This window comes from Dermacentor andersoni, chromosome 4 (genome assembly GCF_023375885.2).
Source record: "Dermacentor andersoni chromosome 4, qqDerAnde1_hic_scaffold, whole genome shotgun sequence".
Lineage (NCBI taxonomy): Eukaryota > Metazoa > Arthropoda > Arachnida > Ixodida > Ixodidae > Dermacentor > Dermacentor andersoni.
Window position 1 is genome coordinate 117,523,252 of NC_092817.1, and position 144,179 is coordinate 117,667,430.

The window sequence follows — 144,179 nt, forward strand, 5'->3', positions numbered from 1 at the left end:
AAGACCCTTGAGCATCGCCTTCAAGAGTGGGACGCGAGAGCGTTCCCGTCGACCCGCCAAGGGGTGTAAGACAGTGCGCTATGGCGCAGCGGTCACTTACAAGGCGCCCCGCATCGGACTTTGCACCCACCAATAACCTGGTGAGCGTCGAGCAACCTAGCGTTCGGCGCGGCAACGAAACGTGCGCCTGAGCAAGCGGAACGAACCAAAGAACTCGGCGTGTCGGAGGGGGAAACGATGTACGCCAGCCAAACGTCGTGATCGGCACGGGCAAAGAGATAGACAGATAGTGATTTAAAGAAAGGAAGGACGCAAGATTCTGCAACCCGTGGGGGAGCATGGCGAAGCGTCGTCAGGGAAGAGGGAGTCCGGGCCGCGGCGCGCCTCGCACCGGTCCCCGCACAGCCCCAATGCGCGCATGGCGCGCCACCTGTCGGGGCAGCGCTGTATATTGAGAGGAGGGGGTCTTCTGTGCTTGCCGCAAGATGGCTCTGCGTGTGCGGAAAGCGCAGAAGAAATCTAGCGGAAACGTACTTCGCTACTCGTGAAACTGCGACTTCTGCAGGTTACATGGTCATAATTACCGATATACACCACAGTATAACTTTCTACGGCCCGTTTCTAAGGCAACACCGCATTCACTAGAGGCGATTTTGTCCCGTTTTGAAGGAACAAACTCGTGGCTGAGTGGTAGCGTCTCCGTCTCACACTCCGGAGACCCTGGTGCGATTCCGACCAGCCCATCTTGCAAGATGTTTTTTATTTATGAAGTGCCTTCTGGGATTTATCGCTCACGGCCAACGCCGCTGACGCCGACACCGAAGACACCGGCTTTTCTGCGACACCAGCTCCTTAACGCTGTCGCGTTAAAACTCGCCTTAACAATACTCTCGCTTCGTCCCTCACTTTGGACTGTCGGGAATGCACCTCGCGGTCGTTTTTTATTGTCAAGGGTAAATTCTAAGTACGGTCGCTCTAGAGTGTAGTTTACTGGCACCTCAGTTTGGAACAGGCTTGGTAGTAACCTACACTTTAAGAACATTGGATATATTTCTTTAGAAAATAATGCAATAACTCATTGACAATGAGTAGCACAGTGCATATATCCACGCATTCTCACTCTTTTTTTTCCTTCTGCAGATGCTTTGACGATGTAAAAAAGGAAATTTTCTAAAAATAATACTTGTCTAAAATTTTCTCTACTATTGTATTTTCTTGTTTTGATTATTTCCGCTGCTTTTGTTTAATGTGATTACGCAGCCTTGCAGCCTTGCTATATGCGGGAAGGGCAACCTATCGCTTCCAGGGTCGGTTTCAAGCGCCGCAGTCACCTAAGAATACGAATGGCGAGGAGATTTCCTGCGCTGATATGGGTCGTTGCCTCCACTACAGGTGTCCACGTCAGAGGCCTAGCCAGCGGACAAATCTGAAGTGAAACTAGATGCTAGAGAGTAATGAGTACGCGCCTCCTCCGAGAGTCCGGAATTGCATTGGAGATTTGAAGCCTGGGCTTTGCGTCCTCGGCGGCTAGCTACTTCGTAATTAAATCAACGAGTCTAACTTTCCTCAAGCCGCTTTTCTGGTGAGCGCCGTCCCCCTTCTCTCACGCTTTCGCGGAATCATCCTCTTAGAACTTTGAGAGGAATTGTTAGAGCCCGTTCCCGCCTCGCCCCTTCTCGACATTTCGGCAACGCTGCATTCTCGACCAGCCTTCGCCTAACATCTCATCCGGCCATGTTCCGTCGTGACATATTCCGGTTGCTCAGTTTCACGCATGTAACTCCACGCTTCTGCCTTGCTGACATGCTTGCACACAAACCTTTCAGGCTCCAACGCATAGGTTTGAATATCATGGACGGTGAAACAGCTGTTCTCGCATGATGACGAAATGTCATGTAGGTCTAGCGGTCTTGAAAAATAAAACTGTCAAATTTATCACTAAAATCGACAGTCTTGCATTTTACTTTCAGTGAAGCTCATATGCTCAATAGTTTTATTCTTAATTATTGCGAGCTGAGTTCTGTCTTTTTCAATTTATTAGTTTTTTCGATGCCTAAGTCCTTCTTAGGGAGCGTAGTTTTTAAACTGTACAGCCACATGATCCCGTTAGGTGGTTGAAGTACGTGAACAACGTGATTGTTAAAGTCGGCGTGGAGCATACCAGGGTAGTGTGTTCCATGGTCTCTGAACTGCATTAAGTTATCATTCTACGGATTGGCAGTGTGCTATCTGTAGCACAGTCGACTGTTTTTCAATGCTACGTGCCGTCTAATTACACATTTCCTTATAAGAGTCAGCCTAATAAGAAAATAGCTTCAGAGTTTTTTTTTTTTATCTTACCAGTTATCTGGGTGAATCGGCCGACTCATGAGGCAATTCCCCTTATTTATAGGCAATTTTTTGCCTTGTTGTCAGCGTCGCTCTTGTTTAAAAATATTTTTCAATATATGTTTGTTGTGAAGTTCCTTTACGGCAACTTCATCCGCTTATTCTTTTCCCGCCATACAGGTGTCGCCAAGACGTACCACAATTTTGTCTTGAGTGCAAAATGAGCATAACCTATGACGTGCCACCAACGTTACGTGGTACCTTGATTAGTAATTAGGTACAATGCCCTGACCTTTAAAACAGTGGTGAGTAGTAGATTGTTGCGATACTTTGATTTATTATTGAGAACAGCTTGAAGATTTCGCCTTAATGCACCTGTAAATATCACTGAAACGTTTACTCCAGCTTTCTTTTTTTTTTGCTCTCTCCTTAAGTTTTCCCCCTTTCTCCTCTTTATGCATAGTAGCATGTCTGCGATGATATGCACGTCAGACAAAATGTATCTTTCAATATAGATCTTGACTCTACGTTAAAGCCAACGAGCTTCTATGTCAAGAGTTTCGCTCAGACGAAATCAGAATAGACGTAGCCGCCATTACATTGATGTTAGATTACAGAGCTTAGTATAATGGTCATGAATTATACATTCCCATATTTCCCTACTAGAATGGAAGCTGTTGGCCTTAGACAATTATTCGTGTTTCTTAGCGAATTTCTAGGAATTAAAATGTACTTCAAAGGCATTTTTAAATATGTTCCTTGTAAAGGGTTGTTTTATAACTTTGCTAGATATCTTAGATATATTACATCGTAAAAAATGAAAAATATGGCTCTTTATAACGCTCTTTGCAGAACTTTGCTGCCTCTAATACAACTTTCATTAGCTGCGGTAATGGCCGCCGTCCATAGTTTAGAGCACCGCGATTTAGAGACGCTGTAAAAAGGCCTAGGCCACTTACTGGAGCTTGCTATCTCACATATTCAAAAATAGATGATAATGACATCAAAAAACTTTATATCCATCACGGAAGTGTCTAGAACGTTTTGGCTCCCCTACTCCACCAGGCTTCCTGTATAACCTGGTCTATAACTTCATACTTCTGATATGCCCGCACTGTTATGCACCGAAGACCGTTTTCAAAAGTTTATAACTGATATTTCGCTTTCTTATTCCTTCTCATTTAGGTACGTTCTGAATTTGGTGTATTGTAGTAGGAAGTTTTATTGTTCTAGGTTTCTGCTTTATTTCGGACACCGAAAATCTTCCTTGAAGAGGTTTTACTTCATGCTAAGATTGATACGCTGCTATGTGAGTTATGGCGGGATGTGCTCGAAACGAATGAGCTGTGAAAGAAGCGCTACGGTTAGCGAGGATGTAGTTCCATTCAGCTGATGTGAAAAAGAACCAGGTACCATGGCTAAATCGAAGCTCGAACTACTAGGACAATATCATAGACACAAGAACAGACTGCACACAGCGCTGACGGGCACGTGAAGGTTCATTCGACAGAATAAATGCTTTAAAGACGCCATATGCGATACGTCACCAAAAAGAGCAGGTAAAAACAGCAAATGTTTGGTGTTCCACACACCGAAAACCCCTATGTGTTAAGTCGCACCTAGAAAAGCCAATTTCGTTCCATGAAGCGCTATGGAGGCGTGGCTGAAGCACCACCTCCCATTTTTCTTTATCTCGTGGGCTCCTACAACCCAAGTCCTGGCTCCTTAAAAGCTTCATAACGTTCACTGTCTGCTGAGAGCTATCACTTCCTTGAACGATAATCAAGTAACCCTTGGCATAGCGAAATACTTTCTTCGCGATGCCACACGTAGTCTCTTACACTGCTCTGTTTATCTTAGACAACAAAATGTGGCACAATGCTGGTGCCACTAGCGGCGCAATAAATACTCCAGATATCTGGGCAAAAAGACAGCCATTCCATGCTACTAGCGTGGAGCACAAATAAAGGCTTAACTGCTCGGGAAAGGACTCAACAGAAGCGCCAGAGGCGTTACGAGAAAGCAGCTCGTCTCTACCAGCCACTATGCACTCCTGAACACTTTTTAGCAACCGTCACGTGGAATCCAGTAATACAGGTCCTGTACATCAATGGTAAAAGCAGTGCAGCCCTAAGGATTCTGCTTCACTAGTTAGGCAACAAAGTTCTGGAGCTCGGAATTACAAAAGTGTCGACGACTGAGTTGAGGTTCTTGTGGAGGTAACGAGAGACGGCTTAAGACAATGAGCCTAGCTCAGAAACAATTGCACGCAATGGCATGGCCGGCATGCGCGTATTGACTATGGATCCTGCGTTGGTCTTGAGGGAGTAAGCAGTTTTCTTCTATTTCTAACCGTTCATGCATCAATAGGCCTGAATAATTTGAATTGTCCGAAGAGACGTGCGCTAAATTTTCTGAAGACGAGACGAATTCGGGTGGCCTAAGTGAAGACTACTGCCCAAATATTTAGGCTGGGCGGAAGAACATATATCTGAATAACAAGACAAGACGAATCATGCAGCACGGTGTTCAGCGCGTTTTAGGAGAGAAACGTTTAGGATTGTATTTGCATGTACCCTTGACAGAAGATACGCCACCAATTTAGACGCGACAAGTTAGCACCTTCCAAGACGAGTTAAGGTATGGTAAGATTCGGTCGTAGATAGTTACGGATAGAAACACAAACGCGACAACTTTCTTTTCTGTGCTGAATATGGCATCACCGGGCAAACAGAAATGGCTATGCGATTACACGTGTTGCCCAAAACGCGATAGCATTGCATCGTTTGTGATAAAGTGGCAGTTGTATAGGTTATATAGAAGGCATAGTAGGTACGTAGAAATAAGTGGTAGTTACATCGTATAAATAATTGGTCGTTGAAAAGCAACCATTTGGCGTGTTTAGAATGCGATGTATTCCAGCGAAACATTCATCTCAGCTACGTTAATTTTTCAACGTTTCCGGGTGCGAACTTTCGCCCAACTGCGTTATCACATTTGCTGAAAACGCGATCAGTGCTAACTTCTGCACGCAGTACAACCGCAGCCAGTCGTCCGGCCTTTCCAGGAAACATTGAGCGAGTGCGAGTGCGGTGCGTAGTTTGCAGATTTCGAAACCGATAAAGAGCTCGCCTTCTGCTTCAACAACCGCGTGCAACGCAGCTGAGCTCGCCAGCAGTTTCTGTGGTCATTAATTAACGATGACCATTTGCCATGACGATACATTTTCCACGGCGATATTGCATACTATTTTGTTTAAACTTGTTTAAACCATTGTTAATAACGGCCCTAACAGAGAATAATTTGGTTCAGAGGAAAAGATTTATTTAGCGACGTTGCTTGTAGCTATGCTTCTTGGTCATAAAATTATACTGCCTCGTAGAGTTTATTGATTTTAAAGTAGTACTGAAAACACTTTCATATTTTTTGCGTTAGTCTCCTGTACTACGAGACCAAAAAACACTTATTAGGTTACTTAAAAGGTTTTATTAGCGGCAGTTTTATTTTGGTATCTAAGGACTTGTATGTGTCATGATGCCATGGCGCAAAAGGCAGTCACGCGAGAGCCTACCGCAAAATTGTGGTGTTCACTCCTGTTTGCTTGGCCATCTTATGCACTGGTTCTTTGGGCTCTGCCTCTAGTAGCAGCATATAATCGTCACCGAGTGAGCTGGAACCAAATTGAATACGTCGCGATGTTCTGCTGTTACGAAACTATCTTCCGCCTCATGACACGGACGCCTTGTGAAGAAAACCGCAATTAGGCCAGTATTCACAAAAATCTGTTGCGCTACAATAGGTCATGTTTGAAACGTGGCGGCCGTGGCGTGTTTGCGGCTCTGCACTCACTTCCGGCGCATACAGCCAGCAAAAGCATCGCCTTTGAGATCCGTTTTTGTTACAATTTAAAATATGTAGATTCTGCGGTATTACGTGCCAACACCACGATGTGATTCATAGGCACGTCGTTTAATGTGGGGATTCCTGATTAATTTTGACAACCTAGGGTTCTTTACCGTCCACACTATGCGCGGTAAACAAAGGTCTTTTTTTATTTCGCCCTATCGGAATGCGGCCACCGCTTCCGGAATTCGATACTGAGCGCTCGGGCGCGGTATCAAATCAATGCAAAGTCACGTACTGTTAGAGGTCAGCGGCACTGGGCGTGAACTTGGACGCGACCTATTTGTCGTCAAAGGAAATTGTAACAAATTCCGCTTCTGGACATATCACAGTGAAGGCGTCCAGCCTACTGCACAGAGCACTTGCGTACAAGAAGGTTTGTGAACACTGGCCACGGTTACTAGAAAATATGTTTTAGCAAATTATTTAGGGCACCGTGACACTTACTTACGGGATCGACGGCGAGGCTTTTGATTGAGCACAAAATGTCATGTCATGTCAGTGTTCCTTTAGGTTAGATGTGTTTTTCAGCAAAATGGAAGACTGTGGGGTTTGTTTAAGTTCCCCATAAAAAAACTGTAAACCCAGAACACGAACCGTAATTAGTAGAAAAGTCACGTGCTTTCGCTTCCTTCGTACAGTTGTGTTCCCTCCTCTTGCGCTACAGTTGTCAGTATTGTTAAGAGGCGTTTTAATTACGTTCGACAAATGAGTGCGCAAGAGAAGCACATGAAACTTACCTGCCTTTCTCTGTGGTTTACGAACATATACATATGGAGCAGTAAAGCGTTAGAGAAATAACAGATTACTGAGATCGGGATAAATGCTTTCAAGATACACACTCAGAGCCACCATGTAAAGAACGTTCTGTAAAGCACCAATCTTCACAAATCTGCAACGCTAGATTACATAAGGCAGAGATCTTGACGCTTAAAATACCCCTAACACCTATGCAAAGCTTGATTTCCATATAGTCATAATTTTGTAAACGATAACACTATATGTCAACCGCGTGTGCCGATGTAAATAAATTGGCGCTGTCTTAAATGTCGAACCGCATCATTACAACATCGCTACACAATTATGTGATCGTGTGGATAGCTCAAAGCAACAGCCATAGCCAAATCCAACTTGAATGCACAGAAGTCGTTCGCTAGTGTAGTATATTCTGACCTAAAATGTAGACAGCAACAGATCTATTTTTTAAAGTATATTAAAGTTAAATAAAATTGCTGCTAAATACCGAAATGGTACTACCCGTTGTTCTTTATAGCCGTCAGCCATGTTATGAAAGTATGCAGCCTGCCCCGTATGAATGCTTAGCTTCCTTCCCCACTTCCACAGAATGGCCTAGAATTGTTTAAATATGTTATGTTCTCATTGTTCCAATGAAAATATGTAAAGATAACGCTCACAGAGTTCGAGACTGCTCTCCGGGTAGGCACACACAAGTGGTCGTCAAAGAATGTTGGCAATTGTTGAATATGCACAGCAAATATCTCGCATGCGTGTACCTTTGTATATAATAATGCGGATATTAAGGTCAAGGATGCTATAGTGTAAACTTATTTCAAATTGTTTCTGTTCCGTTTGTGTCATCAGGCCTACAGAATTGTTCCAAATTGTACGGGACTCCCCCCCCCCTCCCTCTCACCTTCGTCTGTCTGCCACGCGACGTGACGTAAGCCGCAATAACTGCATATCTGATATGACGTGCACGCACTATCTTATGTATGATTGGTCCGAACAAAATAAAAACAATTATTTACTATTCTTCACCTTTTTTTCTTTTTGCCATTAGCTTTCCACTATTGGTCAAGAGGTTTCGGGTTGCGCCCATTTCGCCTGTCTGTTCCGCGACGTCACAAAACCGCGATAACTTCTCCTGTCAATATGACCGGCACGCATTAAAGATGCAATAATATACCGAACAAACTTGAAATTCTTCCGGAATAATAGCAGGCTGCCCTTTCCGAAAGGAATAGAAGTTGGCTGCCTGCCGATTGCTTGGGCACTGGCTACTCGGAAGGGCCGGTGAAAATGACTTGCTTATAAGAAATATTATTGTGTGGCAGTAAAACATTCTCAAGCCCTTTTGGCACGTATACGAAATCACACTGCCAACTTTTCCTCTTCGCTGAGGATACATTTTAATTAAATTACAATTCAAATACAATGTAATATTTTTCCGTTACACACCGCCGCTACTTTCAACCATCCACTGCAAGCTAAGCAAGAGGAAGTGAACCAATAACATACGCTGGCACCGCCCTCATCATCCGTTTATCTACTTTCGCATTGCTAGGTTTACCCCACTTACACCATCCCCATTGCTGCGAGCACCTTGCCTCTTGCCAGTCAATTAGATAACAAAAACCTGTCAAGGTAGTCAGTTTTCGTCGTTTGGCGGTGCAGCACGCCGGAAGAAAGAGGACAACCAGGACAACTCAATACTGAAGATGGCGTCATGTTACCTGACTTCGTCAGGCAGACCATTGCTGTTGGCCCAAAGTTCGCCGCCGGTGCTTGTCTCTTTCACGCCCTTTCATTGGTCCTTCTTCTACTGTCGTGGCGCGTACGTCGTCGATTACCAAATAGCCCGGTCTCACACGTTGCTTGAATATTTTCACTGTTCGCAGTATAAAAAAGTGGGTAAAAGTGCTGGGTTTCACGAATCAAGCGAGAAAAAAGGGCGCGCGACACGTGCAGTAGATATTTCGAAGAGTGAATTTCGCACCAGAGAAGTGTGCGTGCGATCGTAGCCTAATAGTTAGAGCATGAGGCGGCTATGCTGCAAGACAAAGGTGCTATCCCATCATCGGTCACGCATTTCTTTATATCATTATAGGCAGAATCGGCCCACTTTCGAGGTATCTAAAAGAAAACTTGTGATGTGTTCAGTGATCGCAGTGGCGCCACGGTGTGCACGGAATTGCAAAGCAGGAAAGTCTTTTTGATAAATGAGAATGTGCAATGTCTCCCGTGACGCACGCTCGTGCCGCGGTCGGGCCGTCACCATCTAAGCACGTGATATCGTGCTTAGAAGGTTCGCGCTGGTAAGTTCTGGCCTACTTTCTGTTGATGTAATGTCCCCTCTTGAGGTGAATATTGCCAATGCTGAGAACCACTCAGTGGCTCTTGTCTTGTGAGGTGCAGGAAGGAAGTTACTCAAGTTACTCCTGTAGCTGAATGGCACAGAGATATAGCTGCAAGCGTCATTAAAAAGCAGGGACTGTAATTATTCATTAATATTTCCTTCCATAAAGCAAGAAGTGTTTCTTAAGGCCCTACTGTCTTTTATGTCATGGCTATGTCAGTACTACCTGGTGTATGCTTGTTCCAAGACGCTCAGCGTGCAGCCCATTTTTTTAGTATAGACAAAGAAGAGATATTTGTTACTACAGGCTGGTAGAGACGGTAAAGAAAAAAGAAAATTGCAACTTTCCGCTGACGCGGCGCCCAAAACCATACTGCGGACATTGACTGAGCAGCGTGTACCCTTGCCAAGCACAGACCACAGACACTTCCTCAATTCCGCTACATTTCACGCGGAGTGGGAACTTGGAAATAGCGCTGGCGAGCGGAAGGGCGATGACAGCTCAGCCGAGCAGCGCGTGTTTCGCGGTCCGCTTGGCTGCGCGTGAGAAGACAAAGGCCGCGAGAAGACGAATAAGCGGTGGAACTCTAAAGTGTTGTGTGTACGCACAATTTGCGCTTTAATAGAGAGTACTTTTTCGACAATTCGAACAGGGCCAAGGGTGACGAAGTTGCCCTTGCTCAGCGGAACGTGAAAAAGCAAGAAAAAAAAAAAACAAGCTATGCTGCGGCGTGAATGGGCCTTACAAGCGGGGTGCAACGCTCGCCACGAGACGCCCTCTCCCGTTTTACTGAATGCACTCGTTGCTCTTTTCTAGCGCCCTAGCTAAGTCTTCCCCAGCACTACGAGGAGCGTAGTGCAGCCACCCAGTGAGCCGTAAACACTCAGGAAGCTCTTCCGGAAAAACGAGTAATTCCTTGCTATTTCTCACGCGCTGTCTGGCACCAAAAAAGAAAGAGAAGTCGGAAAATCCATTGTCACGTCACTTCATTTTCTTTGCAACTTATAACTGTTCTTTGCTGTGCATAAATGTGCTGGCTGCACACTGAAACGCTATCACGAGTGACTCCCATATTATTAAGAAGTTCCCAAATAGACAAAAGGGCTTTTTTTTTAAACCTCACCGTGTTGGACTGAGCTTATAGAAAATGCAATCCGTGAATAACAGCGCCATTCGCGACAGATAAAGAAAAGGGGAAAGGGGGGGGGGGACACCAAAGCCACAAAATAGCAAATTCAAATAGCAGATGAAGCCACAAATAGCCACAGGCTCAGTGACTCAAGTTGGCTCAATGGTTAGTTTCAAAGCTTGTCACCTCTGCACGGCAGCCCGATGCGCAAGCCATTCGACCTTGCCCCACCGAGTGAGCCAGGTATGCGGGATCTCAGTTAGATAGAAACATAGACACATAGATATATAGATAGACCCCAAAATGTATCAGGTACCCTAAGAATGCTAATACATTATCGGCGTTGTAGTTTGCAGGTCAGTGAATTTCGAGTAAGTTTCCGCATCGTTGCTTTCACTAAATAATAGGTGCTTTAAATAAAAAAAAAAAACACGTAGAATATTTGCGCTAAAAGACGAAGGTGTTCTCTGCTGCGTTCCAATAAAAATCTAACCCATGTACGTACGTCACGTAATCACCAGCACGCAAATTTCCTGACAGTCTCAATAGCAAAACTTCTCAATTTCGTGCCTACCTAATGGACGGGAAAGCAGGTATAAAACATTTGCTTTATTAAAGGAATTGTAATGCTGTTGACATGCATTTATTGCGAAGAAGATATATAGATATCATTTGTCTTATCACTTGGTAATTCTGTAGCAAAGAAGGCCAGCAGCCTGGACACCCAGAAGGGTGGTAAAAATGGTCGAGCTGTCCCCCTTCCGAGCTATTTAGCAGGACACTACAGCGCCTAGCCAGCCAGCAGCAGCCAAGCTCAGGAAGGTTAAGATGGGTTTGCGAAGAAATCTTGGGTTTAAAAGCAGAGGAGAGACTATTACGAGCGGATCCGTTACAAGCCTGGGGAATCGTACAATACAAGGTAGATATAGGAGCTCTGTGGGAAAGAGAAAACTCAAGAAAATACAGGCAAAATTCTATTGATACGCCGGTATATGTTACCTGAGAAGCTCAAGCAGGTTATATCACTATTTGTCATCGCCTTTTTCCAAAATGGATGCAAGTAAATCATAAGTGTGAGCTGGTCGCAGCTGAAAGGGGACGGTTGGATAAGGATAGGATGACATGGAGAGAGAAGGGCGGATTACCTTCATAATCTCGAATTTGGTTGCCGACGTGGTAGCCGCCGAAACTTTTTATATTGCCTGACTAACTGAAATCCAGACACTATAATATAATGTTTAAAACAGTCAGCTTAACTTCAACGCTTCACAGTTTATGTGGTGTTTGTATCGTGTGTGGCACCATTTGACAGACTGGTGGCACCTGCGCAAGCATTTTGGAAACAAGAGCACCAATAATGGACCTTTATAGCCTAGCTGGCACGTGATGCAGCAGCCCCTAACAGGACGGTTTTCAATTGAGCATTAAGCGATAAACTCTTGCAAGGACAAGTATCTACCTTTTCACGCTGCTGTCTAGAAAGCTGTAGGCATCAGCGTGCTGCACTGCTTCTCTGAGAAAGGTGGTACCGCTTACGCATCCCATACAAACATCTTTAGGTGTCCAAAAAACGGGTGAACTAATGTTGTAGGTAACCAATGATGACATACTAACACAAAGTTCTAAGTAAAGCGCCACGAGACCACTGGATGATTACAGTCTTGGAGACCACGGAAAAGTTAAGGGGACACCCGGTGTAATTTATCTGACTGGGTGCAAGTTACGTTTTGAAAAATGCTAACGACGAACACAATAATACAAAGACTATCAATTAGACTGCCAGATCACTACTACACGCCGCTACCAAATGTAAAACATACTCTGACGTCAAATGTCAATGTTTTGAATGCGCTAGCGCATCACAAGAACCACCGCGCTGACTATCAAAGGTTTCTTATGTCTTTTCGAGCAGTGCTGGTAATTCTTTGACAGACTTGGGTGATATAATCATCAAAAGTAACGCATATCAGTTGATAACACATCACTATACCGCATTGCGCTTGCAAAGAACAGCCTTCTATACTGAAGCCATAGAGTTCTTTTCAAGAACGGCAGTGAATACAGACACAAAAGGGGGTTAATGGAGCGAGTTCTGCCCACCCCATGCTTCTTTCATTTATGGTACTTTCTTCCTGCGCTTGTGATAGTAGCACGAAGACATTTAGTCTTACTAGTGTCCTGAAAAGGGAGGGTGAGCAAAAGAAAGACGCCGCCATTCGCGCTTGATTTGCAGTAGAAAAATTGTAAGTAAAAATGATCCAGAGAAAAAAAATGGTAACCGCAAACTCTGCTACAAAAGGAAAAAGAGAAAAATAAAACGAACATTGCTTTTATGAGGACCGAGCAGTTTCAGTCCACAAACTCTGCAAGCAGTCGCCTTGCTTCTCCTTCTAGAAGAAGACCTAGAAACTTAGGGGTAGGTCGTTTCGTCTTATCAGGCGGCGTGACCTCTAAAAGCAGCCTTAGAATTTTGTTCTGCTGTGAGAGCTTTTCCAGGATGCAAGGACTCGTGGAGCTGGCATTGTGTGATTCTCTCGCTATTTCTTGCAGGGTAATCTGGAATTCTTAATTGGTAGTACTTTTATTGTATCTGCATGAGACTGGCCTTAATCCTTACATTTAATTTCACCCTAAAGTTATGCTGCGGGACACTCAAGCGAATTAAACAAAATGCTAATTTGTTAGATTTTGTATTAAAACGGCCTAGAGGGGGAAAATACAACGCGGTATTAAACAGTATGCATGTTTTTGACGTTAAATTTCAGAAAAATTTGCTCTATATGTACGCGAGCGAAAAGATTAAAGAATAATGTTGGTAAGCGCGGATAGACTTGTTCTGAAGCATTTCGCCCAGGTCATTCGAGGGTATTCACCTTTGTCCCCTAACGTGCTTTTGCTAAATTGATAGAATAGCGTCATTAAGACGGAACCGAGAATATTTCAATAAAAATCTGCCATTTTTCCCGATAACGAGTCTGACGTGTTATTAAGATTGCCTATGCGAACAACTGGACAATATTAGGTGCGACCTGTGATTTCGTAGATATCATTTCTAGCTGTCTCAAGCACTAAATTCATATTACTGAAAAGTAATATGAATTTATATATAACATTCTTAAATTTAAATTCTTAAATTATATTTAAATATAACATTCTTGGCTTTGTCAGGGTTGTTTAATTATTGCGGTTAGTGATTTATCTAGCTGTCCCATTAAAAACGTCCACCGATCGCGAAGATAGTGCCGTTTAAAGGTGTAACCCAGTAATTTGGGTATGTGTGTGACCCTGGTCCCACTGGCAATGTGGCACTTGGTTTGAGTCGCTTTTACTTGAATCTGTTTGACGCCATTTAGAATATTTACCTCTGGACTACGTACACCCGTGAGCAAAAGCACACGGACCAGGGATTGCGCGCTAAAACTCAGTTTCTCCTCTGCTTGCGAATACAACTTGAAATTAAAGACTCAAGTCAGTTCAAGTCTCAAGTCAGACTCGTCAGTTTCCGCTTATGCGTGTTAATTACGAATTCTATTTTTTCGGCGACGCAGTGGTCCGTATACTTTTTCTCATGGATGTACCCCTGCGTTCACTGGGCATGCCATACTGGGTATGTGCAACTCTTTATTAAACCTCCTAGATGCCAACTTAGCTCACTACGTGCGCGAGACTGGGTATGCGAGGACACCATAGAGGCGTCGCCAGGAGCAGCGTGTGCAAAGGGAAGCACTTCAGAATAACCTGGCTACAGTACGCGCCTCATACGTTAGCAAGGCGTTGCTTTGGACTACTTTAGCAATCCATAGCTCCTAGGTTTTCGCGCGATAATTGAGACGGAACTTCAAACACCAAATGACAGGAACAAGTGTGACAAACATTGCGCAAAAATCGAAGAGCTTCATGCATGATGCGTTTCGGCTATTACCACACTTGGACAGTCAAAGTAAATGAGTTTTGTTCAAATTCATGCCACCACGTCAAACTCGTTGTTTACAGCTAAGCTATAGAATTGCTAGACTGACACCACATCACCGTTTAAAATTGAATAAAATGTGGTTCTCCTACCAGACAGGTAAGTCATCGGGGGAGTTGCTTTACATACCGCAGGGCAGAGCAACTGCCGGTGGGAATTCTGCGGACAGCGCTGCCTTTTGCTCCCCGTCACTTATTCATACGTAACAAGCACTAAGTAGAATCTGTTTAAGCGCTTTGCAACAGAATAACAGTGTTATAGCAGTGCGCGAGAGAATTCTTTTCGTTCATCTTGTACAAAGAAAAAGTAAGAAAAATGTGTAGATATGTCGTCAGATGACACACCACATAGTGTGTTTGAAACGTGAAGAACCTTTCTGTATTGAAAGGCTGCTACAAATAGCCACCATCAATGTCCTTCAATTGAGTTTAAATGCCAGAGTAGCAAAAAAAAAAGACATAATCGAAGAAGTAGCTTGCCTTTATTTTACAGTGTCCGGCCCTCATTAACCAACTGGATGCCTAGCCCATTACTGCTGCCTACTTAATTCGGAACCGTGGCTCAACTCATATCTGACACCCACTATGATGTAAGATTTTCGAATGAGTAAATGCTAAAAGCTTTTAAGCAGCACTATATTTGCTTACACATTTATAGCGCTTTCTGAAATATAAAGGATAGCCTCCTAGTTATTTCTTTTCCTTCTTATCTATTTTTACCCTTCCTCCACCTCAGGTCTAGAATAACCAACCGAGAAATTCCTTGGCTAACATCTCTACTTCCACCTAGTCGTTTGTTTCTCTCTATAGAGCTTCTTTACGGTGTCCCACGTAGCTTGAGCGAAACGGAAAAACATGCGAATGCCACGTAGCTGGACGACAGAACCAAGGTAATGTTGTTTGGTGTAGCTTGGAGATGCTCAAAATATTGTTTGAATTTGATCTAATTAGATAGTTAGTTCTAATTAATTAATCAACTTATCAATTATTATGGTTACATGAAAAGTGTAAGTGAGAAAAATGTACTGCAAGATGAAAAAAAAATACCGATGCAGTTTTCTGATGCTCAATACGCACTATATAAGAGTGTTGTTTCCGAGCATGAAAGAAGCCGCGAATAAAGACAAAGTGCCTCAAGCGGCCAGTCGCGTGTCTATTTTGCGTGTATTCGCGGGCTTCTTTCACGCTCGCAAAAACAGTTTTATGTAGCACATATTGAGCAACGGAACGTTGTATGGGTAGTTTTTCAAGGTTGCTCTACATTTTTCTCTTTGGCATATCTAGTCTAAATATAGTAATGAATAAGTTGATTAATTAATTAGGACTTGTTATCTACTTAGGCAGAATGCAAGAAGGTAATCTGAATATTCTCTAACGATGGCAAAAAACGTTACCTCGGTTTAGTCTAGCAACGTGGCATTTGCATATCTTTAACGTTTGGCTCAAGCTAAGTGGGACAACCTGCATAAACAATACATGAAGATCACAGGAAAGGCGCTGTGTCATAATTTCTTCGTCATGCTTTGTGTTTTGTTTCTTCCGCACTCTATGTAAGTCAGGATAATCAAGACAATTAGCCTAGACATTTAGCGTAGTCGCCGTGCATCGCAAGCCCACCGAAATATAAACACAGGCGCAGATAGGTAAACAACACAAACACACGCACAAATACACTAGGCGGGCATAAATACACCGAGAAGCTCTGAGAAAGGCACGTACATATATGATCACTGACAGTTTTAGTGGGTAGAACGTACGCAAGTGGTTCGCATCTATTTGAATGCCACCAATCTAGAAATGTCAAGACAGCAGCTGGCCGACAGACGGGGAGCGGTACATTTTACCGTGAACGTTGGTCTGTGCAGAAATATGGATGCCATAACTCAACTCCCGAAGCAATCCGGGGAGCAACAGCCGGGTGATTTATAACGAAATCCGTGGAATCAAATAAGAAGTGCGCAACGGAAACGAAAATCACTACTCTGTGCAAGGTTCATCATCCTGTTTGCGGTGTTTCTTTTCTTTTTTTTGAGGTCATTGTATTTGTTCTATATCTATTTCATTATGTGATTTCATTTGTCACTAATAGTGCAGAAATTTGTTTTGCCTTTCCTTATAAAACTCCTGAACTACGCTCACAATATAGGGTGTTTCAGCGAACATTTTCAAAAATCTGTGCAACTTCCCGGTGACAGTTATCACAATTCTAGTCCATGAGCTGGCCTGCTCGAAGCGGCGGACAATACTTGCACAAGAAATTGAGATGCAGAAGTGACTATTAATAAAAATTCACTAGTTAAGTATTTACCTAATTACATTATGGCGCATATTGCAATTTACATATTATAGCCGTAGAGTTCGCATGGCGGATCCACTTTCAGCGAATTTTCATGATAACACCAGTTTCGAGATATAGATTCCCGAACTTTGCGGAGAAATGCATTGGCCTTCCAGTTAATTCGTTAACAAAACGTCATTTCATTCACTGAAGCACACAAGTAACTGGAATGCCAGTGCATTTCTCTGCAAAGTTCGGGAACTTATATCTCGGAATTAGTGTCGTCCTGAGAATTCGTTCCAACTGGATCCGCCTTGCTATGTCCACTGCTAGAATTTGTAAATTGCAATATGGGTCATAAGATAATTAGCTAAAAAGATAATTCCTGAATTTTTGTTAAATAGTCGATTTTGAACATCAATTTGTTGTGCAAGTAGCGTCCGCTGCTTCGAATAGACCGGCTCACAAACTATAGTTGAGCTATCTGCCACAGGCAACCTTTAAAAAAATGTGAAAGTGTTCGCGGAAACACCCTGTATATATTCCTCATAATATTCAGGGTCCGAGAAAGCAAACTTTTGCGATGATCATCAAAAGGTCTCAATGACAAACAGCCATGCGAGAATAGTTTTCTCAAAACTCTGATGTTTGCGCTCGGCCCGCTGTCCGTGCCACGCGGCTCCGCAATTCTGTGTTCAACGGGCCCCACACTTCCTGTCATAGTTGTCTATATCGCAGCACTTCCAGAGGCCCTCAAAGTCCATATTGCGCCACATATTCATGTCACTATAAGCAGAGCGATTCCACGACTAACACGAGAGCGAAATATAGTTTTCGTTTTGTTTGCTTTTCTCATGCGGATATTACAAAATTTTGCCTATTTTAGTCTATGTCGAGCGAGCTGGAGTTCCGTAGCCCTGATCCCGCAAACGAGAAGCGACGAGGAACGCATATACACGGTCTGAAACCGATTTGTTTTTCGCTCCCGGTCGTCCCCTCGGAGTCACATGAGGTCACGTCCATCGTTTACGCATGAATGGTCCTCAGTGGTCTCTGGGCAAAGAGAACCATAAAGCCAAATGGCTTGTGCCCCACGTGGTCACGAATGCAATAAAGATTGCGTGCCAGTACAAGTGCATAAAAACGTGCAATGTTCTCTACTCCGATACGTGAGCACCATAGATTTCAGCTACAATGGTATTCAATGCGAACAACGAAACTCTCTAAAGTGTGCCGTTTTGGTGGGCAGCTGGGTTGCCGCAAGGGGATATGCTCAAGCTGGCAGGCACGAAGCTGCGGGAGCGGCGCAAAGGGTCCGGGGTCGAAGCGGCACAATTTCCTATTCGAGGCTCGCTGCCGTGCTCGGCGGCTTGGAACGGAATTCCCTACCCGGATGTATCTCATGCGCTTATTCGAAGCCGGGTTCCTGTAATGGGATATTTCTGTATACTTATTTTGCCCTCATTCAAAAATTCAAATCCTTGCGCAGCTTGTCACACTGGCGATGCGACATTTCTTTTTTTTTTCGTGTGAAGTATTTATCTCTTGTGCGTACAAGGCCGATTACGCGTGACACTGTGAAGAAAATATTTCCCTGGAAAGGCTATGCAAATTCACACCACGTAACAGCACAGCATTTCCTCTTTTCATGATCACCTCAATCATATGCACTAGAACCCAGAAATGTTATTTGCAATACATGCGAATACAGGCTAAGGTTGCTGTAAATATTTGAAAAATATCTTGAACGGGCAGCGCAATATGACGAAGACAGAAGGCAGGAAGACACAGGACAGCGCTGAACTCACAACTTTATTTGAATGCATACACAAACCTTTGTACACAACCCATCGCCACGTGCTCTCCCACCAATGGCGTCTTTATCAGTGCGCAGGCAAAAATTCAAAATCCTGTAATCTAATGCTACACTATGAAGCGGCTTAAAAATCCAAATTCACTGTCATACAAATTTAACGATGGCATGCTTACACACCGCGATCCTTTCTTCCTCATATAGTAGGCCTCAATAATCATCCTCGTAGTCTGATTTCTATGCGTAGTATGGTTTCTATGTACTTCAAGTATTCCACAAATGTGGCTCAGGGTTAGATTTCACACATGAAGTGCTAGGTAAGAACGAGCTACAGTTCCTAGATATGAAGCCTAATCTAATTGATAAGCATCTGTGCTGGATGTATTGCCCAAGGTCAGAAAAACCAATGTTAAATTTTCACTCCGCACATTCGAAGGTGGTAAAACATGGCATTGCTTTTTCTGTTCTATTTCCTGCACTTTCGAAATCGTGTTTTCACCAGACTTCTGAGAGTTTCTTAAAACAAATGGAGCGTTTGAGAGCGGCAGGTTTTCGAGAAAATGCTATCCGTATGACCGCACAGAGGCTTGTTAAGCGTGTAAAATTAGGAGCACCCGCAAGAATGAACAATCCGGAGCCTGCCGAAAAGAAGAAAAACTGGTTGTAATTCCATATGTACAAAAGCTACCACACAGCCTCAGGAACGTAACAGGCAGGTTTTATGTAAAAGTTGTTTTTTCTGCCCCTAACGAGATGATCAAAATTTATGGTAAGATTGATAGGAGGTTGGCCCAGGCTGTCTCCACTCATGCTGGGAAAAACTGCACTGTTAAACATATGTCCCCGCTTGTGCACTGTAGAATGGGAGTTGTTTACGAGCTTCCATTTTCCCGCGGTCACGTCTATATCGACCAAATAGGTCGTTGCCTGAACATTAGATTGTCTGAGCATAGGCGCTCGCTAACGGGTAATGCCTGCTCACGTGTCACGCGGCATTGCTCTGAACATGGGTGCACTCCAATCTATAAAACACCACAATACTTTCCGTGCAAAGAAATCATACTACGAGGGAGATTATTGAGGCCTACTATATTAGGATTAAAGGGTCGCGTTGTGTAAGGATGCCATCGTTAAATTTGTATGACAGTCAATTTGAATTTTTTAAGGCGCAGTGTAGGATTAGTTTACAAGATTTTGCGTTTTTGCCTGCGCATTGATAATGACGCCATCGATCGGAGAGCACGTGGTTATGGGTTGTGTACACAGGTTTGTCTATGCCTTCGAATAAAGTTAGTTGTGAGTTCAGCGCTGTCCTGTGTGTTCCTGTCTTCTGTCTTCGTCATACCGCGCTGCAACTTTAAGATGTTCAACCAGTACCAACTCGCCCTAATATCAATCCTTCTACTTGAAAAATAAACCTGCACTTCTATAATTCAACAAATCACGTAAAGTGAATTTTTTATTGGTAAGTTCAATAGTTTGAGGTTCTTAGTCCATTTACTTACCGATGTGATGTTAATCTGAAGCTTAATTCCCTGACAATCTAAACTGTTTGCAGTGTAATTATGCAGTAAGTAATTAAACTAACAACAGATTTCCCAAGATTTCGCTTATGGAAATATGTAGAAAATAAAGATATGTATGTTTCTCGTTTATATTATAACGAAATATTGGTGGCTCTAGGTTCATTGTAATAAAATGGCCTATTCAAGAGAGAGAGAGAGAAAATATTTCTTTCAACCATCTATGTTGTTGCTCTTGAGGTCGATTGGGTGGTATCCTCATTTGGCCTATTCAAGCTTTCTTGCTCATTTGTTCATCGGAAACAGCACGTTCAAAACGCGTGAGCTCACTTTTGTGCATTGGTAGATAGAACTTCTTGTGTATTTGATTTTTTTTTCTTTATCCGTCATTTCATGAGCTCTCGCCTACTTACCTGCAAAGTGGAGAAGACGAAAGCTTCACTTGATACAAAACTATATAAGCAAACCCTTTCATGTTCGCCAATAAATTGTGTCAGTTTGGCGCCATACAACCGTCGCATATTACAGCAACGCTCCGTAGGTAACGCGAGAAGCAACCACGCTTTCAGCAATCGCGTGAAAGCGCTCACCTGTCGGCATTGTCCGAGTGTTGCACGTTGATTAAACGTCATTTGCAAGCTTTAGGTGTCACAGCCAAGAACGTATAGCGCGTACCGATGGCATAAGCTCGCTTTGTCTCACCTAACGATTTGCCATGAAGTTTTGTTCATGGAGAGCTAACAAGAATAAATACCAGTTAATAGGCTTTGCTTTGTTTCCACAATCTTTATAACCAAAAAAAGTTAAGGTAATTGTGTTGTCCACTGACAGTACCAAAATAGGCATTGAACCTAGTTTTGTTTCTAATGCGTTTGTTTCTACGAGCTAGCGGCTAGGCGCAATGACGTGAAGCTTGTGTTCTCAACGTATGCCTACTAAAAAAAAAAGTTGCAGCAAAATTCATCTCACGAGGACTGCCGACGGTAATGCGTTAGCACTGAATGAATATCGCGACTGAACGTATTGCCACCGTCGAAATGAGCTAAGCATGAGACGTGTACTGTGGCGGAACTTCTCTTTCACGCATCCCTAAGAGAAGGCAGCGCCATCTAGCGCTGCAACCGCGAAGCCTGTCCATGGCCACTGAAATGCATGGCACACCGGTGCGTGCGAACTCTGAAAAACGCCTCATGCGGCAATGAACCTGCATTCTTGTGCTTCTTTCTGGACAAGCTGCGCCATCTTGTGGCACTGGCGAGAAGTCCGCGCGTTGCCTCCGAGACGAGAAGCGTGGCGCGGCGGTGGCTGAGAATGCTGAGAATTCTTCCGTCACACAGGCACACTCAGTAGCACATTCTTAGTGACCGAACTTGGCGAGAGGTTTATTGAAGGGTGACACATACCGAGCGCATTCATGGCCCAGCTGCATATAAAGCGTTGGCGTCGAAGGCGTTCACTGAAAGCGGCACAGAACGAGTGCGTCTGTGGCACAGCCTCCTAATGCACCGGGCTGCTGTCCTTGAGGAACCCTTGCGACGTTTGTTGCATGCCGAGTAAGGGATCCTTTTCTTCATTGTGGAGCGTCAAATTTCTAGTGGCACCTACCTAGTTATCCAAGTTGGCGCAAATAGAAAAAGTTCATTGAACAGTGTCTATTTGATCATATGTTCTGGCTGTGCCCCAACCAAAGGGCTTCGGATCTCAACAGTGAGGAGGACTGGAGTCGGCGCATATCCAGCGAAGTCCTCCAAGATCAACTCCTGGCCGTTCGGAGAGCTCACGACATCGGGAAAGCCTTTGGCCTACCGGCGCCTACGTGGGCGGAGCCACCGACTTAGCCTGGGGGCTTGTGCCCTCGGACCCTAGTTTCTCTGGACTAAAATAAAGTTCTTGCCATGCCATGCCAGTGGCACACACTTACTGGCATACACCTAGTGACCCATGTAGGCATCAAGAAGCTTAATTGAAAACAAGAGCTCACCGAGTGGCACGTGCCTCGTGCTACAAGTCGGAGTCGGAAGAAATTCTTCGAACAGCCATGCCTACCCAGTCGTGCATCTACAGTGACTCATGCCGGTGTGATAGAGATCCGTTTAAGAGCGGCACGTATGTACGGACTGGTCCATACTTGGTGATCCAGGTCACTGCAATGGTTGGTTTCTAACCATGTTGCCTCAAAAATGGCAACCGGATGCGCTAGCCAATCGACCACGGACTACTCAGTGACCCAGGTAGACGAGAAAGTGATTACATACAAAAATACAAACTAGATAGATAGATAGATAGATAGATAGATAGATAGATAGATAGATAGATAGATAGATAGATAGATAGATAGATAGATAGATAGATAGATAGATAGATAGATAGATAGATAGATAGATAGATAGATAGATAGATAGATAGATAGATAGATAGATAGATAGATAGATAGATAGATAGATAGATGAAATTGATTTAAGTACCCAAACAATACCAACGGATTAAAATATGGACGAATCGGCCTTAAGGCGAATCATCCTGGTGCGAAGCATTATATAGCGACTCCTCGTTCGTGTGTTTGTAAGATAAATGTTCTAGCTTTCCTTCATCCGTTAGATTAGGTTAATGGTGCCTCTCACCTGGCAGTTCAGCCGCATGACGTAGACGCAACGCTCACCTTCTTTGGCTGAGGTGTGCTTGCATTGCGAGAGCAGGAACTTCTTTGGAGAGTGGCAAGCAGCGTGCCTCCAGGCAAGTGCGCGCCACTTGCGCGGTTGCCTGCCTCTGGAGCTTGAAGGGGGCATGGCTTTGGACTTTGTTGCGGGTGATGTAGCCTTCATGTACAGAAAACCAAGAACCATGATATAATTGTAAGTTCACGTGACTCACTTTAAATGAGCCCTTACTACACAGATAACACAGATTAGCTATTTTCAATCTCTTCATTTAGCCCATCACACCAGTCCCTTGCTTTGTCTTAAACTTTATTACTTAACTACTGCATTATTCCTGATGTTTTTTTTTCATACCATAGACGCATTAGGATGGTAATTAAAATCGTACCATTATTGTTCCAGATTTATTACCAGAAAATTTATTTTTTAGAGTAAACGAAAAAAAAAATTGAAGGTCACCTGGCGTGACCTTGTGGAGAGGTTCTTACATACCCCTTCGCATTAACAGCAATGTCATTTTATTACTGAGCTTCTACCACGATTCCACATACGGACACAGACGACGTGAGAGAAACACTAGCAATACTTCCAAATGAATTATGCTACAGCATACGTGCTGCACAGTCTACACGTACCAATAAATACGGCCAAGAAAACGGAATAAACAGATTTGCATCCACGCGAAAAACAATGTGCAAATAATAGAGCAGTTTCCGCGGAATGGACTGACCATTGCCGATTCTCGTTTTGCCGGTATACCGCAATTCTACACTTTATTATTACTTAATATTATATTATAAAGGAGACCGTTGTAGTAGGCTCTCGACTAATTATGAACGCTTATGTGTGTTTAATTTGCACCTAAACATAGGCAGATGAACGTTTTCACATTGCACAGTACAAAAGACGTCCTGGATAGTTTGTAATACTAGGCTACGCGTACCACCAATATGTGCACTGACTTGCTTTTTCCAACAGAGTCGGCTTTAAAATACTATTAAACTCGGCATGACATTTACTGTGCCTCAAAACATAACTCATATGCTCGGGTGAAAGAAGACAGAGGGACATGGTTCTGTTTGAAGGTAGCTTTCTTAAGGTACTCCACGCATTTTCTGGAGGGTAAGTTGTATCTCACCGTTTTCCCCCTTATCTCGGTCACTGGGTAACACATGGTGGAACGGGTAGTGCATCGTGCTACTGTGGTGAGGGAACAAGGTTCGAATCCAACCGTCGGCCGAACTTCGGTCACTGAGTATGTCGCGATGTCTACATATGTGCCGCTCTTCAGTGAACCTGTTTGGCTCCGACATGGGTCGTTGTAGATGCGGGACTGAGTAGGTACCGCTGTTCACTGAAACTGTTTGACGCCGATTTGGAGCACTGGGTATCTGCGTATCGGTCCGTGATGTGTTGAATGAACTTCTTTGATGTAAACTTGGGTCATTGGGTACGTGCCAGTAGGTGTTTGCCACTCTTCAATCGGGGGCCACGCGCGGATGTCTGAGCAGCGCCACTATATGGCGCAGCGTGTCTGGAAACAAGGGCGACGGAGGAAGCCGGTTTCCGAATTACGCGTTTCTCAGCGTTTGCACGCAAAATGTGTGCTGCGCGTTTAGCATGTCACGCGCACGCTTCACGGTGGCGCCGCTTGATGGCGCCGAGTGTTCTCAGATAAGCGCGAAATAGGAGTCGCTCTGCAGTACACGCCTCATATATAACTAATTTCGATGGTGCCAATATGTTGTTGAACTTTATTTATTCGATGCTAAACGTACTACCGCCGAGAATCACCATGAAATGTGTTGTACATTTTTGCAACCAAGCTGTTAAGGGCTACTTTCCCCACTATTGTGCCCGCGTGTAGAAAAAATCCCGAAGATAGTGCAGTGCCGGGCCGATCCACGGCAGAGGTGACACAACTGTTAAGCCGTCCCCATAGGTGGGCCGATTCCGAAGATAGTACAATACCGGGCCGACCCCCGGCAGCAGTGAAGCACGGGTTAAAGGAGAGAAAGAGAGAGCAACGACAGGAAAGGCGTTAAACACTCCCCACACGTGAGCCGATCCCAAAGACAGTGGAATGCCGGGCCGACCAGCAGTGGAGGTGCAGTTCTCCATTAACGGGCCCACATACACAGCTTCGCTGGTATTTCTTCTTCACAGAGTACAAGGGCACCGAGCCTTCTTTTTTTTTTAATGGGACATCATAGTTAGACATAAGTTGTTGTCTTGTTTGTAGTTTAGAACACGCAGGGAGCTCCCGCCTTATCGACCACAAATTTTTCACTGATCTCTTATCAGACATTTCTACAGTTATTGCTGCAGTTGCCGTCAATTTCAAAGGTAGACCTCTTATATTCTAAGGCTCCCTATGGCTACTCTACTGCTGTATAACATGGAACTCCTATTCCGTGGCACATAAAAAATTCTGGACCTTGCATAACACAGCGTGAAGCAGTGAGAATACATTGCAGGCCAAAATCTAAAGCTACGGGTGTCCCTGCGGCTCCGCTCCTAGCGAGCAGTTTCGTTTTGCCACGTTGTACAAAAATTCGATCACAGGAGGCTCGAAAAAGATGCCCATCAAACTTTTCCGTGAATATATCGGTCGATCTATTCAGTAATCATTCCACCCGCAGCTCCAAATTATCTCTGCTAATACCATGCGATCCGTTCTAAACCCATGTCATCACAGTGAGCACCAGCTAACGTTAGTCAGGCTGTTCAACGAAAAAGAAAACATCTAAAAAGCATGGTGCAAGACACAACTGCAAGACCTACAGTGCTCGATCGTGCACGTTCTGGCAACCGAACAACGCAGGTCTTAAAATCTTATCCTGGGGCGCTATAACGTAAACCTGTTCCAAACTGTTTTACTCGAATTCTGCAATCAGCCCTTCACCACGGGTCAAAAATCCTTTGGGCCACCCTCACGTCGCCGCTCTGTCACGCGGCGTCATGAAAACCGCTGTAGCTCCCCATCTGATATATATATATATATATATATATATATATATATATATATATATATATATATATATATATATATACATATATATATATATATATAGATATAAGGAAAGCCCTCATGTTAACCAGTCAAGAGTCTGGTTGGCTACCCTAGTCTGGGGGAAGGGAGGAGGGGAGGAGAGAGAATGGATAGAGAAAGGGCATAGACACGTGCACAGACAGTCATTCAGTCAAAGTCTCTCGTGCACACCAGACGTTCTCAGAATGCACAAAAGTGCCTTCACTGCATTCTGAGCCGATGATAGGTGGGGAGGGCGCTCTAAGTGTCATCATAATCATCATCAGCCTGGTTACGCCCACTGCAGGGCAAAGGCCTCTCCCATACTTCTCCAACAACCCCGGTCATGTACTAATTGTGGCCATGTCGTCCCTGCAAACTTCTTAATCTCATCCACCCACCTAACTTTCTGCCGCCCCCTGCTACGCTTTCCTTCCCTTGAAATCCAGTCCGTAACCCTTAATGACCATCGGTTATCTTCCCTCCTCATTACATGTTCCGCCCATGCCCATTTCTTTTTCTTGATTTCAACTATGATGTCATTAACTCGCGTTTGTTCCCTCACCCAATCTGCTCTTTTCTTGTCCCTTAACGTTACACCAATAATTCTTCTTTCCATAGCTCGTTGCGTCGTCCTCAATTTGAGTAGAACTCTTTTCGTAAGCCTCCAGGTTTCTGCCCCGTACGTGAGTACTGTAAGAGTAAGAGTACCGTAAGAGTACGGTTTGTTGACTCAGAAGACGCTCATCTAGTTTTCTAAATGCATTGGAAAAAGATTGTCTTTGTGCTTCGAATCGAGGACAATGAGCAAAATGTGAACAAGGTGAATGCAGGTAAATTTTTTGCTGAAATTGAGGACAGTGGCACAATAAGTGGTCAGTGTTTTCATCGCATCAGCAAACATCACATGAAGGGCTATCAGCCATTCCAATTAGTGCTGAGTAAGCTTTAGGGAAGGCAATTCCCAGCCACAACTGACACAGAAGCGACGCTGCATCTAATATGACGTGAACACACTTACTATGGTTGGATAGACTGAATAAAACAAAAATAACAATTCCTGATTCGGAGCCTTTTCGCCATTATCCCTATACTATACGTCAAAAGTTTTGGCGTGGCGCTCACTTCGCCTGTCTGTCACGCGACGTCAGCCAAGCGTCATAACTTACCGCGTTAAGTGACGTGCACGCGGTAACTGCGCATTATTAGGCCGAAAAAATTTACATTTTTTGGTGAATAGCCGGAGACTGCCCCGTTCTGAAAGGAATAGAAGATGGGTGCCCGCCGGTCCCTCAGGCACTGGTTATTCGAGCCTGCCGGAGAGGTCATATTTATTTGCATAGAATAAATGTTATTCGTGCCAGTACAACATTATCGAGGCCTTTCGGCTTGTATACGACATCACTCTGCCAACTATTCATTGCTGAGGATCCGTTTAAGCGGCATTTTAACCTTCCGTTGTACGCCTCCGCGATTTTCGACCAGCTATCGCAAGCTAAGTGGAAGCGGTCCAATCTTAGACGTCGGAACCACCCTTCTCATCTGGTTATCTATTTTCACTGCGCTAACTTGGCCCCATTGAAACCTATTTACCTGATCACGCTCCTTGCCTCTTGTGAGCCAATTGAATAAGAAAAACCGCTTAATGTAGGAAATGTAATCCGTTTTGAAAGCAAGCAAAAGTGAACTCCTATAAAAGAGGATAGCGTTTGACTGAGCTGTTCAGACAACCCTGGGCGTCACCGGCCGATACTTGCGTCAGCGTTTACGTAAATTTCACGTCAGGGCATGGGAAGAAATACCGATTGGCACATTTTTACATTATGGGGCCACTGCCCTATGTTTTACAGCAGAGCTGTCATAGGCTAGTTTCCAGTGTTTTGTGAGGCGCGTAGTCAAAAACGACGGCGGTGTCTCTAGAGTTAAAATAGCTTAAGCATATGGCAGAACATATCAGCGTAGGTCTCCCGGCTGCATGTGAGGCAAGATGGGTCAAAAGTTGTGTTGGATGATGGTGATGGTTTGACGCGTTGCAATCTACGCAAACAACGACAGCGTAGCCGTTGCGCCCTATGCCTTGCCGACGACGGGCGAGAGCCTTGACGTGGAATGTGCCGACGCATGCACCGTACAGACTGGGGGCAGAATCGTTGTCGCCAACGTATACGTTCATACCGGAAAGCCAAATAGGGACCCTGAACATTCTAAGGTGGGCACATTTGAGTGGATCCTGCCGGTGGAGCCCAATCACACCATCATTGTGGGTAGATGTGTCTTGTTCCGACGAAAAAAAGGTTCTTGGCGTTTACCTTCGAAAGTTGCGGCCTTCAGTATTTGTCGCTACAAGACCAACATCTCCATGACGTGCCATCGATCGTGCATAGACCTAACATTCGCTAAGAATATATCTACTGTCGCCACAGAGTCCATGGCCGTCTATCATAGCGAGCATATGGCCATATTAACTATGGTCACAAGATAAACGTAAACACAAATAAACCTCACAAGTGCATATCTCTGTTATATTAATTTGTTGTCTTACTTTATTGTACTTATATAAAGCTCGGCTGGTTATCCTCCTTCACCGAGTGGAATGGCTCTGAATTGTTTCATTATTTTTTGTTTCGTTGAATGGCGTTGGTAACCTCTATATAATTCCTTCTATATATATGTATGTATATATATATATATATATATACACTATCATGGACCACGTTGTTTGCCATCGCTTGGCAATACTCAGATAATGTTTGCAACACGTCCAATTACATAATTAGTCATATTTTAATAATCAACTTCTCCCATACTATAATCAGATGAAAAGAGTCAATAATAAAATAGTAGAACAACACGAAAAACATCCCATAAATCTTTCTCTTGCTCAAAACTTGCCATATAAAAGCGTTTTTCTGAGCGTGAAAGAACCCCTAAAATAAACGCGAAATTGCCGCGCGACTGGCCTTTCGTGGTAGTGCCTCGGGAAAACACTTTTATGTAGCACGTGTTCAGCAACAGAAACCTGTGTAGGGGAGTCTTTGATGTTGTTCCACAATATTATTACTAGCACTTTTCATCTGATCATAATACTGAAGAAGTTGATTATTTAAATACGACTAATTATGTAATTAGGCGTATTGCAAAAGCAGATCTGAGTATCGCCAAACGACGGCAAACAACACCACCTTCCTGCTGTCACGCTACGTAGCATATGCATAATTTGAAATCTTGGTGCCTGACACGAGTAATTAGGGAGAACCTGTATGATGTACGAAGAATGCAGTACGAAAGAAAGAACCGAAAACTATGTGCTGTGGATAGACCACCCATGTATTTACACATCAAATGAAGTTCCTTTGTGCTTGCCGCCAACAAGCTATTAGGTGAAGTCGAAAGGCCAACCGAAATATCTCAATGATGGGACTCAAAATAATTTTTTTCTTGGTTAACACACAACTTACTTCGATTAAAATGTTCGGTAAGAAAGTTGTGCTTCTCATCTGTACACGCTATTCTGCGTACTTCTTCATGGACTACCTTAGTGTGTTACCAACTTCTAAACCTAGACCGAAATAGCGTTTCAGCTAAAGTCAGGCTTTTATTGTAGAGGCTGTGCGCAGGAGATTGGCAAAAATAAAATTATAGAACATAATAAGTTTTAGGGACATGTCTACAAAAATATGAAACCCAGGTTTTTTTCCATGACCGTTGTTTGTGAAAAATGCCGCACTTTTACCATGTTAGAAGGATTGAAAAATATGAAGGTACTTTGTGAAACTTCTTAATAATGAAAGAACAATGCTAGGAAAACGCTCAAACGCAAAGTTTGAAAGAATGCGCGAAACATTCAATTTCTGACAATTTTTTTTCGAGCCAGCTTTACCCCCGTTTTGTGAAAGTCAAATGGCCCTCACTGGCGCGTAATAATATTTCCGCTCGAAATATTTTGGGAAAACACTATGCAGGTAATGCATATATATGTGTAACTCTTTTGTAATCTTTTGACAGAAATAGATATTGCTCGAGCCCTCTGGTTTGAACCTTTAGCGTAGCATGATCGAACTGCTGTAAAAGTTCAATGAAAAAAACTGCAATAAAAAATTTACCGGCGATCAACATGCTTCCTAATGCATAATTTGAGCGCAGCTCTATGCCTGTTTTCATTTCGTTATATATTGGCTGGCGCTGACTATTTGCCTCGTACCTCGTGCGGCACGTTACAAACGGTGCGAAGTGTGGCGTGACTGCCTCGCTAATGGGGACATCGCGAGAGGCAGAACGTTGGTGATCCATGGGCACGATTCGCATGAGCCTCCACAGACAGACCTACGCTCATGCAGCGCTTTGATGAACAGACGACGACCGCCACTCTGGCACCATCTCTTCGCCATCGTCACCGCAGAGCCTCTCGGACCCGCTTTCGCCATACCTTCCTCCTCCGCTTTCCACCTCGCGCTCTTTTCACAATCGCTGTCTTTTATTTCTTGAGGCGCTCCGCGTTCGCTTTCATCTTTCGCTGAGTACGTTCGCTCGGTTGCGATGTAGGTCGCCGACACTCGCTGCAGAGACGGGCGCCTAAGAGTTGACGTGTAAAATTGCATTGCTATGTTGTAGGCGAGAATATTGAGCTCCATCACCATTCGTTTTGGTGGCAATCCCCACCGCCTTCCACATTCCAAAAATACTTTGCCAATGACATGGTGTACAAAACAACGTCCGAAGGTAAACATGTTTCGCACTTATGCACCTTCGAAAGCATTGCATAGAAGAAAGTTATGGTTGGACGGTGTAAAGGTGGTGCATAAATTTTGTTTGGCTATAGCAAGCTTCGAACACACTCTGTCCGAAAGAATTGGTTCCGAAATAATATTTCAGTGGTCCTACATTCCGAAAGCACAATCTTGCTATGAGATCTGTTACAGCGGCATGCTTTATGTATGTTTTGCTCATCTATTGCTCTTGAACATGCTCCCAGACACATACGTCCTGTCAGCGAGTTTTCCTCACAAAGAAATAAATAAACAAAATAAAATAAAATGAAGTCTAAGGAAAGCTATGGAGAGGTGCCAAGCCTTATACCACTTTCTAACTCGGCGCTCAATTAGAAGAAAGATATCTAATGAGATTGGTAGGATTTCATGGAAGCCAGCGCGGTCGCAATTACTCTAACGGACTTACCACATGGCCCTGTAGCCGTACGGCTATTGCACACAATATGGTTGAAACGTTAGAGGAGCTCGGCGAATGAGCCGCTGCGTCGTGGTGGGTGCCGCAACATCCGAGTCATTCTATACGGCGCAACGAAATAGCGCCTTTAGCGCTACGCTAACGAACTCGACGCACGTTAGGCTCACAGATTTCCACTCACTCGTCTCCAGGTTCTGGTTACTTTCCAAGTGTGTCTTCATGTCTGCCAACGAAACTTTCTTACCGTGTGCTGCAAGCGTGCACACACGGGAACAAACGCACAAGGACGCGCGTGCCCGCGCTATTATCAGTGTCGTTACGCAACACTCACACAAACTCGCGTACACCGCCTCTCGACTTCTGGGGAAATTACGGCGCGTATCAGTTACTGGTTCAAGTCGTGGTCGTGGCTCAGGATATCACTTTTAATTGCGTCGTTTTTTATTTGACGTTACGGTTGCCTAACCGCATCTTTTATTCGTTACCTCGGCGCCTGCCCCTTCCTCGAAGCGCCATTGCCCCGCTGTTAGCTCTTACGGCGCATGTTTTAGGGCAACTAGACACACTCGATAGCGCTCTGTGCACATGGGAAAAACAGATAATGCACCAATTATATACGTATTTCGAGGACATGGGGTGTGGGGAGACGTCATTTCAGAAGTGACATGCCACGAAAATTGTGAAGTAGCCAGAAAGAATTAACAGTAAGAAAATTAACCAAGGCGGCACCTACTTGGTCACCCTACTCTTGGGGAAAAAAGAAATGCGGAGCGAAAAAAAAAAAGGAATACTAATGAGACAACCAGTTTTAACTCATTCGTGCAGAAGTGCTGACTGATATGAAAGGCTGATAGTCGCGGAGCTAGAAACACAGCGAGTACCAACACATACGAAGCTATATTAAATCCTTCTAAGGCGTTGTACGTAATCGGTTGACCGAAATTATTTAAGGACAGTATACATTGTTGAAATACTCGTATACAATCGAGTGCCACAACTCTCTAGTATACGCACTAAAAAAAAAATCTGTGGGGTTTAACGTACCAAAACCACTTTCTGATTACGAGGCACGCCGTAGTGGAGGCCTTCGGAAATTTTGACCACCTGGGGTTCTTTAACGCGCACCTAAACATAAGTACACGGGTGTTTTCGCATTTCGCCCCCACCGAAATGCGGCCACCGCGACCAGGATTCGATCCCGCGACCTCGTGCTCAGCAGCCCAACACCATAGCCACTGAGCTACCACGACGGGTCAGCAGTATATGCCCAGGTAGGAAAGGATATGTGCAGACCATATCTCTGTATATATGTTAGTCAAGTCCGATTTTGGTATGCGTTATCTTTCCGGTTATGTACACACATGCATAGATATGGCAGGCGTCTCATCTGCAGAACTCTGTGCTCACGTTCGTGTTTTGAAGCTCTCCTGTGCGCTTCCACTTATTTACAGAACCGTGTGGGCATCTTACTGTCCGTTTACTATCTTCTGTGCCGTACATTACTCTTAGCAACTTTCCGATATCTGACTGCCTCCAGTGCTTTGCAGTCTTTTCGTGCGTTTAGTTTTGCCTTATCTGCGAAGTGGAGTATATCGCAACAATAGCGGCGGCAACCTCTGCTTCAAGCACATTACAATGATAGAACAAATAAATATTGTAAATGAACGACAAATCTATATATATATATATATATATATATATATATATATATATATATATATATATATATATATATTTATATATATATCATACCCTTATAATATTTATTTGTTCTTTCATAACAATGAAAGAACAAACAATAATTATATATATATATATATATATATATATATATATATATATATATATAATCAACGTGTCACATATCTTTGAATTTTTGATAGCACAGATGTCCAGTTTTCTTCTTCACCTTTCGATAGGATCTATACCATCGGGTATCGTGGGAAAGTGAGAGTCATACCATGTCATATGATGCTTTTGAAGTAAGGTAAAACATCATTCGCATTATATCAATGGCAGCCTCTTGTTTTAGTAGTACTTCTTACCATATTTACAGACTTGCATTTGAAGCAGTTCTCGCGAACGTGGTACTAACAAAAAATATCGTCATATGAGATGCTTCTACGTTGGTGTTCGAAGCAGCGCGAAAGTAGAATGTCGGATTACTCTCACTGTACGGGTGAATGGATACAATTTTGTCGTTATGCCGCAATAAAATGTATCTTCAATAAAACCTGCCAGTCAGTGACATCATGAGCGAAAGCGGCCGTCTATTTCTTCTTAGAGACGCAAAAATACCATCAGGCGTTTGCAGGCAATATTACACATATATACTGGATTAGAATGTTCCCGCACGACTAAAAAAGGGACCCTCGCCTAGCATTTACAAAGGGTGTACACATGTGTACAACACAGAGCAGCACGTATCGCCCTGAGGAATATAAATGCTTCTAGAAAGGAACACCATTATAGTGCCCTTTATCTGCCATTATTTCTTCTTGTAGACAACATTCAAGCAGTGAGCAATTGTATTAGCATGCGCGCTTTATTTTAAAAGCTGTCTGTGAGGGTTCGAAACTAATATTAAAGTAACTTGATGTGAGCGATATAGGTATTCATACGGATATATTATTTGATTGAAGATTATGTCTATTTAAACTGATGGCTGATATTTTGTGCAACCAACTATAATTAATGTGCAGTTTGAATATAGTGACATTGTGCAATTACACTGTAACCTGCAAAGACCATATATATATATTTATTTATTTATTTATATATTTATTTATTTATTTATTTATTTACATGTACATACTGCAGCCCTATTGCGCTATTGCAGGAGTGGGTGTGAAAAGCAGAAGAATGACAAATAACACAGGCAATATGAAACATACAGACGGAATGAAAATAATAACCACATATTCAATAGTAGCTAAAAATAAGTTTAAATGAAGAGAGGGAGTATCACCAGCAAATAATTCCAATATTCAATTACACGGGTAAAGAAACTATATAAAGGGCAAAATAAGGCGCGATGTTTAGGTGATGGTAACTTCTAGTATTGGATGGTTTATCAGGAGTTAGGTAAGTACCTGGAGAAATCCGGCAAGAGGAGATAATAATGCAATGCATAAACTCAGTACGTCGGGGATCTGAGAACGATTGCAAGCCTGGAGATCGAAGCACTGCAGAAGGTGAAAAATCCCTACCGAACCTGCCGCATATGAAGCGAATCGCCTTATTTTGGATTCATTATGCAAAATAGAAGTGAGGCGTGCAGACAGGACACAAGAGTAGAGAAGTGGACAACACGAACGCAACACGAATTTTGGATGGCCTCGATTTCGTTAATGTCACATTGCTTTTGCGGCTTCCAGGCAGGAGAAGCATATTGTAGTAGAAGCCGGATTAGAGATTTATATATACATCAGTAGCTTGGTGTCCCTCGGGGCCGTGATCAACGTGCGGCGTAGACAGCCTACTTTTTTTAGTGCATTTGATGTTATTAATTCTATGTGTTTTGACGAAGGCATACTGGGTGCGAAAACAAGACCGAAGTGTTTATATTCCCTAACTCTCTGAATATGGCTATTACTAATTTTGTAAGAATAAACGAAAGGAGTGGAATCAAGTGGAAACGGAATCAGTGAAAGTCATAACGACATTTTTACGAATGTTAATTGTCATTTGCTAGGTAGCTCACTAAGAGTTAAAATTAGAAAGTGACTTTTGAAGTTGTGAATGGTCATAAATGCAGGAAATTTTATGATAAGACATGCCGTAATCAGCATACAAACGTAAATTTCAAGTTACGTGTCGAGCAGATTACTTATAAAGATCAAGAAAAGCAGCGGACTCAACACAGAACCTTGTGGCATTCCCTAGCTCGCTTAAAGGACACAAATCGATATCGATGGGGAAAAAAAAACTAGAAATCTAGCTGAGAAGGCGGGGACTAGTGAGCATGGCGCCATGTTTATACATAATTTCGTATAATTGACATTATCGAATGCTTTTGAAAAGTCAATAGACATTGCGTCAAATTTTGTTTGTCCGTGTCGAGGTTAATACAAATGTTATGCGTAAATTCACTTAGCTGTGTTAACGTGCTGAATCCATGTCTGAAGCTGTGGTGGTCATTAGTTAGTAATTTATGTTACTCAAGGCATTCCATAATGTCTTTGTAAATTATGTGCTCTAAGATTTTACATGAATGAGAGGTTATAGAAATCGGTCTATAATTAGATAGAGTGCGTTTGTCACCGGACTTGAATAAAGGAAGAAATTCAGCCATTTTCCATGATGAGGTCATTGAAGAGGATGCCAGAGACTTGCGAAATAGGACAGTAGGGTAACGACAGGTACATAATGTGTACCGTACCAAAAAAAGTTCGGGATGCCGTCAGGCCTAGCATACTTTTTAAAATCGAGTTTCAATATGAACTTCGAAACACTTTTTTCGGTAACGTTAATGTCATTTATGGACATGTCACTACGAGCAATGGTGTCTGGTTGAATGACGTTGTTGTCACAAGAAAAACGGAGTGGAAATACTCATTAAATGCATTTGATATATGAAACAGATCATTGGTAGAATCATTGTTAAACACCATAGAAGTAGCTATCGTATCACGTGGTAAAACAGACGACCAGAACTTACGCGGGCTAGTTTTTACTAGATCCTCCAGCTGCACACGGAAGAAGAAATCTTTCGCCGAGTTAATTTTCACTCTAAGCTACTCTTTGGCTTTAATGAAACTTAGCATGGCTGCCTGATTGTTTCAGTGCCTCTTACACCTTGGCCCATTAACACGCCGTGTTAGGTGTAATATATCTCGCATCATCCAGAAAATTCTCATATTCTTCTTCTTTGTTTTGAAAGGAATGAAACACTGAATACATATTTAGCCAAGGATCTAAAATAACTAACCAATTCGTTAACATCACAAGCAGAACTAAGTCCAACAAATTCTTCAAAACCGTCACATAGAGTGCGAGGCTTATGGGCGCGGAGGTTCACATTTAAGGACAGAACTCTAAACGAAAAAAAAAAAGCGATCAGTAATACAAATAAAACAAAATTGATGCGTGTGCCTTAGAACTGAACATAACTCAGCCAGCCCGCGTAAAACATCAAAGCATGCTACAGCAGGGCTGTCAACAATATAACTTGAAATAAAATACGTTCTGCACCGCAGTTTCTTAACTGCTGAATGACAAAGAGAACCCCCAGAACTCACGACTTCTAGTAAATGGCTATGCATATACCGAAATGACTTAACCTACCCTTGAAAGTTAACGAAAAAATTAATAGTTTCACGCGAAGCACGAATTAAGCACTGACAAGGATAGCAACGTTAAGCGTAGCGCTTGAACTACTAGAACGCTGTTACCCACTTCACACGGGCGCGACATACCCGGGCGCGCCAAAGTTTCTGGCACATTTTGAAACCTTTTACACGCTGTGTGGAGCCTGTAATGGCATCGCAGAAGCACCGCTACGTGCCAAGCACTACGCGCCAAGAGCCGCACCAGTGAAATTACATCACTGCCATGTTATGAGCGCTAACATTGTTTCGCACTTTATCATACTTTGGAAAAGATTTAAATATGGAAACAAGCGCTGTGAATAAAACCACTAACAACTTTCGTTTGCACGCGACGATTGTTAAGACTTTGGGGAATAAATACCGCAACAGAGAGAGAGAGAGAAAAGGCAGGGAGGATAACGAGCTGCCGAGACGATAGCACAGATGCTAACGAGACGAGCTGCCGGTTTGATATCCCCCACCCTGCACTGGGGTGGGGGACAAAAATTCGCAGTTCCGCGCGAAAGGCGAAGCACCGATTGCGGTAGAAAATTAGTAGATAGCTGTACGAAGTAGGGATAGTAGTTTTATCGGCCGTATAAACTTATACACATTCGCTTACAAACTAAATTCCCAATGGCAGAATATGTAAGCCTGACTCAACAAGGAGGTAGAAAGAAACAGACACACAACGACAGCGTTTTTTTTTTTTTTTTTTTTGTGCGTGTGTCTGCTTCTTTCTACGCTTTTGTTCAGTCGTGCTTGCACATTCTATAATGGATTCAAACCAACTAGGTCGTCCACGTTTTAACTAAATTAAACTGTGTCACGCGCGCACAGATAAATATGAGCACATCTTGCTCGATGACAGCGGAAACTGTCTATGAAAACACTGGAGTTAGGAATCGTGGCAGCTGCCGCGAGCGAATTGACCTCCGTGCATCTGTCGTTTCAACGCGAACGAAACGTCGAAACCGCAGCCCATACGAAACAACCGGTACTACGCGCACTCTGCAAACATCGCAGATCGCTTTGAAGATGAGGCCCGCGCGGGCGCGCACTTTGGCCAACAAATAAATAAATAAATAAATAAATAAATAAATAAATATGCACTGTGACTGAGAGTCTTGTGTTTCAGAGCCCCGTCAGTTGCACTTCACTCCTGGACGAGGCGGCCATGTGTGTCGAGTGAGCTCTTCAACAACATGGTTTATATGCGCAGCAAACGTAACAAAACACACAAGAAAGGTGATTCCCAGAGCCACTGCATCGTTGATAAGTCAGATCACTTGTTTAACACGTGCCCATGATTACTCGACGCCCCACTATGACCAACTCACCCAAGATTCTACGCTAATATGCTAAAGAACACTTTGCAATGCAGCGAACGCGGTTTTAATCATAGATTCAGGATATCAAAAGGTAGAACGTGATGTTAACGCGTTCCTCTCGTATTGACCGTTAGATCACCACAGTCTTCTTTTTGTTTGTGAGTCTGTGAAAAGAACAATGCTAGCATTATTACCTATCTTATGGGCTAAAAATAAAATAAATTATTGTGTTTGCTGTTTCAAAACCGCAACATGATTATAAGGCATGCCGTAGTGGGGGACTGCGGAATAATGTTGACCACCTGGGGTCCATTACCGTGCCCCCAATGTACGGGAGACGGGCGCATTTGCATTTCGCCCGCATCGAAATGCGACCGCGCCATGGCCGGGATTCAATCCCAGCATCGCGTGCTTAGCAGCAGAACACCATAGCCGCTAAGCCACCGCGTCAGGTTATCATGTGCTATCATCATATCCCGGTATGGTTACAATTGCCGTCTAAATTCCAAAGTTTCAGGAACCATTAGGAGATAAGGTGCTAGCAAACACAAGCCGGCTGTAAACCACTGTGGGACGGCATTAAACTCCAGCAGTTTACGAAAAGGAGACCGCTTACGCTTACCTAGAATGAGCCAATTAGGGAGAAAAGTAGAGCACCATAGTGCTTAAAGCGCTTCTGTGTTCCGCGAATGGGTCCCGTTGGTGGTAAGCGATATGGTAGGCGCCATTAAAACGGCACAGTGACGCTGTTTTTGGTGCGCCTACACGCGTGCTTCTCAAGCGTGTTCTACTTAGAACGTCATATAAGAGAGAACGAGGCACTTTGAGCGACCAGATGAGTCAAAAAGCACTCTCTATAGCTCAGCTTCAATAGTAATTCCATTGGGTTTTCTCTTTTTTTCCTTTTGCCTTCGGTATTTTCTCAGGGGAACGCAATCACTGGGTGGCTTGGCACACTACCGCGAGGGTTACGTTCAAACCTCTAGCAATGAATGCTTCACACGAGGCTTGCGGGACGCTTGGCGTCGTTTCTCGGGTGCCGTTTGCTCTGCACCGCATGGCTGAGTACCCGTCGAATTGATTATAAAAATCAAACCTTTTCAAAAAGGCCCTTGCTAATATTGTTTGCTGCAGGGATAGGTGGTTACTCAATCTTCGCAGCAGTTTACAGCAAGTACCAACGTACCAAAGAGCAGGAAAGTGGGGGAAAGAGTGACATATTCGATCTAGTACTAGTCAAGAGTGATTTGAACAATATATGAAAACAAACTATCTCGGAACATATACCACTTCTGCGAAGTTTAGCTGTGTGATGCTCATGGTGTAGCAAAGCTGACCAAGAACTTAAGCTTTTCTTAAAAAAGAGAAAGGTCGTCGTAGTAAATACCTAGTGTCACACCATTTTTTACCTTGGTATAACAGCAGTTCATGACAGAATTGTTAACAGTACTGACTGAACAACGTATTCACTGTTACTAATGGGTCTCAGCTACCAATTCTGCGCGTAGTTGGTAAAACCGAACGAATTTCGTCTTCTATAACACACATATCGGACGCACTCTGGAAAGCGCCATAGCTCGTCCAATATACATGTTTGCAGCAGAGGCGAGAATATTTTTGTCAGGTGGTGCAAACAGCGTTTGAAATTGGAAGCTGAGACTCATTAGATTACAGCGGTTACCTTCTTTAGTTAGTGTTGTTAATCACTCTATTAACTACTACGGTAGCAAAAGGTGTGACAGTAGGTTGTAACTTATGACCGTTTTTTTAGAGTGTAAGGCTTTTTGCCACACATGTGAAATTTGCCGAAGTCGTTTTCAAGTAGGCCGTTCTCATGTGAAATTGGAATAATATTTGATAACTATGATTCTTGGAGAGATTCGATTTTTCTTTAAATTCCGACGCCAATTTACTTACCCAGCGCTGAGCGTACTACCATCGAGAGAGAGCGCAAGGCGTATATTTCGCCTCAGGTTCCGCATTTACGGCAATGCATTGACGAGCTTAAAACTCGCACACTAAAACCTCTGAACATATTTTGCTTTGTCAGGGTATGGGCACCTCATATTTTGACCAATATGAGCGACGCGCAATATGAATCGCCGGGCGCGGCTTGACCTGCCTTGACCTATCGCATGAGGCGAAACTGAACAGGAACTGAACATTGCTTTCGAACAAAGATCTCCGATCGCGGCCCTGGGTTTACCTTGTTCTCGTTTTGCTCATCCCATTAGGATGAAGGCTATTTACCTTAGCATACGAATTTGAGCGATACTTAGACTTGTATTTGTTTTCCTTTATTCCGGATAGCGCTTTTCACCGGCTAACAAATGATAAAGGTTACCGCTCGGCCCAGGCCGCTTCTGCATGTATCGGAAGATTCACGTATATTATCGATAGTTCTCCCCATTGTCTGTTGTCACCGAACCCTGTGTAATCCGATTGTACGCGCTACGCTAATTGCGTAGTACTTTCTAGAAGGCATGCGGGCACCAGCGATTACGCAGAAACGTTCGACAAGTCATGTACAAAAGCCGAGGCGTTTGAACCGCTGATCAGATTTCCACGATCAGCGACTGTGTTCGCCACTATCGTTGTTCTTGAGTGTAACTTCTTTTTCTTGGCAGAAGTTTCTACATTAAAGAGTGTAAGGGTGAATCACAGTTCTTACTACTATCTTCTTCATCGTCACTACAACGTGACAAAAAACTTCGCGTGCTTGTACTAGCCGCTTAAAAGATAGACCATTTACGAAAACAAAAGCTTCTGCACTGCGGCAGCATGTTATCCTCTTGCAACACGTGAAAGCGAAACACCTACTGCACACTTGGTAATGTATTAAGTTGTACGATCTGAGGAATTGGACTTCTTGCAAGACATAACGAGCCGCAGTGTGAAGTAAACGTTTGGCAAGTCGTTGTCTGCGAGCTTCGACCTCCTCTCTACGCTGCCGTTTCACATTGCCGTCGCACTGATGCTTTCGCTGTTAGGTTTCTTCGGCTGGTTTCCGACGCTTAGTTGCGGCTTCTCACGCACGTAGAGCCGGGTCAGACACGCGTCAACGGCGTTTCTCTTCGACTTTAGCTGCATCCTCTTGGCAGGAGATTGAAACGTATGCTGTTCTCTGCGTTGTATGGGTGATTTCAATTAATGTATGCAGTGTTGGCTTCACTTTTCTGAGCGCTTGTAGCCTCCGCCTTAAGGAGCTATGAGCCATTGCACCTTTTGCTTGCTTAGGGGTGTATGAGCTGTTGCTTACTGGAGTATGAGTCATTGCATCTTTGCTTGCTCACTGGGATGTGAGCCATTGCTGCTGATGACACTTTTTGTGCCACTCGACTTGACGCCTCGTTTTTTGGGTATAAGCCATTGCAACAACCCACTTAATGCTTTCGCGTTACAATTTTGAAACCTTCACCGGAAACACCTTGTATGCACAAGGCAACGCAAAGGGTTTTACGCTTCTTCTAAGCAACTGGACTATACGATAGCTTGTGACTACATACGCCAGTGAATATTCATCTGTTGGTGTTCGCACCCTGTATTTCTGTCTTTCTTTTCTTTTTATGTTTATATCATTGTTCCTCTTCCCCACAATTAGATTGACCAACCTGGCATGACCTCCCGCCCATCACTTCTTTATGTTGCTCGAAATGCTGAAGGTACGAACGTCAGAACGGAAACCTCACGTCGAAAGGATCAACAACCTAAAATTTAGATCCAGACACTTTTTTTAAAGGTAGACATCGACCTTTTTAACCCCCCCCCCCCCTAAAATAAAAAGGAAAATTTTTATGTATATGAACGAATGAGCGTCCGCAACATGGCAACATCTTGCACTCATGTTAAAATTGTCCACAAGAAGTTCTCATACTCTCACGCGATTATTATTTCTCTTTGTTGACAAAGTTTGCCTCTAGAACTTTGTTATCAGCAGTATCGACAAAAGTTAATTCAAAACTGCACTTACCTCATTTATTAACGCTGCCGCGTTAGTGTCAGTCGTATACTAACCATTGAGCAACAAATTAATGTCGGCTGACTTTGAGAGGTGAAGCATGGTGTTTCAAAGAACAACCTGACTTGGCGCTAAAAAAAGTATGTCAGTGTACATAAGTTTTTCAATTCCCATGCGCAGTGCATTGATACAACAGAGGCGGCTTCTAATCAGCTCTTTGATCTTTCTATAAAAGTTTAACCCAAAGAGCTCGAAGCTGCTCTTCATGTACAGGGATGTCGTGATGAGAGGAGAACGTCATTCTAGAAACTTAATATTTACGCAAGAGTAAGAGATGCGATGACACAATGAGCACAAACCAGACCATTCGCGCCGCTGGCTTTCAAATATGTACTGGGATATGTATTATGACCATGTTTTGGTTGAAAAAAACATCAAGGGGAAAAAGAAACAGCAGATCTCACTCATATGTGGGAATCGGTGATAAGCGAAGCTTTCACTCATGCTCACTCAAATGTCTTCACTTCTGTTTTCATTCTTCCCGTCTATGTAGGCCAATGCTTCTTCCTCAACGCTCCCTTGGGTCTCATTTCGTTTCATTTGCTTCTTACTTCACGCTCAGCAGCTTTCGTACCAAACTTTTTGAGTTTAGTCTTCTGCTTGTATACACGCAGTCTACCATTTAGGGACACATACCCATTGTGGGTCATTGGACAAGATTATTCAGATAACGCCAATGCCACACGCCCAGTCACACCTACTCATTCATCCAAGTTGCCTACTCGGACGCATGCGCAGTGACACATATCCAGAGGCCCAAGTTGTTCTTGCCGCATGCACAGAAGTGCATACTCAGAAGTGAACCAAGTTCAACCAAGTGAACCTGGAGAGAGGGGGGTATTCTGTAAGAGTCAACCTAGTGGACTGTCCATTTCTGCCGCTGCTGATTGGATGCAGCTGTACGAGCAAGGAGGAGACGAGTGGCCCTAGCCAATAAGCATCAGCCGAAGGGGACAGTCCACTAGGTGGACTTTCACGGAAAACACCTCCCCCCCCCCCCCCCTTGGACTGCAGCAGCCAACACCCTCGAAGTGAAGAGGAGAGGCAAAGAATGTTATCCCGAATTACATTTGGATTATATTCTCAGTCTACGTTATTGAAGCACGAGGACGCCGAAGCGTCGCCAATGGTTTTCACTGTTTTCAGGCAATTAGGCACCGAGAGATCATTAAGATTACCATGCGAATTCGTCTTTTTTCTCACAGTTTGCCATTTATTGTGTGCGTCCACAATTTAGTTCGCGCGGAACACGACACGAGTTGACCCTTTTAAATGCTGATGAAACAAATTCCATGTCATTAATTGTTCTTGATGGAAGTGAGTAAATAGGTCATGGGTTATGGCTGCAATGGAAGAAATATCACGCACAACAAACCCGGGTGGCCCTTTCTGACAGAAAATTTATCAACGCCGCAGAACGCTTTAGTGTGCAAGTGTAAAGCGTGTCTGTTTTAGCCGGTACTATGCTAAACTTGTAGAGCTACATCACTATTAAGGAAATTAATGTTTACCTAAGTACAACAACACTTATGAGGCTGACGCATTTCATTGCAACCTTACGCGCTCTACTTCGTCCCTTTCAGCAGTTTTCCAAAAATGTATATTGTCTTTGGATCTGTTGGAAACATTGCATGTTTTCCCTTATAGAAATTGGCACCGTTTTAGAATAGTTGATCTTTGAAAATTAGAGAATAAAACTGAAAAGTGGTAAATAAATCGGAGCGCACTCACGTGCTACCTGTCGTTACCTAAACAGCGTCACGTTTAATGGCGCGCAAAAATTTTAAAGAAGCAGCTGATTTTAGATTATAATGAGAGAGAACAAAAAAAGTTTATGAGAAGGCAAAACACTTCCACTTCAATTGTAATACAATTCGTTATAGCGGTGGCCAACCAATAAAGCGTTATTATCGTTCTTCCGGCGTATGTCATTCCTCAACAGTCTTGTCTTTCCACTTCTCCAATATGGCGATGGTTTCTTTCTTTTTTTCGTCACATACTCACAAGACCTTATATATGTGACTATTTCGAGGTTGTCATACCACCAAGTCATAGAAAGTGTTGCCAGAGTTAAGCTTCCTGGAGGCTACTGTAAGCAGATTAATACATCAACAAAATAAAGGTGAAGTTGGGACCGCCACTCCTAGAAATCTACTTCAAAGCACGTAAAAGCTTTAGAATAAGCTGCGCATTTTTCGCCGATTTTAAAATGTCGTTGCCTTTAAGAGGCTCGGGTCACTCAAGGTAGAACTACACAGCAGAGAGTTAATTTCCTCGTAACTACGGCCCAAAAATAGACAAGCTGGCACTTGTTTAGTTCTAATTTGAAAATTTAGTGCAAACTTTATGGCTCAATATTATTTCATTCGCCAGCACACTAGCACAGCTTTTATAATTATAGAGGTCTTATTTACAGCGACCAGGTTTTCTAGCGCATTTTCACTCGTTATACTGTTAGCAACTGCACAAGCCTATTAGGCACAGAGGGAGATGAGTTTTGGTGGACATACAGCCCACACATTGCAGGGGCTCTTACAAGCAGTCAAGGGAGTGTTCTAATGGATAGCACTTCCGGGTCTCAGGCACGTTCGCACCGATGGTTTTTCCTCCCTGCTATGAGCAGAAAAGTAGTCTGTGTTGGACAGAGTATGTGTGTGTGGGGGGGGGGGGGGGGGGAGGGAGGGGTAATGATGTTGTGAGAGAGAAGTAAGGGTATGGTGGCGTAAAGAAAAAAAATGACCGTGCGGAACTGAAAAATGGTGAAAACATAAGATAAGCAGCCACAGAAAAGCGAGGGGCCGGAAACCAACCGCACACTTGGCCACAGCGGAAAGAGAGAAATCGCTAACGACACCCCGTTTACGACGACTGACCGTTTTCGCTCGAGAGACTCCGGAGCTAAGGCTAGCGCTGCTGCTTCGCCGAGATGGCCCGACGATGCAGTGAGACTCAGGTAGGCCACTGCATGTTATCGAGTAGCCAGACGTTGATGAATCACTGTGAGAATTTCCTATACGTGTCCACCTCTTCTAGATTTGGAGCAACGGTAATGCAGCGCGCATGTTATGTATAGTCGGCGAAATGAAATGTGTGCACGACAATATAGGGCAGCCATTCTATATTCAGCTCCATATTTCTGTGTACCTTTTTAAGATACGTATATTCCTTAATTGACATTTATTTTTTTTTCTCCAATAAACACAGCCTCGTTTTACTCTTAACGCTATCAGATGTACTGAGTTTATTAGCGCCGTTTTTATTTAGAAGCTCTCTCTAGCACGGCAGTTACATACATTTTAACAAGCTACAGTGTCAAATATCGTGCAAGAAATGCACAGCTATTGATGCACTCTGCCGGTAAATGCGTGAATGCACTACCTACAGCGCGCAAGTTTTGAAAATAGATTTTACTGAAGGAAAACACGAAAAAGGAAATAGTCATGTAGTGTAATAGCCTCGCCACCTATGTCCCACGAAATGTAGCTTCGCTCTCTGTTCTTTGGCCATGAGTGAATTTGCTGCATTTTAGGCACGGAACGCGCACTGTGTAAAAAGATTGAAGTTAACTACGGTGAACAAAGTTTGTAAACTGAAATCCTGTTTGATTTCCAAGCCGCAATGCTTTGCGAAGGCACTCAGGCAGCTTGAGAAAGCATAAATATGGCGTTTAAACTATAACAGAGTGATCAAGTGAATACGCGCCTAAATAGAGATTGCTGGTTATGAGATTAAACGACGGCATGCTCCTTTTATGTAGAAAATCTTTTGGCAATCAGGGTGGCGTTAATTCAGTTGTACAGTTTTAATGCAACCGTGTCGCGAGTGGCTGGAGTAAAACGCACACTGCTTTATCTTTCTCCAGTGACTGATTTTCATTGCTTAACAAATTCTAAACGTTATTACTCGACGCGGGACATGCCTGCATCTATAAGAAGTTTCTCGAATATTATGGACAGTTCTATTCGTTCTGTGGTTGTCACCGAACCTTTTGTAATGTGGTTTTATGTGAGACGCGAAATGCGTTGTGCTTTCTGGTAGGCACGGGGGCAACAACGAATACGCTGGAACCATCGACGAGTCATGTAGAAAAGCCGACGTGCTTGACTCACTCATGAGATTTTCGACGATGGCCGACTATGCTCACCGCTATCCTCGAGCTTTGAGAGCCACGTGTTTTGCTGGGCACAGATCCGCTCAATAAAGAGTTAAAATTTTTAAGTCACGCTTTTGTCAGTGTTATTCTACGCCGTCATGATGACTTGCCAACAGAGTGTTCTAACTTTTTTATCTTACTTTTTGTATATATTTTTTTTAGAACTTACCTGTCGCAGGCAGCACATTTCTGCCTTTCCGGACGGAATTCTTACAGCAGTAAACATTATTTGTATAGTATTGGGAATGCTTGGGAATCCAAAAATGATCCCTCGCATCGACTCAAAATACAAATCAGATAAATACGTCAAAATTTCAGGTATTGGCTGGCATAAAATTCTTCGTGCAATATAAACAAAATGTCGGTAACACTAAAATAAATTCGCAGAAACTATGTCATGACTATGGACGGTAATGCGCTTCGCATTTAGTCAATGTAGAGACGGAACGTACTGCCACTTTTGATATGAGATATGCATGAGGCCTGCACTGAAGCACGATCCTTTCGCGCTTCCTTAAGAGGAAGCTTTAGGTCGGGCCCAACTCCGACGCGGCCTATTCAAATACATGTAAAAACGCAAAAACGTTTTTCTGAGATAACCCCTGGACCGATTTTAATGAAATTTGTTGCTTTTGAGAGAGAAAGTTAAATTCTAGTGACTGTTGGAAGCGGAATTTTGATTTAGGACTTGAATTTTGTTAAAGAGATTTACAAAATTTCAGAAGTTTGACAGAAATAGAAGCACGAAGTTTACAAACTAATAGCTCTGCATCAAGAACAGATATCGCGGTTTTCTAAACGGCATCCATTAGATCATTCAAAGCGGACAAATTTCATATGTCATTTTACATCTTACTTGAGTTTGTTACGTTGTTTACGAGGGTTCTGCAAAAGTTGTAATTACATATTAATAAATTTTTTGAGATTCATGTATAAGATGTCAAATTTGTCCGCTTTAGATGTGCTATTAGGTACAATTCACAGAATTGCGGTATCACTTATTCTTGCTGAGTTAAAGAGTTGTAAACTTGATAGTTTCGTTTTCTGAAAATTTGCGATTTTTGCCAATTTTTAATAAAAAATTGACGACCTAAATCGAAAATTCGAAACCAACAGTCACTAGATTTTAAGTTCTTCTTTTAAATGCAACAAATCCCGTCAAATGTGGTGCTGTGGTTGCCGAGAAAAACGAATTCTCCTTTTACATGTATTTAGATAGGAGCACCCGAGCTAAAGCTTCCTCTTAAGGAAACAGAGTACAATCTAGCGGCGCCGCTACGAAGCTTGCTCATGGCCTCCGAAATGCATGTCGTGGCCGTGCGTGCGAACGCTGAGAAGCACGTCATGCGGCAGCCGGGCTCCTCACTCGTGCTTCGTTTCATGCGCATTGCGGCATCTAGTGGCGCTGCCGAGAAACCGCGCGTGGCCTTCGAGACGAGAGGCATGGCGCACCGGTGCCTGCAAACGCTGAGCATTGTTCCCCCGCTTAATGCACACGCCCATTGTCACATATACTTCTCGCCCAAGTTGGCGAGAGGCGCGTGGGAAAGCGGTCCACAACCAGTGCGTTCATGGCGCATCGCCATAAACTTCGGCGGGGAAGACATCTCTGAAAGCCTGCCTCTAATTTGTATTTTCGAACCGTTAACGAACTTGAGGCAAATTCTACGTTTTCGCTCTCTTTAGTCTAATACAAAACAATAATTGTAAGGTTAGGAGGCTCAAATATACACAGCTTAACATTCATCAGGCAGCCGTGTCGACATTGTTCTCTTCCACAGAAGGTTAGGCGTGGCGTACGCTCTGAGTCGATCAACACGCATTCGGACCATCTGAGCTAAGGAATAAAGAAGTATAACGTGGAAGAATCCATCTGCAGTTCAGTTTTCGCCTCAGTGTTAATAAGCACACATTTGTTTTTCATACAACAGTGTCCGCACAAGAACCGCAATGTGACGCGTTATAATCATACGCATATGTGTGTCGCGGAAGGCTGCCAGCTGCACTAACCGATGCTTCCGCGATGGGGATATGCGAGTATACCCGGGCGTGTCGATTGAAACGCATTGTCGAGCTAAGAAAATGTTGAATTTTTTTTGCGCGAAAAACAATAAGCGGCCATCAAAATCGGCATCAAAAGCCGATACAGCGTCCCGGGTCGGCGATTCATTTGGGACTTTTTTCGAAGGTAAAATACCAGTCGTAAAACAACATCAGTGTCGTGGCACTTCAAGGCACATTTTTCTATACTGACAACAAATGTTTCTTTCTCATAGAGGCGTAAGCTTTAGTTCCGAGGCGATACCGCACCTAACATGTGTGTGCGAGACATGTAAGCACTAATTAAAATTAAGCCTGGGTGATAACCTGGTAAGTTATTCAGTGGTCACCGTGTTTCAGTGTAGCGTAGTGGTAAAGTACGGGGCTTGGGATCTCTAGGTCACACGATCAAGTACTGGTGGTGGTAGCTTTACCTTTCCTCCTCTTCTATTGCAGTGAAATGGTGTTTGCCTATTTAAAATGATACGCCAGGCCCAACGTTTTTCTCGGTCTAGAGCTGCTTCTCGCACCTGCGCCCCGCGCCTTCCAATATGCCGTGGCAGCTCAGAGTCCCAGCATCCAGCGCGCGGCACTGGGCCCATAATCCGTCATGGAGCTGGACACTGGGTTTTGCGATAGTGTTTCACTGAAAAGCGGCACACAACGTGTGCATTTGTGGCACAGCCTACTAAAGCGTCTGGTTGCTGTCCTTGAGGAACCCATGTGAATTGGGTTCAATTCCGCTCAGCATCAAAGAAATCTAAAGGAGCTTTTTTGCCATGTTGGGGTAGTACCTACTGGTGCGCGCACACGGCAACCGAAAATGCCACTAAGAAGGTTCACTGAAGACCAGCACTGACCCATTGGCACCTACCCAGTGCGCTAAGTCTACATCAAAAAGTGCAGTTGAAGAGGGGCATAAACCCAGTCCCCCCATTTACAGTGATCCATGTCGGCGGGAAAGCGGTTCGTTGAAGAGCGGAATGTATATACACATTGCCACGTACTCATTGATTCAAGTTGGCATGAAAGTTGGTTTCGAACGCTGTTTCCTGAGCATAGCAGCCCGATGCTCTAACCATTTCACCACAGACTACGCAGGGATAAAGGTTGGCGGGGAAAGGGTTATGTAGAAACACACATGATACGTAGATAGACAGATAGATAGCCCTTCGAAAGTCTGTTAAGGGCGGTAAGAATGCTAACGCATTAAAGAAAATGCACACTACAGTTGTACATTCGTAATTCGGAGACCTTGACAGTTATCTTATAAAGTGATAATAAAATTCCGCTGTCATATAAAAACCATTTCTGCAATGGCACCAGTCAGCGCATAGTGTGAAACTTAGTCAGCCAGTAAGATACAGGGGACATTGCTTCATCTTGGACTTCGAAGGAAGCCTCTTCTTTTTGTCGCAAAGACCTGAGGACAAGTAAATTTAGCTACTAGTAACACTACCACATTCCGACCGTTCCCTTTGTAGAGTACTTTGTTGCGCGCTATGAGACACAAATTTGGCATCAGGTTAGCAGTAGTGTAAGGAAGATGACGAACGTGCGCGCAGTCAGCAGCATCGGCAGCATCGAGCGCGCAGCAGAAGCTCGAGCTCGGGGACTGTGCTCGGTGCATCGTAGAACCAGCGGTCACTGCGAACCCGAATAAACCTCCTTTACAACTGGTGGAGCCATGCGGGGTAACGTTCCACTCTACCATCCTGGAACTCCGTTCTCGGACGCTACCCTCTGCCATGCCGGACGCCGACCAGCAGACTCTTCCATCGCCACCCGTCCCTTGCGCTGGCACCGTTCGCCAGCGGGAGCCTCCCATCTTCAGCGGAACCAACGACAACGACGTTGAAGAGTGGCTGTCGTCCTACGAACGGGTGAGCGTTTACAACAAATGGAATGACTCAGACAAGCTGGCTTACGTCTCATTCTACCTCGCGGGCGTGGCCAGTCTCTGGTTCAGAAATCATGAAAGGGATATCCGAACGTGGTCGGCGCTCAAGGCGTCCATTACAGAAGTATTTGACCGACCCGCCGTCAGGAAACTCCGAGCCGAGCAGCGTTTGCGTACACGCGCACAGGACACGGGTGAGACATTCACCAGCTATATAGAAGACGTTCTTGATTTGTGCAGGCGCGTGAACGCTGCCATGACGGAAGCGGAAAAGATCAAGCACGTCATGAAAGGAATCGACGATGACGCGTTCCAAATGCTTCTGGCCAAGGACCCGCACACTGTTGGCGACGTCATCAGCTTGTGCCAGAGCTATGATGAATTGCGTGAGCAGCGAGCTCTGACAAGGCGACATCCCACACCAAATGCGGCATCACTCTGCAGCCTTACCACCGGCCCAGAACAAGCCTCCCTGATAACGCAAATCAAGGATTTCGTCCGCGAAGAAGTCGCACGACAGCTATCTCTGGTGTCCGTCACTCAGGAGTCTGCCAGCACTTTGCCGTCTCACATCCGTAACGTGATCCATGAAGAGGTCGCGGAAGCGCTGCCGGCTGTTCACCAGCAGGATGTCGTGCCTACACCAGTCACTTATGCTACGGTTGCTGCAATGGCCCCTCGCAGTGTGCCCGTGCGTCGCTTCCAGCAGCCTGTGCACCACCCTCCCCCTCCGGTCCCCTGGACAACCACTGCCGTCGCTAACCCGTGGCGTACGCCGGACAATCGCTCTATATGCTTCGCATGTAGGTGTCCCGGTCATGTCGCAAGGTTCTGCCACCGCCGATCGCAGGCGTTCGACGACGACCGCCGAGCGCCCTATGTGTCGCCTGATGCAAATGCGCCTTACGAACCCTTCGGCCCATCACCAGCTCGCTCCCCGACTGATCGCCGTCCTCGCTTCGAACACCTCCGGTCACCCTCCCCACGTCGTCGATCGCTTTTCCCTATGCGTCGACGACCCGTCTCTAACGAAGAGGGAAACTAGACGACGCAGTTCCTGAGGCAAGAACTGCGCAAGTGTCGACATGCCGAAGTCCTCCTCCTTTACCTGCCAATGTCATTGATGTGTTTATCCAAGATGTCGCTACTGTCGCCTTAGTCGATACCGGTGCCGCTATTTCAGTTAAGGATGCAAGGTTTTGCCGTTCGCTTCGTAAAGTGACGACGTCTCTGTCTGGATTGTCGCTCCGAACGGCGAGTGCTCAACCCATTCGCCCTACCGCTGCTTGTACTGCCCGTGTGATCATACAGGAGGACGTTTTGTACACAATTGAATTCATAGTTCTTTCATCGTGCTCCCACGCCGTTATTCTATGATGGGATTTTCTCTCACGCCACAATGCCATCATCAATTGCGCTCGGGCTGAGATTGAACTTTTCCACCTTGGTGACCTGGCCTCGGTCGATGCTCATCCTGCCGCTAAAATTGTCGTGACAGAAGACACCTGTATCCCCCCGTACTCGTCAGCATTCGTACCAGTCTTCTGTAGTACCATATCCGATGGGACGGTCTTCTTCTTGCCCTCTCATCACTTTGTTACCCGAAAAGCGCTTCCTTTGCCCTTTGCAGCTCTTGACCTTGCCGCCGGTGTGAGCACGATGCCCATTTACAATCATCTTTCATCGCCGCTATCACTGCTCCGCCACGAATGCCTTGGTTACGTCGAGTCGGTCGATTCCACGTGAATTGTCTCCGTCCTCGACGAAGTGTCTTCTACCGCTGCCCATGAACTGAGTGCACTCTCCGTACCAGACTCAACATCGACTGGTGTGTTCAGCCCATTCATCGCCGAAGATCTGACGCCTTCGCAGCGATCTCAACTTGTCGCAATCCTTCAGCACTTCCGCCTTTCTTTCGACGTTGCGCAAACCTCCCTTGGCCGTGCATCGACAGTCAAGCATTATATCGACACTGGCACTCACTCACCCCTGCGACAAAGACCATATCGCGTGTACGCTACGGAACGTCGCGTCATTGCAGACCAGGTCGATGACATGCTCCGTCGAGGCGTCATTCAACCTTCCCAAAGCCCATGGGCCTCTCCCGTGGTCCTCGTCACAAAGAAAGACGTTTCCATCCGCTTCTGTGTTGACTTTCGACGGTTGAACAAGATCACACTGAAGGACGTCTACCCATTACCACGCATCGATGATGCTCTGGACTGTTTGCAGGGAGCCGAGTTCTTTTCTTCGCTGGATTTGCGGTCAGGCTACTGGCAGGTTCCGATGGCAGAGGCCGATCGCCCGAAAACTGCCTTTGTTACACCAGACGGCTTGTATGAATTCACCGTCATGCCTTTCGGACTTTGCAACGCACCTGCTACGTTCGAAAGAATGATGGATAATGTGCTACGTGGCCTCAAATGGAATATATGTCTTTGCTATCTTGACGACATTGTAGTGTTCGCCCCTGATTTCCCAACCCACCTGCTCCGCCTCCAGCACGTACTCACTTGCTTGACCAACGCCGGGTTGCAACTTAACTTGAAGAAGTGTCGATTTGCTGTTCGTCAGCTAACAATTTTAGGCCATGTCGTGTCAAAGGAGGGCATTCGCCCGGATCCCGAGAAGCTACGTGCTGTTACTGCGTTCCCAAAACCTGCTACTATGAAAGAGGTACGCAGTTTTATCGGCCTCTGCTCTTACTTCCGGCGATTTGTTCGAAACTTTGCGTCAATTATATCGCCTCTCACGCAGCTCCTTGGTGGCGCCCGAGATATCTCATCATGGTCTCCAGAGTGTGACGACGCCTTCACAACCTTGCGCCGTCTTCTCACGACGCCACCCATTCTTCGCCATTTTGACCCACAAGCGCCAACCGAAATCCATACCGATGCAAGCGGTGTAGGCCTTGGCGCTGTGTTGGCACAGCGTCAACCTGGCCACCCAGAATACGTCGTCGCATACGCGAGTCGCACGTTAACCAAGGCGGAGACCAATTACAGCGTTACCGAAAAGGAGTGTTTGGCCATTGTGTGGGCGCTTGGCAAGTTTCGCCCATATTTATACGGCCGATCTTTTGACGTAGTGACCGACCACCACGCACTATGTTGGCTGTCGACGCTCAAAGATCCATCGGGCCGCCTTGCCCGCTGGGCATTGCGAATCCAAGAATACAACATCCGCGTGGTGTACCGTTCCGGGCGAAAGCACTCCGACGCTGACGCGCTATCCCGATCACCGCTTCCCCCGAAGGCCAGTCACGACTCCCCCTGCGAGTGCACATTATTCTCTCTGGACGTTGACACTATCGCTGCTGCACAGCGTAATGATCCCTAGACTGCATCTCTGCTCGACCTTCTCTCGGATACGTCGAAAGGTCCAGCGTCACGCACGCTTCGGCGCCAAGTGGCTCATTTTGCGATTCGCGACCAGCTACTATATCGACGCAACTATGCCCCAGAGGGACGCACCTGGCTACTCGTTATTCCGCGAATCTTGCGATCAGAGTTCTGCTCCTCGTTCCACGTCGACCCTCAGTGTGGCCATGCGGGAGTCTTCAAGACCTACGAAAGACTTCGACACCGCTATTACTGGCGCGGAATGTATAATTTCGTTCGAAAGTTCGTCCGCTCTTGTCATGAGTGCCAACGCCGGAAAGCGCCACCGCACAACTCCGCCGGTGAACTCCAGCCTTTACAATGCCAATCCCGACCCTTTGATCGCGTGGGCATAGATCTCTACGGGCCACTTCCGTTCACTCCTGCCGGCAACAGGTGGATAATCGTTGCGGTAGACCACTTAACCCGTTATTCGGAGACTGCTGCTCTACCAAATGCTACAGCGCAGGAGGTCGGCAATTTCCTACTTCGCCGATTTCTCCTTCGTCATGGAGGTCCACGTGAACTTTTAAGCGATAGAGGCCGTGCCTTCTTATCCTAAGTCATCGAACAACTGCTTGCTGAATGCGCTATTGTTCATCGTAAATGCACTGCTTATCACCCACAGACTAAAGGTACCACGGAACGCTTTAATCGAACTCTTGGTTACATGCTCGCCATGTATGTCTCACCTGATCACTCTAATTGGGACCTAGTTCTTCCGTTTGTCACCTACGCCTACAACACCGCGACTCAGGCCACTACCGGATTCTCACCCTTTTACCTTCTTTACGGCCGTCATCCTTCGCACACCATCGACACCATTCTGCCCTACCGGCCGGACCCATCCGTATGCCTGCCGATCTCGGAAGCCGCCAGACAAGCAGAGGAATGTCGGCAGCTTGCCCGCCGATTCACCACGTACGACCAGCACCGCCAAAAAGCCGTTCACGATGCCCAGAACTCGACTCCCACTTTTCTCCCGGGCGCTCTCGTCTGGTTGTTAGTGCCACACCGCACGCCTGGGCTCGCTTCAAAGCTCCTTCCGAAGTACGACGGTCCATACCGCGTTCTCGAGAGAACATCAACCGTTAATTACCTGGTTGAGCCGCTAACGCCGCCGTCCGACATGCGACGTCGTAACCGCGAAGTCGTTCACGTGCAGCGTCTCAAGCCGTATCACAATTCTACCGTCCTTCCAGAAAACTATAAGTCGCCAGGATGGCTCCTTTATTTCCGCGGGACCATTGTAAGGAAGATGACGAACGTGCGCGCAGTCAGCAGCATCGGCAGCATCGAGCGCGCAGCAGAAGCTCGAGCTCGGGGACTGTGCTCGGTGCATCGTAGAACCGGCGGTCGCTGCGAACTCGAATAAACCTCCTTTACTGTAGTATGGTTAAAACGACCAATCCTTCGGTCTCGGTATTATTTTCTTTGCCTCCGCCGCTAAATCTATAAAGAGATATGTCACTGGCGAGCAATAAAGGAAGCTTTCCCGTCTGGTGTGTGTGATGAACCGTAGATCATAAGAAAAGCCTCATGAAGTAGAGAAAGGCCATGGAGGTTGAGGTTGACCATGCCTTCGTTACTCGGGGAACCGGGAGTGTACATTTTGGTTTTCAGGTTGATAGCTCAGAGATATTCATAAGAGAAAAAGCGGGGAACAAGTAGACACTTGGTTAGGGTTTAAATTCGAAGACCTATATGAAGTAAAATCTGGTAGTTTACGGCTCCGCGAGAGAAAATAAACTGTGCAAGGACGTGTGAAATCCACTAATTGGTTTCGTAATTACGCCAGAAACGGCGTACCGCCAACGTTGTCAAGAGCACCTCTTTTCTCAATACGTTCGCCCGTACTTTATTGGTCTGTTTTATTTTCTCGCCTCACCAATTTTTTCTCATGTAGATAAGCGACCACCACCCACGCTAAATCGAAAACTTTAGCAGGGCAAAGTTGTAAGCCAGTTGGTGAGGCACTGTGAAACAGCTACAAACACGGGACGGAGGCAGACGAGAACAGAGGGCGGTTGTCGAAGACTTGGCGCCGGCGTCATTCGAATCCTTTTCACGAGGGCACACCATGCCTAATCGCTTAGTGTTGACTTTTGTAGCATCGCATGTGACTCTGTAAACATAGGACTCACATGTTTTACGTGTGTAAACCAGGAGCGCATTCTGACGTGCGTCGTAGTGCGGACTGCACATTAGTTTTATCAACTTAGGGTTCTTTACCACGGCCAAAATTCCAGTACACGAGAGTTTACGTTCCTCCCGCTTCGAAGTGCATCCGCTGCGGTCGGGATTCAACCAACAACCTCTAGCGCTGCAGCTCATCAGCTTATCCTTTGAGCTACAACGACAAATGCCCTCGTACTGGCTATAAAAGCTGAAGAAGAAGAACAATTCACCAGAACTCATCTCACGATGAGTGTCGGCGGTAAGGCGTTTCGCGCTCAATTGATATAGCGACACAACCTATTGCCACCGTTGAAACACCTTACGATTGTTTCGTATGGTTACACGTTCAGCTAATAGTAGTTATGCTATCTTTATCTTTCCTATTCTTATGTACGCTGCGTTCTATTTGCGGTACAGGCAGCGGACGCAAAAAGCGGAGATGAGCAGAGATATAGGGCAACGAGAAGGCGACACCTTCCTAACCAGTTGAAACGTACCATGCACTCTGAGAGTAGTGGCGAAGGCGAAAGTGTATCACGTGGCGGAATTGTTTACCTTCTCGAGTTGATTATCACGCGAACTTCGCTTTTCAGCCACCATTGCTGCTGCACATTGAACAAAAATAAAAGCAGCACAACCAAAAGAAAAGTTTTTGTATATGCTTCACGTGGTTTCCTTCGCACTCCACCTTTCGGGAGGGATCAACTAGAACTGTTCTAGACTGCCCTCGGCATCGCCAAACTGCTCCTGTTCCACCGTTGTATCACAACGACTCTGCTTCTGGTCGTTGTCAACACTGGAACGCTGCTACTCTTGAGAGAGCCCTTTGGAAAAGCTTTCGAGTGTTGCTGTTCACCCAATGGAATGCACCATTAGATTAGCACAACAGACGTACCACCATATAATATAACTACATTTTTATTGAGGCTCTTCTCTTCAATTCTCAACGCAACAACCGAGCAGTGGAACACCGCACTGTGCTCAGTAATCTGGCCTTGGAGGCCCGGAGTGCAGAAAAAACTCACAGAGGCACGGGAATGAGGACTCATCTCACCTCGGAAGACATTGAATTACCTCCTGGCAGTGATTGCACTATTCGAGCATTAGTATGCAGTATAGGCGGCACACCCGTGTGTTACCCCCTGGCTATGCCACAATACCCAAGAAAATCGGGTGAGGAATAAAAGAAAAATGCGTTTGGGTCAACGTCCGATTATGTGCTTTCCAGTTCCGGCAAGCGAGATTCCCAAAAATGAAATATCGATTAAAACGCTGAAGACTTGCAGGCTAAAGAAGAGGTCTTTGGCCTTCCGTGAAAAAAAAAGAAATTAATACTGACTGTGAAAGCAAGCCAACTGGGTTCATAATAGGCATAAAAACGCCGACAATTTCTTTTCTTTTTCCTTTCTCAGTAGTGGACAGGATCTCATTCCTCCTCGGGTGCCCCCAAAAGTAGTGAGCCGCAAAGCCTGTTTCTTTCATTCCAAACTGCCGCCTTATTATTTATTGAGCTTCCTTTCTTCCTAATCTATTCGCCTTGAGCGCTCAAGATGACAAATTTGCAAGAGTTCGTCGAACTTATTTCTTATTTTCACAGTTATTTCAGGGATGTTGCGCCCGGCCGTATTATCTTTATTTTTTTTAAGTGCACGCTTATATCCAAGTATTCCTCCAAAAAGAACACCCATCTGCTCATCAATCAGTTTCTTTATAGGAAGAACCATTCGCCATATATGCATCGCCTGCGAAGGAATGGAACATGGCAGGGAAATAACATTCTATTGGTTATGGTGGGGCCACTGCCATCTGTAATTTTGGTGTGCATACATCAGTTGACAATGATCCACTCTCAATGGTCAAGCGTAGCGATGAAACCAACCAGAAAAAAGACCTTCACATGTCCGATACAGAAACGTGCTACCACTCGTTGGCGGCTAATGGTTAATTAAATGTTATCCCTGCAATCTGCAGCTTGACAAGCTGAGAAGCAGAGAAATAAGACGGTGTAGAACGCTTTCTTAAACTGCACATTTTATTTTTCAACGTAAATGTCATAAATATCCGGACAACATGTGGAATAAAAGGACATGGTGACAGATGCTCACCGTGCAGCTGTACTCGTGTTGAAGGAGTAGGAACAATACACGCAATAGACAGCATACACGCCGACGACAATACCACGATACGCCGAAGGGCGCCATCGTTTCGCTTGGAGCATCAAACAGTTTAAATCACCGGCCAGCCTCGCCCATGTGAAGCTAAAGGAAAATAAAACGATGCGCAGCATTAAAGGTAGTAGGACTTTATTTCGTATTGAACGAAGTGCATCTGCATAAAATACAATGTGAAAATACTTCCCAGATAGGGCTCACCTACGCAACTCGGAACGATAACGCTACACTTCTTATTTTGACCGTAGCCCTATGCAACGGTCTAGCTTTCCATAGACCCTTTAGGCTGGTTGTGCATTGCATTCAATGTTGGAAATGAAATCGAGGTCGAGTGGAGGCTTGTCTGCATCAGAGGTTTACGTCAGCTGTATTGCGCAAAGTTCGAAAGGCCGCGCATATTTTTGTTTTCTTCCTTTCAGGCTCGGAGCCACTGGGTTTTCTCGCCGCATTAACTTGCATCTTTGTTTCCCAAAGCAAAAACGCCAAAAGTCGAGAGCGTGACCTCCCACGAAACAGAGGCGCCCTTTCAGCCTTTCTCGCATCCGGAAGTACCCTCCGCAACTTCGCAACTTACCAGCCACTGTAGAACAACTTCCCCGTCTCCCCATTCCCCTCCCTTCCCTCCTCAACCCTCAGAGTGCTTTTGTGCGTGTTTTTTCCGTCAGCCTTGACGGCGAAAAATGGCGGAAATTAATTTCAGCGTCCAGCCGTCTCACCAGTGATAAATGCAACAGCGCCGGAGGTCGACGTAAGCTCGGAGAAGCCGACTACGTGAGGGCAACAGACGTGGCCGGCCTCTCGTTATATCGCTATATATAGGCGCTCGAGGTTGCGGAGAGCAGAAAAAGAGAGCGAAGGGCCTGCAAATGCCGACGCCCCTTTATGAGCGGTGGCACCGAGTTCACGCAGTCGCATCAATAATGCGCCAGATGCGTGTCGCCTGAGAAGGCCTCGCGTCGACCGCGCTTTCGGTGTTTTGCCGAGGCCCAGGACGCCGGTCTGTGCTTGACGGACGCAAGTACGTACGAACCACTGGACAAGTATGGCGCAGCTTCCAGGAAGCTTGATATATGTGAGCCACTCAGAGACACGAGCGACAGCGCGGCTGCGGGCACGTAGATGCGATGCTGATAGCAGCCGAATGTTGTACGCGGTTTTCTGCACAACGAGTGCTAGTCTGACGACGAGTGCATCCTAGGGGCGCAGTTATTGAAGGTTAAGAAACCAGGATCTGATAAACGGATCATATTAGTGAAGAGCAAAGGAATTGAAGCGAATTTACAAATAGATTACAAGTTTAGCTGATAATGATGGCAACAACGCAAGCGGTGCAGAGCGAGTACCGACCAAAATAGACTCTCTACATGCAAATTTTCACGTAACCGTTCTTTGACGATGTATTACGGCCTTCCACCTGACTTTCCTGCAAAACAGTAAAGCCTTTTTTATTTCTTTTCCTCGCTTTCTGCCCTGATATGTATTTCGTCCTACATCTCAATGGCCCCATTAAATTTACCACCTTTATACCTAATTACAGCGGGATTAATTTTACATTTGATATTTTCTTTTCTGGTAATGTACTGCAAGTTGGTAGGTGTGTGCAAATACTAGAAACAATTGGAGAAGTAATCGAAAATAGTCCTGCTCAATTCGACCTTCGGGTCAAATAGTCACTCTGGATGTCGCCTTTGAATTGAATAGACACAATATTTATATATGCATATTTCTAATAATTCACGTGTACTTCAGAACACCAAATGTACGCAATCAGACAGAAAAGTGGAGCAATGTTTGCTGCTATCCCCAATGACTTCTGCATGAACTGGCGTAAATCTATTATCGGGCTTGGGAAGAATTTTGTCGTCACGTCACCGCGCAAAAAGCAAGCGTTGCGCAGGTGTATAGAACACTGCATGTAGGCATCTGTGTCCAAGAAATTTAAGCATTTGAACGCCATTGGTGCATTTCAGAACTCCTTGAGCCTCTGGTCAAGTTCAGCCCCGACAAAAAACAAGAATTATATTTCAATATTGGTGCATCGCTCCAGCATATTGATACAATGTAATGTATTTGTTTTTACAGGCTTCCGTAAACCCCTTCTTTTTTACATGGGCGCCACCATTATGAGCAGGCAGTGGCGCCATCTATAGTGAGCCGGCGTTCTGGCTCGGGAGAGCGCTTTGTCTGGTACGCCATGCGTACGTTCGGCAGCAGTTTCTGATGGTTGTCACCATCCTCACGCGGTCTATTCAGTATTGCGTGGCGTCTTCTAACTGGGGAATGGTTGTGTGAGTTGCACTCAAGTATTTAACGCGGCACGGTCGTAGCTTTTGCTGGCGTTGAGGCGGACTGTGCACCCAAGTACGGTGTTTGAGCCTACAATCAGTCTCGGAGATCAGTTGCGTACTTCTGAAAATGCACCTCATGAATGCAACCTTGTCGCGGCGTCCTCACTGTCTTTAGAAGCTGTGGTTTAGAAGGAGTGCGTAGTCACGAAATATATGACGATCTAAACATTGTGCGTACCGTTTTGCTGAGGAATGATATGTGGTGTTTACCTTGTTAAGAGTTCAAATTATTATCGTTAATACATTGCTTGATTACCCCGCTTGTTGGACGAAGTTTCCTGCCACAAATAAATTAGTATTCATTAGTAACAACCACATACCATACAGTGTTAGTCACACTTGTCGAGTGGCTGAGCGGCCGCCTGAGGAGTGCTGGACCGTCCGAAGCAGTGCTGAACGTTAGGTTAGAGATCTGTATCTTTTTCTACAGCTAAGCTGTTCATGGCTAGAGAGCCACGAATTTGTTTGTGTCCGCCAACAAACCTCTATGAGCAAGAACTATCATCACCAGAAATGGTACCTGCCACTGCTCACCCATTCCTCGTCGTCTTCTTCCCCAGCTGGCTCTGTTACCGCTCAGTTTGCCAGCGTTCACATACCACCCTTCTTCTGCGACGGCGCTGACGACACTGGCTCCCTGCCAGTCAGTGCCCTGATTTCTTTCTCAAATTATTTACCGCAATATTTCGCGAAATGGAAACACGAATGTATATAATGAATATATAACACCAATGAACGCGGATGTATAAAAGATAAATGTGTGTGCGTACCTTTCGTCACGATGACCACGGATCAAGACAATAAATGTGTTCGTACATTTGTTCAAAATTCTGCGTCACCTCTTTGTCGTGTTCTACAAGGCTTCGCTGGTCAACCACCTTCACAGAGTGGAATGGTTGAAGATCTTGTATATAGCGCATGGTCTATGCATGCGGCGGGACCATGCGAGCACTTATCACGGATTTTACCAGTGTTTTTTTTTTATCCGGAAAAGGAGGATGAAAATCATTTTTTTTTCGGTTTGTCTGTAGCGTCCTCAATGGCGCACCCTCGTTTTACAGAAATTGTGTCCTCACAAACAAATGTCATATTCTTTTTTATGCGATCCCTTTTGCATAGAACTGCTTTACAAAGCTAAAAGGCAATTGACGCTAGAGCACTAAACTTATATGGATCATGCTGGTCTACCAACCGCAGTGATCGCTGTGTTGAGCAACGTCATCGACCCCATACACGAAGCTAACGTAGACATGGTATAGGTGAATCCTGGCCTACTACACTTGAAATGCATGCGAACGATGTCAATAGCTGACAGAGATATTTGATAACGGTTGGTACCTACATCTTATAAGGTTGCCGCTGGCCGTTCGCACACGAGCACTCTTATATTTTTGTTGTTACGGCAAGCAGTCAGACAGTGAGAAAGTTTTCCACTTCGAGCTGGCAATTCACAAACGTTGGTTCCCTTCGCCAAGGGAAAATGCAATGCAGCCAAATTAGTTCACAACACACACACACACACACACACACACGCACGCACGCACACACACGCACACGCACACACGCACACACGCACGCACGTACGCACACACACACACACACACACGCACACAAACACACACACACGCACGCACGCACGCACGCGTACACACACACGCACACAAACACACACACACGCACGCACGCACGCACGCGTACACACACACACACACACACACAGACACACACACACACACACACACGCAGGCACGCACGCACGCACACACGCACACACACATGCACACACTGCACACAAGACTGCACACTCCAGAAAGAATGGCGCAAGCGAACAGGGACGCCATGCTTCCTTTAGTATGAATTACCAACACGCCCAACAGTCAGTATTTCTAAAGGCCACACAATGGCTCTTAGACGACCTCGTATGAAATGACATCACCTAAATTACGCGGTGAACGATCTAAAACATCTGCGAATCATTCCGCAGCACGTGACATAGGCACATTCAAGCAGTTCCGCGCCGGCTCGCACAAGCCAGAGAGCTCGTCGCGCGCCTTTTGCTCCTTGCCTGCTGAAAAGGTCGACGAACGTGACAAAAGCACCACGGCTACCGCAATTCTGTAGAAAGGATTCTTTTTTTTAATTTTTATTGTGGCATAGAAACCACTGTGGCGCGACCTGTTACCCTGTAAAATTACAAAATGGTCAAGATGAGTTTGAGCAGTTCATACCTCGCACTAAGCTGTCGAAAGCATCTTCACAACGCATCTGCCTTCTACGTTCTAACATTCATAGAAATCGAGAGAGAGAGACAGAGATAGAGAGAGAGAGAGAGAGAAATGCATTACGCTTTTGCAGAACCCTGAAAGCAGCACGTCGACCTCAATTTCGAAACCCATTAAATGGCGACGCGGCAAAGTTCTTCACCCTAATTACACTTCACTAGGCAACGATATCGACTGCGATGGGGAATGCGACGCGGCTTTGACATGCGAAAACGGTATTCATAGCGTATGAAGGAAAGTCGCGAGGACATGCGCCGCACAGGAGCACCCATTTTAGGAGACGGGAAAGCTTGAGGTAGGGCAGGGTGAGGTGAATGACTTTACTATGAAAAGATGTGAGCGGCGAGTGCACTGAGCGGGGAAGAAGTACGTTTCTGAGGGAAAGTGGGCTCATGGCTGTGAAGAGTGGTATCCGCGAAAGGGTCCGTCGAACCTGTTCGTGAGAAAGACGCACTCTTCATGAAAGCGGATTACAAATTGCCGAGTTACGTTATTTAGTTAGGGAGAAACTGCGTGCCAGGAAGCAATGCTTTCAAAATTTGGAAGGTAACCAGTACGATCGGAGGTCACGCCGTATTCTAGCTGCTCTCTCGCGTAATGGCTTTCTGTGGCACTTGTCTTTGCACCTGTATTTTTTTCATATGAGGGGGGGGAGGGTGCAACTATATTTGGACCCCGATGTGAGCTCACCGACGGTTGTGGGCCGCGCGAAGTGCATGGCAGTAAATTTTAGTGCATGATGAGAGCGGATTAGGGTTATTCGATGTTGTAACACATCGTATGCAATGTTCTTTATTTCGCTCACGATGCTCTCCTAAAATACAGCTATGCAGCGATGGTCCTTCTTAGGATGGGGTAAGAAACGGTCCAGATCAGATTAATTCCTTTCTATTGTGTATGCTCGCCATAGGCTTGATTTATTTTTTTCTTAAACAGCTTGATGCTTAGGGCGAAAAGAACGCTAGGACAAAATTTTCTCTCCTGTGGTTCTTTTGAGCGTTCTGTAGCGCTGTTAAGACAGCCAGTCAGCCAAAATGAACCCGTTTCTAGCGTTGATTGATATGGCAGAAATTAATCGGGTCTCAAAGCTCCCTTGAAGGCTGTGCGGCACTTGGCAAGTTGTACCAATAACTTAAGGCACTGATTGTACTACCTGAACTCAAAAATATTAGAAATATAACAACGAGCAACTGCTGTCATGGAAGGATCTGCACTATAGGAGATGAGCGCGAATTCGCGTGTCAGTCGCAAAGGCAAAAACAAGTTGCGGGAAGGGCAGTGATATTTTGATGCCCCAACGAGACGGAGACCGCTCCTCTATTCATTGTCGGTAGCAATTAACCTGCAATGTAGTCCGATGCATGAGTTTTCGGTGACATGTGTTCAATGAAATCGTGTGGCTAGAGCCCCTCTCTCCAATGTGCAATACAGGGAAAAACACAGTTTTGCTTCAACGTTAACTCTCGTTTGTCGCACGACAATTGCTGATTGCACAGCTGACAGGTACAGATAGAATAACAACACATGTGTAATCACTTGTTTTAATTACTGATTTCAAGCGCTCTTTGAAATAAAAACTTACCGTGTATTTCCTGATTATTACAGTGTTGTCGTTTTGTTGAACTTGCGGAGAAAGATGTACTTTATATCATGTCTCCTTAATGTTAGTCAGGTTTGCGCTTAATTTCTTGAAGAAACGCTTGTTGGTCTTGAGTGGCGACTTCGTAGTGACGCCATAGGTGAAGCAGTAAGCAGGGCTGCCTTATATCTGGCGCCTAATAAGATGCAGTACTGAAGTAGCCATATGAAGAAACCCAAGTGACTAGAACTGAGTGGAGTATTATTTGTGAAGAAACAATTGTTCGGGACAGTAAGTGAGCGCGTGAAGTTCACCACTTCAGACCAATCTTAAAAGCCTGATATGTTGTGCATATACTGGTGCAAAATAACAAGGTCCACTCCAAACTCGATAACTAAGATGGTCACCAGCCATACCTTGAAATTACTCGATTTGTGCGCAAGAGCTTCTCCTCGCCTAATATCTACGCCTCGCCGAACTATGTGGTTGCAAATCAAAGGCCGTTTAGGCAAAGCGCTCGAATGCGTTTCCAAATGTTCAGTACGCCAGACACATTACGATCGCGTTGCTCGCTCCTCAAAATAAGCACCGGCAGCGATAAAAACACTGCTGGAGCAATTATCCGGCGAGTCGGGCGAATCTGACGACTTCCCTCACGCTTACAAGGGTTTCCCGTGCATCTGCGGCTGCTCTGAATGTGCTTTGCGTAAAGCAGTCCCTAGTTCTGGTACCCTAATCTTTTTTTCTACGGGAATAATGCGTGGCAACATGACAAATATACTCACTGGCAAGGGCCCCAATAACTGTATATGCACCACATGAAACTTTGTTTTTCCGGTGTGCCACAGCCCCACTATAAGGTTCATTTCATGATGAGTGTGGTAGTGATGTACGCAACGCAGAGAATGGACAACAGGCGCCCAGCCGCTAATTTGCGCCTCGCAGGCCTTAATTCTCGACGGCCAGCCAGAAAGGGAAAGCGTGTTGAAGCACTGGCTGCGTACTGGCGCAAAATCCCCCTAACGACATCGCTCGCTCTTGACAGACGCCAGCTCTGGATCTAGAGGCGAGTGGCACGGTGTTTCCCAGCTACAGTAGAATCTGGCCGCAGCAGAGAAGGCCAGAGCAACTGCGTGTAACACGTCCCTTGCATACTTGCACTTCTCAAGAAGACTTCGTAAGCCCTGCCTTCGCTCCTTCGCGAGTGCGGCTTGTCCGAGCAGCATTAACGCATACGACTCTTAATTGCGTTTCTGGTTACGGTTAAACATAACCCTATCGGAGTCATCATCGCGAACCAAAACTAACCTATTTGCTTGTCCTCCGGAATCGCCGACTCAGCGGCTGGGAGGAGGTTCCTCTCACGCGTGCGTGGCACTGGCTAGCACAGTGTAAGGCTAGTCCTTCATAAAAGCTTTCCCGTGGACAAGACAACTCGAACGTTTTGTCTTTACGGCGTGGTCGATCAATCAGGGTATATGCAGCAGAGGCTGACCAGGACGTATGCAATATGGCTTACTCTGAGAGGGTACAATTACTGCAGGTGGGAGGTAAGACGTGTAAAGTGGGAACAAAAGGTGAGACCAAGGGTGTTCGGAGGACTGGAACAAGGACGGGGGCGTAGTGAATATAATAGGTCAAAGTAATGAACAGGCTGTTGTCACTTCGGCTGAGTTGTTTACTTATCATATACTGTATTCAGAAAGTTCCGCGACTTCACAATACCACTCTGTTTCACTCATAGCGGGAAACACTACGAACGCTAGAGAGACTTTCTTTCTTTCTTTCTTTTTCCTATCGTTCTTTTTCTTTTTTTGCTGTTGGCCTTCACGACCAAAATATAGCGCGTCACAATCGAAAGACAGGCGTAGGCGTCGTGTAGTTTAACATCAGGTTACGCACTTTTATGCCGCAGAATGTGCTGTACTTAAAGTATAAAGTAACGTCCACAAGTTGTAGTTTTCAGAGTCAAAGGTGAAAACTGAGTATACTTCGTATCGTTCCAATTGATGCCTGTATGAATTCACTACTCGTTTTATTTATTTACCCTGCACCAGGGGTTCCGTGGTTGTAGTATTAGGTGAGGTGGTATAAAAAAATTGTTAAAAAGGAAACAAAAAAGGCAACATCCTATAGTCCATAACGCAACAAAAACAGAAAGATTACAGCAGAGCAGCAGAATTTCATTGAAATAAAAAGAAAAAAACATGTAAAACGACAAAACGTTACATAATACCTAATATATAAAGCAATAATAATGTGAGGATGAGGCCGTCCGCTATCATAAAGTGTTATTTCATAAACTTTTCAAAGTGACAAATCAGGAAGACGGTTCCACAATTCAAGTGCGTGAGGAAATATGTTTGAATAAAGACAGCTCTACTTACGTGCTTAACTTCCACAGCGTGGCCTGATAATAATAATAATAATAATAATAATAATAATAATAAAGTGTTGACAGTCACTTTAGCATTCCCTGATATATAAAATGAAGCTTATTAAAGTGGATGAGAAAGTAATTAAGTGGGTTAAAGAATATTTAATTAACAGACGAGAAGCTGCCGTAATTAATAATGTCCGTTCGTCATTTCAACCTGTTCAGTCCGGTGTGCCTCAAAGTTCCGTCTTGGGACCCACTCTATATTTATTTTTTATAAAAATGATATTCATCAGGGTTTATACTCGGAAATCCGGTTATATGCGGACGACTGCGTTTTGTATCGGCCGTTAAAATGTAAAGCTGACTGTGTTAAAAAATCAAAACGACTTGAACAGGATTGAAAGATGGTGTTCAGACTGGCAAATAAGCCTAAATACTTCAAAAACTAAATTTATGAGATTTACTACTTGCAGTGACATTACGAAGCACACATACTTTCCTAATCTAAAGCTCTAGAAAGTGCAGAATCATTTAAATATTTATTTATTTATGTATTTATTTATTTATTTATTTCAAAGTACCTTACAGGCCCTAAGGGGAGCATTGAGTAAGGGGGGCGTCATTGAACAAATGACAAGAGAAAACAGATATATGAGCGCTAAAAAATGTGAGAGCTAGAAATGTTTATAGTGCTTGCAAAACATCACGTGCTTGCAAAACAGTGTAACAAATAAAAACGGTAAATCAATACAAAAAGTTGTCGGGAAATGAATGAAAAGTACAATTCACGGTAACATAAAGAGCAATGGAACACTCGCGCAAAATAACGTACATAGCGCGAGCACATAAAGCAAACAAAATTGACACAACAATAATAACAACAAAAAGAAAGTCATAGCCCATATGTGACACGTGTTATATGAAATGACATATGTACAGCTGAATATATTGGTTATGATGAAGACTGTAGGTTCAGTAACTGTCTGAATTTATCATTGCTCATTTGAGGGACAGTGCTGTTAGGAAGCGAATTCCATAACCGAATCGCTCGTGGTAGAGCCGAGAAGTTCAATGCGTTTGCGTTGCCATAAATGCGAGTGAGGCTTAAATCATTATAAAGTCGTCGTGATGTGCAAGACGCACGTTCCAGTGGCAAGTTTGATCTAGGTGAATATCAATGTGTTCATTTTTCTCCGACTTTGTCTTGGCATAATCTTGGTTGTCTTGGTTGTATTGTTTGCGCTGCATGCAAATCTCTTGGCTTCATTCGTCATACGCTTCGTCAGGCTAATGGTGATACCAAGTTTCTTGCTTATACCACCGTACTTCGTTCAAAGACTGAGTATGCCTTATTTATATGGAAATCACACCAAACGCATCTTAATAACAAATTAGCATCTTTTCAGAACAAGGCAGCGCGAATTATTACAGGTAATTATTCACAACATTCAAGCATCACCAAAATAAAACATGACCTAGGACTCATCCCATTGCAGACTAGAGGAAAAATATCTCAGTAACTTTCTTCCATCAGCTGTTTGATCACCCAAATATCTTCTCTCAGGTACACATCTTGCCAGCCAAAAGAAAATTCCCACGAATCGATCACGAATTTAAGGTCGAACAACCATTTGCACGTTCGAAACTATTGCAGTTTTCATGTCTGCACTTAGCCATTTCGGAATGGAATCATTTCCCAAGTAATATAGCCAAAATAACTGACCGTATTATATTCAAACAAACTCTTAAGGAAACATTCGGAAATTAAAGATATTAATATTTCTTCTTATAATTCTTCAGATGTCAGAGGATGTAAGATTACTGTTTTATAACGTAAGAATTATTGGCGCATGATGTTGTCGAATGAGCAGAGATGTAAAGGTTGCATAGCACGTACGACTTCATATAAGGATATTCGACTTACATGCACGTTGCCTTATACCTATGTATATCAACTGTTATTCTCGTCCTCGCCCCCCCCCCCCCCCCCGCCTTATGTAATGCCCAAGCTGGCCCATTAGGGTAAATAGCTGAAAAAAAAAAGGGCAAGTCTGCGCGCTCACGACACATTCTTTAGATTACAGGACATTCACAATCGAACGCATTATTATTTCCTTTTAGTTGTTTTCGCCCACGAAAGGTTTTGGGTTCGAGTGCCTTAATTAACTCTACCTTAATTACCGGTACCCTAATTAAGTTCACCCTAATTAACACCAGAACTCGTGGGTCCACTTTCCAGGAAAGGTCGGGGATTCGAGTGCCTGAATTATCTATGGCTTGTTTACCTGTGCCTTAATTCACTTCGCCTTAATTACCACCAAAGCAGTGTGGGCGACTTTCAACCTTCAAGATATCATTCGGAATCGAAGTTGGATAAAGGCCTGTTCGCCCATATCTTCAAGTAGGCTCGGCTCCCTCCAAAGGTCGTAGGTTCGAGTGCTTTAATTCAATCTGCCTTAACTGTGCCCTAATTCACTTCGCCTTAATTAACTCCAAAGGTAGTGGGTTCGACTCTCGAACTTCACGATGTCAATTGGAATCCAAGTTCGAGATATGGCTGGTTCGCCCATATCTCCATGTTGGGTCGTCGGTTCTAGTGCTTTAATTAACTTCGCTTTAACACCAAAGGCTGGGGTTGGTCGAGGGTTCGACTCCAAAGACCCTAACTAATGGCCCTGGGTTCATGTGCTCTAATTCATTCTATCTTAATTAACTCTGCCATAATTCGCTTCCCCTCAATTAATACCTAAGGTAGTGGGTTCTTCTCTCGACCGTCACGATGTCAATTGTAATCCAACTTGCAGATATGGCCGGCTGGCCTATATCTGCAAGTGCGTTGGACTCCCACCAAAGGTCGCGGACTCGTGTGCCTAAAGAATCCTATATTAATTAGATGTACCTTAATTATCTTTATTCCTAATTAACGCCAAGATCACACTCAGGCTTCTTCTGCGCCTTGGCTTCACGTCTTCTTATAAAGATACTGGTGACGTAATTCACCCTCACTATGAATTCACCCTATGAATGTTGGTGTCATACATTTTGGTGCCATCGCTTGTGGTACCATAGCGCCGGACATCTATTTTCCGACCCATGAGCCATCTAAGGCTTTCGCCTTAATAATTTAAAAGGTAAAGGCGCCCATAAATTATGAGATGAAGGTTAAGCAAACTCTTTATTGGGGGTTTTGGTGAAAACTAAGCGTTTTCACTACTGCTCGAGTCCCACTAATAAATCATTCTAGTGTTTAATAGTCCAGTGAATATATGAATGCGTAGATTTGTGCTGAAGGGATCCGGATCTAAGGTTGCTTGAATGATCTTTGCGGGATAAAACGTACGTACGTGGGTGAAACTGCGCTGTTCAAGTGATTCCCGTTTCATTGCTGTAAATTGAACAAAATACAGTAAGGTGCCTGTGCTTACTCCACTCCTTTAAACTTACTTAACCAAATAATTTTTGTAACTCTTAGACGAACCTTTCACAATTTCGGAAATCAGACACGTACTCTTCAACTGAAATGGAAGATCGGCCCCGGCCCCGCACGGTGTCACGAACAAATTCCTCCGGAACCAGGACGACAAGGCTACCGAAATCCTAACGGCAGAGGTAAACGAGGTGTGGAGCACGGGGCAGGTCCCGTCGGAATGGCGCACCACCACGGTGGTACTCATCCGCAAACTGGGGAACTCTCCGCACATAAATAACTTGAGTTCCATCTCTCGAGCATCGTGCATTTTCAGAGTGGCCGAACATGCAGTACACAATCGAATCGTCGAACACCCAGAAAACCACCAAATATTAAGACATAATCTAATAGGCTTTAGAAAGAGACTCTCCACGCAGGACGCAATGATCCTCCTGAAAAGATCGATATTCGAAAACGAGACGCGGGACGGCCAAGGAATCATTGCACTCGACCTCGCTAAGGTCTTTGATCAGGTGGTTCACGAACACATCTTGAACAAAATTTCCTCTATCGACCTAGGGAGGAAATTCTTTAATTTCACTTTCTCGTTCCTATCGGAAAGGAAAGCGTTCCTTTGACTGAGCACGATCTCGGGCGGTCCTTACGAACTGGGCAGCTTCGGAACCCCTCAGGGCTCGGTCCTATCCCCCTTACTATTCAATATCGCCATGCATAAACTCTCCGAATGGCTGCCTTTCTGTTAATAAATTTCTCTCTCTCTCTCTCCGAATTGCTGGCCGAGCTCCCAAAAATAGGCCATGCAATCTATGCAGACGACATCCCAGTCTGGACACCGGGGTGATCTCTGGCCGATCTAGAGCAGAGAGAGAGAGAGAAGGGAAGACGGAAAGGCAGGGAGGTTAACCAGACTGAGTCCAGTTTGCTACCCTACACGTGGGGAGGGGAATGGGGAGTGAAAGAGGGATCTAGAGCAATCTTTCCAGGTGGCCATAGAGGTAGCGGAAGAATTTCTTACATGCACTGGTCTCAAGCTTTGAGTGACGCGATCCGAACTCCTCCTCTACAAAGAGTCCAGGCAAGGCGTTAGGAACCTCAAGCCTCTGGAAACGCTGCCAGTCGAAATTACAACACGAGGAGGGCAGCCCTTTCCGAGGGTGAACTCCACCAAATTTTAGGACTCTTAATCAATGCCGAAGACTAATCAGAAGCCCTACACAAGATAGGCGCGCAGGCGAACAGTAGAAACACAAGCAAAAGGGGAACCACACAAGGAGGACAACCTACTCAGAGCCTTCCAAGCTTTCTTTATCAGTCATATTACTTACACGGCACCGTCCCTCAAATGGAGCGAAATCGAAAAGAACAAAGTCGACAAGCTCATACGGTCCGGCGTGAAAAAAATACTCGGTATTCCACAATCCGGTAATACGGTAAAACTACTCGAACGCGCAATTCACAACACTACATACGAATTAATCGAAGCACAGTTTATTGTACAGATAGATCTCTAGGCTTTCGTCAACTAAGCCGGGCATTAAGATTCTTGATGAAGCTGGTATACTCCCTATACGAGCACTGCTCGACACATACCCGCTGTCAAAATAAGCCCGTGAGGGTATAAAGCTGGAGCCCGTACGGCGGCACATCCACCCGATATATAACTAAGGTCGCAGGAGAGCACGGGCTAGAACCATCCTTCAACGAATCGATCCTTCCGCGGCAGATACATTCTTCGTCGACGCCGCCAAATACGGCAGCGAAGACCGGTTTTCAATCTCGGTCGCTGACGCGCGCGGAGCACTTATTAGCGCCGGGGCAGACCACACTAAACACGCGAACGAGGCGGAGGAAACCGCGATAGCCTTGGCTCTTCAAGCCGCAAGAGGCCCGACGACCATTTTCTCTAGCTTGCGCAGCGGGGTCAGGGCTTTCTCGTCCGCTCTAGTTTTTAAACACGCAGTCGGCATCGTCAACGGAACCTTTCGTAGTACTACGGGCGAAGAAACTGGACGTCATGGCATAGCGTGGTTCCCGGCCCACGTGAACGATATAACTAATCAAGTGGTTTCCGACCCTAACGAGCTGGCCATTTGCCATGCGCGCGAATTCACGAACCGCGCCCGAGCTGACTGTCCGGCTTTCCTACAGGATTGCACCTTGAAAGATCCTCTTGCCACCCATCACGAAATTACGTCGCATTACAGAAAAAAGCAGGAGGAAATTCCCTCCCCCCAGCACGAAACTGAACAGGGCTCAGGCCGTTACTTTCGGGCTCTTACAGATGAAGAGCGCTTAGTTGGATAGACCCCAACATCTCAACTGCGGTCACGCATGCTGCTCCTTCGACCACATGCTCTGGCTGTGCCCGTACAACGCGGGCACCGAACTTCACTACAAGTCCAAGTGGGATGGCCATTTGAAGAGCTCGGAATTCACGTACCAACTAAAGGCCATTCAGAGGGCCCGCGATGTCGCAGAGAGTCACAACTTCCCGGTCCCGTCTTTGTGCAGAGCCACTAACTTGAATGGGGAGCAAATCAAGTTCCTCAGGATACTTCAATAAAGTCACTTGTCTTAAATATCGGCCCTATTTTTCCAGGACATACCTATACATATAAAGTTGGTATTCGGTCATCCAAGATGTAGACAAGTAGCCAAAGGCACTCCATGACTATCGATTTGCTCCAGAAAGCAGTCGTACTAGATATAGGATCGTAAATAGAGCAGGTAATACGAAGCATGGCTCCACCGAGGCTCGTATGCAGCAGAGCTATGTAGAACAAAAGCGCAAGCACCTTTAGGAATGCCTAGCCCTAATTGTAATTAGCAACCACAACAATAAGCATAGAATGCAACGTGAACCTATCATTTTGTTTTTACAATCTCGTTTTTACAGCGCAGCTGTTACCCTCTAGTTGGTCGGAATATTTTGTGGCGTGCTCATCCAAACCACGGCGGCTGGAAAAGGGGTTTCTGTTTGAGTTTCCGCGTAACACAGTTATGTTGACTCGGATAATCGAATTGCATTCTGATGCTAACATGTCTGTACGTTGTGTGCGATTCTTACTTTACGAATTCTCTGACGCATTTTACTTTGAGAAATTCAGTTACTTCTATAACGCACTTACACTAGGCTAAGAGCCTACAAGAACGAGGATGTATGGTGTGCTAACGATACCCGAACCTAGCGGTCCTGGCCTCACAAACAGACCTAAAACGGAAGCGGGAAAAGGACCTTGTCTTTCAATTACCGCGTAACAGATTTACGCTTTCTTGCATATTAGAATACCAACCCGAAGCTATCATGTCTATATCTTGTGTGTAAGTCGTACTTTACCCATTTTCTGACGCAATTAACATATAAATGTTAATTTAGATCAGTGATCCACAAAACCCCTATAAATGCTTGACGGATCTATATATACCGCCAAAGAGCCAGATTTCTAATGGTCAAGATCACGTTAAGCCAAAAGAAAATGATTGCAAGCGAAGGAACGGGGAATTATTTATGCGTTTATTTGATGGGCAGAAAGAACTAAGGAAGAACAGAATTAATGTTCACAGAGAGATAACTAGCGGCCTTTGGAAGCTGAACCCTCATCTTCTGCATTATGCGTGCTAGGTTCCAACAATTACTAGCCTACTAACCAACTGTCCTTCTGTCCAGTTTCGTGGGTATTTGTGTATGTGTTCTAGATTTGATTTCAGGAGCGTCATTAAGCGCCACTCAAGGCCATGCAGGCAATATTTTTTTGGCCTTGTTGTCTATTCGTGTGATATGGTCAATAAATAAAGCATGTGACCCGTTTTATTATAGTAAAACAATTCGGTTTGGTTTAGTCGGAGCAGAGTTGGTGCAAGTTGTCTAAACGCTTCGGCCACTAAGTATGTGTTCGTGGTCGCGATGCCGTGAAGGTCAATACAGCATCGTCGTTCCAGCTTTGTTCTCCGACTCTCGTTATGCCATCGTCGTCACGCTGTCATTTACCACTGTCATCACTTCAGTAACGTCATCCGATTGACGTCATACCATCGTCATCGTACGGCCTTTGTCGTTCCATCGACGTCAATCTTTCTTGGTTATTTTATCCTATTCATACTGTCGTCATTAAATGACGATTATGCCAGCGTTGTCTGTGTGTGCTTCGACTGTCGTTGTCATGCTTCAGTGGTCATGCCATCGTCGTCATACTGTCGTGGTCATGCTGTCGTCGACACACCACCTTCCTAAAATGACATTCGTCATGGCGTCAGCGTTGCATCAGCGTCGTCACGCACATCTTATGACAGAGTCATCGTTAGGCCATTATCCTCATACAATTGTCATCATCGTATTGCCATCAAGCCGTTTCACACCATCGCCGTCATTGCATCATCGTCATCTCGTGCATTCGTGGTCACGCCGTCGCCATGATGCCGTCGTGGTCATACCCTCGTCGTCGTTTAAACTTCGACATCCGGCTCTCGAAACGCCGTCGTCTTTTGTCATAGTCGTCATACAGTCGTCGTCATACCGTTCTCATGATGCCATCGTCATCACCTGTCGTTTTACTCTAGTCATCTCTTCTGTAATGTCATCTCATTGTCGTGATTCCGTCGTCCTTATCGTCACTCCATCGACGCCACTCCGTCTTCATCATTCTAACCTCATCATGTCATCACTCAATCGTTATTATGCCTCCATTGTCACGTCATCGTCGTCATTGCGTCGTCGTCCGACAGACGCTATCATATCATATCATATCATATCAGGACGGCATGACAACCCGTTGTCATGCCGTCCTCGTCATGCCATCGTGGTCCCGTCATGGTCCTCATTTCAGTTCTTGAACCGGTTTGTCGTCCCACCATGGTTGTTACGCGATTGTCTACATAATCGTTGCCATTTCATCTCCTCATGTCGTCGTGGTCACGTTGTTGTCGTTACACCATCGTCATCATTCAAGAACAGACACGTCGTTGTCGTCATGCCGTCGTTGTTATACCGCTTTTGTCGTCCCATCGACATCGTTCTTTCTTCGCTATTCCTTTGTGCTCCCTCGGCGTCATACAGTCGTCGTCATGCCTCCATGCTCACTGGTTACGTTGGAAAGCGAGTGCCACAGCACAGCGGAAATCTATCAAAGTATGTGGCATATAGCCGAGCGAAGCACCGAAAATACATAATTACCAACACACGTGTTAACTAAACCATTTAAGGAATACGGCGTGTCGCTACATTGTTCGAATGCTATTCGAATTAGTATTGATGGTCATCGTGAGATGGGTTGTGCCATAATTGTTTAAGAAAAAATCTATTTGGGCTCTTCTAAACTTGCCTATATATTGTCTCAGAACAAAATGCGAGTGTAGATATGAACCCCTCGGCAAAACAAAAGCTCGTTTATTAAGGCTACTGTGAGTTTGCCGTATTGAGTGTGGTAGAGCTCCGTTGCGTTTTATGCACATCGCTGCTTAAATTGCGCATTTACTAAACATGAGGATCCCTCTCACTCTGTGGCCTTGTCAGAGTTTTATTACTCGGTATGTTTCACAGCGATGCACCGCTTTGTCGTGGTGTGCCGCATGGTAGCTCAACATCAAAATAAATGTAATTGATGACAGTAAAATAGATGTGATCAAATACTAGGTATTGATGATGCAGTGCATTATGTAGTTCTCTAGAAACAGACAAGAAATAAATTTCTAAAAAAGAAACCCAGTTTGCTCAGAATTCTCGGTAACCAAATAACGCGCGTTAAAAACTCATACGTAAAAGTTAGAACCAAATTTACTTCATGCGAAACCGCGAGGCTATGTTGCATCGAAGATGACGTCTTGTGCACGACATAACTTATGCACATGATACTACTGGTTTGTTCACGCGGATTACACGAGTCGCCGATAAAGCGGTGGAAGCAGAATCTTAAAAAAGAAAGGGTTACCTAATTGAGCTATGGCTGCGCAAACGCAGTAGCCTAGTCATGAATGTCTCAGAAGACGCCCGCTGTATTCCAGCGGGAAGAACCTACTCAAGCGAAAGCCATCGGAAATAATTGAAATCCGTGAAGCACAGCCTTTCGAGTATACGCACTCTCGTACTACCTCTTCGGGGTCACAGCTCTTGTACAATCGTCAATTCGCGCGCTGTGAGATGTGCTGTGTGTGGATTAGATGCAGGATGTCGCAGATAGATATTTCCAGCATTTAGAGTCGCATCGTTGAGCTACATTTACAGGGTCTTAGGTCTCGATACACGCATTCCCCATGTCCTCTTAAGCACGCTGCATTCAAAACACACGTGATAGCGCTAATCACGCTATGTGACAGGAATGTTTGAGTGCAATACATTTGTTGCAGGAAGTCTATGGCACTGTCCTCGGTCGAGAGGATGTGGACAGGCGCTTCTGCATTGTAAAACTGAAGGAATAAGACGCACTAAGCTGTTCGGTCCTGCACAAAGGTGGACCAACACTTTTCTAGCCTTTATTGCTTGTGATAATGTTGCCGGGAACTGTGTAACCCTTCAAACTTCTTTTTTACTGGACTCGCGAACGTATATTACATTATTCCGATTCATCCCTTCCCTGAACGCACCCCGTCCACATCTCTTCGGTAAATTCAAAACTCAGGTTCGGCCCACATGGGAGATTATTTACCTAAAATCTAATATAACGTTCGGGATCCAGTATAAAATAAATCCGTGAATATACGCCATAATTTCCCCACAGGAGCAGAGTATCCCGTGTTGGAAGCTGGTGCTGGGTAATTGAATGCTGCGTAGAGTAATCTCGTGTGGTTTAGAACAGCCTCCTGTAAGGCAGAGAGGTGAGGAGAGACCCACCAACTCCACGATCTAATTCCGCAGCATCAGGTTTTAGACGCGATCCAATTTCGGTTGAAATGATAGCGTGCAAACGTTTCTGCCTTTCAGTGGACGAGTAAGAATGGGAACTGTGATAAACCAAACTGAAAATTAAGAACTGGAAGCTTAGGTAAATATATTAAAACATTATTAACCGAAACTGCTTTTGCATGCCTAAAACAAATCGTTTGTTGTGCAACGGAGTCTGCGCCTCACCCCTGTCTGCATTCAGTGCGATCCCTAAATAAAATATGTGGTACAACTTTGCTTCTTGAGAGTGATTTCGTATCCTCTCCCTGTTCATGAAATTAGATTTACGGCATGAATTAGCGCATTAGATGGCATGCTTCAGTCGGCATAATATACAACATATGTGCCCTGCCACCAGGGTAACCTTCCCAGCTACAATTAAAGCATGATTTTGGCTTCTAGCGCGAAGTGAAACACGGACACAGAAAGGAGCAGACAGGACGAGCGCTCGTCCTGTCTGCTCCTTTCTGTGTCCGTGTTTCACTTCGTGCTAGAAGCCAAAATCATGTTACCGTACCAACTCGCCCAACTGTCTATCCTTTTATAATTAAAGGTTCCAGTTGTGTTCACCCACACTAATCCACTTGATTCAGCGACTAGTAACAGCAGTGACTTAATATAAGTAAAAGCGCGCTGCAGGCCCTCGGAAGCATAAAAAGAATTTAGCTTTATGCTTAGAATAAATGCAACTTTACTCCAGTGATGGTCGTGAATGTACAAGCACAATTGGGGCCCAAGGCATATCATACTGTTTCCTACTTAAATCAGCTTAGTGCACGCAAGCAATAGGCAGTTTAGGAATAGCATTTGTAGCCAAACGTAAACGCATTGCACGTAAAGCAATAGCGTTATCGTCCCTGCGCATGCTCCTAACGTTATTGGTTTTTGTGTTTTACGCGTGCTATGTTCACGTGCGTTATTTCGCAATTTTAACGTTCGTAATGTATACGCACGCTAAGAAATTGCATTGTCCATGATAGCTGCACCTCTGGCTCCTGCTTCAGCGTGAATTCGCCTCATGGCTGCCCTCTCGCTCGCGTTGATCAACAGTACCTATACAAATGAGTTTTCGCTCCCTATAGGCTAACCTGAAACGTTAGCTAAACAAAACACATCCGCACAGCAACAACAGCGCCGTTTCTAATTGACGGCCTTGGCTTGGATACGTTTGGCACGAGGCACCAGACAGCTCCTTATTTTCTAACGTCGTTCTTACTTCTGCCTTTGCGCACGTTAAACTAAACGCCTTGAACTAACACGCCGCGTAAAGTCCCGCAAAGGTGCTTGTATTGATCGCACATAAGACGACAACCGCTATCACAAGCAAATATTTCATTAAGGCTACGGTCAAACAGCGCGCTATTTCATTGCCTTTATCTTGCTAGAGCAACAGCGATTGGTAACTTCACCGTCACACTATTTTCCTCTCTTAAAAATCGAATGATCGTGTTTTGCTCACTGTACTAGCAACCTAAGAGCACGCCGCATTAACATACCGCTTCACGCCAGTTCAACTTCAAAAGCACTCCATATGGCCACCTAAAATATTGATAACTGATTTTGATACGTTCATTTCTCGACTAGACCACAACGTGCCGCGAATATTTCGCACCAATAGCTAGGGAACGGAGAAAGAAGGGCGAGTACTTTGCACTTCACTAATCACAGGTGGTGATTAGTGATGGCGGTTACATGCGTAGGAAGGGGTTATTCCACTCTTCTGATGTCCGTGGTACGAATGAATGAAACGAAGCATCAGTTTTGCAAAAAAAGAATTCGAACTTTTAGAGCGACATCTAAGCAGGATGAAACAAATTGAGGAGGTGATATGAACTGATTGCGGAGGTGAGGATGGTGAAATATGGCGTGAAAAAGGCTCAAGCGAAATAGCTTACGACAGGATGCAAAGGGTGATAGCTCAATACTTGATTTTGTGGAAGATATGCTTGCTGTTCTGTCATAATTAGAAAGAATGAATCATGTAGAGTTATTTTGAAACATTTATAGTGAACGAATTAGGTTTTCATGGCTTGGATCCCAGGCGGAGGCGGCATATTCTATTTTCGAGCGAGTGAGTGTTTTGCACATGACTAATTTTAAAGATGCCGGTACTTTTGCGAACTTACGACGGAGGTATCCCAAAAGTCGATTAACGTTGTTAATTATATACAAAATGTGGTGTGCCCAAAAGAGGTTTGAGAGGTTTAATGTGAATTGCAAGGTATTTATACGACAGCACAGTCTCCAAAGCAGTATTAGCGATGTGGTAAATGGACGAAACACATGATGTTATAGATATGCGCATATGTTTGCATTTCTTTATGTTAGGTTACATCAACCATATGTGGAATCATTTGTTAATAGCGTCAAGGTTAGACTGAAGGGTCTTAGTATCATCTGCGCAGGTTATTTCTCGATAGATATGTTGGTGGAAAACAAACATTTTATGAGATAACACGTTACATTGTACGAAAATGCACAAAACTGTACGCATTACCGTTAGTAGTAAAAAACCTAATTAACTTATCCACTAAAGCCTCGCTTCACATACATTTAAACTGTTGCCTTCATCGTGCATTTTTTTTTCTGGTTGTGATACCGAGTCACCTCAGTTTAGTGTTAACGAGGTTCATGAATAGCGGCACAGAACTACAGGAATGGCCTACATTTTTACTGCACTACTTTATTGTTATTAGCATTCTTCGAGAGCTTATCTTAGATTGGGGTATATCTGTGGTCTATCTATTTATCATAGTACGCACGTAAACTTTTTTCCACAACTTGAGTCACTGGGTAAGCCATGGACAAATGAGTAGAGCATCGGGCTGCAAAACCGATGGCGCCATCGGTGGGTTAGATTTGTGAAAACGTCACGTTCAGAATTCTTTAACAAAGGGCATAAAAGCGCTTGCAATGAAAGCAGCGTTCATAGTAACTCGCGTATTTCAAATATTACATTTCACTGCATCAAAAAGCTCTACTTAAGGATTGTTTTGTACTTGCGGTATTTTGCAGTCATCTTTTGTCCAAGTCTCCCGGGCTTCTCCGCAGCCAAAGTTCCCGTCATTGTTGTAGTTTTGCTGACCCCTACCACAATGTGTGCTTTCCTGGTGAAGTTCATCTTTTGGCGTACAATATATGTATACGTTCGCATTTAGACTCACCTGAGCGCGGGCGTTACTATCATTGTTCGTTTTATCACATTCGTAGTTCTAGAAGGCGCCGCGCCAACACTGAGTTTTCGCGTTTGCACTTCCTGAAGATGGTTGCAACGTACTTAACAAGCCACGTTGCTATAGCTAAATCGAAACCTACGGTGCCGCTATGCAGTTGTCAACGGCATAGGTGGCGACAGCAATACGAAAGCACTGCATCGCCTACTGCAAGCCATTCAGCTTCCGCAAGCGCGGGGTTAGAGTGCATGAGATTTAAGCCAGCGTTTTTCTGCCTTTTGGCGCTACCGACTGAGTAGCATCGCTTCTTCGAATCACTTGTCTCAGTGATTGGTCGGCCTACGGTTAGAACTCTATGTCAGTCCTCAGGCGCGTTACATATATCATCGCAAAGCAGCATCTATTATCGCATAAACAAGAAGATTGAGCCCCCACGGTAGTTGATGTGTAGCTAGAGCTCATAGTGCACTCTGTGCGAGCGTGTAAACTGTGGAGCAACTCATTTGTAAGTAGCAAAGCACCCTTTAAGTTTAGCTTAGCGATTCGTGTGAAGAAAAACCAATAGATATGAGTTTTACTTGAAAACCCAAAACTTACATTGAACGGAGTGCCCCGACAACGTGTAGCAGGTGGACCGCGACGGGCGCCTAAGCTACTCTGTCGTACCCTCCACAGTGCAAACCGAAAAAGAAGGAAAAGAAGCACCATTATGGGTATAAATGCCAGCTTGGATTGCTGACCACTTCGCTTGTGCTGAGCGCATTAAATATTTCTTGCTGGAGAATATCGCTAAAATAGTCACCTTTAATGACAAATAGATGTAATGCATATCACGACCTCAGTAAATGTGTACTTTGGTCCTATAAAAGCGCAAACTTGGAACACATAAAAAATTCCGATCATTCCAGCATTCGATGATCGCGTATCGAGAATATTGAATTGCCAGTCACTAACGACAATGTGTGCTTAGTTCAAGATAACTTTGTACATGTCGTGGTGTGCGTGAGAGGCCTCATTAACAGAACTGACTATAGTGCGGCGCCTGTCGCCAGAGAAAGCAAATTAAGAACTATCAAAAAAATTTTTACTGGAAAATTTCTTCTGCATCTTTATTCGCAAAGAAGCCCACGAGTCGGGAAGCTTGTCATGTGAGCTCACCAATATTTTACATCAACAGGCAGCCTTAAGAGGTGAAATTTCACAACCAGCATTCTTAAAGGGTCCCTGAACCAACCCTCGGGCTTGGTGAAATAACGTTGTCCGCGGTTAGCACACGCTGCTGGGAAATTGTCAGCCTAGTTTTGTTGTCGTACGCGGCGCGCGGAGCTGGCAAGCTGATCGCTACGTCACCTTTCTCTAAAAAGCTCTGTTTTCAGTAGAAGCCTGGCTTTTTACTCTCTTAATAAGGGAACCTTACGCTTTATTTCATAATACACCGGGTTCTCACACGCGAATATTGGTCTCTGCGGTCGGCTACATAGAGTAGATACCGTGGCGGCCATGGGGTGGCTCCACGAATCCACTGTCTAAGCGCACTGCGGCTCGCTGGGGGCAACGGACTTTGGCTTATATTTTAGGGTGTCGTAGGCACCAAAATCGGAATTCGTGGTGTCTACGTCAACATCCAAAATGAAATTTGAACTGCGAGCCAGGGTGTCCTTTAGAAGGCGGATCGTTCTGAGCACGCCCAACTCCGCCGTACCCATCGCAGTGCAAGGCATTGAAGAAGGAACGGGAGCACAGCGGAGGTCGTGTTTGATTGCCAATAACTCCACTTCTGCTGAACGCGTTGAAGTACTTTCTGCGGCAAAGTGTTCCTGAAGTAGTGTATTTTAACTTTAAATGCCTTTCTATACTTCGATAAAAAGTGGTTTATGACCCCTTAAGTAAATGTTTTGGCAGGGACTATAGTGGAAGTACTCTTGACAACGCTTCATATCTTTGTAATGAAATCAATGATGGCTTTTTTATGAAAGATTTATGCAAGCCAATTGTGTCACATTCTTGATTTCGTTCTGCTACACATTTCTTTGAAGTACTCAGTGCAACCTATGGGCTTAGTAACCCGCTAAAACTACACTTTGCGGCTTTTGACAAATTAGTCTTGCGACCTGACCAGGGATGTCGGGAAGACCACGCAAACCATCACTACCGATTTCCTGACGGAGAAGATACACAGTCGCCTCACCCACCTCTGGGAAGCCAAGAAATCCATTCAAACCCGATGGCAAAGCCAGCGGCTCAATCGAAAGCTGAGAAAAAAGATAGCCGACTTAAACAAACAAATCGAAGAGCACTGCAAAACCTTGAGCAAGCAACAGTGGGATGAAGTCTGCAACGCCACGGATGGCGAACTCCACAACGGAAGTATGTGGCGACTGCTGAGGCACCTGCTGGGCGAAACCCAATGCAAATCCAAGCAAAGAGCCGACAAGCAGAGACTTCTGCACAAAGAAAAAGGGGCGGCGAGCGAGAAGCAAATCGTCATAAAACTCTGCGACAAGTACCTCCCGCAACGACTGACGGTCGAGCACGGCCAGTACACTGGCAGTCCTAGTCCTTAGTTAGATGAAGACTTCGGTGAGGCGGACATCAGAACGGCACTCCAAGAACTCAACGGCAAGTCAGCCCCAGGACCGGACAGGGTTAACAACAAAACGCTCAAAAACCTGGACGACAAATCTGTCACCAAACTCACGGGCTATATGAACAAGTGCTGGAGAGAAGGCCGCATCCCGGAGCAGTGGAAGAGGTCCAAGGCTATCTTCATACCCAAGCACGGAAAACCGTTGAGTTTGGAGAACCTACGCCAAATCTCTCTCACGTCGTGCGTGGGTAAGGTCTTGGAACACGCCTTCCTGAACTGTAGCAACAGCCATCTAGAAGAGACGGAAGCCTACCCCCACACCATGATAGGCTTGCGATCACGCCTGTCCGCGCAGGACGTCATGTTACAACTAAAGAACCAGATCCTTGACGACAAGACAAGAAACACCAGAGCCATCCCAGGACTAGACCTGGAGAAAGCATTCGACAACGTCGCTCATGAGTCGATCCTTAAACAAGTGTCTAATCTGAACCTGAGGGAAAGGGCCTAAAACTACGTTAGGGACTTTCTGAACGATGGCGAAGCCATCCTGACGGTTCGCGGCCTCGAGTCCGAAGAACGAACCCAGGGAAGTGCAGGTACCTCCCAGGGCTTAGTTATATCTCCGCTCCTTTTCAACTTCGTCATGCTGGGTCTCCCCAGCAAACTACGGGAAATTGAAGGATTCCACCACGCTATATACGCAGACGATATAACGATTTGCGCGCACTGCAGCAGTGACGGGCAAATTGAACACGCACTACAAACGGCCATTCACAAATTCGAAGAGTACCTCCAAGCAACGGGCCTCAAATGCTCCCCGAGCAAGTCCGAACTACTCCTTTACCGGCCCACGCGCAGAGGCATGCCGCCAAAGAGCTACAGAGGACCCCGGGAGTACGAGGAAATCGGCCTGTACACTCAAGACGGAAACGCAATCCCCAAAGTAAACAAGATCAATATCCTCGGAATGACCATTGAGGCCAACGGAGCTAACTGCAAAACCGTGAGGAAAATCGAACGCAAAGTGACCAGCGCCACGAGACTCATAAAGAGAATAACCAATAGACACGCGGGCATGAAGGAAGAAAACGTCATTCGACTGATCCACTCATTCGTTGTCAGCCACATCGCCTACGTAGCCGCCTACCACAGCTGGTACGTCGCGGAAAAGAACAAGATCAACACGCTCATAAGGAAAACGTACAAGATAGCCCTGGGCCTCCCGGAATCGACGAGCATTGAGCTCCTGACTCAGCTGGGCATATACAACAGCCTAGAAGAAATAGCCGAAGCACAACGCATCTCGCAGCTCGCTTGTCGACCACCACGACGGGAAGGTACATTATGAACACGCTCGGTATAACGTACCACAACCAGCACGGCCAAAAAATGCAAATCCCCAACAAAATCAGAGAGACTATTACGGTGGCAAGAAACGTGCACCCCGATTACAACCGAGGTAGAAGAAAGGCAAGAGCCGAGGCTCTGCTCCGTACATTCGGCAGGGAGAGAAACGCGCGCTTTGTCGACGCAGCCGAACATCCAAACGGCCGGAAATACACCGCCGTAGTCATAGACGCAGAGTCGAAAATCAGAACCACATGCAGTGTATACACCAAACATTCGGAAATAGCCGAGGAAGTAGCGATTGCGCTGGCCCTCACGGAACAGGAATGCGAAGTCGTACTAAGTGACTCGCAAACGGCAATAAAGAATTACGCCAAAGGTCGAATTTCCAAGGAAGCCCTGTCCATTCTGGCCAAAGCGGGCAGATCCGAAACCGCGAGCTCGAGGATCGCATGGTTCCCCGCGCACGTCACCACAAAGGCGACGCGCTCCCGAACCTAAACGAGACGGCGCACCGGACGGCGCGAGACATGACCCGCCGCGCCGAACAGGGCAACGCCTCTCGCAAGACAGCGAACGCTTCTCGAGCAGAACGGGACAGGCTCACCAGATACAACGACATAACCAGTGCATATTTGAACGCCAGAAGGATATACCCACCGCCGAGTCCCAAATTAAACAGGAGGCAGGCCATCGCCTGGCGACAACTCCAGACGAATACCTTCCCCAATCCATTCCGTCTGAAACGTATCTTCCCAGATAAGCATCAGGACGACACGTGCAAATTGTGCCAGAAAGGACCAGCAACACTCAAACACATGCTGTGAGAGTGCAATGTAGTTATAGGAGGGATGACAGTTACTCCGGAGACCCTGTCGTCGAGGTGGGCCGCCGCTCTGCGCAGCTCAGACCTCGGAATCCAGACGTGGGCAGTCCAGCAAGCCCGTGAGGCAGCGTTGAGGCAGGGCCTTGACGTTCCCGCGTGGGAGACATGAGCCCGGGTCGCTTTAAAGCTTGCCCGACGTACAAGAAAGTTGTATCCATCCATCCATCCATTGACAAATTAACTCTCGAATTTTGATAAAAGGTTCGTTGTCCAACCAAAAAATACAGAATTCGCAGATATTTTAACAACATACGAAGAAAATGAATTTGTCCATTGCCAGAGAAAATGGTATGGTTAATGTTGAAGCAATTTTGAGCATACGCGTAATATAGCTTCCCTCTCACGTTAAGATTTGAGCGGAAGCCATTTCCGTAACTTGAAAAATCTAGGGAAGCAATGCTGCATAAAGTAGTCCACAAAATTGTCGGAAATATTTGGGGGCTTGCTCGCCCCTGTCCGAAATCGGCCGAAGGCACTGCCAGCGCCGCTCGCTATGTCATAAGCAATTGATTCGTTTTATCCGATCTTTTCAAGTGGTGCAATCTATTCGAACAGTGTAACTATATATAGGGAGAAGCATCTAGACCTAATTATATCACAGGATGGGCCCCTGGACGGAGGGGTGGAGAGGTTGGTTTTGTTAGCATAAGGGGTTACCTATTCTGGTGACATCCTTAAGTCCTGCTTTCTTAATAAAGTTTATTATGGTCTCTAGGACAATGTTGACCTCGCCTGGCGGTCGTTGTGTGTGACGCCATTGGTCAAGGCTGTCGGATCAAATTCGCAAACGCAGGTTCTCGATGAGTTCATGCCTTAGCGGAGCAATGGCAACAATCTTCAACAAACTCGACGGGCCATTACTAGGATGCGCGCATTTACAGCAGGGACCTGTAGCTGCAATGCGGAGTATCTTGTGCTAGAAAACCAGTTGTAGAGCTGGCGTGTAGGCCATCCCGGTCCTCAGCCGCCTCCATATGATTGCTTGCTGATGAACGAGTCCCCTTGGTCTATGGTGATCATCGGTCGGAAGAAGGTGTCGCAGGGCATCTTTTGATTCTCGTTTTCTTTTTAGATCCACTTCTCATTGATCTCGTTGGTCGTGATAATCTTTCTGCGTTCGAACTTGCATCCAGCTTTACCACCATATTCTATCATATTGTCTTTAACAATTATTTTGCTGGCTTCTCAACTGGTCTAATGCATGGCAAACGAATATCAACTTTTCTAAAACTGTCTCCGTGTCCTTTACACGACACTCATCCCCTTCATTCTTTGCCTATGCCTCAACAATATTACTTTAAACAGGGTCTTCTAATTCAAGTACTTAGGTATCCTACCAACGCACTATATGGCATGGTCGGAACATATTGATGTCACCTGTAACAAGGCCCTTAAAACACTAGGTTGCTTACATCGTACGCTGCGTCTTGTTCCTCAAGAAATTAAACTTCTGACATATAAAACCCTCATTCGCCACATCCTCGAATATGCCTGCGTTGTATGGAATTCATACAAGCACTTCGGCATCAAAAAACTAGAATCACTGCAAAATATGCAGTGCGCTTTGTTTGTAGGAGAAATGACAAGGAATTTTCACCGTCTAACTCTCTTCCCCTACTTGGTCTCACTCCTCTTGCAGAGCGTCGCAAACTTGAGTGCCTAGAATTCCTTCACACGTTAATCAATTCTCCGCGCCCCTCCTCTCTAGAACTATTTGACTTTTTCCAAACCGTCATGTACGAGGAGTCACCATGCTCTAAATTTCGCAGCTTTTTTGCCCGCACTAATTTCTTTAACACATATTTTTCCAACAACAATTGAAGTCTGGAATTCATTACCGGGCAACATCTATTCACTACCACGGAAACAATTCACGCAAGCTTATTTATAAATGTTTGTATGTTTATTGTTCATCCCACTCCTGCAATCGCCTCATTGGGGTTACAGTATAAATTAATTAATTAATTAATTAATTAATATCTAGCAAGTTTTAGCCATTAAAGTGTAAAAGAAAGCCCGAAAAGTAAGCACATCAAGGGTCAAGGTAAAGGTTGCCCTTCGTTTGGCTGATGTGGCATCAGCATTCATTCTAAACTAAACAATTCCGAAAGTATTGAAGTGCGTTTTTCGTTTAATAATTTTCGCTGCAATTGCAACATTTAACTTATTCCAACATCGACAACATCGATCCCTACACTCGCAACTGCATGATGCTTAGACACCGGCCAAAGAACGATTACACGTCGCTCTGCAACATGCATTCATGTTTTACAGGCAGAAACTATCAATCAATTCTCTGAAAACGTACCACTACTTATGGGATTGCAGTACAATGACTCTACATGTTGTAGACATCTTTCACGACACGTTCCCCCCTTTCCAACTTAACAGCGCCAGCACTGTCCCGTTCCCCAGAGCTTGTTGGCTTTCTCATCACCAATGCATAAACAGCATGTGCTCGGCATGTCGTTTATGCGTTTCTGTCTCTATTTCACAAACTTTCTTTCCCGATAAGAGCTATCATTTTCCTTTCTTCCCTAGTGTCCCTAAGAGCAGAAATAATTACATAAGCGCGCTGTACGAGTGCACTTCTCGAAGGAGTTAACACTTATTTTTCACTTATCTACGCTTGCTTCTTTGTTTCTCTCTCTGACGCTTTCCTTTCTCTGTCTACATTTCCTGAGTGCTGCGACGTTTCCTATTTGTATCGCAGCTCACGTTCGCGTTGTCCTAGAGTGTCCGGCTCATTTGTCAAAGTTTGCCTCGGCTTCTATCAGCCTGCGGCAAACGAGCTTCCAACCCCACGTTTGCCAGCGTGCGTTTGTATATTTGCGGCCAGAACACTGCATCACCCACCCTGCTGCCGGGCCGATGAGCGCGATAAACAGATTTTCCTCCAGGAAGTTCTACTGGGAGAGGTCAAGTTAAGCGACTTCATTCCTGCGCGTTTCGGTAACTCGCCGACGTACTGTTTCCGGTACTCTGTGCCTTTATAGGAGTTAACAGAAAAAGGACGAGTCAGCTAGGTGCACTGGTCACTGCCTCGAGAATGGAGCCCAAGCTGTAAGCAAATTTACCATGGCTGAAAAAAAGAAAGAAGAAGAAACAGGCCTGGAAACATCAATATTGTAAAGTTGGAGAGAAGCCCGCCTGCAGCGTTGAGTTTCCCCACATGAGAACACTTTGTCTCATTGCATCATAAATAGAGAAGAAAGAAGTTAAACAAATTAGGTGACGTTGAGATTCCCATTCAGAGGACACTTGTCGTGGCTTGAGTTGCGTACGTTCCTTGAAAGCCTATTTGCTACTTGGGGGAACTTCATTTCTGTAAGCACCTGAAATCTAATTGAGGCTTTTCCCCGCGCATTGTCCTTAAGAGCCGCTCAACGAACTACGAAGCTCTAGATCTACTTACAGTTAACGATTGAGGTTACAGATCTCTAGAGCGCTTCCCCAGAGAAGTGCGCTAGTATCCTAGCAGAATGTTAGCGCCGATGCTATAGAATCCACGGGCTTCTGTTCCTGCTTTGCAATGTTGTGCAAGTAATCTAGATTAAGATATTATAGATATAGAGGTGCATCCATACAAAATTTTACATTTTGAAGTACGAACGGAACGCTCGTAAACAGCTTTAGAAAATTGCCCTTTCTAATACCGAAACCGAAACAAAAATGCCGCCATTACCGCTCTCCGGAAGCCACGTATGGCCGAGAAATGCGCCATTCCTTGCAATCAACTCCGAGATACGGCGGCAGCCATGGTTACTTGCCGCGCGCTGAAACATCGCGAAGGTGGCGTGCTGGGACCACGGTGTTGGCTGGGACATACGTTACAGTGCAAACCACCAGGTCCACGTGTCTTCTGCTGAAATGCTGCTTAAAAAGTACTAACAAGAAAACTATTACCTGCACAATTACCAGAACTGCGAACATGATAAGATTGCCTCAGTGGTATATACTGCTCATTTATGAGAATTGTTGATTGTCATAAATGAGCAGAACTTATTTCCTGCAGTTTTCCCAAAAGTCCTGAGGCATTTCAGAGGCACAGCTTTCTCTTTCATTCCCTGCTCTCGGTCCCACTTCAAGGGTTGAAAACTGAACAAAGTCTTGTTAACCACCCGGCCTTTCCTTCCATCACTCTCTACAACGGGCTCCGATTGAGTATGTGTGACTCCTGCTCACCAGTAAGAGCCCTAGCACAAAGCCACTTTTCCCATATGTTCAATAGGCTGCGACAAAGCATCCTTGACTGAACTGGGTGCTTTCGACAGCCTCCCTTTATGACTAGTGATGTTCAGGCGCCATCCACCCACGTAGCGCTATTGACAGTGCGACCCGACTTAGTTGGTAACAAGTGCAGCTAGCTGCTGCTGCTGCTCCGCCGCCTCCGCTGCCACCGCTGCTGCTCCTGCTATTAGCGCATCCGTACTACAACTATGTATGTGCCGATTGTCGGCTGTCCTTCGTATGGAATTACACGATTAAACAACTATAGCGCTATACGTAAATATTGTTACGGTAATATTCCCATAGAGGAGCGTCAATGAAAAAGATGCTTTTGATCTGCCGCGCGCATTGGACCATATGTTCCAGTGCTTGCTCTCCTTGTAAATACATTGTAAATACGTTTGCCTGTTGTGTCTGCCTCCACGTAATATTGCTACGGAACAGCCGCCACAGTGTGGCTGCACTGAGGAGGACGAAGACGACGTGTGTGCAGGTTTGATATAGCGTCGCCATTTTCGCCTCCGTGAGCTTACCTGTAAATAAATTGTAAATAGTATTCGGCTTCAGCTTCACGTAACATTATCTTGGTGGAAATGCTGGGGGTCTGACGCAAGACGGAGCTGCGCAGCGGTCGTGAAGTCGCCACTCTATAGGCATGTCTTCTGGCGGTGAAACTGCGTCAGCGGCGGCCGCCATGCCAGCCATCATACTGGCTATATGCTGTGATCCTGGGACCTTTTCCGGCGCTGATGGCGACGACGTCGACGACTCAATTTGAGTCTATGAGTGCGTAAGCAAACATTAGAGGTGGGAGGCGACCTTGATGCTGGCGAACGTAACATTTTAATTAAAGGGAACTACGACAGCATGGTTCGGTAACAATGAAGAGGAGCTCACAAGCCGGAACGTATGTAACACAAAAATTCACGAGTTGTTTGCCCAAACTGCAGGCTGCCAGCGTGCCGTTAAGAAAGAACTTGTCTCGCGTGTGCAGATGCCTACTGAGTCATACTTGACGTACATTCAGGATTTGCTGGCCCTTTACCAAAAAGTTGACACCAAGATGACACAAGTCAATAAGGTCGCGCACGTACAGAAAGGAATCGCAGACGACGCCTTTAACCTGATTCTGTTTAAAGTATATGCGACAGTCAACGGGATTATTGCTGAATGTTGACCTTTCGTAGATGCTAAAAGCCGCCGCATCACCTGCAACTTCACCCTGCCTTCCGAACGCAGCATCGAAACCAACGTGTAAGGATGTTCGTATAGCGACTCAGTCTTGAACGTCAGAGACTCTCACCCGAAGCTAAGCCGCATCGCCCGCACACTTCATGCGAGGGGAGCCCAGTCATTTCAAACCGACCATATCGCTTATATGCAGTCAGTTGTTCGTCAAGAACTGGCAAATGTGGACCGTCATACCATCTGTTCTGTGAACCATCCTGACCTTTACCCTTCGGCCACCTTCAAGCCTCTCCAATGCCATTGTGCTACTCTCAATTATCGCGATCCGAATGCGTGGAAGACGCCTGAAGACAAGTCAATTTGCTTCCGACGTGAACATGTTGGACAGATTTCACTGTATTGTCGAAGTCCTTGGATCACGCCTTCTCGAACAAGCTTCTCCAGCTTCCGCTATCCACTCCAGAGCCAGCACCAGGTACTAACCCCAGTTCAACCAGGAACATCTACCGAGAACACTACGACCACCACCCAGTACAGCCGCTCACCCTCACCACCACAATAACCTTCTCGTTCGCCGACTCCAAGCCGTTCCCCGTCGCCGTACTACTACCGGCGCTTTCCTTCGGGAAACTGAAGGCTGCAGCTCCTGGAGGTGACTCTGCTATTATGACGTGCCCTAAAAGTTCTCTGTTAACGCGTCCTCCTAATCACAACCTGGGGCCCTATAATGTAAAACTATTCCAATATGTTTTTATTCCAATCTCCTCACTTCAAATCTGCGTAACCGCCAGCGCAAGCATCGGCGGTCACCCGCAGGGTTGTCTGAACAGACCGCTCTCCTTGTTCGTAGGAGGTCGCTTTTGTTTTCTTGAAAAACGAATAACAGTGCCTACACTGAGCGGCTTGTCTTATCTAATTGGCTGACAAGAGGCGAGGAGCCCGCTCAAGTGGAGCGGGATTCGATAGGGCCGAGCCACTGCATTGACAATCGATAACAGGATGAAGACGGTGGTGCCGGCGCCTGCGATGGGTCCGCTTTCTCTTACTTAGCTTGCGGTGGCTGGTCAAATATCGCGGCGGCATGCAACGGAAGCTTAAGAATGACGCTAGAATGGATCCTCAGCAAAGAAGAGTTCGCAAAACAAGGTCGTAAACACGCCGAAAGTGCTCGAAAACGTTACGTGACAGTTACGTTACGAAGACGTCGTGTGACAGACAGGTGAAGTGAAGGTCGTGCAAAAAAGTTTTTGGCCAATTGTGGAGAGCTGATTGCAGAATTGGAATAGAAAACTGGAATAGTCTCACGTTACAGCGTCCCTGATTTACGTTGAAGTTGATGGTCTAGCTGCTTCATATGTGATTGACACCGGCGCCCATATTTATGTTATGAGTACTCATCTCCGTCAAAAGCTGAAGAAAGTTATGACCCCTCCCCCTCACGTGCTGTACGTGTGGCCGACGGCGGTACGTCTGCCGTAGCTAGCCTATGTACGGCACATGTCAGTCTTGCCGGCCGCAAAATTTGTTTTATTCACTGTCCTTTCCCGCTGTTGCAATGACGTCATCCTCGGTCTTACGTTTCTTTCGCCCACTCCGTTCTCTTCGATTATTCCGCTGGCACTGTAGAGCTTGGCCTGCCGAATACAATTGATCAACCCGGACTGGTTTAGAGTCAGCTTTGTTCCACTGAGCACGTTCGTTTACCGACGCTGCCACTTGTATTTCTGTTACGCACTCTCCACCACTACCCGACGGTGACTATGTGTCGGCTCCCATCCCTGCCGTTCTGTTGACGCACCGTGTTGGTATTCCAAATACTATTGTAGCTCTACGTGACAACCTTGCTTGCCTTCCTGTGCTGAATTTCAGGCTGCGTTCACAAGTCCTCCCACAGGGAATTTTCCTCGCTATGCTGGCGCCTTCCTACTACTACGCCATCTCGGCGTTGTCTCCACCTGTGTTGCTCGCTCGCACAACGCTGACATCCCATCTTCTTCACCCAATCTGTCTCCTACCGACCGGAATAAAATGATCGCTCCAGACCTTTCGCCCCATCAAGCTGACGATCTCCTTCGCCTCCTCTCCTCTTATCGGAACGTCACTGACCTTTGTCTCTGTCCTCTGGGTCAAACCAGGGCCTCAGTGTTTATGCGGTGCTCTCAAGCACCGCATAAACACTGGGGATGCCCATCGGATCTACTGACGACATACCAGGTGTCTTTAGCTGAGCGCCACATTATTCTAATGGAGGTCAACAACGTGCTTGTCAAAGATATAATCGAGCCATCATCGAATGATCAACATCATGGGCTTGTCCTGTGGTTCTTGTTAAAACAAAGACGACAGCTGGAGACCTTGCATGGATTACCGACAACCTAATAAGATCACCAAAAAAGACGTGTAGCTGCTGCCACGCATAGACGATGGCCTGGGTTGCCTTCACAGCGCCAAGTATTTTTCTTCAATCGACCTCCTGACGGTCTTTACCAGTTTACAATCAAGCCCTTCGGCTTATGCAACACCCCGGCCACCTTGTAACACATGATGGAAACCCACTTACACGGTTCTAAATGATCCATTTTCTTGTGTTACCATAATGACCTAATTGCATTTTCACCAACATTTGAAACGCATCTCGACCGACTTAATCGTTTCTGTGTTTCGCAACGCCGACTTACCACTTAATTCATCCAAGTGCCACTTCGGACGTCAGCGTCCTACACTGCCCGGTCATCTCGTCGACTCGACCGGTTTTCACCCCGACACTGACGAAGTTTGAGCTGTGCAGGAATTCCCCGTTCCGACTTGCACAAAGGAAGTGCGAAGCTCCTTGGGACTGTGCTTCTACTTCCGTCGTTCTGTCAACATTTTCACGGAAATCGCACGTCCTCTCACAAACTTACTGAAGAAAGGCGTCCGGTTTTTTGGGGGTTCTGCACAGGTTGCCGCCTTCTCTACCTGATCACGTCGCTCACTACACCATCTGTCCTGGCTCATTTCGACGGATTCACTCCAACGGAACTCTGAACCGATGCCAGTGGATACGGAATCAGCACTATTTGGGTCCAGCATCAGAACTGGCACGCCCGTGTTATTGCCTAAGCCAGCCGTCTCCTTCACCCAGCCGAGCAGAACCACTCCATCACGGAACGGGAGTGTCTTGCTCTCGTTTGATAGGCGAGCCAGTTCCTCCCCTACTTACATGGCCGGCATTTCACCGCCACTGCCCATCACCACGCAATTTGCTGACTTTCGTCACTTAAGGATCCCACTGGGTGTCTTAATTGCTCGGCACTGTGGCTCCAAGAATATAAATGCTCTGTTTTTTATAAGTCTGGCTGATTGCACCGGGACACTAACTGTTTGTCTCGCAATCCCGTAGATCGGCCTGAAGCCTCCGATGGCGCGGCTGCATGTGTACTCTTGCGCTTCACTTTAAACCACATCCGTGATGAGCAGTGCTGTGATCCCATCTTGCATGACCTTATTCAGAAACTGGATTCCGCAGCACCCGAGCCTTCCCATCGCCTATTCGTGCTTAGAGATGGCAGATTATATTGCCACAACGTCCACTCGGCTTGTCGTTCTTACGCATCTGCACTTGAGCGTCCACGGCCAGCTCCATTACGCCTCGACCAACTTTAACCTTGTAGTTTGCCTGACCTACGATCGCATTCGGCGTCGCTTCTCTTGACCCGATCTTTACTGCTCCCTCCGTCGCTACGTCGCTGCATGTGAACCGTGCCAACGCCGAAAGAAACCACCTATGCCACCTCCTGGCCTCCTTCAGCCCGTTGGCGTTCTGTATGACCCCTTCTTCCGAGTTGCTCTTGACCTCCTCGGTTTCTTTTCCTGCCTCTACTGCTGGCAGCAAATGGATTGCCGTTGCTACGGACCACACCACCCGATACGCAATTACACGCGCTCTCCCAACCAGTTGTGCTACGGGTGTCATTGATTTCCTGGCACATGATTTCATCTTGCATGATGGAGTCCCTTGTCAACTTATCACCGACCGTGGTCACCGCTTTCTCTCCAGCGTTATCGATGACTTGCTTCGCTCCGGTGCGACAAAACACAAATTTAGGACGGCTCACCACGCGCAAGCCGACGGCTTCAGTGAATGATTCAACCGGACGCTAACTGACATGCTTTCTATCTTCTGATCATCAAGACTGGGACGCTGCGTTGCCCTTAGTTACATTTGCCTACAATTCGTCCCGTCGCGATACCGCTGGTTTTTCACCCTTTTATGTTTTGTTTGACCGCGACCTAAGGTTACCTTTTGACACTATCCTCCCGGCTGCCGACCATTCCTGCACTGAATACGCCCGGGATGCCATTTCCAAAGCTGACGAGGCACGTTGGATTGCTAGCCATCGCCTTACGATATCGCAAGACCACCAGAGGCACTGCTATAACTTCCGTCAGCTTGACGTTATCGATACCCCGGGTGTCTTTGTCATTTTGTGGACTCCGACTCGGCGTGTTGAATTCTCTGAAAAATTGCTTTCCCGGTACTCTGGACCCTACCGTATCTTAAGACGTGCAACAGACGTCACTTACGAAAGCAGCCCACACGAGTCTTCCTCTCCCTCCGTTTCACCACCTACAGACATTGTTATGGTACCCCGCCTAAAACTTTAGCGCTCCCCTACACCATAGCAAGCACCGTTACTCCGTCTGACCCAAACACCATGAAATTACCGTGACGATGATTCAGCAGGCGGGGGTCACATTACGGTAATAGTCCTCTAGAGGAGCGTTGACGAAGAAGACGCTTTTTATCTGGCACGATAATTCGACCATATGGCTCAGTGTCTGGTCTTGTAAATATATGTAAATACGTTTCCCTGTAGTATCGACCTCCACGTAACAATATCATCACTGAAACAAATGTTCGTGTTCAAGCGGCCATTTGCTCGATCGCGCGAAACATTTGGTCTCATCACACGAATTAATATTCCTTGTCCATGCTAATTAGACATTTGAGACACACGATGTTCCCCGCAGGAGCTTTGTGGCATCCAAATCTCAGACGTTTTGTAGGTCGGCGCGGTGTACAAATATTTTTCATCGCTTTGGTTAACTTACGTGGGGCTCACGTGTTCACGAGACGGGTCTCTTCTCGAAATGCACCGCTTCTTTCCTTGTTCCCGGCACACCTCAGCTTCACTGCCCACAGATCATATAGTGCTTGGAATTTGCATTATCTTTTTTATACCAAGAGGCGGCGTCAAATCCCATCAGCCCGGCCAGGCGCCTAGCTCGTTGCATGCCAACAATACCTTTCTAAGTTTTCGTTTTTTTTTTCGCTTCATCGTTTTAGCCCTTTCGCTTTCTTCAGTACAAGGCAGCCAACCGGACATATATGCCCTTTGACTCTCCTATCCTCTGTCTTTTATCGCTTTTTGTTAGGATTTGATTATGAATTTTCACGTGATTATAAACCTCTAACTGCATTCTGTTTGAACAATCTCCCTGGGCAAAGCAACTCCTGCGTATATGTCTTTAGCCAACACTCACCGACCATTCAGCTCTCCTATATAAGGGTGTATGTAATTGCGCACTTCTACTTCTTATCGTGGAATAAGCTTGAAATGAGCTCTATGTTATTTCGACCTGTCACCAGAATAACAACGTACTCAACTTCTCTATAAATGGTTTCACAGTTCAAAAATACATGTCGAATTATTGCAGCGGCTTGGACAGAAGTTATGCGTTGACTGAACTCTGCGCCCACTGCGACGTTATTTTTCTTAATAATATTATCTGTTCTAAATATAGTTATAATTTCTGTAATTATACATTTCTGTATTCAATTATTTTGCTAAACAATCGCTTTTCTTGTTGTTCTTTTTGGTGAACATCCAAGAGAAATGTAATGAGCAAGTGCACTCTGCCCCAATCTTTGCAATTCTCTTACAGCACAGATTAGAAGGCCTGCGCACTATGTGCTCCATTCGTGACACACTATATAATCCTTCCTATATAACACGTGGTCATTGCCCTGCCACATAAAAAAAATTTACAGAAACAGTGACGCAAATTTTTGCGTGTTTGTTAGCACTGATGATAACGCCATAGTAAAAACTCGTGAAGGAGGAAGAACACGAACATTCATGTGTCAGTGGGAAATTAATTGTTTTCCTCACTGAATGCCGAATGTTTCTAACGCAAGAAGACTCTCGATTCTTGTCTTTCCATTCTCCTACATGACGTAGCTGATTTCGAATGATACGGGGACAGCCGAATTGTAGAGTAGATCCATATTGAAGTAGAAAAAAATAGTGGCTGAGAAAGGCCGTTTGTCGGTTTTAGTCGAGGGCAATTATCATTGGCCAGGGCTAGAGCGGAACGCCAAATCAAATAGATTTCGCCTTGTTAGGCTAATTCGACTTCTCCAGATGTCGTCAGCAGTGCCACAAACGGCGGCAATGGAATCCTTTCTGACACCCGAAGCCCTTTATAAACTGTCTATTGCAAAAGAAAACAAAAATAATGCGCATCGGAGTGCAGGGACCACAACGATAGCCCGTGTTCACTCGATACCGATTGTCAAGCACACTATATTATGAACAAGGATCCACTTGGAAAGGGGTCGAAAGTTAGGGCTAGCAACTCCAATCTAGCACCCGTTGTCGATCTGCTAGCGCGCCCTCCTCTCCTTCGATGTGCTCTTCTTACCCTTATTCGCTTCTACGCACGTCCACCATTCGCATGCCCCAGAGGCTGAATGTGCAAACAAAAAGAAATATAAGAGAGAGAGAGAGAGAGAAGGGGGGGCATCCAGTGGTTGAGGAACGGAAGAAAACGTTAAAATTGACTAGCAGGAAAAGCTTCTCGTAATTTATTGCTCAAGGGCCAAGACTTTCAGCTTCCTACAGTTTCGCCAAGTCGAGTTTATTGTTGTCGTTGCTTTTTCTTTCTTCTTCATCGGCTTCTTCCTTTGCCCCACCCTTTGCTCTTTGGCTCCTTGCAGCTGGGGATGAGGCTGAGACTGCGTGGAGACCGGATCCCCAGTAAAGGGACATGGAGCTGCTGGGAGTGTATGGTGAGCAGAGAAAGGAACGAAGAAAGTGAAGCACCAAGATGTCGAGACGTACGGTTGCCAACGGGCTTCCCCTATAGCGACCACGACCAAGTTCGGCCGACATTTCTGAGCTTCTTTTCCTAAAGTAAGATGTACAGTTTTTTTCTTCGTTCATGCCGTGGTTTTATTATGTATGTGCTCTTCGAGGTCGTTGCCCTTATGTATTTTGGAGACATGCTGCGTGCTTTCTTGAAGCTAGTAGCCTTTGTCTCCCCCGCCCGTCTCCTACTTTATGGTCTCTGTCGGGTCGTTCTTTCGTTAGAGAGGTCGTGACCCCTAAATTGAAGCGCAGTAGCCCTTATTTCCTTCATCGTTGCGCCCCTCAGCTAGAAAGAGAGAGAGAGGCACCTAGGAGAAAGCAAAGTACGCCAAAAAAGCAAATAAGTGGCAAAGTATTCAATGGGTTAAATTCAGTTTTAGAATATAACCCCTGTTAGAAGAAGAAACGATCAGCGATGTTCTGTGCCATAGGGCACAGTATTAAGCACAGTGCTCACCCACCGCTTTGCTCAAGGCAGGTTTGCGAGTGGATGTAGCGAAAGGCTGACTCACCTTTAAGGTCAAAATAGAAATAGTAGTAAAAATTATATAGCATAATTTGTAATGAAAACGTTCGTGCACTACTTGCATTGAATACTCGAGGCCAAGTCGCTTGCCTTCGCCTGCGCCACGGAGCACACGTTCGTATTTATTTCTTTAGGGTGTACACGCTATTCCACCGCGTTTTGCAAAAGCTCGAACACCACAAAATTTCCCTAATGCGTCGCCGCCTGTACCTGCTGTAGGCAAACGATGAAAAATGAGTCCGCAAACATCGCTTGCATGCTTTAGTAGCACTGTGGCGCGTGCGAAAAATGAAGTCGCATTTCGACTCCTTTCTGCGCTACAGTTTTTGCATAAGTACTGAAGTATGCTGGCGAGAGGTGCCTGCGGTACACAAAGGCAAAGGAAAACCTAAATAGTTACCGAGTGGAACTTTGTCTAGCTATCGGTTCAAGCTTGAATAGGCAGGAATCACAGTGGGCGTCGTTGAATATGTAACCCTGCGCGGGCAGCTTTTCTCCATTCCAAAAGAAAAATTATTTCCGCAATATGTATTCGTTAATAAAAGCAAGCAAGACTGCTGAAAATGTCCGAGACAAGGCAGTAAAAAATCAAGCATTGATATCACAACAATAAACATGCAAACTTCAAAAAATAATGCTCGGTTACGCTTGAAATTCCTGTAGTTTCTAAACGGGCAGTTACTTGTGCAGTTATCCGTTAAATATTGAAGTTGTAAGTATTTCTTAATATATTAATCTAAGGCGGCTAACTCGTGGATCGGGAAACCCGGTCTGGACCTAGTTAAACTGGGCTATTAATTTTGTTTTTTCACTCTTGTGGAACGGGGCGAGTGCACGTCTACTGCACACATAAACGTTTCATGTTACATTTCAATATGACGATCATGACTCTCTCTCAAACATCATGTATGGGAACTGAAGCACACTGTAAGCCCCACAATAGAAAGGAAAAATAATAGCGGAGTTATGAACGTTAGCCGTGTAGTAAAAAGGGCTGGTTGGTTCATCATCGGAATAAAACAAAACTAGTGCGACACAGGACCGCTGTTTCTGTTTTACTCCAATGACGTACCAGAGTTAGTCACAGACTTCGAGAATGAGACATAATCGACGTGTAGCCTGCATGGTGACTGTGTGTGCATGGCGTCGCTCATTAATTTATACTGGAATTAAGCCGCATTCTTTCCCAGGTACGAAGAATACCGGTAATTGCTGTGGACACTGCTTTCTCAACAACTTATATTTGTGTTGCTTTCTTAACTTTTAAATTGAATACTGCTTTGGGACAAATTGTTCGCTGGGGTTCTCGTAACAAATTTGGTCCTTAACCCAACTAAGACTAAGTTTATGGTTTTCAGATTCCCTCAGAAACGCAAACCTGATTCGTCGTAGTTTTTCCAATAGCGCAAATTCACTGTAACATGAATCGCGATATATATATATATCCCCAGTGTTTGTTGGCTTCTTATGATATGAATTTCAAGAGTGGAGAGACATCGCAGACTCGGATCGAAACGTCGAAGAGTTTTTTATTATATTTTCATTGAGATGGCGCCGAAGAAACTGGAAACTATTTGAATGGTAGGAGACTCGTTGCAAAATAAAAATAACTCTAGGCGTTTTGGCGTTGTCGAATGCCTACTTCGTATTGCGGCCAAGAGAGGAGTTATTGACAGTAGTTTCAGTACAACTAGCTACATTTTTCCAGAGCATAAGACATTCGTGAAGGTAGAGTCACTTACGATATTTTGTTGCTGCATAAATGTATGTACATTTTCGGCCGGAGTCATTATCTGACGCTTGGCACTGTCTTGTGCGTGACCATTTTAGTTGAGAAACATAAGTTAAATTAATTTGAAACTACCACTTACAGTATTGAAATGAAGTGGTATCTAGTTCGTTATAGAATATTCATCAATGAATGATATAACGTGTTAAGGGCTGGTGGAAATTTCTGCTGGTTTCCATTTTTTTTCTGCACTGTTCTAGTGAGTTGAATTTTCTGGGGTAGTTTATCGGACAATTAGATGAACTAAATAATTTTACACTTTAAGGTTTCCCTTGTTCTTAGATGCATATTTTCTGCCTACACGGATGCTGCAGAATTTTGAAACATTAGCGGGAGGGATGTGAAGAATAAAAGAGAACGCATTATTTACTTTTACAGTGCATTTTCAATGCTATTTTCACACGTTAAATGGCAAAATCCTTGTGTTAACAGCCTTGTACATGTTTTTTCTGGCTCTAAGTGGGTTCGCCGCGATGTTACGTTAAAAGCAATTATATTGCATCCCAATCTGACAAGAGAAAACACAATACGGCGTGGACTACGCGGTACTAGCACCCGCCGTGGTTGCTTACTGGCTATGATGTCGAGTTGCTAACCACGAGATCACCGGATCGAATCCCGGCTACGGTTGCCGCATTTCGATGGAGGTGAAATGCAAAAACACCGTGTACTTAGATTGGGGTGCACGTTAAAATACCCCAGGTGGTCCAAATTATTGCAGTGTCCCCTACTACTGTGCGCGCCATAATCAGATTGTGGTTTCGGCACATAAGACCCCTCAATTTCATTTTTACCCGGCCCATGCACTGTGTTTAACACCATACGTGATAAGACAACAGTCGACAGAGCCCAAGTTAGCTCATATTCTGAAAAAAGGACGCCTTAATTTACACCATTATGATGAAGCGGAATAAAAGAATAAGGTTGCATGTTCCATATAACTGTATGAGAACACATGAGCGTTACCCTTGCATGTACCCACTTTCTGCTGAATGAAATAAATATTCTAATGGCCGTGTATTACGGTATTTATGAAAGCCAATATACCAGTGTATTTAAATTCACATTCCAGTTAAGCTTATTGTTTTCACTTCCATCAATCTACATCGCAATGATATTATGAGCTTCAAAAATAACATTTAATGCCGAGCGCTGGGCACGGGAGTGTTCACCTATGCCTTTCTGTATATTGCCGCGCATGAAGTTGGGAAATCTACTATGGTCGTTCCTTTCACACTTTAAAGCACGAACATAATGATCAAAAGATTTCTTTTTTTTATTTAGCTGAAACATCAGCGGTAAACTTGACGCACTGAAATCTTCCCCTTTTAGATAGACTTCTGTTATATTACATCGTACTTCCTAAAGAGTAAGCAGGCATTGTACCACTCTCAGTGGCAGTTGCGAGCATGATCCCTCCCTATTTAATTCCCTTTCCACTGTATACGTGGGCTTGCACACGGAGTAATATTTTATGCGCGTTTGGCTAGCAGTGAAATGTTTATTTCTCTCAAAGTTACGGAGTAGCTAGTAAAAGGGCATGCGGGGCAAAAAATCTGCTTGATGCAGCTTCAAGACCACCCCGCCCCCTTTGATCGCACGACACTATCTTCACAATAACAAAGAAGTCGTACCTATAGCTTGTATTGGCGCAAGGGCTAATGGGTCGAACCAAACCAGGCCGAACCGGTTCGGGCAGGCCCTCAATCTTTTCGGCCCGCGGGCGGGGCTCGTGCGGGCCAATGCACGCCTCTTTCGTGGTTGGACCAGGCACGAAAAAAATAGCCCGTGCCGTTCTCTAGAGTCGGTTCTTGCTCTTCGACGCTGACTAGACTCGTTGTGCGTCAGCATATTCCGGGATCTCTGTAGTTAGTTGGGGGAGACACGAGAGATAGTATGCAAGAACGCGTGCCGAGCGCGACGATCGCATTGAAGATTCGAAACGCGTGCTGGGCTCGCCGCGTGCACATAAAGGCCTCGGAGCGTAATGAATGCAGCGAATGTTCCCGATCGAAGTATGCTTTCAACTAGAGCTCTTCTGTTGCCCTCTCATTCTAGCGTCGGGGCATTGAATGCCTTTAGCAACTCCTGTCGTCTGCACTGCTCGCCACATTTCGATCCCCGACTCCCTACGTTGCCTTTAGAATTATCTCCCTTTAATATAAGTCAGTGTACATATAGTCGTGTGCTTCCGCGGGACCAGTCAGACTTTTCTTTAATATTGCAGAACTTTTAGTTAAATTATGCCAAACAGTGCGCCTCAGTTTATGCCGCATGAATCATGCTATTTGCAGCTGTAAAGAAGCTACCTCGTGAGCAGCGCTAGTACGAAAAGTCATCGCAGCGCTCAGTAAAGTATAAGTTGTCAACTGCGCTACTTCTTAAGCACATGTGTTTACCTAATTGTCGTCGGCTATTTGTCGTGTAACCTCTATGCATGAAAGTTATGCCTTATTTAATTTCACAAATCAGGAGAAAGTTCCTCTTTTGCAGGATTATGTCCAACATACGTGCAATAATTATTTGCCGGTTTGGCCCCACAGCTTCCAATGCATAATTTCGTATACACTGCGTTCCGAATCTCTACACGCTGATTTGAACGCGGTAAACAGAGTGCAAAGCCCATATTAGCATTCCAGACATGATCAAAAGTTTAGGCTGTGGCTAATTGGAACACCAATTACTAATACCACCACGACTATGAACACTAGCCAACAAATAAACTAAGGGAGTATGGAAGCTTTTTCATGCTTTGTAAATAAGTAATTACTACATATATATAATTTTACCTCAAATGCAATTTTATTATTGTAGTACGGATATACCAGGAAGTGACCATGAGAACAAATAAATCAGAACTCGCTCCTATAATTTTTTTTAATTTCGTTTTCTATGTGTAGAATTAATGTGAAAGCAGTATGCCTTTTTCAGATGGTACCACTTGTAATACCTCATGGAGACGTTTTTTTTTTTCGTCTCGGGATCATACTTTTCATCACGCACTTCCACGTTCGCGTTCATTGACTGCGACATCGAAAGTATATTTGTGAGAGGGAGCCACATGACTCTGTTAACATTATCATGAAGGATATGTGTCATCAGTACCGATAAATATACACGTGGCTCCTTCAGAGCGCGGTGGTGGACGTTACGGTTACACAGCCCAAAGGTCAAAGCATCTGTGAAGGTTGTTGGTTCAGTAAACGGCGCATGCACTAGAATGACTTATTTATTGTTTATTTAGGTACCACAGAGCGAAGGAAGGAAGGAAGGAAGGAAGGAAGGAAGGAAGTAAGGAAGTAAGGAAGGAAGGAAGCAAGGAAGGAAGGAAGCAAGGAAGGAAGGAAGCAGGAATACGCGGAACGACTAAGGCATTGTCTGACGTTGGTTAGGCAACCACAAAGTGAGGTTGCCATTACAGTAGAGGGGTTGGGGGTCTAGGAAAGGTCTAGGAAAGCTGAAGTGCAGGTGCAGTAGCCGATACAAGCCAACAAAATTAGGCATATTACTTATAATACAGCAGATAAAGCCCAGAAATGAAATTTGAGCTTGCAATTCATAACTGCAACCACGTAAAGATGACCTAATAATCAGCATTTGCTGCTGGCATAAAAAGAACTATAAAGATCCTATTTCACCAATAGTCATCACATTCCGCAAGACGCATTTCCAGCGAAATATGTGCATGATGAAAAGGAAACTACGTCAGAAACACGAGAAAGAAACCTTGTACATCGCAACTATAATACGATAACGTGCGCTTTCTCATTCAAGACATTCCTCGCGCTTTCAAGCGAAAAACGAACATTACAGTATTTTTAATGTCAGTGAAGGACGAAGGCAATGAATTCACAATACGAATCGTTTCAAGAAAGAACGCATAGCCAAGAATTGTAGCGCCACATTTGTATTATCTTATGCTTTGTGCAAGGTGGACATGCGCCGATACGCAATAATGCATATCTGAATGCGAGTGGACACCCCTCAGCTCGCTTATGTCACAGTTTACTAATATGGAAGCCTTGAATTAGCTGCGTTAAAAATGACAAATGTTATTTTCAATTATCACAAGAGTTCACGCGACAACAAGCGGTCAGGCTGCTGAGCCCCCGTTATGGCTGCTGCAACAAACGAGACCATTTTGCCTAATACCTCACTGAGGAATCACCGGATAAATGCCGCTGCTTTTCTCACCTATACAGTTAACAGTTAAACGCAAAAAGCAGCTCCTTTTGCACTTTACCCATTTCTTTGACGTTTATCTCTAGGGGACAAACGAGTTAGCTTATTTCTTGAGCTAATATTCAGACATTCACTGAGGCCGCACCCGTCCCAACGTGGGTGCGGCCCGCGAGCCCTGCCAGCCACTAAACCAAGAGTGGGTGGGGAGGGGTTCTTCAGGACACAATAAAGTTATTTCCTCCTCCTCCTCACTGAGGAATTTCCGTATCACTCCAAACTCTCACATTTTATGTATACCCTAGGACGGCACCTTCGAGTTATAGAAATGAATAATTTATTAAGTGATATGTTCTCGCAGCATTACATAGGATGTGTTCACCCGTTCTCTGGAACGTGCCGCTTGTTTCGGCTGTTTTTGAAGTGAAGCTTTTTTTTTCGATCACCACGCAGATTTTTCTGGAGCCTCTTCTGAGCTGCAAATGCAGAATATATGCCTCGCACCACCACAGCTATGAATACCAGCCGACAAATAAATCAGGAGAGTATGGAAGCTTCTTCATGATTTGCCTGTCATTCAATGTGGACACACTCAACTCTGACCGGCCAAAGGAATCCCCGCCTGCTAATTCACAAGTGTCCGTATAGTTCAACAACGTTTCATATGATCGGAGTGCACTTTAAACATTTACCTCTGTTGTGTTTATCCATGATTCATGCTCATTTTATCGTGAATGAGTTGGTTTCGGAGTGGCCACTTTGCAATTTGCTGACAAAGTGTCAGTAATCTATACGAAGTATGTTCCTCCATGTCTCGGCAGAGCGAATCGAAATCTTCTATTTCTTCGCCGCAACAACGTGATTTGGGTAACCCGGTTCGTCTTGAAGGTATGTTGAAGCAGAACAATGTGCTGCTTTGTATGTTTTTATTCCCGTATTGTCACACGTACTACTTGAATGTGTCTTTGTCTCACAGGCTTCGTTGACAACAGCACTTGTCAAACGACACCACCCGCCTTAGTTGAAGCTCCCCACCATTTGTTTACACAAATTTGCTCACTATATAGTAGCGTACGCCTGCCTTTCCAAAATTCTTACAGCTAGCTTCAGCGTTTTTTGGTACATTGACAAAATTGAAGAGAGACTATTCACCGTCCAGTATTCTCCTTAGGCGGCCTTCATGCGACCCTCAAGTGCTGTTTTATGACTAGATGTCAGCGTGGATATCAAGGTTGTCTATGCTATTTAAATGCAGACCACTCGTTTAGAAAGTAGGCCAAGAAATGAACAAAATGTCTGGTATGAAAATAAACTGGCAATCCAAGCTATAGAAATAGTAAGCATTGCTATTATGTGGTGTACGCACTGGCGTCATTGAGGCTGCCATATTTTATCACTGCCAACGCATTGAGTAAATTCACGTTTCCCGCAATCCACTTGTTTCCAACAGCGAAGTGAAAGCTTGCCAATTACACTATATATGATCTACGTGACTTCACATGATTCCTGTCCATTAACATTCTTAGAAAATAAGACAATGCCGTAAGGAAGCCTTTCGTTTGCTTGGACTGAAGTATGGCACAAGCAGCAATGCGAGAGCCGAGGGTTCTTGAGAAACAATGGGCGCGCAAAGCCACCCCTCTCGTTAAGAAATGAAGGGTAAACTTGCATGCTGCGCTAGGATTGAATCGCGGCGTTAAAGTCCCAAAACTGCTGTGGGTTGTGAGGACCACCGTGGTGAAAGGCTCCGAATTATTCTTGATCACCCGGGATTCTTTATTAGACGCGCATTGCACGCATGTTACGCTAGCGCTTCATCTGCTTATGCAGTCGCTTTTATTCTGAAAAGACGATGTCTATATACAGCATGAGCAGTATAGCGTTTCGTCACGACGTGTAGAACAGTTGGTTTTCCTCCCGAATGCCTTCGAATTGCGATAAAAGAAGTTTCGTGCATCCATCCAACATTTATGCAAGTGATTTAACCGATCGACTCGTGGTGCGTGACATACGTGAGGTAGAAACACTCGCACAAATGGCACCTTTGCCGGCCAAGTCTGCCATACTAATCCCGCTTGTAGCAAAATTATGAACGGGACCTGGACCACGACTAGCGCTTTTGCACTACCCCTCATCGAGTTGCGACTGCCCCGGCCGGGAACGAACCCGCGACATCACGCTCAGCAGGCAGCGCCGCAGCCACCGAGTGAGCGTGGTGGATGGAGCGGTCTCCTCACGGTTTCCGCGCGTCTACTACGGGACAAAGACGCGGCGATCAATTTGGGATTATAAATCGGGTGTATTTAAGCTCTGCTGAGTGGTGAAATTGAGTGGTTTGTTATTGAAACACCCAGTACTGATAGTATACTTTTCATGTATTCATCGCCAACGTTCGAGTCCCCGAAAAAAGCAAAGGTTTTTAAAGCCACGATCGCTTAATCTATTCGTTTCCCTACTTTGAGCACACGGGCCTAACCATTAGCCAAATGATTCATATCACTGGGAGCGAAGTATTGTTCTCGAGGCGATGTCCCTGCTTAACGCACGCGAGACATCGATACTCATGCGACACGGACTCGATGTCATTTATACATTATTAGAAGCTTGCTTTAGCTATCACATTCTATCACGCAGTTTTTTGTTATACGTATAACAATACCTCCGTACTTCCGGAGGTATTATGATACGCTCGCTTTGTTGGCGAAACTCCCGTGTGTTTAAACAGTTTAGCTAATTTTTGTGTCTGTCTTATGTCATGCCTGAGTTATGTATCACCTGAACTACTTTAGTAATTGCCACATAGAAGCTCACTTCAACCTATACTGTTCTGGTATTAATTCGTTAGGTAATATATACGAAAGATATAAAGAATTTTGGGAAAGATGACCAGTATATTGAAAGAAGCCTTATTATTCAAAAACTATTCGAAAATTACTCGGTTCAGATTCGAATCGTATTTTATTTGCTTTTAAAAAGTACTATTCAAACATCCCTGAAAACTACATGTTCAAGAGAACGCGACAAGGAAGCTGCGCTCTGCTCTTGCTGAAAGCAGGCATTCGTGCCGTGCTGTTACTCCGGTCATTAAGGCCTCATTAAACCATGATAAGCAGCAAGAAGCGCAGGGAAGCTTTTTCGTCAGTTAGATAAAACAGAAGAAGCGCTGAAGACGCTGAAAAATAACCAATACGTCCTATTTGCAGGCACCACTGAGACGAATGTCCGTAAAGAGAAGCTGCGGAGCAGCTGGTACAGTTACAATGAGACGGGTAATTACACCCTCCTGTGTTTATTGATCAAGGCACCGCTAAGCGAAGAAAACCCGTGTGAATCTCGGCAAGAAACGAGGAAACTGAGGAGGTTGACAATGAGAGTACGGCGAAAAGGCACAGAATGGATAACGGAAAAACCAACGAGAAAAGGAAGGGACGAGGTTAGCGGCTTAAGGAAACTCCTGCTGCAACTTTGCACCAATCCCCGATGCCTCGGGAGCGAGGAATGCAGAGAAAAGCAAAGCGTGCCAACCGGCCAAAGCAGGCGACACTTGCAATGCAAGCAGCAGTCGACGACGATGCGCGAAGAAGCACCACCGCCTCCTAATTACCCGGCGACGCTATTACGTCCTTTCTCTTTGGTGTCAACCGGGTCGTCACGTGCTGGAGCTGTAGATGTGCTAGTAGATGGCGCGCGAAGTGGGAGAGTGGAAGAGAGAGGTGGCTTCCTTTGGTGAAAAGGAAGCCGCCTGGAAGGAAGACTCCCGCCAGAGCCGCCTGACTCTGCTACGTGGTGGCGCCACGAAAGCCGTGAGCGTAGATTTGCCCACGACGGAACCGTCCTAGTCGCTGCGCGCGGAGTAAGGAGTAATGAACGGGCCGTCCTGTTCTCTGCGACACATTAGGGCAGCAAGACAAACTATGCTGCGAAGTTGTGCATCAGCGGCAATCGTTTGCTTACACGGTACTTAAGTGACGCGCTGAAAGGTCCCGCAACCCTCCTCTCACCACCTCTTTGATTTACATTCTCTTCTTTGAGGTATTTCCTTGACTTTGTTTTTCGTACCTATAGTTTTCCGCGCCTACTTAATCAACCTTATGCGACACTCCAATCTTCCACCTGCTACGTTTGAGATGATCGCATGCCCTGCTGTTGGCAAATACAGGTGCGACTTGCGTGTTCATCTGAAAGCATAAATTGCTTTTCACTCCGTGATTTTCAGAGAATGTGTTCTCAGAGAGACAAAACAAAGCGTCCCAATGAATCTGGGGGACTCTTACTGAACCCGAGAAACTTAAAAAGAGCAAGGAGAGCTGTGAATATTTCCTTGAACCTCGCAGACTATCAATGCACAGTGCATCGACGGGCTAATTCAGCGGGTTGATTTTTGCCTACGTTCTGGCTTGCAAGATACTGGGACATGGGCTTAGAAAACTTCCCCGGCTGGCCGATGACGATGCCAACTCCTTCCTCGGGCTGCTGCCCGAGGAAGGACGCTAGCGGGGTTAGTCTCTCGGTCCCCCACCTCCCTTGTCTCTATAAAGGACATTTCATAAAGTTTGGTCTCTCTCTCTCTCTCAATCTATAGCTAAAGTTTGTGCTGTACCTACGCGATTTTAAACAATAATCAATGCAGTCATTTATTATGTAACATAGCTGGGTGTGAATGAATGAATGAATGAATGAATGAATGAATGTTTGGTTTTTATTGGCGCAAGGGCCAGTAATGGCCAAAGAGCGCCAAGCCAGTGTTGATGAATTCGCAATGTAGTTATGAGTTCAATGAGCTTGATGTGACGTGGCTGTAAAGGGGCCTTAAAAATAGTCGCTCTAGAGTGCGTAAAATCTATGTGTTATAAGATTATGTCGATGATAATGACATGTTCAATGAGAAATAAAGTCCATCGTGAGAGAATGATGCATTATAAAAGATCTATGAGATGGTAAAATTACCTGGAGCACTACTGCCTCGCCAGAGCCCTTGAAACACAAGGGCCTGGAGGCATGTGCTATACAGTATGACTTTCACAGCGGCATCCTCTCAAGAGAGGAAGCGCTACGAATGTATGGGACTAATAACCTGTAGGACAACATCTCTGAGGAAACCTAGGACAGTGTTTGTATTAAAAAGCGGTTCTGGACCGAGAAACATTACAGGATGAAGAGGAATGTGTTGACGGTATGCTAAGGAAAGATGTCTCCTTCTCTCAGATTCGGCTTTCCGACACTCCAGGAGAACGTGGAGCACGGTGAGCCTCTCCCCGCATCTGCCACATGTTGGAGGGTCATTTCCGGTGAGTAAAAAGTTATGGGTGCCAAATGTGTGTCCTATTCTAAGACGACAGAATAGGACATCTGTGCGCCGTGATTTTATTGCAGAAGGCCAGAACCCTAATTGTGGCTTTATTACGTGCAGCTTATTATTTGTTTCCCTGTCCCACAAGCGTTGCCAGTAGTTTCGCAGTTTCCTGCACAAGAAGGGCCTCAGATCTGTGACAGGGACTGCAGCAGTAGGATGAGCAGAATACGATGCAATTGATGTGGCCATCTGGTCCGCCAGAACGTTACCTTCGATGCCCCTATGACCCGGCACCCAGCATATGATGACATGCTGGTTACATATATATGATTTACATAGGACGGAATAAAGTTCATTGATTACTGGATTTTTGTGCTTACAAAATGACATCAAAGCCTTCACAGCGCTTAGGGAGTCCGTATATATAACAGATTTTTTGAGTTTTGTTCTCCTTATGTGCCTTACAGCCGACAGTAGTGCGTAGGCCTCAGCCGTAAAGATGCTTGCTTCCGGATGCAGTACATCGGATTCCGAAAAGGATGGGCCGACGGCTGCATAGGACACCCCCTCGCGTGACTTCGATGCGTCTGTGTAGAACTCCGTGCAGGAGTGTTTGTATTGGAGTTCCCGGAAATGCATTTGTATTTCAATCTCTGGAGCGTGTTTTGTAACTTGCATGAAAGATATATCGCATTGTATCATCTGCCACTCCCAAGGAGGTAGCAGCTTAGCTGGAGGCATTAGGCGATGTTTGAGGATTGGGACATCCATTTCAACACTAAGCTCCCTCACACGAAGTGAGAAGGGCTGTCTTACAGAGGGACGATTACGGAAGAGTGAATCATATGTCATATCGTTAAGGGTATTAAAACGCGGATGTTCAGGATTAGAGTGGACTTTCAGGAAATATGTTTGGCTGATGTATGTTCTCTGGAGATGGAGTGACCACTCATTTGATTCGACATACAAACTTTCAATGGGACTTGTTCTGAAAGCGCCAGTGGCCAGTCTAATTCCTAAATGGTGAACCGGATCTAGCATCTTTAGCGCGCTCGGGGCTGCAGAGTGATAAATCACGGCACCGTAGTCCAATCGTGATCGAATGAGGCTTTTGTGAAGACTCATCAAACATTTTCTGTCGCTGCCCCATGCTGTAGGGGATAAAATTTTCAGTAAGTTCATTGTTTTTAAGCATTTCACCTTGAGATATTTTATGTGTGGAATAAATGTTAGTTTAGAGTCAAGTATGACACCTAGGAACTTGTGCTCTTTGTTCACAGGGATTTGCTGGCCATACATTTGGATATCGGGATCTGCAACGAGGCCTCTCTTTCTTGTGAAAAGCACACAAGAACTTTTGTTTGGGTTCACTTTAAATCCGTTTTCGTCTGTCCATTTAGATACTTTGTTCAAGCCCTGTTGTACTTGCCTCTCACACACTGCAAGGTTGCAGGATTTGAAACCTATTTGTATATCATCTACGTAAACAGAATAAAAAATGGCTGGCGGTAATGAAGCGCGGAGGGTGTTCATTTTCACGATAAAGAGTGTGCAGCTAAGCACACCTCCTTGAGGTACACCATTTTCTTGTATAAAAGGTCGCGACAATACATTGCCAATTTTCACGCGGAATGTACGTTTTGACAGATAGCTTTCTATTATGTTTAGCATATTTCCACGGATGCCCATCCCCGACAAGTCTCGTAAGATCCCGTATCGCCACGTCGTGTCGGACGCCTTCTCCATATCGAGGAATATCGATAAGAAGAACTGTTTATGTACAAATGCGTCGCGGATATTTGCTTCAATGCGTACAAGATGATCAGTCGTGGACCGCCCTTCTCTGAAACCACACTGATAGGGATCAAGCATATTGTGCAGTTCAAGGAAATGTATTAGTCTAAGATTAATCATTTTTTCGAATAGCTTACAAAGACAACTTGTAAGAGCTATCGGGCGATAACTTGCCGCCAAGGAAGGGTCTTTGTCCAGCTTCAAGACGGGAATAACAATAGCCTCCTTCCATGAGGATGGGAGGTATCCAGCAGCCCAGATAGAGTTGAAAAGTGCCAGGAGTGTCATTTGTGTGTCTTCGTGTAAGTTCTTAATCATGTCATAGATGATTCTATCAGCTCCCGGAGCAGAGCTTCTACATGTGCTCAATGCAGCTTTAAGCTCGGCAATGTTAAAAGAACGGTTATAAGGTTCATCCGAACGGCATTTACGATCAGGTGTCTTAAGTTCAGCTAAGTGTTTATATTTGAGGAATGATTTTGTGTAATGTGTGGAGCTTGATACATGTTCGAAGTGTTCGCCCAGAGCGTTCGCCTGGTCCTCCAAGGTAGTCCCTTGGTCGTCCACTAAGGGCAGAGGGTGGATTTGTTGCCCCTTTATCTTTCTTACACCATTCCAAACTTTAGATTCTTGAGTGTAGGATGTGATGCCCGAGAGAAACCTCTCCCAGCTAGCTCTCCTTGCCTGTCTCCGCGTGCGCCTCCCTTGTGACTTTGCCAGTTTAAATTGAATAAGGTTTTCTGCAGTCGGGGAGCGACGCAGCAAACCCCACGCTTTGTTTTGTTTCTTTCGTGCCAGTCTGCACTCTTCATTCCACCAGGGTACCCGTCTTTTACAAGAGAGACCTTGTGTTTGGGGAATGAACTTTTCAGCTGCGTCGAATATAAAAAAAGTAAAATATGCTACAGAATTGTCTATGTTAAAATCAGTGATAAAATCTCGTGATAAGTAAGTTGCTTCCTTAAAATCATTCCATTCGGCGGAGGCTAGTTTCCACCGGGGTGTATGTAGGGGGCATTCATGTTGAGGCATTGAATTTAACATTACAGGAAAGTGGTCACTTCCATATGGATTTTTTATTACATGCCATTGCAAGTCCGGGAAAATTGAAGCCGAGCCAATAGACAGGTCTATTGATGAATATGAATTGTTATGGAAATTATAATAAGTTGGCTCCTTCTTGTTGAAGAGGCATGCACCGGAGTTCACAAGAAAATTTTCAATGAAACGGCCTCTCGCGTCACATCGCGAGTCTCCCCACATGGTGTGGTGTGCGTTAATATCGCCTGCGAGTATGAAAGGGTCCGGAAGCTGATCGATTAGGTTATAAAAATTACTTTTTTCCAGATGAAAATTGGGGGGTATGTATAAGCAACATACAGTGATCAATTTATTAAAAAGAATTGTCCGAATTGACACTGCCTCAAGGGGCGTCTGAAGGGCGACCTGGTGACAGGCTACGGACTTGTCTACAACTATTGCAACACCGCCAGACGAGGTATTCGCCTCATTGCGGTCTTTACGGTAGATGGCGTACTCACAAAGAAAGTTTGTTTGTGTGGATTTAAGATGTGTCTCCTGAACACACAGCACCTTTGGGATTATGTTTGTGTAAGAGTTCTTTAATGTCATCGAGGTTGTGGATAAGACCTCTAACGTTCCAGTGTATTATTTGTGTAGCCATATTGTTCGTGTTTTTACGCTGTGTGTCAAGAGGAGTTTAGAGAGAAGACTTACGGAGCCGTTTCAGGCCCCGTGATTATTGTACGGGTTCTGTCTTTTTTGGAGCGGTCGCGAGACTCACGCTGCTCCCGAGGCGCTGGATGCGCCTTCTGGCTCGGGGCTGTGTCCATCGACTCCTGGGAGCCGCTGGACTTCCGCTCACTAGAGCGGGGTGTTTTCAGGGTAGGCCTTGCCTCGAAAAGCAGAGCCTTGGAGGCCACCAACCCAGAGGTCGATGGGCCCTCCTTTAGAGACGGCGCAGCAGCGCTCGCTACTGTCGCCTGGGGGGCTGAGGACACTGCCGTGGCCACACTCTTTGTGGGCCGGGCTGATGCCCCAGTCTGCTGCGGTGCTGCCCCCCTACGCGCCGCACCAGCATACCATGCGGTATGGAGGAAAGAAATACGCTTTCGCGCTTCTTGAAAAGAAATGTTCTCCTTGATCTTTAATGTGATGATTTCCTTTTCCTTCTTCCAAGAAGGACATGACCGAGAGTATGCAGGGTGGTCACCCTCGCAGTTTGCGCAGCGGTGTGCCTTGGTACAATTATCGGCAGGGTGTTCGTTTGAAGCGCACTTTGCACATGTGGTACGGCCCCGGCAGCTCTGAGAGCCGCGACCAAATCGCTGGCACTTAAAGCAGAGGCGCGGGTTCGGAATGTAGGGTCTTAGTTTTATTTTTAAATAACCTGTTTCAATATACTCTGGTAAAGTGCTTGTGCAGAATGTCAAAATTAGGTGTTTAGTGGGGATCTCTTTGTCATCCCGCCTGATCTTTATCCTTTGGACATTTGTCACGTGCTGTTCCTTCCAGCCTTCAAGCAGCTCGGTTTCACTCAAATCAAAGAGATCTTGTTCAGATACGACTCCGCGTGTGCTGTTCAATGAACGATGCGGATTTATCGAGACAGGGGTACTATTAATTTCAACAAGTCCAGATAGATTCTCGTACTGTTTCTTGTCACTAACTTGGAGCAACAGATCACCGCTGGCCATTTTCGTGACCTTGTAGCCGGGACCTAGTTTCTCAGTAAGAGACTTTGCGACAACAAATGGTGATAGGGTTCTTGCTGTTTTATCAGGGTTTCCACAACTTAAGACATGGTATTTTGGATAAATTTCTTTGGTTTGGCCAAAAAGTTTCAGGGAGTCATCGGTGCGCCCTCTCTTGGAAAGAGGGCGATCAGGGAGTCGGGGGAATGATGAAAAAGCCATCAAAGTAAATATCACTTCGGTAGCTATGCCAGCCGCCCACCACCGAGCCCAACAAGGGGACGCTGCGAAGCCCAAAAGCTACGAAGACGTCAGCTGTACATAGACACTATAACCTAATATACGATACCCAAGGTTGGATAACTACACCAGGTTAACCCTCGCCACCTGGAAGTCTGGAAGTAAGAAGAAGCGAAGAGAAGACAGGAAAGATTGAAAGTGAGAGAGAAAGACGAAGATTAAAGAGAAGGACAGGAAAACGTGACTGCCGATTTCCTCCAGGTGGGTCAGCCTGGAGGTGCCGTCTATGTGAAGCAGAGGCCAAAGAGGCGTGTTGCCTCCACCGGGGGGCCTTAAAGGTCCAAACACCCGGCATCGGCTCAACCTCCAGGATCCCCCTTTCCCCAGACACGGCTAAGCCGCGCACGGCTACACGCGGGAGGGTCCAACCCTCGTGTGCTCGGGTACGTGGTGTCGCAACACACCAAACACCTGCTTGCGCAGACGCCCCTGCGGGGGTAGCTGGGTGTTGACGATTCAGGATGTTGGGAAGTTATACCGCAAGCAAAACACGAGATGACCGCTTCGTGTTGTCCCTTCCTTCAAGTCTTGCAGTTACTTCTCAAAATCATTTATTATGTTACAGCAATCCTGCAGTTACAATGTTAGTTAAAACGTGACGTTTCCTGTATGAAAAAATGCACATATTTCTTACAGGTAAGTGTCCGCAATTCCAAAAGTGCCACACTCGATAACACCATAAATATCATACAACGTTCTAAATGAGCTTCATTTGCGTAACAAAAGGAAAGTTACTGGAAATTATAGACAAAACAGTAAAGACCAGATGTAACTGGTATGACGCGGCAATCGCTACTTTCCTGTCAGCAACACAATCTCGCACTAACGCACGCAAGCCATTCATGATCGCAAAATATAAGGAGGAAAGTGAAAAAAAATGCACGCAATATCGATGGCGATCGTGGTTGGGAGGCACAATAAACACCAAAGGCTGCATATTATTTAGAGTGTACTGATTATTCTTCGTCTTAATATTTATTTAAGAAAACATACACATAAAAAGGCATAAAGTTATAGATAGATGGCAACAGGGAGGGAGCAAGCAGGCTGGCAACGGGTGTGCCCCCGAGGGGGGTGCCCCACCTTCCTACCCTTAAGTGAAAAAGGGTTTCAAACAAAAACTAAAGGTTGAAAGAAGGAAAGTAAGGAGGAAAGAAGGGATAAGACTGCCGGTCACAAATACTAAAAGCAAAGCAACTCAAGAAGCCCCAAACCAACCATGAACCCTTGTTTCCTTGCCAAGCTACTGTACATTTGTCTTTTGCGTGTTAATACCTCAACATTCCTTCATAATTTCGAGGTAGAAGTTTTTCAGAATTTTTTTTCAAGTTATTTCTGTTGTTATTGCGCACTATGAGGCGATCTGCCGAACGCACTTATTAGACGAGCCATAAAAATATATCTAATTATTCGGCACACGAGCTCAAGGTCGTACTCCGGATGTAATATTTTAATGTCATTGGCGTCATTATATTTACCGTTCGTAATATCGTGGGCACAGGACAGTACTTCTATCATACGGACTTCTATTGCAGAAGCACTGTCTCAGAAAGAGCGCTTGAACAGCCGCGGTAGACCAGTGGCTGAGGCGTCGCGCTGCTGGCTCGAGGTCACGGGATTGGCCGCGTTGTCAACAATACGATGGGATCGATATGCAAAAGCCGCTCGTTTACTTCTCATCATTTCTGTGCGCATTAAAATTACTGTCCAGTCACCAGATACGGCGTGCCTTGTATGTTTTCTTTTTTTTGCACGTAAAATGCCAGGGTGTAATTTCTTTATTTTTTTAGTCGGTTCTGCACTAGCACGTTATTATAGGTCGTTCTGCAATAGCACAATTATTTCAAGTCGTGGCTTGTGCACGCGCGTGTAGCAGCTTAGTATCTCATTGCATATGAGTGAATTGAGCGGAAACAGCGCGAAATAGCAGGACGTATAAATAGACCAGCCAACCGCGTTGACTAACAACAAACGGTTTAGGGAAAACAGGCGGAAGTCGGGAGGGGGCAATTCAAGACGATGAGCATAATGGGAACAAGGTGAAAAGAGGAGCCAACGCTTCAACAAGTCGACTTGTCTGAACCTGTGGACAAGTCCACTTGCCGAAACATTGGCTCCTGTTTTCACCGTGTTCTCATTTTTCTCAGGCAATGGTTTATTCTTTAAAGCGGCACATATAATAGCGCTTTGCAAGAAAAAAAAAAAAAAAACACGTGAAGCGACCACGCATGAAAGTAAAGCAAAGTGTAGTCGATGTATCGAATTCGGCGTGTTGGTGCATATTTGAAAAGGTGGAAGCACAAAAAAAAGAAAAATGAAAAACACGGACAGGGACAAATCAGCGCTCGTCCTTGTCGTCTTATCTCCGTCCGTGACTCCATTGTGCTGCCGCCTTTCCAAGAATGCAATCACTCTAAGAAAAAAAAAAGCGTATCTCCTTCAGAAGGAGTCAAATTGATAGAAAGCTTACACAAGTATCGCCAGTCTTCTGGGCGAGGAAGTTTTCACGGAAATCAGTTGTGCGCGCTGATAACGATATTTTGACACCATGACCCCATCTTTAAAAAGTTGCTCTCAGCCACACTTAATGCAATTGAATTGTAGGTGGCTGCCTCTTCCTTACTCACTGATCTTATTTCAGTGATTGCGCATGTGCTCATTACCACAACACCCCGTTTGTCCGACTTAGAAAATGCTCCCAGAAAAGAGAAATCCGTTGAATAACTTACAAAGTCACTTAATATAGTGCCGTCCATTCATTCTTTCCACCATTCCTTTTCGTTCTTGGTCTCGCACACACTACCAATCTTATATGCGACCGCAGTTGACGCAGCTCATGGTTACAATTACAAAATAACTGTTGCGCTAATACACCAACTGTGAAGCATGTATCATCACGATGAAAAGCAGGCTCTCAGAAGACGACGGGGTGCAGAATCCTTCCACATCTCAAGGGGCATTCGGATAAGGAGTCTGTAGCTTCTTTGCATTAGACAAGGGCTTGTCTGGGCAAACGATCTCGCGTAAACAGACCTTTAATGGATGTAGCTCAGCTTGTACAAACAAACCCTGAGGTCTTTGTAAGTAAGAACCAATGCTGAGCAGAAAATGTCCTCGCCTCACTTATAAATACAAATTGTGATTGTCTCAAAGACGGTACACAAATTTTTAAATACTTTTTTAGTGTTCGAATGTCGAATCTGCAGGAAAGAGTAAGCAGTCGTGCTTCTTGATATAAACCATTGTTTGCAACAAATTTTCGTAACCCAAGATGATTCCTAAGAGGCTACCGCTCTAGAAGAATCAGGGAGTTAATCTTGTATGGTAGTCCACACCAGAATAGCGCGCACCAAAATTTCAATATCCGTTTAAGGTGCATGCGAACAATCATTATTAGAGTTTCCCTGTGTAGTCCAGAGTAATGTCGGCCAAGTTTGCTTATCATACCAACAGTGCGTGTTGCCCTAGGGTTAAAATGATCAATACGATTTCATCCGCTCAGTTGTGCGTCGCATATAACATTAAATATTTGATACCGACGACCTGCGGAATTATTTTCTGGTGGTACTGGGGAGAGATATTAGCCGGTACATTAAATGAAAATACGACCTAGTACCTTTTAATAACATTAAGCGACTATGGGCTCAATAGTGCATTATTCGTTAAATATTAAAGTTAGTGCAAGTATTCTTATATTATCTAAATGTATTCCCGCTCCATGTCTTTTTTCGACAGTGGAAATGTTCTTGCAAGTTTCCAGTGAGGAGGAGTCCATGCATTCATGATGGAAAAATTAAATATATTACAGAGGTCTTGTGGAGAGAGGTCAAACAACATTTTCAGGATGGCTGACGTAGTGCCATCTGGATCAGCAGCTGTGCCAGAGACGCTCTTGTTCCTGTTCCCTAGTGAAATGGCGCAAACCACTCAAGGGAGACATAGTTACAGGCGCTAACAAGACTAACGGGAAAAACGTTGGGACAGGAGAGAGCAAATGCATCAACACCAACTAGCCCAACTGTTAACCACTCGGGGGGATCGGCCATGAATCGGACAGTGAAGGAACTGTTAGGATTTAAAAAAAAAATTAATTAGGGTTAAAAGAGATAAGTATCTTGAAAACGTGATTTAAAGTGTCTACTGTTACAGGTATCAATAATCATTTGTCTAGATATGTTGTGAATGTTGTGAGCATAATAGGTATTTAGAAGAATTCTAACACGCTATACGTTTTGTCTCACGCAGAAAGATGCAGATGGTTTTATAAGCATTCCTGTCGCTGTAAGTCAGTACGAACAACGTGCTGAAGCTCTTCGCTGCTCGAGCTTCTCCACACGTTCTCGACGTGGCTGTTCTTGTCTTTTTTTTTTCTTTTCCTCCAGCTCACCTGCTACCCGCCTTCAGCTCGTCTTCTTTGCTTCGATTTCCGTCTTCTTCAATCTCTCAAATACACTCAGTCTACAAATCCCGACGTACAAGAAAAAAAAAGCATTATAAAAAAGCTATTGGGCCCTTAGCCACACACAGATATAGTTCGAAATTTAAAGGTCGTAGGTCACCTCCACATTTTAAGAAAGCAGGAATCCGTAAGTATATATTTCCAAGCGGTTTGCTCAAGTCATTATTAGAGCACGACATATTGTCACGTGGTGGTTACGTTGAATAACACAGCAGCAATACTGTGAACAACAAAACTAGCTTTTATTGGGCGAACCTGTGCCCACAAAACAGGCTACACTTATAGCACAACGATAGCGGCGAACATGCTCGGCGATCGTCGAAAATCTGATCAGCGGGTCAAGCGCGTCGGCTTTTATAGAGCAGTCGTCGAATGTTCCAGAATAATCGTTCGGACCCGCGTGCCTTCCACAAAGTTCTACACCATTCGCGCCAGGTGATGAAATCGGCTAACATAAGGTTCGGTGACAACAGACAGCGGATAGAAGCATCGATAACTTTCCAGGAACTTCGGATACATGCAGGCGCGTCCCGCGCTGTGCGATAACATTTGTTAGGCGGCGAAACGTGGTCGGCCGATAAAGATAAGTAAGTGAAAGTGAAAGTTTATTTTCTTTTCAACGAAAAGAGGGCGCCAAGACAAAAGGCAAGAGCCTGACAAGGTCCCGGTCACCCGTAAAACAGCTGGCATTGTGCATAAGCACTTCACAACAAATACACAACGAATTTCTCAAGCATTGTAAAAGCATGAAGCAGTAAGTTAACATGCAAAGTTTGTACAGGAAAAGAATAAATTGAATACACAACTTATCGTATTAGTGGTGTAAAGACAATATCTTTTTGATACAAACATAAGAATATCAGTCCTAAAACAAAGAAACAATATCACAGCTTAGAACATGTGCGTTATAGAAAAAAAAAAACATTTTGAAAGGTAGTAAATTGAATACAAATAAATACAAAGTATGCAGACTAAATAAATGTATCATTCCGTTTGTTCCAATAGGTATTTTTTAATTGTAGATTTAAAGCGTTTTTGTGGAAGGTAATACTCAGTTTCAAAGGGAAAGTTATTTATTACTGTGGGAATCTGGTAGCATAGTGTTTGCTTGCCATAATTGGTGCGTGTGATAGGAACAAGCTTACGTTTCGTACGAAATGCATAACGGCTGTTGGAATTATCTGGGCATGAAAAAAATAATCTATGATGATGGATGTACTTAAGCAGACAGAAGTTATATACTTCTTTTACTTTAAGGATGCCATATTTCTGAAATAGCGGTAACGTAGGTAAATCTGAAGGTCTGCCATGAAACCCTTCAATGGCACGTATAGCGCGTTTCTGAATTGAAATTAACTTGAGGTAATTGGTGGACGTCGTAGTTCCCCATACGAGGATACAGTAAGATAACCTTGAGTAGAGAAGTGCGTAATACATGGATATCTTTAACCAGGGGGGCAACAAATGAGATATTTTATACAAACAGCCGACTGTTTTACTTAAATCAGACATTAATTTGGTGATATGAAAATTCCAAGAAAGATTCTCATTGAACCAAACACCAAGAAATTTCTGGTTTGAAACACGTTTTAATTCAGTATGTTCGTAGAAAATTTTCAGAGTGATACTTTCTACTGTATTAATAGGCTGAAAAATTATGTAGTTAGTCTTTGATAAATTGAGGCGTAGCCGATTCGTCAATAACCAGTTATGTAACTTTCTTAAATATGCATTCGCCGTAGCCTCCATTTGAGACAAGGAGTGGGATGACAAAAATATATTCGTATCGTCAGCGTACATGACCAAATTAGGCGATTCGGATATGTTAGCGATATTATTTATGTATACTAAAAACAATAACGGTCCTAATATAGATCCTTGAGGAACACCATGCTGAATTGCCAATTTCTCTGAGGGTATGCCATTAACTTGAACATACTGTAATCTGTTATTTAAATAGTTCTTTAGCAAGTCAGATGCAATACCACGTATGCCATAACTGTTGAGCTTGCGTAGTAGGGTGTTGTGATGTACGCAATCGAATGCCTTTCGGAAATCTAAGAAAAGACCAAGAGTGTACTGTTTCATTTCGATATTCTTAATAATTTTTTCTTTTACTGTTAAAAGCGCCTGCTCTGTTGATTTGTTTTTCAGAAATCCATACTGCGAGGAAGTAATAACACTGAACTTATGGAAAAAATTCTCGAGACGAGTATTAATGACACCTTCAAAAACTTTTGATAAGACGGGTAGAACAGAAATGGGTCTATAATTCGATATGTCATTCTTTCCCCCACTTTTGTAAACTGGACATACACGTGCTATCTTCAGCTGATCTGGGTACACTCCGCTTTCTAACATACGATTTGCGATGTAACACAAGACGTCACATATTAAAGAAGATACATGCTTCAAAGGTACCGCTAGTATACCATCATGCCCTGGTGAAACATGATTTTTTACCTTATGTATTAATGAAGCTATTTCATGAGTAGTAGTTGGCATAAGCGCAATAGAATTTTGTAAGGGAGTGATTAGATTAGAATGTGCGTCTGGTACTGATGACGTACATACAGAATCAGCTACATTAATGAAAAAATCATTGAAGGTGGTTGCGAGATTAGAGCCTGTAAGTACGCCATTGACTGCCATAATAGTAAGGGGCGGGTCCGGATTACATTTATTAGTTAAAAAGGCAATTTCACGCCAAACTTTTCTGCTGTCAGAATGTACTTTGGTAAATCGATCAATATAGTAAGTAGATTTAGCTATCTTAACATCCTGGTTAAGTTTATTTCTGTATTTTTTAAATTCAGTGAGGGCATTGGCATCACGGCTCTTGATAAACTTGTGATACAAATGGTTTTTCGTTTTAATTCTTTTGTATAGTTCCCGAGTCATCCAAGGCTTTTTAAACTTTTTGCAAGTTTTAGTTTCCTTTAGTGGAAAGGCAGTGTCGTAGCACCAAAGAAACTGATTAATAAATGCATTATATGCTTTGTTTACGTCAGTTGTATCGTACACATTATTCCAATGTGAACTTTCGACTAATGTTTTGAACATACTCAACGTGTGAGCATTAATTACTCTGTATAACCGTGGGACCTTCACATCTGTGTCGTGAATGACAGGCAGGAAGCAAAAGATTGGCAAATGATCGCTGAGGTCATGGGACAGGACACCAGAGATAATGTTGTTAGACACCAGATTTGTAATACATACGTCTAGTAGACTACTTGTTTCCACAGTTACCCTTGTGGGTAAAGATATGCAATTCCAGCAGGCAAATGATGCAACGGTATCATTGAATTGCGTTGCACATGAATCATTCGACAATAAGTTAATATTTATGTCACCCATAATAATAAATACGCATCCAGTAGAAGTGAGATACACGAGTAAATTTTCAAGGAAGTCGAAGAAGTGTTGTTTGTTACCGGTGGGAGGTCTGTATATTGCAACGACCACTACATTTCTGGTAGATACAGTAATGCATTCCACATTAGAATCTATTATGCAAAATTCATCTATTACAGAATGTTTGTACAAATTATTTACGTACACAGCAAGACCACCGCCCTTGCAGTGAAGCCTTAATAATCCATTATAAGTGTAATTGTCAAAGCGGGGATGATCCTCATGGGATGTTAGCCATGTTTCTGTAAACACCAAAAAATCAAATTTATGCTTTACGGACGCAAAAAACAAGTTCAGATGGTCACCCTTGTGTTTAATACTTCGAGCATTAAAGTGAATAGCACTGACCCCTTTCTTTAGAGAGCCGAGCTTCGTTTTGAAATCTTCAACATTATAGCCAGCACAAGTTGGCTCGCAGTTCATGGGGGTGAGACAGTCCATCTTAGGAAACAGACCTTACCTAGTCATTTTTTCCAGATCACCATGATCGGTGATCCTCAGAGCGTCAGTCAGTTCACTTTGACGTGCGAACACCTTACCCCCTATAGTCCAGACATATTTCCATGACACTAATTTCTTACGTGCAATGGCAGCACCTAACAACTGCTTATTAAACTGAGATAGGTGCTCATTAACATAGACAGCCTCTCCATCCGAGGAACCAAGCATACTGTTATTAAGTCTCTGTTTCCTTGCCTTAGAAAGGAACGTGTTCCTTTTTTCTCGTCGAACAAAACGAACTATAATGTTCGTCTCGTCCGAGTTCCGAGTGGGAATGCGGTGACATGTATCGATGTCCGATTCACTGACTGGCTCGCCAACAACTTCACCAATTTGTTTTATGATACCAACAGGCTCTGAATTCCCCTTGACACCCTTTACTTCCAAATTGTTGAGCCTCGTGTACTGTTGTAGCTCTTCAACTTGTCGTGTCAACCGCTTGTTCTCGCTCCTCAAACCTTCATTACACTTAACAAGTTCGCTGACTTCTTTTCTCAGTGCCTTAACCTCAGAGGTGATCTTCTTCGTCTCATCGCAAGTGTCGCTGCAGAATTTCATGCTGTCTTTCACAGAACGAAGTTCTAATCTCATTTCACGCTTAAAATCGTCGAAGGCTTTAGCTAAGTCCTTAGACATATTAAAAAACGAAGAATGACAAGTTGAACAGAAAAAGTGGGAACTGTAAGTGTGGCAGCAGTGCGCAGTGCGTAAAAAGAAGAAGGAGTTGCTACTAGTGGGTGCTTACCTGCAAAGGCAGAATACTTTTAGTAGATGCTCGCGCGGCCTGCGCACTGCTGCCAACTAAGAGGACAGATGAGGGTGCGTCTGCTTTTAAAGACCCAGGGCAACAGCTGGTCCACGCCGATTGGTTGATCGATGCTTGTCACACCGATCAGTCGGCACGCGCTGAACAGAGGGTGCTCCTTGCGGCGATCTACGGCGCTAGCTTCGTGACAGCACAGTTGCAGTCCGAGATACACTTGGTTCCCTGGATCAGCTGCAGCCCGAGGTATGGATCCTTTCGTTGTCTCTGCAAAGGCAGAATACTTTTAGTAGATGCTCGCGCGGCCTGCGCACTGCTGCCAACTAAGAGGACAGATGAGGGTGCGTCTGCTTTTAAAGACCCAGGGCAACAGCTGGCCCACGCCGATTGGTTGATCGATGCTTGTCACACCGATCAGTCGGCACGCGCTGAACAGAGGGTGCTCCTTGCGGCGATCTACGGCGCTAGCTTCGTGACAGCACAGTTGCAGTCCGAGATACACTTGGTTCCCTGGATCAGCTGCAGCCCGAGGTATGGATCCTTTCGTTGTCTCTGCAAAGGCAGAATACTTTTAGTAGATGCTCGCGCGGCCTGCGCACTGCTGCAGTACACGTGTCATTACCCCCCTCTTAAAAAGCATCGACCCGATGCTGCACACAAGCGAAAGTAATAAACAAAAGCACTCGTAGCAAAGAAAACAACAAAAATAAAGAAGTTCGTCAGCGTCCGTAAAAGGGTTTAAGGCGCACCACGTGGACCACTTCAGATCGTGCGCGGCGCCGCTGTGAATGCGAGATGCCGTCTGGCACGACCTCATAGTCCAGAGCACCAATACGTCGGACGACCTTGTAGGGTCTGAAATAGCGTCGGAGTAGTTTTTCACTGAGTCCTCGTCGGCGTATCGGGGTCCATACCCAAACACGGTCGCCGGGCTGGTACTCGACGAAGCGTCGTCGGAGGTTGTAGTGTCGGCTGTCGGTCCTCTGCTGGTTCTTGATCCGCAGGCGGGCGAGCTGTCGGGCTTCTTCGGCGCGCTGGAGATAGGTAGCGACGTCAAAATTTTCCTCGTCAGTGACGTGCGGCAGCATGGCGTCGAGTGTCGTCGTCGGGTTCCTGCCGTAAACCAGCTTAAATGGCGTGATCTGTGTTGTTTCTTGCACCGCCGTGTTGTAAGCGAAGGTTACATACGGCAGGACCGCGTCCCACGTCTTGTGCTCAACGTCGACGTACATCGCCAGCATGTCGGCGAGGGTCTTGTTCAGGCGTTCCGTGAGACCATTCGTCTGCGGATGGTAGGCAGTTGTCCTCCTGTGGCTTGTTTGGCTGTACTGCAGAATGGCTTGGATAAGCTCTGCTGTAAAAGCCGTTCCTCTGTCGGTGATGACGACTTTTGGGGCACCATGTCGCAGCAGGATGTTCTCGACGAAAAATTTCGCCACTTCGGCTGCGCTGCCTTTTGGTAGAGCTTTAGTTTCAGCAAAGCGGGTGAGATAGTCTGTCGCCACGACGATCCACTTATTCCCGGATGTCGACATCGGAAACGGCCCCAACAAATCCATCCCAATCTGCTGGAATGGTCGGCGAGGAAGTTCGATCGGCTGTAGTAATCCTGCTGGCCTTGTCGGTGGTGTCTTGCGTCGCTGACAGTCTCGGCATGTCTTGACGTAACGGGCGACGTCAGCGGTCAGACGCGGCCAGTAATACCTTTCCTGTATTCTCGACAGCGTCCGGGCGAATCCGAGGTGCCCAGCGGTTGGATCGTCGTTTAGGGCGTGCAGTATTTCTGGACGCAGCGCTGACGGTACAACAAGAAGGTAGCTGGCGCGGACTGGTGAGTTCTTCTTCACGAGCAGGTTGTTTTGTAGCGTGAACGAAGACAACCCGCGCTTAAATGCCCTAGGGACAACGTCGGTGTTTCCTTCCAAATACTCGACGAGGCCTTTTAGCTCCGGGTCTGCTCGCTGCTGTTTAGTGAAGTCTTCCGCGCTAATTATCCCAAGGAAGGCGTCGTCGTCCTCGTCGTCTTGCGGCGGGGGATCGATGGGGGCGCGTGATAAGCAGTCGGCGTCGGAGTGTTTTCTTCCGGATTTGTATATTACCGTTACGTCATATTCTTGTAGTCTGAGGCTCCACCGCGCCAGCCGTCCTGAAGGGTCCTTTAAGTTAGCTAGCCAACACAACGCGTGGTGGTCGCTGACGACTTTGAATGGCCTGCCATAGAGGTAAGGGCGAAATTTAGCTGTAGCCCAAATGATGGCGAGGCATTCCTTTTCAGTCGTAGAATAATTGCTTTCCGCTTTTGACAGCGACCGGCTAGCATACGATACCACCCGTTCAACTCCTTCTTTCCTCTGGACTAGGACGGCACCGAGGCCTAGGCTACTGGCGTCAGTGTGGATTTCTGTATCGGCGTCCTCGTCGAAGTGTGCAAGTACCGGCGGCGACTGCATGCGTCGTTTGAGTTCTTGAAATGCCTTGGCCTGCGGCGTTTCCCACTTGAACTCAACATCACATTTGGTTAGATGTGTTAGCGGCTCCGCGATGCGTGAAAAGTCCTTGACAAAGCGCCCATAGTAGGCACACATGCCAAGGAATCTGCGCACTGCCTTCTTGTCGGTTGGCTGCGGGAACTTTGCGATGGCAGCTGTTTTCTGTGGGTCGGGGCGTACTCCTGATTTGCTGATCACGTGGCCTAGGAACAAAAGCTCATCGTAAGCGAAGCAGCACTTTTCCGGCTTCAGAGTGAGCCCTGATGACTTGATCGCTTCTAACACTGTCGCAAGCCGCCTTAGGTGATCGTCGAAATTTCCAGCGAAGACAACGACGTCATCCAAGTAAACAAGGCACGTCTGCCACTTCAGTCCGGCTAACACCGTGTCCATGACGCGCTGAAACGTTGCAGGCGCCGAGCACAGTCCGAATGGCATGACCTTGAACTCGTAGAGGCCGTCTGGCGTGATGAAGGCAGTCTTTTCGCGATCTCTCTCGTCGACTTCTATTTGCCAGTAGCCAGACTTGAGGTCCATCGACGAGAAGTATTTAGCGTTGCAGAGCCGATCCAATGCGTCGTCTATCCGTGGAAGGGGGTACACATCCTTCTTCGCGATCTTGTTCAGTCGACGATAATCGACGCAGAAGCGTAGGCTTCCGTCCTTTTTCTTCACCAGGACTACAGGAGAGGCCCACGGGCTTTTCGACGGCTGGATGACGTCGTCACGCAGCATTTCGTCGACTTGTTGCCTAATAGCTTCACGTTCCCGCGTCGAAACTCGGTAAGGGCTCTGGCGGAGTGGTCGAGCGCACTCTTCGGTTATTATGCGATGCTTTGCAACTGGTGTTTGTCGAATCCTCGATGACGTCGAAAAGCAGTCTTTGTATCGTCGCAGAAGACTTCTGATCTGTTGCTGCTTACTCATAGGAAGACTTGGATTCACGTCGAAGTCTGGTTCGGGGACTATGCTCATCGGGGTAGATGCGGCTGAATCCGAGGGGACAAAGGTATTGCTGGTTTCCACAATTTCCTCGATGTATGCGATTGTCGTGCCCTTGTTGATGTGCTTGAATTCTTGGCTGAAGTTGGTTAGCATAACTTCCACTTGCCCTCCGTGGAGTCGAGCGATCCCTCTTGCGACGCAAATTTGACGGTCGAGCAGTAGATGTTGGTCGCCCTCGATGACGCCTTCTACGTCAGCGGGTGTTTCGGTGCCGACGGAAATAATAATGCTGGAGCGCGGCGGGATGCTCACTTGATCTTCGAGCACACTCAAGGCGTGGTGACTACGACAGCTCTCCGGCGGTATCGCTTGATCTTGCGAAAGCGTTATCGATTTCGACTTCAGGTCGATGACTGCGCCATGTTGATTCAGGAAGTCCATGCCGAGAATGACGTCTCGTGAACACTGTTGGAGGATAACGAAGGTGGCAGGGTAAGTCCTGTCATGAATGGTTATTCTTGCCGTGCAGATTCCAGTCAGCGTGATGAGGTGTCCTCCAGCAGTTCGAATTTGAGGGCCTTCCCATGCAGTTTTAACTTTCTTCAACTGGGCGGCGATGTGTCCACTCATTACGGAGTAATCGGCCCCTGTGTCCACTAAGGCGGTAACTGCGTGGCCGTCGAGAAGCACGTCGAGGTCGGTGGTTCTTTGTCTGGCGTTGCAGTTAGGTCTCGGCGTCGGATCACGGCTGCGTCGTGTTGAACTTAAGCTGGAACGTCGCGTCGTGAGGTCGTCTTTCGTCGTCGTATTCTTTGCTTCCAGACTTCGTCGGGACGGCGGCGTGTCGTTATGTCGTCGAGTTAGTTTCTTCGGCGTCTTCGTCGGCGGCGGAGGATCTTCGTCAGTTCGACGAACAGCAACCGCACCTCCATCGGTTGCTGCTTTTAGTTTTCCGGATATGGGCTCGCTGACCGGCCCCGGGCTGGGCCAGTGAATGGTCGGCGCTGCGGCGACAGATAGCGGCCTGGTGATGGCGAACGCGACGGTCATCGAGAGCTCTACTGAGTAGCCGTGAGGTAGTCAGCGATATCGCGAGGGCGTTCACCTTGCTGCGGGCGCGGAGCGTTGACGGCGAAACCTCGCAGTCCCATCTCCCGGTATGGACATCGTCGGTAGACGTGACCCGCTTCTCCGCAGTGGTAGCACAGCGGGCGGGGGTCAGGAGCGCGCCATACGTCTGTCTTCCTCGGGTAGCTGCGCTGGGCGACGGGTGGGCGTGCTGGCGGCGGGGGTGGTCGACGGAATTGCGGCGTTACAGGGCCCTGGCGCGGTCGCGGAGGAGGAGCTTGACGGCGTGCGACGGCGGCGTAGGTCATCGCTTCTGGCTGGGGTTGCGGTAATTGAGGTTGCACCTCCGGAACTCCAAGCGACCGCTGAACCTTATCTTTGACGATGTCAGCGATCGAGGCCACTTGAGGCTGCGACGACGGGAAGATCTTCTGAAGCTCCTCTCGTACGACTGCCCTGATAGCCTCGCGCAGGTCGTCGGACGCCAGCGATTGAACGCCGGCATAGTTTGTAGAGTTGGTGCGGCGGTCGAATTGCCGGTTTCGCATCTCGAGTGTCTTCTCGATGCTAGTGGCCTCGCGAAGAAACTCGTCGACGGTCTTCGGTGGGCTTCGTACCATACCGGCGAAAAGTTCCTCCGTTACACCACGCATCAGTAGCCGGACTTTCTTTTCCTCGGACATTTCCGGGTCGGCGTGGCGGAATAGGCGGCTCATTTCTTCCGTAAAGATGGCAACGTTCTCGTTTGGTAGCTGCACTCGGGCGTCCAGCATAGCTTCAGCCCTTTCCTTGCGCACGACGCTTGTAAAGGTGCGCAGGAAGCCGCTACGGAACAGATCCCACGTTGTCAAGGTCGATTCCCTGTTCTCAAACCAAGTTCTGGCGGCGTCTTCTAAGGCGAAGTAGACATGCCGCAGCTTGTCGTCGGAGTCCCAGTTGTTGAACGCCGCGATGCGGTCGTAGGTCTCCAGCCATAATTCCGGGTCTTCAGTCGCTGCTCCATGGAAGGTTGGTGGGTCCCGAGGTTGTTGTAAAATTACCACGATCTTCTTTGTCGTCTCAGGTAGAAGTCCGTGCTCTGGGGGCAGTCCTTGCAGTCTGCGGCTAGCACGCTGGTCTTGGGCGATGTTGGTTCTGTCCTCGGGCTTCGGGCTTGGATCGCGGCGTTGCGGGGGCGTTCGGTACATGAACGCACAAGCACCTCCACCAGATGTCACGTGGTGGTTACGTTGAATAACACAGCAGCAATACTGTGAACAACAAAACTAACTTTTATTGGGCGAACCTGTGCCCACAAAACAGGCTACACTTATAGCACAACGATAGCGGCGAACACGCTCGGCGATCGTCGAAAATCTGATCACCGGGTCAAGCGCGTCGGCTTTTATAGAGCAGTCGTCGAATGTTCCAGAATAATCGTTCGGACCCGCGTGCCTTCCACAAAGTTCTACACCATTCGCGTCAGGTGATGAAATCGGATAACATAAGGTTCGGTGACAACAGACAGCGGATAGAAGCATCGATAACTTTCCAGAAACTTCGGATACATGGAGGCGCGTCCCGCGCTGTGCGATAACATTTGTTAGGCGGCGAAACGTGGTCGGCCGATAAAGATAAGTACACGTGTCAATATGGTCAAAGTAAGCCATGGAAGTCAACCTGCTACTTCGTGTACCTGTCATTCCTGAAGACCTAGATTTTTCATTTATTTCCAAGCCAGTTTTTCGCTTTTTAACACCGCCTCAGTTTAGGTTGCCTCAGCTCAGTGTTGGGGTATTTAGGTCAGCTGCCAATCCTCAATGAATCATGGCGCGTCATCCAATCATTGTTCTTTAGATGCTTGCTCATTCTCGTACAACCACAACCACAACCGACCACAACTTCTAAACGCCACCTAGAAAGCCTAACTATAGAAATACCATCCGCTAAAACAGAAAAGCAATCTCCTCCGTAACCCACTCCAACAACCTACTACAACGGCAAAACCTGTCCGACTCCGTAGTAAATGTCTTGCTTTAAACGAAGCAATAGGATGCTGTAAGATTATAAAGAATAAAGGTGCGTTCAACAGAAGCATCTCTAGACAGCCCGAAAGTTTTTGCATTACCCCGTCCAACTTTTGCAATCAGGTTCGTTCAATTGATCTTCATCGGGACCACTTTTGTTCGCTTCTTATTTTCCGTGAGCTTCCATTATTACCGCGCCTGGTATTCTAGGTCACCTCAACAACTAAAAGTTCCACTCTTGCTGAAAGCCTTCGAACACTCATTTCTCGTCGCAGAAGCTGGGCAGAAGGACAAGACAAGATCAAGATGGTGGGTGTGAATACGCACTGTAAGATTCTAGCCTTCCAGGCAATCTTGGGATGGCAGGCGTCTTTCGAAATCTTCGCCCGTCGAACTTCACACTCTCCTATGAAAACCAAAATGCTGCCTCAAGTGCGCCTCCGCCCCCCCCCCCCGCCCCCCCAAAAAACAACAACAAACACGTGAAATGTTTATTTCCAAGAAACGACGCCGCGTAAAAACGCACCCCACATTCTTTTCGAAAGAGAAGAGTCCGCTCTCCCGGTCCCCTTTCTTGCCCCATCCAAGAGATTCCAAGTATCTATCGCGCGTAAAATTCTTCCGCTCTATTCCTCGTCACGAAGTTCTCACATATTGATGGCACCATCGAACTTTGCAGCCGACTGCGGCAATGGTAGCGGATCTGTGAATATTCCTGGCAATGCAAAGCACATGCGACAAATAACCCTAACTACAAAAGAAGAAAATCGATCAAATAAAGCGGGAGGAGTACTGTGTGGGTACAGAAAAATATCAAGCAGCCTAAATGAAAAACAACTGAGCTCATATGCGGAAAATTGTGCTGTCATTCTTTTTCTTAATTTGTTCACGTTTTCTGCAAAATCATTTTCCCGTGGCATACGTTCTGCACCGCGTCGTTACGAAATCAGCGCTCAAACATATTATAGCTTCTACGAGCTTTGCGTTGTCTCCGTTTGTGCTCGTCTAGCGGTAAATAGGTAAAAAAACATAGCCGAATATTTCGAATCTAAACCTTTCCGTCTTCAATGAACCTCACTGCATAAGCATGAGCTTGCCTTGGCACTAGAGCTTGTCTCATTGCATCCGTCACAATAGACAGGTAAGATGGTCGTCGAAGCTGTTCCATGCAGATATTTTCACGATGAGCATCGGCCTGTATTCGAGCTTATAATCTGTTCTCGTCACCCAGTTTAGTTCCATGCGTACAGATTATTTATTATTGCGAAGCCATGATATGTCCTATGATGCAGCTAATCTGGCGGGATCAAGCGATCATACCACAGATCACCATCATCAGCGACGTCAACAGCGCCTTGTATGACGTCAGTAGTAATACGGAAGATACAGCAACGTTGATTCGTAATAACTGTGAACAAATATTGTAAATAAGGTGAATTAATTTGAATTAGAGTAAAGTAAACTGAATTAAAGTTAGAACAAGTTAGAGTAATGTGAATTAAGGTGAAGTAAAGTGAACAAAGGTAAATTAAAGTGGAATAAGATGGATTATTTGGTACAAATTAGGGAAAGTTGGAATAAAGTGAATTAAGGAGAATAAAATAGATTGGGAAGGATCGCAGTGGATTAAGGTGGATTAAGCGTGGTACAAATTAGAACAAGGTGGATTAAAGTGGATTAAGGTAGAGTTGTGAAGGACACGGGACAATGTGTGACGTTACGTAGCATGAAAGTAATATTAATTGGAGAAGTCGTAATGCTTTCGCATTCAAATCATGTAAGGATACTGAAGTGACTGTCAATGTTTTATAGAAATAATTATTTATGCATTAATTTAGATGTTTTCTTATTAATGTGTTTATATGAAAGGCGAAATCATCAAAGATGACAGTGATTCTAGAAAGGTACAGCTCCCAATAAAAAAGCTATAAAAACAAGAAACAAACTTCTAGAACTGCGCTAAATTCAAAATAAACAACCCATAAGTCAAGAAAAGATAAAGGAAACGCGACCGATAGGTGGAATCAAGTAAAGTAAGGTTTCGCTCTTAGACGTAAAGTGCACTTGAAACGCTGGTGGTCTTCTATGTAGATCCGCACTGAACGCAGCTAGACGCTTCAATTCTTCAGATGTTCTTTCAAGGAATACGTTGAGCATTGCCGAACTGTTACAGAACGGCTACGTTCCGTTAGTGATACGAAGAATAGAGACAAATTCGTCATGCAGTCAATGGTGATGCATGCTGCAAAAACGGCACAAATGAAACCCACGAAGTTTACAGAGACGAGTGATATATCTAGGCTAGATTTTCTTTTTGTCGTTACGCATTTGGTCCCCACTAGTATATGTCACGGTGTTTTACGGGAGAACTTGCGTGATTGTGGCCGAGCGGTTAGAGCATGGGCCTGCTGTTTTTGAAAGCCGAGGTTACATTCCATTGTTGGTCACATTTTTTTTTATTACAGAAATAGGAAATGTAGCGCAACAGATAACACTGACAGACCTATTACAAATTGCCTGGATCGGGCTAGGTATACGCTTCGCATTAAAAAGTAAAAAAAGAAACCCAGGAGGTTCAAAAGGAAAGAAATCCTGCTTAAAGAAGAAAGACACACAGAGAACCTAGGATAACAATTTATACCAGTCATTACAATGCGAACAACCACGTGTGTATGTTTGTGTATCGTCATTATTCGCAAGAATGCTTCCATCGCACTCTGCTGCGAAACGACATAATTGCCTCCGCTGCTCCGTTAAGTGTGACGGCAACATAGCTCGGCGTGAACTGTAAAAACAGCTGATGGCCTTAATTTGTATAAATTTCTTCCAAAGATGCTTCTTTCTTCCTTAGCGCATTGTTGCTTTTGAAAGCTACGCAAGAAGCCATTGCAGCTGCGCAAGAAGTGCGGTCACCAAAGTTTATCACTCCGCAAGTTCTTCTTGCTTCGGTGCGCGCGGTCTTTGCCCCGCTGCGGGTCAGCGCCATTTGCTCGCGCGAGAATATGTGTGAGACTGCGGTGACGGGCTACAAAAAAAAAAAAGACACTAAAAGGAAAACAATGAGATAGAGTTCAGTCTAAGATAGCGTGTTAGCAGCCGTATGTGTACATGATTTGTTTCTTTCGAGGATTAAATCCTTTTTTTTTCATTCGGAAATCAGCTTACAGGCATAAAAAGCATTTTCATAAAGCTTTGTCAATAAACACGAAACGATGTGTAAAGCTTGAACGCATCCGCTACGAAAAGTCTATTTAGCCACTCACCGCGTTGCACCTGGCATAAGAAACGTAGTATGGGTCGGCTATTCGGTTTATCGGTCGCCTTGCGGGTAGGGGACTCGAACCTGGGTGGTTGGCCCGGTAGTATATCCTCCGCTGAAGTAAAGCGGGTTTCGAGGTGGTTAGCGCTGGTCTCCAGATCACTGAGTCGGAAGTGGATGGATCGGAGTTCCATTGTGGTCAAGGTCTACGGCTACGAAACCCTTGTCCGGTATAAGTTGGCTTGGCGGTTGAGCGATGATCGGCGGCTGCCCTGGGATGCCATGTTGGCGGTCCGGCCCCGGTTGGCAGCCAGGGGACGTTAGGGCGTCTCCCCCTCGACCGGCTTCGTCGACCGTCAGCCTGACCACTCAGAGCTTGTTTCCAGAAACTTGGCTGACGAAGTTTGAATGTTTCGAGCACCGGGTGTCGGAACTGCTTGGAGCCCGACATGTGGCTTCCGCCACAGATCGCCTTGTACTCGTGTCTCGCTTCAGCAATGTTTGCTCCTCAATGAGAGCACTTATTATTGGTCGGCGTTGGGCCGATGTACTCGCGGTGTGCCACTCTAAAACAGACGCCGCAGACTTCTATTTTCTTTTTATACAAGAGACAACAATACATTGTGTTACGGTGGTCAAAGTAGTGTGGAACCGACTTGACTTCTAAGACGGGCGAATTGCTCTCGCCTAGCTTGGCGGACCCGGGGCGTGATGCGGGTCAAGCTGCGCAGGATACCGTCTTGGTTGTCGTAGTCGAGAATTCCTTGAATAACACTTAACTCGTAATTTTTGTGGAGTTGTCACCTGTCACGTATACGTGGTGGGCGGGTAGGTTTTGCTGTGGATATTTACTTATTTAATGTGGATGTAACGCACGGCGCTAGCCTCCTCCGTGGTAGTGACAATGAGAAGGCTCAGGTCTATCATGTTGCGAATAGTATCGCGTTTTGCGTTCTTTGTCAGCATCACACCGTTCCGTATACAGTCGACAGTTTGTGCAGCACTCCACGCGTTAGCATCGAACTCTCCAGAAAGTCAGCTCACCCCTTTGTACTGTTCCTCGGGCAGCTGCGGCGGTGGCAAGACCTGGCCCAGGCAGTGGTGAGGCATACGGGTAAGTCTGCGCTGTCGGTTAGGTTGAGTCGATAGAGCAATTGATGGAGCCAGATTTAAAAAAAAATTAGATTATGAGGTTTTACACGCCAAAACCACCATCTGATTATGAGGCGCGCCGCAGTGGGCGACTCCGGAAATTTAGACCACCTAGGGTTCCTTAACGTGCACTTAAATCTATCTACACGGGCGTTTTCGCATTTTGCCTCTATTGAAATGCAGCCGCCATGGCACGGATTCAATCCCGCGACCTCATGCTTAGCAGCCCACCATATTAGCCTTCAAGCAACAACAGCGGGACCACCGGGATTTTAAACTGCGATGAGCAGATATCAATCAGGATTCTTGCAGAGTCTCGTGGGCAACGTCGGTTCGTTCCACAATTATGCCTATGACCATGGTTGCTGTTGCTGTTGCTGTCCGGTGAACCTGCCGGGGCCGACGTTTGGCTTAGAGTGACTGCTGGCGGGGTCGGACACAATTTGCGATGAAATGCGGACAACTCACTTCCACTGGGAAATAAAGGTATATGCAGATCCATAATCTCCCGGCTAATCAAAAGACTGAGGTTAAAACCGTGGACGGTTGATTCATCCGGACAATCAAGGTAGACTAAGACGGCGCCATAAAGCAAGTCCGGCCATTCTACCGGCCTTCCCTGTCATTTCGCTGCTGAGACGCGCTTTAATTAGGCACGTGTCGCTGGGGCTGTGATCAATGTCTGCGGCAGCATTACAAGCAATTACAAGAGTCACACCTAGGTGGCGCACTAAATGCGACCGATGGGAAATCGGCCAGCGATTGTCATTGCCCAATGAGATAATTATTTATTTATTTATTTATTTATTTATTTATTTATTTATTTATTTATTATACCTCGAAGGCCCCAGAGATGGGGTATTACATGAGGGATGGGCTTTAACAAAACAGTAATTCGAGAGCAGCCTTGAAGTGATGAGTGTCGGAGTGGTGTGTGATGTCGGCAGACAGACCGTTCCAGTCCCTGGCGGTTTTCACAAAAAATGATCGTAGATGAGAGGTAGTCTGCGCCGGGGGAGGATACACGGCTTTGCTGTGGTTAATGCGGCTGGACTGACGATGAGCTGGTAATATAGCTGAAATGTGGAGTGGTGAATGATAGAATTTGTGAAAAAGACACAGTCTAGAAATAAGACATCGCGATTCTAGATTAGTAAGACCGGCACGGGATTTTAGTTCAGACACGCTTGCATGATAAGAATATTCAGAGTAGATAAACCGGGCTGCACGGTTTTGAATTGATTCCAGTGTATTAGATAGGTTATGTTGATGAGGATCCCAGACAGAGCATGCATATTCTAACTTAGGGCGGACATATGTAACATAAGCTAACAATTTAACAATTTAATTTAACAATTACATTTCCCTTGTCGTTTCGGGTCCGTTCTGCTCAGACCAGTGTTTGAACCTTGGTTCGGTATGCACACAGCTCCTGAGTAGGAACGCTAATTTGTGAGCGCTGTACGCTCACACCACCAGCGCGAACCAGAACGTAGCCGCGGCTCCAACAGAGCCGAAAGAGCAAAGTGTGACCGCAGGTGACTGTGTGGCCACTCATGTAGCTCGCTACTTTCAGAGCCAAACGCTCTGCGCGTCTCTGCTGTCTTTCTAACCCTACACGTGAGGGCCGCACATGTCTATATACACCGTGACACCACGATGGCGTGAACGCAACTCGGGGGTCTGTATAATTCACATTAGGGGCGTGCTCCACCATTGGAAAAGCTGGCGCCGCCGTCGGCGTGATGTGGAATGAGACACAGCGGCCGTGTCTGCTGCTCCGGAAGAGCTAAATAGAGCGGAAAACAAAAGCTTAAAGTCCCACCTACAGAGCGTTTCTGATAAGGGGGTAGGTTTTCCAGCTTCGGGTGTCTGCTTAAGAATACTTGAAAACACTATAATAGGTTGTGGCTGCCTTTGAAGGCGTCCACCATGGTAGGCTACTGCTCGGTGCCACAGTGCCGGACGTACGAGCCCGGTGTCAGCCTTCACACGTATCCGCGGGACAAAAAGTGGCGTGAAGCTTGGATCGCGAAACTTGGAACCAGCAAGAAGCCGTCGGCTACAACTTGGGCGTGCAGCAAACACTTCCGCGAGGAAGTTTTCAATATGGCGTCGGGGCTGCGATATTCGTTGAGTAGCAGAAAGCGTGCACTGAGACGTTACCCTATATACGCGCGCTGCCATGTCAATAAGTTTTTGTCTATGAACTTGTGGATGCTGGATACTAGCAAGTAGACTGTAACGGAAAGGGAACGGTAACAATCCCACAAAAAAGATACAGCCTATGTACATGTTTGTGTTAGCACCCAACACTGAATGTACTGGATTTAGAAAAAGTAGCGGGAAGGTGCTCGCTGAGAAGACCGATAAACATACAGTGCGAATCAACTTGAGAAATAATAATATCGAAACGTCCAAGAATTTAAAAGAAAAGAAAAAGATTGAATCGTCGCGACGACACATAAGTTGCCGTAGGAGTCGAAGTCCCTAATTATAACAAATTATTTTTCAACAGCTCACATAGCGCCCACTAAAGGTTGCTTGTGTAATGTGAAATGCTCACATGACGTGGGGCCGGAAGCTCACGTCACGGTGCGAAGACGCGCTTCCAGCAAAAGCGAAACAATGTGCGCGGACATGCACGCAGACGCGCAGTCGGCCTCTGTGAACGCGTGCAATCGCTGCAATGAGGCTTTATTCGGTTCTGCTTTATTTGTATATACAGAGAGCCCACTAAATGAACATATTTCACATAGTTTGCTTTCAGCGATTGCCCACCTTTCACGCAAGAAAGCGATTCGGGAGACAACATCGTGGCGACCCCGTGCGGTGGGCGTTCACTGTACGTATTCGGTGAATGAGAGCGTATGTAAATCATTCTGTGCTTTCTGTTTACCCGATATTATTATTTGCCACGAAGGAACCTCCGTCACTCTGAGATTGCTTACAGAAATGACGAGGAGGGCTGCCGCGTGCTGTTCTGACTGAGCACCAACAGCCAAACCTACGAGGAGCGCGACGCGTTATCACTCATACAACACAAGCGAAGCACTTCCCAGAGATAGCGACTCCGTAAGTCCTCGCCGCCAATTTGCAATAAAAGCGAGAATTGTTCTTACATTCAAGGGACTTTTCTTGTGTGTGTGAAATTCGGCATTACTTTTTTTTGCTTTGCGCAGGAGCCGAGGTCAGCTTCCGTCTGCAATACAAGCTCGTACAGCGTTTTGAATTGCTGAAAAAATGCGTGGCTTTATCTTCATCCAGGTTTTTGTAATTAGGACTAAGAATGGGCTTCAAATAGCTAGCCCACAGGAGCACAGCCTTCAATTCCCGCACACGGCCCGGTTTTCTGACACTTCTTTTATTTCTTAGCGAGTATGCTTGAATGCGCTGTTGAAAGGTGATGCTCGTCGACGATGAAGCGCAGTTCGCCAATGCTTGCAGTATAGACATTACCGTTCATTAATCACTCGCAGGCGTTCATTAAGCACGTATTATTTCATTTTTGTTTTTCTGGTTGCGTCATGACTGATGATATCGACAACGGGTGCCCTGGCCTAAGCTGTCGTGGTTAGGCACGTGAGATGCACGTTGAAGGCCGAAAAAAGTGTAGAACGATGGGTTTTCGTTTTATTGCTGTCAGGCTAAGGCCGACGTATCCTAATACGAGGGCAGGGCGCTCCATAATTTGTCATTAAAATTCAATATGCACTTCGTATTGATCCCAATAAAACTGACCGCCTAACTTTACATATTCATTTCGTGATGAAGTTTCTTTTTTGGTGACTACAAAGGCGCGAGTAAAAAAAAGTGATAGCTCTCCCGTAATCAACAGTAGATGTAAGTCTGAAATGGCTACCGGCAAAGCAGATCGGTTGGAGATGATACTAGCCACAATCTTAAAATGGGTGTAGTGCATGTTCAGAACAGCAGACCCCACCTCACCGCAACACAACACACCACACCACACCACACCACGCGAACTAGTTTTGAACTGAATCTCATTGCAAGTGTCGAGTCGGCCAAAGAACCACCGGCAGAGCGCCGGACGCTGCCGGCTTGGTCCCGCAGCTTTGTGCCATCTCTAGAGCCGCAGAACTCACGGACCGCTGGCGTTGAACAGGCAACCCTGTCTCAGCGCCAAAAGCTGACAATCAAGTGTATGGTGCTCTGTATCTGCCTTTTGAACGTCGCTATTAGAAATATCGGAAATGAGAAATAACTCTTTAGTGTACTAGAAGTTACAGCTTCAGCGATGTTGTGAACAAACATTTGAAAGAACTCGGAAGCAACACTTTTTGTAACTTCTTTGGGCAGTAACTAACGTATGTATTATCGTCCTGTACAAAGGGTTGAAGTTAGAGACAGCATTTTCTTAAGTTTTGACAGGCTGCCCGGATAATCACGTTTTGTTCCCGCAACTTGCTCGGATAACGGCTCTGGCTTTTGGCTGAAGACCACTTGAATGTCGGCGACAACGAGAGGTGAAACATTTCATACTTATAAAGAGGAGAAATTTGCTCGTTATCATAGACATTTCTTTACCAAATTTGAAATTGAGCTAGTGATAACAGCCGAAAAAAAACACACAGTTCTCCCAAAACACATAAAAGTAAGCGTACGCTACGTTTTTGGGAACACTGTGGTTATTTGTTTTACGGTGGTGATGCTGATAATATGACTTAGCCAACGAGCACGAGGGAGAAAAACGCCTGAACTCTAAATTTTATTAATATTTAACATATGCAGACCAAGGGCGCTATAACGTAAAGCTATTCCAAACTTTCCTAATCCAATTCTGCAATCAGACCTCCACGATTGGTCAAAAAATTTTCGGAACAATCCCACTTCGTCTGCCTGTCACGCGACGTCACGAAAACGGCGAAAACAATTCATTTTAATAAAGTATGTGCACATTGATTATGCGTAATTATACGAAACGAAATTAACATAATTATTTTCGATTCGATGCATTTTTCCCCATTAGCCCTGTGCTATTGGTCAAACGTTTCTGGGCTACGCTCACTTCGCCTGTCTGGCATGCGACATCATAAAACCGCGAAAACTCACCGCGTCAAAGTGATGTGTACGCGTTAAGGATTCATTAATATGCCGAACAAAACTGATTTTTTTTTCAATAGTGGGGCAGTGTCTTGTTCCAAAAGGAAGAGAAGATGGCTGCCTGCCGATCAGTCAGGCACTCGCTACTCGGGCGTGCCGGTGAACTCGGTTTATTTGCGTATAATAAAAATTTTGCGTGGCAGTAAAACGTTATCGAGCCATTTGTGCACGTATGAGACATCACTCTGCCAACTATTCCTTGTGGAGGATGCGTTTTAGCGGCATTCTTAACCTTCCATTGAGCGCCGCCGCGATTTTGGGGCGCTATAACGTAAAACTATTCTAAACTTTTCTATTCCAATTCTGCAATGAGCCCTCCGCGATTGGTCAAAAGCTTTTCTGGACCACCCCCGCTTCACCTGTCTGTCAGGCGACGTCACGAAATCCAGGATAGTTCCCCATGTGATAAGACGTTGTTACGTTTCGCCTACAACGCGCGGTAATGCCGGCGCGGATGCAACGGACGCCGGGGCTTCGTTCAAAGCGGCGGACATTTTCAGTGCCACGTGTCTTCGTGTGTGCGTGTGTGTGTGTGTGCCCACGCTTGTCAATGCGCGGCAGCCGGGGAGCGGAGCTCCCCAAGTGAGGTGCCAGGAGGTCTGTCCGTCGGCGGGTTGGCGATGCGTCATTACACTCGGCTCACCATGTCTCTCGGCTCGACCGTGCGCGCCGTCGTGGGCTCATGCTCCGCCGTCGCGTGGGCTCATCCCGTGACCTTCCTTCTGGCCCGCGACGCCGAGAGTATAAGAGCAGCTGCCCCCGGACGCCAGGAGAGAGGCTCCGATTTGTACTGTTGAGTTACGTGCTCTCCCGTCTCTCCACTTCGGTCGACCTGACCGGCCGCTCTTTTGCTATGTTAGAATAAACAAGTTGTTCTGTTACCAGTCTTCTCATGCTTTGCCGGGACCTTCGGATGCTTCCAGTGCCCCAGGCCGCCAGGCCAACGCTACCCTTGGGGCTTGCGACCCATTGGCAATAACGGGCGTCAGCACCGAGTCCCCAACAACTCGTGCCAGCGGTGCGATTCTAACAACTGGTTGCCAGCGGTGAGATCGCGACAACGGAGGCCAGCAGCGAAGAGATGCGGTTGAATGTATGCTGAGCAGCACAACGACCATCCGGGAGCAGTGCAACGAGCCCTGTGTGATGACTGGTTGCCTGCAGCGGAACGACTGCGCTGAATTCTTGGCTGCGAGGTTTGGTGAGTGCGGGACTTTCTTCTTCTGAGTTTTGCCAGGCTTTTGTTAGTGTTAGAAACAGAGCTGGTAATTGTGGTTGTCGTTGCTGCCGGGTTAGTTTGCGGCAAGACAATAGTAGGCAGTAGAGAAAGCAGCATTCAGAGCAGCCATGGATTTGAAGTCGTTGCACAAACCGAAATTGCTGGAGCTTGCAAGAGAGTTGGGTCTGGATGTCTCAGACAAACTCAGAAAACCAGAACTGCTAAGGGCTATTCTTGAGTTAGAAGCTGAGGATGACGAGCTGTCGGAATGCCTTGAGACCATTGAGGAGAGGGAGACGGCAAAAAGACAGGAGCAGGAACGTAAAGAACAGATAGAACGAGAGCAACAAGAGAAAGAAAGAGAGCGCGACCGTCAACACGCTTTGGAAATGAAGCGTCTCGAGTTAGAGATGGAACGCGCTCGTAATGGAAGTCAGGCACACGGTGCAGGAGAACGAGTATTGTTCAAAATGACTGACCTGATGCGGCCGTTTAAGCTTGGAGAGGACATTGGTTTGTTCCTGGTTAACTTTGAGCGAACGTGCGAGAAGCAGGGGTTCTCTCGGGAAACGTGGCCACAGCGCTTGCTCACTTTGCTACCCGGCGAGGCGGCCGACGTAGTCGCTCGCTTGGAGAGAGAGGAGGCAGAGGATTTCGACAAAGTGAAATCGAGTCTGCTAAAAAAGTACCGGCTGTCAGCGGAGGCGTTCCGTCGGAAGTTTCGGGAAAATGAGAAAGGCAAAAGTGAGTCATATACAGAGTTTGCGTACAAGCTTATGTCAAACATGCAGGAGTGGCTCAAAGAAGAGAAAGCGTTTGGTGACCACGAGAAAGTTCTGCAGTGTTTCGGGCTAGAACAGTTTTATAGTCGGTTACCTGAGAACGTGCGGTAGTGGGTCTTGGATAGGCCAGACGTTAGTACGGTGGCTCGAGCCGCTGAGCTAGCCGAGGAGTTTGTGACGCGTCGGGCTCGCGGAGCTAAGGACGGTCAAAAGGGTGAATTTGGCTCCAAGTTTGAGAGGCCGAAGTTCACGCCCATGAGAAAGCGGTTCGAGACGAGGCGAGCGCGCGTGTGTTATACGTGCCAGAAGCCGGGTCACTTTTCGGCGCAGTGTCCGACCGAACGTGAGGAGACGGCGGCAGCCGAAGCCGAACGCAGAAAGCGGTTCGAGATGAGGCAAGTGCGCGTGTGTTATACGTGTCAGAAGCCGGGTCACTTTTCGGCGCAGTGTCCAGAAACAAAACCAAAAGTCGTGTTTTTGTCTTTATGCAGCACTGACGAGAACATGAAGCTTCTCGAGCCTTACATGCGAGACCTGCTCGTGAACGGGAAAGAGTGCCGAGTGCTTCGCGATACCGCAGCTACAATGGATGTAGTTCACCCCTCTTACGTAGAACCCGATATGTTCACGGGCGAGTGCGCATGGATCAAGCAAGCAGTGGAAGCTCATAGCGTGTGTCTGCCGGTAGCAAAAGTGCTTATTGAAGGACCTTTCGGAGCACTTGAGACGGAGGCCGCAGTGTCATCTATGCTGCCCCCCCAGTACCCGTACCTATTTTCGAACAGGTCCGATCACCTCCTGCGCGAGAAGGGGCTTTTGTTTGGTGAGGCTAGCGTTCAGGCCTTAACCAGATCGAAGGTTCGGGAGCTCGCTGCAAAGGCGGTAGTTGCGGGGCCGACGTTGTTGAACGATGAGAAAGGGTCAGAGGCGCAGCAAGCTGGTATTCAGAGCACGCCCGAACTGAATAAAATTGAGCCTGTAGCGTTAAAGGCACCAGATACTGGAGAGGAAATTCCCGATGCGGGAAAGTTAGAAGAGCTTGCGGTCGAGCTTCCGGGACTAGGCTCAGTGACGAACAGGAAAGACACCGATCAAGTCATTAGTGACTTAATAAGTAAAGCATCGCTGTCGCCTGAGCAGAAAACCGAACTACACCAGCTCTTACAAGAGTTTCAAGGTCTGTTCTCTGAGAGGCCTGGTAGGACTTCTGTCCTTACTCATGACATAGAACTTACCTCCCCAGAGCCAGTACGATCCAAGGCGTACCGGGTGTCACCCCGCCAGAGCGATATTATGGAGGCTGAGGTAAAGAAAATGCTACAGCTCGGTGTTATTGAAGCGGGTGAGAGTGATTATACCTCCCCTTTGATTTTAGTTGAGGTACCGGGCAAGGAACCTCGTCCTTGCGTCGACTACCGCAGGCTTAATTCCATCACTAAGGATCAAATTTATCCGATCCCTAACATCGAGGAGCGCCTTGAGAGAGTGAGTAGCGCTCAGTTTATTTCCACCCTAGATCTTGTCAGGGGTTATTGGCAGGTTCCACTTACAGAAGAGGCTAGTAGGTATGCGGCGTTCATTTCGCCAATGGGGACATTCCGTCCTAAAGTTTTGAGTTTTGGTTTGAAGAACGCGCCATACTGCTTTTCAAGCCTCATGGATAAAGTGTTGCGGGGACAGCAAGAATTCGCTTTACCGTATCTAGACGACGTAGCGATATTCTCCGCATCCTGGCCTGAGCATATGGCGCACTTGCGGGCAGTGCTAACCCGCCTGCGCGATGCGGGCTTGACAGTCAAGGCTCCCAAGTGCCAGTTAGCACAGGCCGAGGTTGTCTACCTCGGACACGTGATTGGTCGGGGTCGTCGCCGCCCCTCTGAAATAAAGGTGGCCGCTGTGCGAGACTTCCCGCAACCGCGCACGAAGACCGATATTCGGTCGTTCTTAGGTGTCGCCGGCTACTATCAGAGGTACATCCCCAGGTACTCTGATATCGCGGCTCCCTTGACGGATGCTCTGAGAAAGACAGAGCCGCAAACAGTCGTCTGGGATGAGGCAAAGGAAAGAGCGTTTAGCGCCCTAAAGAGCGCCCTAACAAGCCAGCCTGTGCTACGATCGCCCGACTACTCAAAAGGGTTCGTTGTTCAGTGTGATGCTAGTGAGCGAGGCATGGGCGTTGTACTGTGCCAACGGGAAAATGGAGAAGTAGAACACCCCGTCCTGTATGCTAGTCGTAAGCTGACGAGTCGTGAGCAGGCGTATAGCGCCACCGAGAAAGAGTGTGCGTGTATCGTGTGGGCCGTTCAGAAATTGTCATGTTACCTAGCTGGCTCGAGGTTTATCATTGAGACGGATCACTGCCCTCTCCAATGGCTGCAGACCATCTCTCCCAAAAATGGCCGCCTCCTGCGCTGGAGCCTCGCTTTGCAACAATATTCCTTTGAGGTGCGTTACAAAAAGGGGAGTGTCAACGGTAACGCCGATGGCTTAAGTCGAAGCCCCTAACGTGGGAATCAGCCTCAAAATTGCTTGTTACTGATGTTTTTCTTCCTGAGGCAGGATTTTTAACCTATTGCTTTTGTGTAGTGTTTCAAAGTGATGATGTGCTTTCTAGTGCAATTTTCCGATTTGTGGACGCGTTCTGAGTGCTGCTAAACTACTGTAAGGAATTAGGCAGCAGTATAAAAGGGGAAAGAGCCTGGCAGGGCTTAGTGAGGGTTGTGCCGTGCTTGCTGACTGAGCGGTTGACTTTCAGGCGTGGTTCTAACGCTTGCCGGAAACGAGAACAAAAATGTCAACTCTCCCGAAGTCACTTTGCAGTGTCCTGTGTGAACCTGAACGTGAGAACGAGGCCTTCTCTGTGCGCTGCGCTCAAGAAACGCCAAAGGACGCCCGACTTCGGTTATGAGCATCATCGAGCGACATCCCTCCGGACAGCGGATGCAGTCCCCTGACCATCGGGATCTCCTTCCCCCGGCGGGGCGGTCTGTTACGTTTCGCCTACAACGCGCGGTAATGCCGGCGCGGATGCAACGGACGCCGGGGCTTCGTTCAAAGCGGCGGACATTTTGGCCCGTTCGACGCCGCCGCAACGCCTCCCCGCCAAGCGTGTCCAGGCGTGTTTCAGTGCCACGTGTCTTCGTGTGTGCGTGTGTGTGTGTGTGCCCACGCTTGTCAATGCGCGGCAGCCGGGGAGCGGAGCTCCCCAAGTGAGGTGCCAGGAGGTCTGTCCGTCGGCGGGTTGGCGATGCGTCATTACACTCGGCTCACCATGTCTCTCGGCTCGACCGTGCGCGCCGTCGTGGGCTCATGCTCCGCCGTCGCGTGGGCTCATCCCGTGACCTTCCTTCTGGCCCGCGACGCCGAGAGTATAAGAGCAGCTGCATCCGGACGCCAGGAGAGAGGCTCCGATTTGTACTGTTGAGTTACGTGCTCTCCCGTCTCTCCACTTCGGTCGACCTGACCGGCCGCTCTTTTGCTATGTTAGAATAAACAAGTTGTTCTGTTACCAGTCTTCTCATGCTTTGCCGGGACCTTCGGATGCTTCCAGTGCCCCAGGCCGCCAGG

General features: G+C 45.7%; 1 long non-coding RNA gene across 1 annotated transcript; it reads left to right on the forward strand.

The window, feature by feature from the left end:
• The first annotated feature begins 44,473 nt into the window (after positions 1-44,473).
• On the forward strand, positions 44,474-103,883 carry LOC129386410 (uncharacterized). Its single transcript, XR_008613797.1, has 3 exons — positions 44,474-44,524; positions 96,683-96,878; positions 103,781-103,883. It is a non-coding gene; the product is annotated as an uncharacterized lncRNA (long non-coding RNA).
• Positions 103,884-144,179: the final 40,296 nt, after the last annotated feature.